General features: G+C 41.7%; 2 protein-coding genes across 6 annotated transcripts; both read left to right on the top strand.

The window, feature by feature from the left end:
• Positions 1-55704: 55704 nt before the first annotated feature.
• Positions 55705-112727, top strand: LOC147625282 (pentatricopeptide repeat-containing protein At3g03580-like). 5 transcript variants are annotated; one of them, XM_086818600.1, is made up of 4 exons: positions 55705-55901; positions 65596-65748; positions 82366-82442; positions 109466-112727. In XM_086818600.1, the coding sequence occupies exons 1-4, from the start codon at positions 55737-55739 to the stop codon at positions 112482-112484; spliced, it is 3414 nt and encodes a 1137-aa protein (XP_086674726.1). In that variant the 5' UTR covers positions 55705-55736; the 3' UTR covers positions 112485-112727. The 5 variants fall into 5 exon arrangements, with proteins under 5 accessions (XP_086674726.1, XP_086674727.1, XP_086674730.1 ...); XM_086818604.1 differs by having other exon boundaries at positions 55736-55901; positions 109413-112727; XM_086818602.1 differs by having other exon boundaries at positions 55737-55901; positions 109459-112727.
• Positions 112728-126534: 13807 nt separating this feature from the next.
• On the top strand, positions 126535-132447 carry LOC147625281 (putative receptor-like protein kinase At1g49730). The gene is made up of 7 exons (XM_086818972.1): positions 126535-127275; positions 127379-127637; positions 127765-127817; positions 129714-129784; positions 129873-129962; positions 131065-131143; positions 131297-132447. Exons 1-7 carry the CDS (start codon positions 126909-126911, stop codon positions 131770-131772), a joined length of 1395 nt encoding a protein of 464 aa, XP_086675098.1. The 5' UTR covers positions 126535-126908; the 3' UTR covers positions 131773-132447.
• Positions 132448-144179: the final 11732 nt, after the last annotated feature.

The following is a 144179-nucleotide window of genomic DNA, read 5'->3' as shown; positions in this document are numbered from 1 at the left end:
TGCTGCAAAATGAAGATTTTACATGACTCTTGCCAGACCTCAATCCCCAAATAGAAATGCATAAGGCCCAAGTCTGTCATCTCAAACTCATGGCTTAGCATATCCATTGTCTTCTGGATTATCTCTTCATTGTCACCACCTGAAATGTTTAAGTCATCTACATATGAGACAACCAAAACAATCTTGCCATGACTTTTTAGAACATACAAGTTAGCATCAAAAGCACTTCTTATAAATCCAATCTTTTTGAAAAATTGGTCTATCATGTGATACCATGCCCTTGGGGCCTGTTTTAGCTCGTATAATGCCTTCTTTAGCCTGCAAACTTTGTTTTTTGATCTGGGCATCTCAAAACCTTGTGGTTGAGCTACATATACCTCCTCCTTGAGATGGCCGTTCAAAAATGCTGATTTGACATCCATGTGAAAGACTGGCCACTTTTTGTGAGCAGCCAAGGCAAGTACCGGCCTGATAGTTGTCATACAGGCTATCGGAGCAAAGGTTTCATCAAAGTCAAAACCCTCTACCTGTGCAAATCCCTAGCTTTGTATTTTTCAAGTGAGACATCAGCCTTATACTTATATTTTCTCACCCCATTTGGTACCAATTACCTTTCTATTTGTTTGGTGGGTCGGTCAACTAGCTCCTAGGTGTTGTTCTTTATGATGCTGTCATACTCAGACTGCATCGTGGCTTTCCACTTTGGATTTGCTAAGGTTTCATCCAAGGTGGCTGGCTCCTTCACTGTTCCCATTATCTTAGCCACCATCAAGGCAATATTGATAATGAGATATCAGATGCTCTTCTCTGCTCCTCTATTCTCTTTGATTTACGTGGTCCATCTACTGAAGATTCTGGCTTCTCAGGTACTGGATTACGCTCATCAAAGAGATGTTGTGCCCACTCTGGAAGTGGCTTTCCTTGTGGAGCAGCAACATGCTGTTGTGATGTGTGAGAATCTTCATCCTCTGAAAACTCCTCCTTGAGAGGAAATTTGGTTGGTGGGTTGATGGTGGACTATTTCTCCGGCTCATGATAGAGTGGACGGACCTCCTTCCTCCACTGAGTGTGGCTGTTCTACAAATACCACATCTCGGCTGGCCACAATCTTCTTTGCCTCTGTATCATAGAGCCGATATGCCTTTGACTCTTGACTATATCCAAGAAAGATACACTTCTTGCTTTTGGCATCTAGCTTGGTCCTAGATGCATCTAGAATATGCAAATAACATTCACATCCAAATGTTTTGAAATGAGAAACTGAAGGTTTCTTACCATAGTAGGTCTCTTAAGGTATAACATCCTTGAGTGCCTTTGTGTAGCTCCGATTGAGGACATAAACTGCTATGTTGACTGCTTCAGCCCAAAATGTATTGGGCAAACCCTTTGCCCTCAACCTGCATATTGAGCCATCTCCATGACAGTTCGATTGCGGCGTTTTATAACACCATTTTGCTAAGGTGTGTGAGTAGTGGTGAGTTGGCACTTGATGCCATTCTCCTTACAGTAGCTATTAAATTTTATTGAAAGAAATTCTCCTCCTCAATCTATACGAAACTTCTTCATCTTCTTTCTTGTCTCATTTTCCACAAGCTTATGCCACTGTTTGAACTTGCCAAAAGCTTCAACCTTATCCCGAAGGAAATAAACCCACATCTTCCTACTGTAATCGTCGATAATTAACAGCATAAGGTAAGAAGATCCCCCTAATGCAGTAGTAGATATTTTACAGATCAGCATGTACCAGCTCAGAGGAGTCTTTGCTCGATTGTTTCTTTCCTATGAAAATTCCTTGCGTTGTTGCTTGCCCATCATACAAGCTTCACATGGTTCCTGCAATTCTGAAAATGCAGGCAAATTAGCTACCATACCTTTTTCTACATCTCCTTTAGCACGGCAAGTCCAATGTGACCAAATTGCTCATGATGCCAAAGCTTGTTTGTGCTCTTATATTTGTAGACACTGTAAGAAGGAAACTCAGCTCACAGAGATTGTTACGCCTTACTCCTTTGATGACTACATTGCCAACATCATCTAGAATTTTTACTTCAGTTTTCTTGAAGCATACTTTAAGCCCATGATCTGTCATCATAATTGATAGTAGATTTCTCTTTATCTGGGGTACATAGAGCACGTTTGATAGCTTCTTCTCTTCACCTGTAGAGCTGCCACAAAAGATATGGTTCCAGACCCTTCGGCTAGACATTTAGCATTATTCCTAACAACAACACTAATGGGTTTCTGTAGAGGCTTCTAGAAACTATACCAGCCCTTCTTACTGGTCACGTGTCAGGATGCTCCACTATCCAAAATCCATGAATCATCAACACACCATCAACCCATAAGTCAACATACTTCTTTCCCTTAGTCCTCCTAAGTGAAGAAGTGGATGTATTATCTAATGATTATCTTACATAGGGACGTTTGATTGATGCATATTCCTCTTCTACATGAATATAGAGATCTATTTTATGTTTTTTCATGCTAGTAATGTCCTCTAAGGGAGGCATGGTTTAGACCAAGGTCATGAATGAAAGAAGGAATTAAGTAAGATTATTCAACCAAAAATTAACTACTTCACAAATACTTGAATAAAGCTTTTCACAATGGTTTTTAAATTGAGGCATTGTATAATAGAAAAACATTTGTTCTATTTCATTATCTTAATGAATCTTTTGGAGCTATTACATATCAAAGGAAAAGATGGTACATTGTGCTCTCCTTGCAATGTAATACATTTTTCTTTATTCTCAAATGTTATTGTATTATGCAAATAACTTCTCAAAAGTGTTTTCCCCAATGAAAATAATTCAAGTGTGCATTGTTTTTCCTTTAGGCTTATTGTTACCATTCCCAATAAGTTATTGTCCTTGGGATTTAGGACAATTCCTTTTATCATGTCCCAACTCAAGACAAGAGAAACAAAGTTTTTCTTTAACCACTCTCTCAAAATCTTGCTTTTTTAGAAACTTACTAGGATTGGATTTTTACTTTTTTAGAGGTTCTTCCTTTTTAAAGAAAAAACCCTTTCTTATTTTAGTGTCAAAATTTTATTCATGAGGTTTATAAATTTTTTTTATCATTTTCTTTACGATTACCATTACCCATGGTATCATCAAAATTTTTTATAAATTTTACGGCCTCATCTAAGTTTTTTTTGGCTCTTTAGAGCAAACTTCCTTCTTGTACTCCCTTTTCAGGCCTCTACTGAAGCTTCTTACTTTTTTAAAATTGTCTATGCCCTTAAGTTTTAAGATAATTTCTCTATAGCAGCTATATATTGAGTGAGATTTAAATTATTTTGTTCCATAGAACAATTATCCCACTCCTCCCAATTCCGATCTTCTTTATTTTCACGAAGATATTCCTTTAAGAATAATTCTTTGAATGAGTCCCAAGAATCGGGTACTTACATGGCTTCTATTAAACTCATTCACCACTTTTATAAGCTTTGCCTTGTAAGGATAGGCTAGCTTCATTTGGGCGGTTATGATCAAGCACATTTCTTAAAAGATGCAAATCTTTCCATTTTTGTAGAAAAATATGGACCACATCTTTATTTCTCTCCTTCTCTTCTCCACTAAAAGTGGGTGCCTTTAAATCTTTGAATACCATACCCTGGTCTCTAGTTTTGGAATCCTCTTCAATTACGGTTTCATTCAATCCTTTTTCTAGAGTTTTTTCCCTTCCCTCATCAATGTTATTTTTAGATATTTCTGTTACTCCCAATCCTTCCCCTCCCATCAAGGAGCTAAGAAGACCCATCATTTTCTTAGCTTTATTTTCTATACTAGAGATTTTTCTTTCATTTCCTTCATTTCAATATCCTTATACTCATTAAGGTCTAAATCCTCATGCTCATTTCAATATCCTCATACTCATATCTATTTCATTTGGTTTTGCAATATTCTCTTTCATCATGTAGAAAGAGGACATTGTTCCCCCCTTCTCACCATTTTCATCCTCCCCACCTTGAGAAGCCATTTACTCTAACAATAAGCAAAATGAAAAATGTCTTACAAAGCACAAAAGATGCAACACAATGACCTTACTTGGTTGGGTAATTATGAATTGTCTCTAATGATGTGAAGAACAATTTCATTGATTCCTCCTTGTTGATATTTACTTTAATGATTCTTCAAGGTTGTCATGTACTCCACTTGCTTCATGTAGAATTTTCAAAGTATGCCCAATTTATTAGGCAAGAGGTATGGTCAATCTATTAGGTAAGAGGTATACCCAATCCATCAAGCAATAGGTATTTGTATGGAGAAGATTTGAGAAGTATAAGGATTAGCTTATTAAAATAAATAAAAAAAGATTAAGGAGTAGAGATTCGAGTTAGCAATGAGTAGCTTAATGGAAACATGAAAGAGATAGAACTTAGATCTGATACCAATGTAATGCTCCTTGCATTATAAGCTTGAGGACTTGTAAGACTAGAACTTTGATTCTCCACCCAACCATATCCCAAATGGACCCTACACACGTGGTTATATAGGCCTGAGTGATGCATGACCTTCCAACTTCAATCCCTTAATCTTTCATTGGATAAGCATGACATTTTCACTCTCCAATGCCTTCTCAACTACCCCTAGAAGGGTGCTCCTACTTTTGTGGCCTTTAGGCTTCCCCTTTGCACACACCACCTACATCCCTTTTACTTTAACTTTAATGCCTATTAACCGTTGCTTTAGGTATTTCCAATTTGAAATCCCCTGACCCTTATTTATGTGCATGACATTTTCACTCTCCAATGCCTTCTCAACTACCCCTAGAAGGGCGCTCCTACTTTTGTGGCCTTTAGGCTTCCCCTTTGCACACACCACCTACATCCCTTTTACTTTAACCTTAATGCCTATTAACCGTTGCTTTAGGTATTTCCAATTTGAAATCCCCTGAACTGTATTTATGTGCAAACCTTTTGCATATAAATAATCTTTTCTAGTGTTACCTTATAGTTTTTCCTGTCAGTCTCATAACATCGATATATTTGGGATGCTTTTTACTGAGGATAAGTTTGATGAGACCAACTACCTGTTGTGGTCCTATATGATGCACCATGTATTAGTCGCGCGCGCTAAAGGGCTTTACAATGTTGTTATTGGCATTGAGGCACACCTTATCTCACTAGAATAAAATCATATTACATGTACTTTGGATCGTGATACAAAGTTCTAATGTAACTATGGCATCCACCTCCACACCTCTCACATCAAAACAAGCCAGTAGTAGGTGGCATAGAAGGAATGCATATGCACATATATTAGTAGTGGCACTTTCATTGAAAAGGAGCATTATTTCTTAGATTTTCTCATGTAAAACAAGCCAGTAGGTGGCATAGAAGGAATGCATATGCACATATATTAGTAGTGTCACTTTCATTGAAAAGGAGCATTATTTCTAATGTAACTATGGCATCCACCTCCACACCTCTCACATCAAAACAAGCCAGTAGGTGGCATAGAAGGAATGCATATGCACATATATTAGTAGTGGCACTTTCATTGAAAAGGAGCATTATTTCTTAGATTTTCTCATGTAAAGCTATAAAACATGCTTGAGATGCACTTTACTAGGTGCGTAACAAGGCACACATAGCCTACTCGCATAAGCAGTTAGAGTTCGAGCATATGAATAAGGGAGATTTAATGGATGAGTTCCTCGAGGAGCAGTTGTATTGATGAGGCCTATCTAGTAAACAACACTTTGGTATTACTGTTCTCAGACTTATACCAAAGTTTTGCATCTACACTTTGGCTCATGAGTGATGAAAGGTAACCCGAATGCCCTTACTTTCGATGAGTTAGTTTTGTAGTGCTCTTGTAAGAACAACTATCTCGGGAATCCAAAATAGTATGTATGTGGGAGATCAAGCAATTCCTAGGAGTTAAAAAGATAAAGGTAAAGCTTTTTCTTAGGGTGGCTATAAGCCAAAGGCAAAATCAGCCCAGTTTTTTGGAAGGGATATTGAGAAGAGGGGTGATAAGCCTAAGAAGAAAGGAGAATGCAACTACTATTAGAAGCCAAGCCAGTACATTAATGAATGTAGAAAAAGGCTAGCGAAGGATAAAAAGAAAGAGTTAGGCATAGCTCTAGTAGTAGTTGTTGAAATATACAAGTGAATAGGGTGTGTGCGGGAACAAGCCCTTAGCAAGAGGCTGTAAAAGAGAATCTGTAAATGAGTGAGAAGCTGTGAAAAGGTGAGAATCTACTGGGAGAGAATAAAGGGTAGAATGATAAGATTTAGGACGTGGAGATATTTTGGGAAAGTGAAGAGGAGATTTAGGATGTGGAGATATTCTGGGAAAGTGAAGAGGTGGAGAGAATCAAGCAAAAAGAGGTGGAGTGAATAAAGGAGAGATCAGTGGGATTAGATGCTTAGATGTAATATCTATAAATTGAGGCATTGGCCTAATGAGAGTTTGTTGGTTTTTAATTACCCATGCCTACATTAAGCTATCAGTTAATTGCTCACTAATTATGTCTTAATTATCATCTAATCTCTTTGTTAATCATGTTGATTCTTGCATTTGATCCACCATAGCTCATCACATTGCTACAAATTTAACATGGTATTAGATCCTAGCTTAGAATCCATCAAATCTATGAGCTCATTATCTTGCTAATCACCTAGTTAATTAGGATTAGAAAATAATCAAGTTTTTAACCTTTTTTTTCAATAGCCTCTGTCCCCTCAGCTGGTGGAGGGGCTTGATCTTCCTCTTGCCACATCATTAGCCCAAACCCTTCTAGCCACACATAGTCATACTTCCCATGCACCAGCCTATCTACTCAAATCATCAAACCGCTGGGCCAGCTGCAGATTTTCACGATTTTTCAAGTGCGTTCTTTCTTAAGAAAAACTAAGATCTTCTCAACACCAAAAGCAATTGGTCTAATTCCTCTTGGCCCTAGGGGTTTTCAAGGGTGCTCTACATGCTGGTGATGTCAGATTTGTGAAATTCCTCAAGGAGAAGTGGAATCAAGCTCTGCATCAAATCTGCAGGGTGACTTTGGTAAAACAGAGATTAAGCATTCAATGTTTGGTCAAATCTTGTGTTTCTTGGCTTAATCATCTACTAGACTAACTGCTATTGATGGCTTTAAGAGAGGAGTTGAGCTTATTTGAGTTCTAAGGCCCCAAATCTGGCCTCCCCGCATACTCTGCTTTTTGCACATAAAATAGAGGATTATTTTGCTAATCAGTGATTAATCAACACTAATTACTATATTTTGGTGCAATTGAGGGTTCAAATTAACCACTAGGTATTTGATACAGATCACTATAACTTCATATTATGATTCGGAGATGGTTTGATACTCCAACCATTCAGTATAGATTTGTTACCCTTGGCTTTATGTAATTTCTGGTGAATTTATAATGATAAATCTATTGCAATCATCACCTAAACACCAGATTGAGTTGTAAAAGGGTAGACACTGCTCTTGAATCTTGAAATTGGATCAAGAGGTAAGACCCCCTTCACATCATCACACGAGCACAGTACAAGAGATAGCCAAATTTAATGGGGAGCAGTTTTATACATGGCAAACAAAAACCATGTATTTACTTATGAGGAAAAATCTGTGGGGGCTAGTTGGGGGAAGAGATGAATGCCTAAAGGTGAGTGGGGAAAATGAGTGGAAGAGCAGGAATGAGAAAGCATTAGGACTCATCACACTCAGTTCAAATAATGAAATCATTCATCACATCACAGGGATACAATGGGCAAAAGATGCATGGGATGAACTCAATAAATTATTTAGCACTCAAGCAAAAAATTCAAAGATAAATTTGTTAATGTAATTCTACAAACTTGATATGAAGGAAAGTGAACCTTTAATCACACACTTTAACAAATACAAAAGCATTAAGCAACAATTGGCAGCCATTGGCAAAGAAGGTAGAAGATGATGAGGCACTAGCAGTGCTTCTGAAGAGTGTGGACAAAGGTGAATATGAAAACATTGTAGCAACCTTAAAGAATGTACCTGAATTGAAGCTGCATGAGATAGAAGGAGCTCTACTAGAGCAAGAGACCAAGGTCAAAGAGAAGAAATGGCTGGACTCAACAACTGGAGAGGAAAAAGCATTCTTCACTCGAGGAGGATTCTCACGAGGATGAGGACGAGGAAGAGGCAGAGTAGGAGGAAGGACCTTCACTTGCCACAACTGTGGGAAGCTAGGATACATGGCAAGAGATTGCTACAACAAACCCAGTGGAGAAGGAACGACATCGGCAAACTTCATGGAGGCTCCTAAGGAAGTGGAGTCAGGTCATCTTTTCTGAGAGAGAGAGAGAGAGAGAGAGAGAGACCCCACAACCCAATGTAACCTGCCCCAACAGAGTAAAACCACCTTTGAGCCACCAATGATGTAGGCCATGTGGTAGATGTATGTGTGAGCACTTTAGTCAAGGTCACTGGCACTTGTAGTAGCCTTTGACACATAGAGAGAGAGAGAGAGAGGGAGAGGGAGAGAGAGAGAGAGAGAGAGAGTGTCAAGGACTATGAGTTTAGGGACTTCAGGCACTAGTCGCGGGCTACCAAGTAAGAGGGAAACTTGGTATAGGGTCCAGGTGTGCTAGGATTATTCACTTGAGGGGAGGCGTTGAAATATACAAGTGAACAAGTCCTTAGCAAGATGCTGTAAAAGAGAATCTATAAATGAGTGAGAAGCTCTAAAAAGGTGAGAGGTATCTGTTGGGAGAAAATAAAGGGTAGCATGAGGAGATTTAGGATGTGTGAAGATGTTCTAGAAAAAGTGAAGAGGTGGAGAGTATCAAGCAAAAGAGGTGGAGTGAATCAAGGAGAGATCAATGGGATTAGATGCTTGGATGTAAACTCTATAAATTGAGGCATTGGCCTAATGAGAATTTGCTAGTTTTATTATCCATGCCTACATTAAGCTATCATAATTAAGTTCTCACTAATTACATCTTAATCATCATCTAATCTCTTTGTTAATCATGTTGATTCTTGCATTTGATCCACCATAGCTCATCACATTGCTGCAAATTTAACAGTAGTAGCTGATGCATCAGCACCACCAAGTGCTAAAAAAGAAGGAGTCAAAAAACCATGCAAGCACAGGATGATTCGGCATTCATTATGCATTGCAATTATGGTTCTTTTGTCTATGATGTATTCATGTTAGTGTGACAAATCCGCTTGTCTTGTACTTTGATAGTGGTGCTAGAAAGCACCATTATCATGTTATTGTGATAGATCCACTTGTCTCATACTTTGATCACTGTGATTTATTTTCCTCACTTGTTGAGTTTACTCCTCAAAAGGAGGAACAATCACATGTGCAAAAAACTCCTTATATCTAGAAAAGGAGTTGATAAGGTTGTTCTCTTCACTACTGCAAATGGTTGTCCTTAAGGAGGAACAATCACATATGCAAACAACTCTTTATATCTAGTAAAAGGAGTTGATAAGGTTGTTCTCGGTTGTTCTCCTCACTACTACAAATGGTGGGATAATCACTCTCTCAGAAGTCTTGTTTATGCTAGGCATAAAAAAGAACTTGTTTGCTGTCAATCTCTATCATTACTACCGAAGTGATAGAGATATCATTGTGGTATCTAGTACTCTAAGCCATGGGCTTTATAGGTTAGCTAGGTATGAGAGATTGCCACATTGTTTAGTTACTACCACACATGTGCTGCGAGTGATGCAGAGCTATAGCATGCCCAGTTTGGTCACTTGAATTTTGGTAGTCTATTACACCTTAAAAGGTAAGAGATGGTGTCATAGTAACCAAATCTTGAGGCCCCCCATCAAACATGTAAGTGAGGGTTATGTGTGAGGGTGCATTTTGGACAAGATGTAATGGGTATCATTCTCGAAAGATGGATCAGTTAGGGCTGTCCAAAAATTATAGCTTATACATAGTAATGTATAAGAGCTATATACATAGTGATGTATAAGATGGATCAGTTAGGGTTGTCTAAATATTACATAGTGATGTATAAGCTATATACTTAGTGATGTATAAGATGGATCAGTTAGGGCTGTCCAAAAATTATATAGTGATGTATAATCCATATACATAGTGATGTATAAGATGGATCAATTAGGACTTATAGCTTATACATAGTGATGTGTATGTGGTCCCATGATGACACCATCGATTAGGGGATATCTTTAATTTTTATGACTTTTATTCATGATTACTCCAGGCACACCTAGGTGTATCCGTTGTTGAAAGTCAGAGGTTTTTACATGCTTTAGACACTTTGTTTCTATGGCTAAAAATATGTCTACATGTAAAGTTGGCACCCTTCGTATAGCTCGAGGGGGGGGGAGTACATGTCAAAGAGTTTCATGTATATATAGCTAAAAGAGAAATAAAACATCAATGCAAATTACCTTATACACCTCAACAAAATGGTGTGGCTGAGCGAAAGAACAAATCTCTTACGGAGATGGCACGTTGCATGGTTAAAGGCCAAGATTTGCCTCATGTTTTTTGGTTGGAGGCAGTTATGTGTGCCATTATGTGCTAAACAGATGCCCCACCAAGCCCTTGTACACAATTACCCCTTATGAAGCTTGGAATGACAAAAAAACCCTCTGTGGCTCATTTGCATATTTTTGGTTGTCTTGCTTATGCTCTTGTGCTTGAGCAACAACGCAATAAGCTGGATAATAAGGCAATAAAATGTATTTTTTGTGGGATATAGCTTAGAAAGCAAAGGGTATATACTCTATCATCCGGTGCCACAAAGCGAATTTTGGTGAGTAGAGATGTTGTCTTTGTTGAGAACTCAATTCAGCCCATGCTTTTATATAAAAAACAGTAAACTATATGCTCACATAACATCTTTAATACATTCCTACCGTTATATAATGTCAGAAAACCTATTGAGAACTCAATTCAGCCCATGTTTTTGTATAAAAGACAGTAAAATGTATGCTCACATAACATCTTTGAAACACTCCTACCTTTATACAATGTCGGGCAACCATATGTGGAGCAAATAAATGCTCAAAAATGTGTTGAAAATCAGCCCATATTGGTTGAAAATTAGCTCAGATTTTAGCCCACATATCAACCTATTGATGAGGCAATCATGGATGATGTAGTGGGATGAGGAAAGGACAACTATACAAGCATCCAAGAGTATGCCAAAATGGCTAGTGTAGACATTACGAGACATCAAATTAGCTACTCCTTTACCTAGCAGGACACATGTAGGTTCTAATCATATATCTTATTCTTTTATAGATCATGCTCTCAGTGCCAGTATATTTAATGAAGAGGACTCTGTTTCCTTTAAGAAAGAATAGGAAAATGATCATTTGATGCATGCCATGTAGGATGAGTATGACTCAATTCTCAAAAGTGACACTTGGCATTTAGTAGATTTTCCTTATTGGTAAAAAGGCTATTGGTATGAAGTGGGTTTATAAGCTAAAGTGTAAAGTTAATGGTAGTGTTGATCCTTATTACAAAGCAAGACTTGTTTTGCAAAGGGTTATCCTCAAGAGAAGGGCATAGATTATGATGAGCCTTTTGCACCCACATGTACGATTATGTGTACTATTACGTTAGTAGCATATCATAGATGGAATGTACAAGACTACCTTCTTAAATGCACCCACATATACGATTAGGTGTATTATTACGTTAGTAGCATATCGGAATGTACAAGACTACCTTCTTAAATGGTGTGATTGCCTTCTTAATTGGTGAATTACATGAGGGTTCATGTATCTCAGCCTCATGGTTTGTTGAGAAGGGGCATGAATTTAAAGTATGAAGGTTAAGAAAAGCTATATATAGCCTTAAGCAGGCTCCCATAACATGGTATAAGAAGATAAACATATACTTGGTTGTAAATGGTTTTTAATAACAATCCAATTGAGAGTACCCTCTATGACAATTGAGAGGAGTAAATATTATTTTTTGGTCATCACTTTATATGTTGATAAATGCAGCTCAATCACAAGCCCTAATGGGGAGAAGATATCAACTTTCAAGGTTAAATTACATATATCATTTGAGAGGATAAATTTGGGCTCATTGAATTATGATTTAGAGTTTATGCAGTGTGATAATGGTATTGTGATGTTGCAACCAAAATACATACAAAGGCTATTTACAAAGTTTGGTGTTAAAGACTGTAAGCTTGTTGCTACACCAGTAGAGACAGGTGTTAGGTTTAGTTTCCAGGATGTAGGTGAACCATTGGATGCATTAATTTATCAACAACATAGACTATTGGGTGCCTCATCTATATATGTAATAATACGACGCCAGACATTTAGTATGGGGTCTCCCAATTGAGCAAGTTTATGCAGCACAATCTAGGAAGTAAGCATTCGTAAGCTGCCAAGCAATTAATCAGATACTTACAGAGCACTACCAATAATTCAAATTATAATATATGAATTTATTATGTTCCAACAAGTGGCTTGTTGATTAGAGCTAAGATGTAAAAGTTATAAGCATTTTAAGGACATATTGTCCTATTGTCACATAAAGTATTGCTACTAAGAGTGTGCACAAGGAAATGTATATTTATAGCTATTCAAAATTTTATTGGATCACATCATTAGATGCTCAACTCCATGAGAAATGTTTCATTAGAGGATCTTGTAATGAAATTTATTTTGTAGCTAAGGGAGATTGGATATTAAATGTGAAGAATGGCATGTTTTTAGTCTATTTTGAGAGAGCCCAATGAACAAAGTTGACCAACCTTACCATGCGTCAACCCATTATATGTGTATAACATCATGTGTATATGAATGTATATATGTATGTGTATATGTACCAAATACAATGACTTGGGCTTGCTTAAAATAGCCCTCAAGGGGAATGTCCAAAGGTCTTGACTTGTGGGACATTCCATAACTATTATGCCTTTGGACTAACCATAAATATTCATATCCTTTATCCATTATTATAATCAGTACATATGAACCTTCCTCTACAACAATAGAAATGCACGATAACACCTAAACAAATGATAAAGTGTCCTGGGTGCTAAATAATTGAACATTATCCTTCAAATTTGTGGCACTTGAATGCCATTATTTAAGGTTGATAGCATGAGCATAAACCATAAGCAAAAATGATGACTACATCAATGTTAGTTACACCATTATAAGAGTGTAAGTTCCCTAGAAGCTAGGAACTTAAACAAAGATATCCATCGCCCAAGAGATGTTGCTATTATTTTAGGTGGCTATAATCATAATACCTAGCCCTGATATGCATGGTTTTCCTTTTCTAGAAGTAACATAGCTAAGGTTTTTTCTTTCTAAAGATGTTGCTTCTAACCATTTCTCAATATGGTTATATGACATGATAGAAAAAAAGTTGCAAATTTTCATTAATTTGCAAGTGGCACCCTTCCACCAACATTCATTGTTAATACAAAAATTGACCAACAACTTAGGGCTCATCCTTTACAACAAAGCACATGCAATATCGAAGGTGGCAGCAAGGGAGTATTTCAAAATATAAATACTTAAACAAAATCATACAATCATAGCCCTTGAAAGCTGACACATTTGACAAAACCACCTTTGACTAACCCAATGCTCCCACTACTCACAAACTCTTGCATAAGGAAAGGACCAAAAATGCAAATGAACCATGTATGAGGAACATGTGTTTTTTTGGGAAAACTAGTGAGTCTTGCTAGAGTGGTTATAGAGGATTGGAAAAAAATTGCAGATGAACCACGCGGATAGAAGCTAAGAAGTTGCTACCAAGCATAAGAAGATAAACATCTAGAGAGTTGATACTATTGTGGAGTCTCCCAAAGTGTCTTGAGTCCCTTAAACCTAGATGTGTTCATAACTAGTGTCAGATGTCCCTTAGACCTAGATATGTTCATAACTGTATATTGGTGCATGTGTGAGAATGTGTTTATGAAACTATTTGTGCATGTAGGTATGGAGCGTTGGAATATATATATATAGAGGTTGCACATGATATATTGAAGTCAAGAGAGCGGCATGGGGCATTGGAGAAAGATGGTAGGCAGCTGAAGGTGCAACGGTACCGGAGCCACCAAGGGGTATTCTTGTGTTACCTCTTCATCCCTTGGCTCAGTGTTGATGCCCTTGTTGTTCATTATGCCATGCTTTATGTTGTTATAGTTCTCTTCATTGCTTGCCCTCATGAAACAAGCCTCTGACATAACTCTCTTTAGCCTTGCCACCACCCCTCCTCTCCCTCCACTACCCCTACCTGCACATGCAGGCTCCAACTTCTCCCCCAATGCAACCCTTGCTTTCCTACCTTCACCCTCATGAGGACCACCCGTCTCCACCTTCCCTTCCATTGAACCCATCTCTATAATTGTAGCCTTGCCTTCACCCATCTCCACCCATTTCTCTACATTATCTCCAAATGGAGCCATCCACACTATCTCACAACCCAAAACAAGACTTTACAAATGCAGCAATATACTAATAGTCTCTCTTTGATGTCTCCCAAAGCAACTCAACAACTTCAATTTCTTAACCCTCCTCCCAATTAAAGCCTAACTATGAACCTCCTCCCATGAAACTTAAATGCTTAACCGTCCTACCCTAATATGTATGGCTATAATTATAACACCTAGCCCTAATTATAGCCCTACATGGCTATAATTATGACACCTAGCCCTGATATGCATGGAACCATAACTGTTCATTTCCTTTATCCATCATTATAATCACTATATATGAACCTTCCTCTACAACCATACAAATGTTATAACACCTAAACAAATGATAATGTGTCCTAAGTCCTAAATAATTCTAATTGTTATGCCTTTGGACTAACCATAATTGTTCATATCCTTTATCCATTATTATAACCACTATACATATGAACCTTCCAACCATACAAATGTGATAACAACTAAACAAATGATAATGTGTCCTAGGTTCTAAATAATTGAACTAATATTATCCTTCAAATTTGTGGCACTTTAATGTCATTATTTAAGGTCGATAGCATGAGCAAAAACCATAAGCAAAAATATTTAGCTACATCAATGTTAGTTACACCATTATAAGAGTGTAAACCCTAGAAGCTCGAAACTTAAACAAAGATATCCATCGCCCAAGAGATGTTTAGGCGGCTATAATTATAACACCTAGCCCTAATATGCATGGCTTTTTTTCCTAAAGATGTTCCTTCTAGGCATTTCTCAATATGGTTATATGACATGATAGAAACAAGTTGCAAATTATCATTAATTTGCAAGTGGCACCCTTCCACCAACATTCAAAGGGAAATATTGTTAATACAAAAATTGACAAACAACTTATGGCTCATCATTTACAACAAAGCACATGTAATATTGAAGGTGGCAGCAAGGGAGTATTTCAAAATATACTTAAACAGAATCATACAATCATAGCCCTTGAAAGCTGACACCTTTGACAAAAACAACTTATGGCTCATCATTTACAACAAAGCACATGCAATATTGAAGGTGGCAGCAAGGGAATATTTCAAAATATAAATACTTAAACAGAATCATACAATCATAGCCCTTGAAAGCTCACACCTTTGACAAAACCACCTTTGATTGACCCAATCCTCTCACTTCTCACACAAAGTCTTGCATAAGGCAAGGACCAAAAATGCAAATGAACCACTTATGAGGAACATGGAAAACTAGTGAGTCTTGCTAGAGCGGTTATAGTAGAGGATTGGAAAAAAAAATTGCAGATGAACCACACGGGTAGAAGCTAGTACCTTGCTATCAAGCATAAGAAGGTAAACATCTAGAGTGTTGATACTATTGTGGAGTTTCCCAGAGTGTCTTGAGTCCCTTAGAACTAGATGTGTTCATAACTAGTGTGGAGTCCCTTAGATCTAGATATGTTGAGAACTATATATTGGTGCATGTGTGAGAATGTGTTTAATGAAACTATTGTGCATGCATGCATAGGTTGGAATATATATATATATATATATATATATATATATATATATAGAGAGAGAGAGAGAGAGAGAGAGAGAGAGAGAGAGAACTATATATTGGTGCATGTGTGAGAATGTGTTTAATGAAACTATTGTGCATGCATGCATAGGTTGGAATATATATATATAGAGAGAGAGAGAGAGAGAGAAAGAGAGAGAGAGAGAGAGAGAGAGAGAGAGAGAGAGAGAGAGAGAGAACTATATATTGGTGCATGTGTGAGAATGTGTTTAATGAAACTATTGTGCATGCATTCATAGGTTGGAATGTATATATATAGAGAGAGAGAGAGAGAACTATATATTGGTGCATGTGTGAGAATGTGTTTAATGAAACTAGTGTGCATGCATGCATAGGTTGGAATATATATATATATATATAGAGAGAGAGAGAGAGAGAGAGAGAGAGAGGGGGGGGGGGAGGGGGGGGGTTACGCATGATATACTGAAGTCGAGCGGGATGGGGCGTTGGAGAAAGATGGTAGGCAGCTCGAGGTGCGAGAAAGGGCACGGCGATTGCTGCCAGGCGATAGCGGCGGCGATGGACGGGGGCTCGTTGGGTCGCTGAGGTGGCGGCTCAGCAGGTGGCAGACGGCGTGCGCCACCCCAACGCCTGGCGGCGGTCCGGCCTCCTTCTTGGCGCTGAACTGGCTGCAGAGATTCATGTGGGCGCGCACCGCCTCCTCCATAGGGGAGCCTCGCCCTAGGCGGTGGTGCTCCTCGTGCACCGCCTCCGCACACAGCCCGCAAATCCAGCGCCCGGAGAAAAGCCCCTTGACTCTCTCGATGTAGCCGAGCGTGCACTCCTCCGAGATACCACAGCACTCACACGCCACCATCACCTCCAGCTGGTGTACGTGGGGCTGGTGCGCCGCCATCTTCTTCACGTCCAGGGGTGGCAAAACGTCTGCGTGCTCCGGCACGTGCGGAGCCACCAGGGGGTGTTCTTCCGTTACCACTTCATCCCTGGGCTCAGTGTTCATGATGCCATTTGCCCTCATGAAACAAGCCTCTGACATAACTCTCTTGAGGCCTGCCACCCCTCCTCCTCCTCTCCCTCGGCCACAGCTACCCCTTATACCTGCACATGCTGCAGGAGGCTCCCCCAATGCCACCCTTGCTTTCCTACCTTCACCCTCATATGGGTGATGCTCCCTGCACCCCTCTAGCCCCTTTGAAGCCAATATCCCTCCCTTAATGCCTTCACTCACTGCTGACATCTCTTTTCTAGCCTCACCTCCACTCATGATCTCCACCTTCCCTTCCATTGAACCCATCTCTATAATTGTGGCCTTCCCTCCTTCACCCATCTCGACCCATTGCTCCACATTCTCTCCAAATGGAGCCATCCACAGTACTGTCTCACAACCCCTTGAATCAGAATGAGCATGCAAAGAAGTGTGGAAAATTAACAACTTCAATCTTTGCACACATTCTAAGGCTATCTTGGATGCTGTCAGAGCTTTGGTAAGCTATCTGGGGTGCCTTCAAAGCCTAAGGGCATATGCATAGAGAGTGGCTAAAGGAGGAGGACAGGAGGAAGTACTTGGCTTCACTACACAACGTCCTCAATCACTTGGATGATGAATGACATCCCATTTTATACACACACACACACACACACACCCCACACTAGTGGTTTTACAAGCAAGGCATCCCAGGCCACATGAATCCTTTGAATTAATTGATCAAGACTCATAGAGAAACCTTTATCGCTCATAATTAAATCTCCGTTTGGAACAATGACCGTTGCAATGCTAGTGCCCATTAACAATCATTTCTGCAAATTATCTGGACCATGCAAAGGACTGCTGATCACGGGCCGCCACTCTCCTTTTCGTAGAATATTAATTGCTCGTCACATGCCAGCTTCTCCCCACCCGTAACAAAAAGCCACCGATCATCTAACCTTTATCCCAATGGCGCTGCTGCTGCTGCATGTCCACCTACATGACTTTAGCAGTTTACTTTGAATTAATCATAAGGGCCCCGGTAATCACAACTATTTTCCCCACATTTTTTTATTCTATATTTTCACCGATTCCCTCAACTTTGCGGTTTACAAATGCAAATTTTGTAATTACTTTGCGGTTCAATTCCATTAAAAAGTGCGATGCTAATTAATAAGGCCAACCATACTATGACACCTTGCATCAGACCTTGTCATAGTTTATCTCATGTAGAGATAAACTAGGTTCACCGGCTGAAAAGTGTTTGTAGATTATACATGTGCATAAAAGAAACTAGTTCTGCACCCTCACTACTTGCTGCGGCGGCGGCATTGCCCCCACCCGTGCACAGCCTGCCCCTTTGTATACCCCTACCACGTGGCTAGAGGAGGAGGAGGAGAGGAGAGGAGATGGTCTTAGATGAGATTAGAGGAGATGGCGACCTTTCTCATCTTAAAGGACTATGAATCTAGCCATAGAATGTAAACATGGCAAGTATTTGTGTGTCCATGTACCTATGGCATGAGGGTTGTAGATTAAACATGTGCACAAAAGAAATTATTATACTCATAATCACTAATAACTCATTCAAAAATTATTATAGTATGCCCCTTTGTACACCCCTACCACGTGGCTAGAGGAGGAGAAGGAGAGGAGATGGTTTTAGAGGAGATGGCGACCTTTCTCATCTTAAAAGAGTATGAACCCAGCCATAGAATGTAAGTATGGCAAGTATGTGTGTGTCCATGTACCTATGGCATGAGGATTGTGGATTAAACATGTGCACAAAAGAAATTATTATACTGATCATCACTAATAACTCATTCAAAAGTGTAAATAAGCATGGTATGTATGTGTGTGTCCATGTACCTATCATCACTAAATAACTCATTCAAAAATGCACATAAGCATGGTATGTATGTGTGTGTCCATGTACCTAGAAGTGGGAACCCGTATGAGGATTGTAGGTTAAACATGTGCACAAAAGAAATTATTATAGCCATCACTAAACTCATTCAAAAAAGGAAAGGTTCATGCTCTACAAAGTAGCAAGCTTATGGAATTCTTTGCATACTCTTATTTTAGTCATATGGACAAGGGCAATGAGAATCATTACAAAATTGTCATGTTAGTGTCCCAAGTAAATAATATGTATGATATTACCTAAGCACATAGGAGACCAGTTTTAAATTTACATTTAGAGGATGCGTCTCGTTTATTAGTTAAGGATGTGTGCCATTTATTAGCTAAATATGGTTGACCTATAGTAGGGGTGTTAAATATGGTTGACCTAGAATAGGGGTGTTAAATATTCATCTCAAAAGAATGTATACATACACTATAGAATATATGTACTAACATATGCATCTCATTATTAGCTAAAATATGTTTATTAGTAGAGGAGGGGTCTCATATTAGCTAAAATATGTTTAACCTATATTAGGGGTGTTAAATATTCATCTCAAAAGAATGTATACAAACATAAAATAATATATGTACTAAAAAATCCATGTAGATAGAACTATTTTTTATTGCCTTTACATGCATGTAATATGGCCTTTTTTAAGTCCTTCGATATCATGCACGTGTGTGTGTGTGTGTGTGTGTGCGCGCGCGCGCGCGCGCGCGCGTGTGTGTGTGTGTGTGTGTGTGAGAGAGAGAGAGAGAGAGAGAGAAACTATTTAAGAAAGGGATTTTAAAACATCACATATCCTTGTGAACACCTTAATTTTTTAATCATGTCATTAAAAGCTTAAATTTTATCCTAGGGGTGGTTTGTGATTCATATAAATAATCATCGATTGAAAACCTTTGATCGATAAAGTATTTGATCTTCAAGTAAAATAGTTTAACCATAAGTTAATAGTTTCCAACTAGCAAACAACTAATGGTTAGTACCCTTAATAAACAACTAATGGTTAGTACCCTTAATAAACAAGGCTTTTCTTGCTTGTTTTAAATGGTGGTTCACTATAAGTCACACCTCTCTAGAATTCACATATTCATTCCCTATTAGTATTAAGACATCTAAGGTATAACTTTTCTAAATCTACTAATCATGCACGTAATTAATTGAGCAGTTATAGGGACAATTATTTAATTACTTGGCTTTGGATATGAGATGAGTTAACATTAAGGATTGAAGCTTGAGTAAGAAGTTTTGGTGCATAGGAGCTTTCCTAGAGAAAGGGGGATCACATTATACATGGTGGGGGGTTTTATAATTAAGGGACTTACATGCCCTATACTTGCAAGAGGGGATTAACTAAATAGTCATTTAAAGTATTTTATTTTTGTAAATTTACAGAGAGGGGTTTTAAATTCAAGATTGAAACATGTTTACTTAAAAAGAGGGGGGCAGGGGTATACTTACAAAAGGGGGGGTATTGTTTGTGTTAATAAAATGTAATTTTTTAAAAAATAAGTTATTTCAAATATATGATTGCATGCAAGTGCTATATGGGTTTTTATAGAGTGATCCCTCAAGGTTCGACTACATAACATCAAGATTATTTTATTGGATGAAAATAATAATGAATTTTTTAAAAAAAGTAAAAATTAATAAATAATAAATAATAAATGAAAGATATTCTCATCACATAGCAATGGAGTGTGTTATATATAGCATCAAGAATGTCTTTTTAAAAATTTCAAGACATTCTCATCACATAGAAATGGAGTGTGTTATATATAGCATCAAGAAAGTTTTTTTCTTCTCTAGGACCAAGGGAGGAGGCAGCCTCCACCAGCCCTATTGGGGAAGTGCTAGTTGAGGTCATCTCCAAGACCATGGGAGGGAGCCTCCACCAGCCCTACGTGTAGTTGCTGCTATAGATCTTCCATTTGTACCTTTGTCTACTATCAAGGCACTAGGCGCTTAGGTGGGGATTGACTTGCATAGTACCATTGAGCGCATCTAGAATGTGGTGTGTCTTTTTTCACGATCGATGCCAATAGATGTCAAGGTATTTATACATATTCATTTCTCCTTTAGGTTTTTTATAGTTTATTTACGTCTTTATATCTACTTTTCTATATTTTTAAAATTAATGGTGTCGCATAGGAGTTGCTAGAGGCAATAGGAGGATGGTAAACTCCCACACAACTGATGGGAGCACCACTTGACCACGTGGCACATATCTCTAAACCTCTCAGCATCTTGTCACCAATTGTGACATCTCAAAGCGCGTTTCACACACGCGCTCGCACCATCATGCTCACCCATCCCGTGACTAGTCTCAAAGAAGCTCCAAATCACTGGGATACTAAATTGCATATGCCACCTATAAACCCATAAAAACAAGTCTTGATTATTGTTTTCTTTAAGATGTTTTAGTGAATTAAGTTTATTTTACGGATCCTTGAGAACTATAAGTACTACCTATAGAGCCAATAGAACTATCGTGCCAACTTGAACTGTGCACACAATCATCTGACCAAAGCCATCTCGCTAACATTGTGTGACCCCATAATCTCATTAAAAATCATCAAAAATGTGCATCATATGAGCGATCATCTCACTGATGTGGAAATGATACTCTCAGACAATGACACGAGCCTCAGGGGTACTCGCTATCCTATCTACATGTGCCTCTACATGCCAATAGCTAATGTGGACCATAATAGTAACTTGGTGAGTTAGGGGGAGAGATGATTAGTAATATAGCTCGAACACAAAATAAATAATATGAAATATAACCATTACCAGCTCCAAGAAGTAATACTCAAATTGTATTTCCTGAAAAAGGTGTGAAGGTGTAGTTCTCCGCATCGACCACAAAGACAACCACAGTAAATAGGGAATTCCACCAAGCATGCTCGAGAACTGACGATCCTGCCATGTGGCACAGTGAGTGTGCCACATAAAGAGGTAGATTGTCTCGCTAAATGTGGCTGTGTGAAGTTACAACATTGTGTGTTTGTCCACGAGCTGCAACTTCTTGGAATGCCCCACCACTTTGGAGCTGATGTGCCACATACTCATAACATCGCCGTGTCACTATTTCTTGGTCACTTGCTTCAAGATCTACCATTTGTAGCTATGCAAAGTGAACCACATGATGCGCAACTACTCTCCACACAAGGCATCATATGGTAATGGGCATCCTTCGTGCATACACACAAAAAGAGTGGATGAAATCATGAGGACTACGAGGCAACTCTCTGTGCCCACTAAGAGAATGGAACGCATCATAAAAAAGTTAGAACTCAACATGGTACAACATGTGTCGTGTTGTCGTGAGAGTACCTCACAAACCAAGGCTTACACGCCTCAAATGACCTTTGCCCAATTTTAAGGTCTACAAATGATGCCACAAACTAAGAATACAACTTGGTCTGGGTCATTTTAAGAAAGCAAGCATCATGGTCAATGAACACTCCTTTTGTGACTCTCTTGTGCAAAGCTTTCTTGAAAACTGGTGAGGCACAACAATTTTCCTCCCAAAACCTTTCTATCAAGGCTCTAGTGGTTTCATCTAGTAGGCAATCATGCCTAAATACATGACCACTACTCACCCACAAAGCACTAGCCTCATTGGCATCTAAACTTTGCCATCTACTAGAGACAACTCTAAGTGCATGTGGTGCTATGGAAAGGATGCGAGATGTGGCACTCACCTTACCCTTTATTTGGGAGCTACTTATGGCTACCACAATAGCCCGTCGAGCAGCCAAAGCATCTCCTTAGAGTTCATCTTCTTGTTAACTGCATAGGAACAACGAACACTTTGTAGAGCACTGCCATGATAGTTCTCCTGTCTCTTGGACCTCCAATGTTAGAAAGCACCCTGCACTCAGCCATGTTGGGCTAATCGATCAAAGCATCAAGCATGCATGCATGTGAGGTCTTTGAAATAGGATTGAAAGATTATATGGGCACAATAATGTGCCCCCGACTTTGATAGTTCTTTTCTATCCACACTATGGGCGCCCAAAGGAGGGGGATGGGTTCTTGGGGAAGAGGGGGGGATGGGTTCTTGGGGAAGAGGGGGGGTTCTTGGGGAAAAGAAGGGGGTTCTTGAGGAGGAGGAAGGGTTGGTTCATGTGGATTATCTAAACTAAGGGATAGTGGTGGAGAAGAGGGCGGAGGGAGAGGAAGAGGAGGGGCAAGGCTTGGATCGTCGTCGCCCCAACGACAGGTGTTGCTCATTGATGTGCTCTCCACTCTCTCTTTCTCTCACGAGCTATCCTTTTCCTCTCCTTCTCTTGAGCTTGGTGGAGAAGAGGGCGGAGGGAGAGGAAGAGGAGGGGCAAGGCTTGGATCGTCGTCGCCCCAACGACAGGTGTTGCTCATTGATGTGCTCTCCACTCTCTCTTTCTCTCACGAGCTATCCTTTTCCTCTCCTTCTCTTGAGCTTGGTGGACGGGGGAAGTCTAGTCCTATCATGTTATTTACTCCTACGACTTTGAGAAACCATTCTCAAAGAAGCTAAGAGAGAAAAAAAAAAATATGATGGCTCAATGATGGGATAGTACTAAAGATGCGTGTGGGATAATACTAGAGATTAGATTTAAAAAATCTATTATCCACTTAAAAATTTATTATTATTATTATTTATAAATCTAAATATTTATCATTGTAATATATATATATATATGTATAATTATCTTTTGTTTGACAATATAACTTCATTTTCTTTCATAATCTATTTTTCCAAATTTTATTCAAAGACTTTTTGTATACATAAAATAATTTTAAGAAATATTAAATTTAAAAAATTAAATTTTTAAAATGAAATAACATGGACTTTAAAAAATTTACTATTTATCTAATTTAAAAATATAATCCTTTGAAATTTATGATTTTAAATTATTTATATTTATAAGTTATATATATTTTATTCTTTGAAATTCTATATTTTTATTCTCTTTTTTGGAAAATATTAAAAATATATTAAATTTAATTTTTAAAATATTTTTTAAAAAATGGAAATGTGGGAGAGAGGTGCCACATGTCAAGCGTACATGCCACATGGCACTCACTTGATATGTGGCACTATTATGGCTGATGTGGCTATACTCCCCATGTCTACATGGGTTAACAATCGGAGGGATGGTGTGGAATGATACATGACATGGCATTCTATGATGTGGCATGCATGTTACCAAGTGTGAGGTGGCATGCAAAGGTAATAAGAAGATGTGGCATTAACGATGACTAAGACGATGAGATGGGAAGTTAACTAGGTTGACCATATTAACATGGAGGGTGGAGGTGGCAAGGTGAGGTGGCATGGTGCTTATGTGGATCCTCTCTAAGTTGATGTGGACATAAAGTGGCATGTACATATAAGATTTATGCCCACCCAAGGCTCACACATGGCAGGATCTCAAGGCTTTGAAGATTACCAAGCCTAGATTTCCAAACCTAACTAGAATTGGTTTTAGACTTGAAAAGGGGAGAGTGAACACAATATGAGAATTTTCACTTGGGAGAATTGAAAATGGACCATCCTATACTCAAATCAAACCAAATTTTTTTAATAAATTCATGGTAACAAGTATATTGATCCCTAGAGTTGTTAGATCAAAATATTCAATATTTGATTTTCTATAATTAAATTACAATTGATTTAATGGGTCTCTAACAGTCATAACAAATTTTACAAATTACATATTCAAAAATCCAACCATTAGATTTGTAATTTTACCTTGGTTCCACATTCTACTAATCTTTCCAAATCCAATCATCACCAAATCCATACAAATTGAGCATTTTAAATGGTAGATATGGTAGAAGGACAAAATAGTATATTTTTTAATCATTCTAATGCCTTTTAAATAATATAAAAGTAGTAAATACATCAAAAGTTACTCGATAAATCAAGTTAAACTCTATGTTATGTGAATTTGTGATATGAAAAGTGGAAACATCATATGAGTAATAGTGTAAAAGTTATAAGAAATTTACTCACATTTAGTGTATCTTCCCGAATCTGCAAAGAACGATAGGGCTTGTATACATTTTTTATGTCCAAACAAAAGAGGCTTTGCAGTTATTGACATGGAGGGTGGAGGTGGCATGGTGCTTATGTGGATCCTCTCTAAGCTGATGTGGACATAAAGTGGCATGTACTTATAAGATTTATGCTCAACGCCAAGGCTGACACATGGCATGATCTCAAGGCTTTGAAGATTACCAAGCCTAGATTTCCAAACCTAACTAGGATTGGCTTTAGACTTAAAAAGGGAAGAGTGAACACAATATGGGAATTTTCACTTGGGAGAATTGAAAACGACCTTCTCGTACTTTAATTAAACCAAATGTTTTTAATAAATTCATGGTAACAAGTATATTGATCCCTAGAGTTTTTAGATTAAAAAAACGACCTTCTCGTACTTTAATTAAACCAAATGTTTTTAATAAATTCATGGTAACAAGTATATTGATCCCTAGAGTTTTTAGATTAAAAAAACGACCTTCTCGTACTTTAATTAAACCAAATGTTTTTAATAAATTCATGGTAACAAGTATATTGATCCCTAGAGTTTTTAGATCAAAAGATTCAATATTTGATTTTTCTATATTACAATTGATTTAATGGACCTCTAATAGTCATACCAAATTTTACAAATTACATCTACAAAAATCCAACTATTAGATTTGTAATTTTACCTTAGATCCACATTCTACTAATCTTTCCCAATCCAATCATCACCAAATCTATACAAATTGAGCATTTTAAATGGTAGATAGACAAAAGAGTATGTTTTTTAACAATTCTAATGCCTTTTAAATAATATAAAAAATAGTAAACACATCAAAAATTACTTTATAAATCAAGTTAAGCTCTATGTTAGTACTAATTAACACTAGGCTAATATTGGTAGCACACTAACTAGCAATTACTACTATTAGTAGCACTAGCTAATATTAGTAGCACTAATATTATATTATATATATAGCAGTTACTACTATTGGCAACACTAAGTATCACTACCCCATAAACTCTAAGATGACATGTTAAAACCCTAAACATCTCTCTAGCTAATAACCATGCATAAACATGCATGAACCAGGCATATACTCATCCACCCGACCATCCCCGAGCCCAAGGGTGCACACATAAATAGAATGAAGTACCACATACCTTACCTTAGTGTCCCATACCACCAAGAGATATGACTTCACTCCAGCAGCACATAGCTCTAGCATGAAATGGCAAGAGAGTAAACACAATGCTCTACACAAGAGAACATCCCTTTGAGAGTGCCCCATGCCTCTATTATATAGGAGGGCCCTCAAAGTGACTCTTGACTCTCCATTTCCATGTGTGACCCTTGGTTGCCTGACCCTAATCTCAACCCAAGGTTATACCTAACCCTTGCCCCACTAGAGCATGTTCCCATGCTCCCATCATGTGCACATAACATACTTTTCCGCAATGTCGATACGTCCATCCAAGTCAAGAAGCACCGCGTTCCGATCACCATATTGATGCAACGCATAGACCACCAAAACAAACCAAAAAATAACTTTTTTTTTTTGCTTAGTAAATGTTAAAATTTACTTTAAAAATGCTAAAAATTTAGAATAATGAGAGAAAAATAAGAGGAGAAAATATCAAAAAATTAAGTAGACACCGCTTTGATACCACTTAAAAATGCTAAAAATTTAGAAAAATAAGAGGAGAAAATATTAAAAATTTAACTAGAGACCGCTTTGATACCACTCTTAAAACCCTAAAGATCTCTCTAGCTAATAAACATGCATGAACCAGGCATATACTCATCCACCCAACCATCCCCGATCCCAAGGGTGCACACATAAATAGAATGAAGTACCACATACCTTACCTTAGTGTCCCCATGCTACCAAGAGATATGACTTCGCTCTAGCAGCACATAGCTCTAGCATGAAATAGAAAGAGAGTAGACACAATGCTCTACACAAGAGAACATCCCTTGAGAGTGCCCCATGCCCCTATCATATAGGAGGGCCCTCAAGTGACTCTTGACTCTCCATTTCCATGTGTGACCCTTGGTTGTCTGGCCCTAACCTCAACCCAAGGTTAGACCTAACCCTTGCCCCACTAGAGCATGTTCTCATGCTCCCATATTCACATGCCTAGGGTGGGTTAGCCTCCTAGTATATGCACATATAATGTGCACATAACATAACACCAGAGCACTACTGTGATAACTAGCAGTCCAAGTACTCCTTTTAGAAGCACTTGACAAGACTGACTAGCACCTCATAATGACTTAATAGTACTGACTAGCACCACCTAATAGCACTAACTAACACCACCTAATAAATTGTAGTCCAATTGCTCCACAACCACACTAGATATATTAGGATCATACACTCGATAAATTGTAGTAGAGTAGGTCAAGATGGTGCTTGAATCTATAAACATGGTGCCTATGTGCAACTAGCCTAGGGGTGCAAAAGCACCCTTATACGGGGGCAGCACAATCTATCTTTAGGGCAGCCAATGGGTTTGTATAGGCTAGCCATGTGGGAAATCAACAGACGGCTGTGATGTACGGCCAAACAAGGTGCACGGCCAACAGAGCAACCTCAACATAGCGAGCAAAGGAGGATTGTGTTTAGGTATGGTTGCACATGTAATTGTGTGGGCTGCGTGGAGAAGGAACACTAATAGAGTGCCAATGATAAAACAAGAAAAATTATAAGCTTTTTTAAAGTATAAGTGTAGTTTTTTTTTGTGCGAGAGCAGAAGGGGCTTAATTGTAAGCCCCAAAGCACAAAACTAAGCAAGGGTGTTTTTTTTAACTCATTACTGTTATAAATTCAATCTCTCCCTTGTTGGCTCATACATATAGGCTATGCAAGATTACATCATCTCCAAGCTCTTGGTTTTTGAAAGGTGCAAACTTCACTTTAGCCCTCTCATCCACCCTAAAATCCTTTCTTTTACCTTTCACTTCTTTCAAGGAAGTAACTCGTCACCTTTCTATCACTTCCTTGAAAGGTGCAAACTTCACTTTAGCCCTCTCATCCACCCTAAAATCCTTTCTTTTACCTTTCACTTCTTTCAAGGAAGTAACTCGTCACCTTTCTATCACTACTCTTCTCCATGTTAGCATGCCCAATTTCATGTGCATAGGAGATATATAGACCCAATGGGTAATATTTTTGTGAAGTTATATGATAGTAACAACATGGAGTCGATCGGCAATGATGACTTTAAGCAAGTGAAGCCACCACAGGATGGCTAGGATTTTACCCACCACTAGCTAAGGCTTGAAGATAAACAAGAACGTGTTATCCATGATCCCCTTGGGGAGGATAATGTCAAGTTGAAGGTTGATGGGTGCTCCCTATTGTAAATGCACAAGAACTACATGTATTAAGAATTGTGTAAAATGCAAAGATGAATGAAAAAAAGAGAAAGAGATGTTGCTGCAACAGTGTTTTTAATATATACATATCAAGATTTCAATATGGCCTCCAAAAGAAAAATCTAAGCCTATGACTTGTCCCCATGAATGTGATGGGATCACATAGTTACAAAAAAATTACCTATTTATAGGCTCCTATATACCCCTATGCTGTAGTCATCCACAAGGACTATTATTGACCACATCCTTGGACAAATAAATGCCAAAGTACCAATAAAATGCCAAACTACCAAATTATGTCCACAACCTCTTTTGACTACCTTGGGTAAAATACTACCTTTCATCCTTGCTATTTCCTACCCCAAAAGGTACTTAATCAAAGCCTAAAACTGGGGAATAAGCATGTCCACATGTTGTGCATGTGACATCCCCTCCTACTAAGCTTGATGATAGATATTGGATGACTAGTATCATCTCTTTATGGCATGTGGACTCCATCCTAGGCATCCTGCTTCCAAAGAACGATAGGTCTTGAATATAATTTTATGCCCAAACAAAAGAGGCTTTGCAATTATTGGATATTCGATCAGATTATAGTTTTAAGTGCCCAAATTTACATGTGATGTTTCATTAAAAGACCTTGAAGTGAAGCTTCTTAGCTAATTAGGAGAGATTGGGTATTCTTCTTGAAAAATTACTTGTTTTAGGATGCCCACTAAACAAAACTAGATAACCTCTTCTTGTAACCATCCACCCCTGATTAACACATATTCCACTACTCAATCATTGCCTACATCCAAAATAACATTAGTCACTACACACAACTGATTAAACATATTAATTCCTAGTAGATAAATAAAAGGTGCATCCAAAATAAAATATCTCGAAATAACATTAGTCACTACACACAACTGATTAAACATATTAACTCCTAGTAGATAAATAAAAGGTGCATCCAAAAAATAAAATATCTCGAAATAAATAATAGGCATCCCCATAGAGATTATCACTAACATTCCCTCTTGCTCGGGTTGTAATTGACATCAATTGCGTAGGTGGTAACCTTGAGTGGATGAGATTTTGGTAAGAACGAAAAAACTTTCTTGGCATCTTCAATAGGATGGTTCTTGAACGTCACAAGATACTTAAGCATTGCCAGTGCATGTAGTGATAGACTCAAGCACAAGATGTTCTTCTTTATCTACCCATTCAAGAGGTTTTTCTAATGTAGGATGAGAAGGTAGAGGTCCTCTAAGAGTTCTTAAAAGACTGATATCAAAAGACTTATGAATATGCCAAGTAGAAGGTAGCTCTAACTTATATGCATTATCATTAATCTGTGCAATTATTTTGAAAAGTCCATAAAATCTAGAAGCTAAATTTACTACAAGATTGGTCTCCACAGACTTAAGCCTCCTTTTCTCAATATGAAGAAATACATAATTGACTTCATTAAAAATGGCGTATTTACATTTACAATTTGTGTACTTCATGTATTTGTCTTGAGATTTTTGAATATTCAATTTTACTAACTCATAAATTTGGTCAAAGTCTTTAACAAAAGAATCTGCAACCTCTATAGAATGTGAAAGTCTAGTTGTAGGAGTTGGCAAAGCCTTACCATGGACTATCTCAAATGGTTCTTTCTTAGTAGCAGTATGAGGACAATATTATATGCAAATTACAAAATATGTAAATACTTATCCCACTGAAACTGAGATGAGACATATGATCTAAGCAAGTCAAGAATTGTACTGTTTGTTACTTCGGTTTGTCCATTTGATTCAGGATGAAGAGCAGTAGAGAAATCAAGTTTTGTTTCAAGATATCAAATAAAGTAGTCCAAAAATCACTACAAAACTTTCTAGCTCTATCAGAAACAATAATTTTTGGTAAACCATGATGCAAAAACACTTGTTTAATAAAAACATGTGTAGCTTGATAAATAGTCAATGTCTTTTTACAAGAAATAAAGTAAGCCTTTTTGCTAAATCCATCTAATGTAGTCCAAATCATATATGTAGCATTATATGGTAATGATGTGTGCGAACACACTTAGGACCACCAGGGCACTTTTTCCCTCACTAAGAGGTTTTTTTCCCCATGTGTATGTACACCCTCTTATCTACTCATTTTGGGGTGTGTACTTATCTTTTGTATCTGGCACATATTTGTTTATTCTAATCTAGTGAGTTTGTGTGCTCTCAAGCTTCTCTATCTTGTGTGTGTGCATTGTTGCAACCCTAACCCTAATTCCAACAATTGGTATCAGAGCTAGCTTCCTTGACACTTGATCTAGTAGTCTGCCTCCCTCCTCTCGCGACCCTATTTTTTTGTCTCTGATCTTAGGAGAAGAAGGTATATACTGTAGTGTGTTATATACGAAGTATACAGAGTTTTCGAGGTTCGAGGCATGTTTTGGGCACCGCAAGGTTTCTGCAAAACGTTCTGGAGAGGCGTCATTTTGGATTGGTTCTGCTCGATTTTGGGTGTTTGGGCTATGCAGCGGCAAAGATTTGGTGTGCAGCAGCATCTACACTGTCTTCAATAACATTGGCCATCATACTTTTTGCTAGTAACATTATATTCTCTACTCTGTGTTATTTTTCATACACTTTGCAGGTGATTCGGTCAGTTGGCAGCCATCTGGGGTTGCATTCTCAGTGTGAATACTAAGTACTTACAGTGTGTTGAAAGATTTCGCATTTGGTAGACAATCATGGCTGGCAGTAGTGATGTATTCAACATGTTGTCTACTAAGGACAAACTTGATGGAACTAACTGCCCATTGTGGTCCTATATGATGAGGCATGTATTGGATTTGCTAAAGGCCTTTGGAATGTGGTCAATGGTAGTGAAACTGGTCCTGTTTCACAACTACCAATGCAACCAGGTGCTGCAGGTACATTTGAAGTAGAATCTGATACAGATGTGGCTCCTCCACATGCACCACCAGTACCTCCCACTGCTGCTGCTCAAATAAGATAAAATGGAAGAGATGCATAGGCACATGCATTGCTTGTACTTTTTGTGAAGCGATGCATTATTCCTCATATTCGGTCATGTAAGACTTCAAAACAGGCATGGGATGCACTTGCTGCATTATACCATGTGCGCAATAAAGCACGTGTTGCATATCTACGCAAACAGTTGGAGTCTGCGCACATGAATGAGGGAGACTCAATGGACAACTTCTTGACCAAGATCAAAGATTTTAAGTAGCTTGCTAGTGTGGATGAGATATATCCTGATAGTACATTGGTGCCCACAGTTCTCAATGCATTGCCAAATTCTTATCAGAGCTTTGCCTCTACCCTTAGACTCATGATGAAGGGAAACCCAAATGCCCTTTCATTTAATGAGCTGGTTTTAGTACTCTTTCAAGAAGAGCAATCTAGGGAGCAATCTAGGCAAAACAGGTCTGTTATGCGAGTTGATGACCAAGCTTTTGTTGCAAGTCAGAAAGGCAAAGGTAAAGCTTCTTCGCGTGGTGGCTATAAGCCAAAATCAGAATCCTCAGGTAAGGATGCCAGAGAAAAAAGGTGATAAGCCTAAAAAGAAGGGCAAGTGTCACTATTGCAGGAAACCAAGGCACTACATAAATGAGTGCAAGAAAAAGCTAGAGAAGGAGAAAAAGAAAGAATCGGGCATGGCTATGGCTGATGCATCTGCACCAAGTGCAGAGAAGAAGGAATCTGTAAGTTTTGCTCAAGATGATTGGGCATGGACTGTACACTGCAGTTATGACCCTTCTATTCATGATGTATGCATGTCAGTGGCAGAATCGTATGCTTGGTACTTTGACAGTGGTGCTAGTAAGCACATTACTTATAAAAAAATTTGTTCTTATCTCTGGAATCTTTTCCAAGTATAGGAATCGTCACATGTGCAAATGGTTCCTCATATCCTGTCAAAGGAGATGGTAGAGTTGTGCTCATTGTGCTGCAAATGGGGGCACATTTACTCTTTCTAAAGTTTTATATGTGCTAGGCATTAAGAAGAACTTGCTGTCAGTTTCAGCCTTTGCCTTGTCAGGCTTGATGGTGAAATTTATGGATGACAGATGTACAATTCAGGATAGAAATGATGGTTATTCTATCATTGCCTTAGGTACCTTATTTCATGGCCTATACAAGATGGATGTATTTGAGAAGTTGCAGCATGATGCTTGCTCAGTCTCTATGACTCGTGCTATAAGTGATGCAGAATTATGGCATGCACGATTTGGCCATTTGAATTATGGCAGTTTGTTATGCCTTTTGAAAAGCATGATATGGTGTATGAGTTGCCAACTCTTGAGAGCCCTACTAGACATGTATGTGGGGTGTATTTTTGGTAAAATGCATCGGGCATCATTTCCCAAGGATGGATCTGTGAGAGCTGTTAAGAAATTACAGCTTATACATAGTGATGTATGTGGTCCTATGAGGACACCATCTATTGGGGGATATCTCTACTTCGTCACTTTTATTGATGATTACTCTAGATATAGCTGGGTGTATCCATTAAAGAAAAAGCAAGAGATTTTTATGTGCTTTAGGCACTTTGTATCCATGTGGCTGAAAATGCATGTGAATGTAAAGTTGGCACCCTTCGTTCAGATATATGTTCAAAGAATTTCATGCATATATGGCTGAAAAAGGCATAAGGCATCGATGTATAGTGCCATACACACCTCAACAAAATGGTGTGGCTGAGAGGAAAAATATGTCTTTCATGTGGAGATGGCATGATGTATGGTGAAAGCCCAAGATTTACCTCATGATTTTTGGTTAGAGGAAACTATATACGCAAACTATGTGTTGAACAAATGCCCTACCAAGGCCTTGCAGTCTAAAAATCCTTATGAAGCTTGGGATGGCAGGAAGCCTTTTGTGGCTCATTTGTGTGTTTGTGGTAGTCTTACTTATGCTCTTGTGCCTGAGCAACAATGCAGTAAGCTTGATGATAAGGTAGTTAAATGCATATTTGTGGGATATAGTTCAGAAAGCAAGGGATATAGACTCTACCATCCGGCCTCAAAGTGGATTTTGGTAAGTAGAGATATTGTTTTCGTCGAAAACTCAGTTCAGCCCACGCTTTCATGCAAAAAACAGCATAGGACATGTGTGATTTGCTCCTACCTTTGTTTAATGGAGAGAGCCATATGTAGAGCAATTGAATGCTCAACCAAGTGCTGAAATTCAGTCTTTGCAGGTGCAAAATCAACCTGTAAATCAGCCTTTTGATGAGGCAATTATTGAGGATGTAGTGGATTAGGAGAGAGCAGCCATAGAAGAATCTAGGTGTATTCCAAAATGGCTTATGCTTGCAGACATTGAAGGATAGCAAGTTGGCAGCTCTTTTACCTAGCAGAACTCATGCAGGTTCTCATCATGCAGATTATTATCATGTGGATCATGTGCATAGTATAACTCTATACTCAAGAATGACACCTCTGGTATTTGATAGATCTACCTCATGGTAAGAAGGCCATTCGTACTAAGTGGGTTTACAAGTTAAAACGCAAAGCAGATGGTAACATTGATCGCTATAAGGCCAAACTTGTTGCAAAGGGGTATGCCCTGCAAAAGGGCATTGATTATGATGAGATCTTTGCACCCACATCTTGTATGACTACCATTAGGTGTCTCATTGCTTTGGCAGCACATCATGGGTGGAATGTGCATCAGTTGGACATTAAGACTGCATTCTTGAATGGTGATTTACACGAGGAGGTGTATGTATCACAGCCTCCTGGTTTTGTTGTAAAAGAAGAAGAGTCTAAATTATACAGGTTGAAAAAGGCTCTTTATAGCCTTAAGCAGGCTCCTAGAGCATGGTATGAGAAGATTCATGCATACTTGGTTGCAAATGATTTTTCAATAGTCCAATAGAGAGTACCATCTATGTGAAGAGGAGTAAGGACATATTTTTGGTCATCGTCCTATACATTGATGACATGTTGCTCATCACAGGACCCGATATAGATCAAATTTCAGCCTTAAAGACTGATTTGCAGTCATCGTTTGAGATGTCAGATTTGGGGCCCTTGCATTATTATTTGGGGATTCAGTTTATGCAGCGTAATAATGGCATTGTTATGTTGTAGTTTGAATATATACAGAAGCTATTGAAGAGGTTTAATCTTGAAGACTGTAAACCTATGGCTACACCTATGGAGATAGGTACTCGACTTAGTCTTCAAGATGCAGGAGACTCTTTTGACGCTAGTTTGTATCAGCAGGCTGTTGGAGCCCTTCTTTATGTGTGCAACACGAGGCTAGATATACAGTATGCAATCTCATAGTTGAGCAGATTTATGCATAGCCCAGGTACAAAGCATTGGCAGGCTGTTAAGCAGGTTTTTTGCTATTTACAGGGCACTCAGTATTTTAGATTATTTTATCCAAAAGGAGGTGAGTCACAACTGCATTCACGAAGGCTCTTCCTCGTGAAAAGTTCGAAGCTTTTTGTAAAGCTTTGGGCTTATTGCCTTTTCAGGATTAATCGGCCAAACCTTGTACATGTTCACATCATCATTCCAGGGGGGTTTGTAACATTATATGGTAGTGATGTGTGTGAACACACTTAGAACCACCGAGGCACTTTTTCCCTCACTAGGAGATTTTTTTTCCTGTGTGTATGTACACCCTCTTATCTACTCATTTTGGGGTGTGTACTTATCTTTTGTTTCTAGAACATATTTTTTTATTCTAATCTGGTGAGTTTGTGTGCTCTCAAGCTTCTCTATCTTGTGTGTGTGCATTGTTGCAACCCTAACCCTAATTCCAATAATATCATTCTTGTTAGTAGTAGTGAGTAATAAAATCCATACTTATTTGTTCCCATGGTTCATTAGGAATAGGTAAAGGCATGAGCAAACCAAATTTCTTTTCTTTATAACTCTTAACCTTTTAACAAACAACATATTCAGACACAAACTTAGCAACATCTTTATACATAGTAGGCCAAAGAAGTCTCTCGCCAACCAAAGTAGATGATGCTCCTCTATGACCACAACAAAAGGTGGTTGTTAGTGAGATTCTTTAATAATTGCCTAAATGGTCTAGTAAATTAGTAATGCATAATTTATTTTGGAAGAACCATCATCATATGAATAATCCGAATGAGGTAGCCAATCATTATCTTTCATCTTGTTGTATACATTTTAAAAAAATAAGAATCATTTTCATATGTTTTTTTCATGTTATCAAAAGAAATTCCTTCAATAAAATATATATATTATTAATGGTATAGACACAATATGTCTAAGGTATTCAATTTCTTTTTGAAAGAACTCACTCTTATCTAGGTTGGCATAGAGTTTATTTTCTTTCAAAAGATTGAATACTCTCTATATGTTTCTTGTACTCATCTTTGTCTTTGCTAAAGACAAAGATGTCATCAAAGAAAACAACTACAAAATTCTAGTGTTTTCAGGATTATATGATTCATCATGCGATTAAATGTAGCTAGAGCATTAGTAAGTCCAAAAGGCATTACTAAGAACTCATAGAGTGACCCATTTGCATACAAAAAGTGGTCTTATAGTCATCTTCTTCAGCCATTCTAAGTTGATGATAGCCTAACTTAAGGTTGAGTCATCTTCTTTAGCCATTCTAAGTTGATGATATCCTAACTTAAGGTCGAGTTTGGAAAATACTTTATCTCCTCTTAACTTATCTATAGGATAGGGTATTTATTCTTGACAGGATTATTATTTAAAGCTCAGTAGTCTATGCACATGAAAAACGATCCATTCTTCTTTTTGAGAAGAAGAATAAGTGCCTAAGAACAACCACGTCAGATGGAGAAGAAGCTTCCTTCTTTTTCATCATGCAATACGAAAATCACCAAAGCAACATAACCTCCACATGTAGCCTGGGCTTTCTTGCATTATGATGGAGGGAAACCCACTCCATTTCCTATGGACATGGATTTTGAAGATGAAGAACAAAAGCATGAGGGTGCCACAAAAAGATAAGGTATTCCCTAAGTGGTATAGGCAACTTTTGGATGGAGTAGAACCTTTAGCCACATTGAGGATATGCCTCAAAATGTTCGCAGATCCATAAGGTTAGAGAAAAAAAGGGCTTGGAAGAATCTTATTAATTTTTCTTTTATGAATAGAGGTACTCAAGATCCAAGAGCCTACTACCTTTGTTGAAGCACAGGGGGATTCGAAGTGAATGGCAGCCATGCAAGTAGAATATGACTCTATCCTGAAAAACCACACTTGGGACCTTGTAGATCGTCCCCCAAGGCATAAGGTAATTGGCTTTACAAAGCAACGTTTTCCAAAAAGCCACGAGAGAATCATTAGGGAAAGTATGTATACGGTTACGATACATCCAAGGTACTTAGGAGTACAGTATCATCTATGATATAGGGGACAAGTATTTTTTGAGCCAACATCATAGGTCTACCTATGTCCCTAATGACCCCAAACCTCCATGGCTTGAATAAACCCCAAGAATCCATGGTGCAAGGACATGGTGACAAGGTCATAAACTCAAGAGACCCTATGGCAACATGGTCATAGGCCTAACTCACTAGTGACCCCAAAGACTCTATGATTGGAGGAGACTACAAGACTCCATGTCCTTAGGAGACCCTTGATTAGATTCCTCTCTTTCTCTGAATTTCCCCCTTCTTCTACTAACTTCATCATCCTCTCCTGGAGCATCAGAGCGATAGTAAAATTATCTATTAAGAATTATCTTCCTTCTTTATTTAGTTTCTCAAAGAAATATACGCAATGCATGTTAGAAACTTTTTAGTGAAAAAACTAGATTTTGTGGATTCTATTCTTCTCATTGTCTTGCTTTCTTAAAAAATGTACACTATGCATGTTTTCAATACAATAAACAAATCCCAAAATTATAACTTTTCCTATAAATCGTGATTGAGAGGCCCTTCATCTCAAGTGGATTGTTACCTCATAACAGTCTGCACATGGAGTCAGTAGAATTTACTCTTGGACACCTTGTTCTAACATTACAAGGTTCGAACAGGGCCCAAGATGAGCCCGGATGGCCATGGGAGGTGGGAAAACTTCTACAGTTTTCATCCTTGTGAGCCACTGCAGAGATGGCACCAAATGTGGAATAGCTACCTAGGTTCGTAGTTCCCGATTCAAAAAGAAAAGTTTGCAGGTTATGGAAGGCACTCTATGGGTTGAAACAAGCCCCACAAACATGGTACCAAAGAATTGATGCTTACTTTCTGCGTATTGGTCTCTTATGCATCCCTTCAGATGTAAATTTGTATATCTTTTATGAGTAGGGGAAGTATATAGTCACTGTTCTATGTATACATTGCACGTTGTATTCTCTTACAATTTGGACAATCCCCTTAGCTCTCAACCCATCATCATAAACATCCCTACACAGCAAAACTGACACGAAAGGACTATGAACAATAAGGAAAATAAATTACAAAGCTCAATGAAACACTTTCTATTTTCAAATATAGGGGGCAAAGCGTCATAATAGTTATGTAAGTTGTGTGAGAGATAGAGATTCACAAAAAGGGGCTAGTTAACACACAAAAAAGAGGAAGGGCGGTTTTATTTTGAGAGAGAGAGAGAGAGAGAGAGAGAGAGAGAGAGAGAGAACTTTTAGCATTGGTCGATCGTACCTCATCTGGTTAAGGTGAGCTTCAATTATATGGCCGCATTGCATTCAGGCCCTGGTGGGGGACTCCCCCATGGTGAAACCAGGGTGTTCTAGTTCGGGCACCCCTAAACCGACTCCCAAGCAACTAAATCCAAGTCAAATGGCTCCTCACGTAAAAGGCTCGTCGCCCCAAGCATAGCAATCAATACATGACATGAAGCTTCGTGTGGAGGGCTCGACATCCCAAGCGGATCCATGTGGTAGGCTTCAGCCGGGATCTAGGATATCATGCACGAAAGCCGCCATGCACCCTCTCCACTGCCTGGCATCTTCCCCATACTTAGGTTTAGATAACCTAACCTTTGGGCACTTCCATCCTTCTTCGGAACCAACAGTAGATTTTCGTACAATTTACAACTCTGAGTATGGCCTCCCAAGAGAGAGCACCCAAGGTGGAGATAGAGTCAGACTCGGAAGAGCCATTGGAGTCCTCATAGAGGAGCGACATAGCCTCCCAGACTCTAGTAGAGGTGGAAGAGATCTGTTAGATCCAACGAGGCCCTCACAAAGGCAAACAAGGGCAAAGTTGTAAGGGCAGCCTGTGTTGCACGACTTTTTTCCCAAGACTAGAGTGCTAAGAGCTCCTTCTTCTCCACCCCACCATAGACAAATGCATACCCCCAGTTCCTATATCAAGACCCAAACTCTTTTAATAGCAAAAGTTCTCTTCACACGTGCCCGGACACTCTTATTAGTGCCCGGTCACCCTAGAGTACATAACCGGTCTTTTGGCTCCCCTAAACCCCGTCCGTGCCTTGCCCGAATGGTCAAGCTCTCTAGGCTCCGGATAAATCCGTTGTCATGAAATTACTCCCCCCTTAAGAGGAGTTTTTGTCCTTGAAAACAAAATTCGAAAACCTCTTTCTGAGTGTTCTTACCTTTTCCCAAGTAGAACCTTCTTCTAGTCTAACTAAACACTCCTGTCAAACAGAGTGTCGCGTTTTTTTCTCTTGGAAGTTCAAGAATTTTTCTAGTTCGTGTGATAAGGATGGGGGTTCAATAAGTTATACTAGGATCTCTTGACTAATGAGATTATCATCATCACCCAACTTGTTTTTCAATCTACTTACATGAAAAATTGGATGAACTTTAGAGCTTTTTGGTAAAGCTAACTTATAAGCAACACTACCTACTTTTTTAAGTATTGTAAATGGACCACAATACTTTGGAGATAGCTTTGGACTTCTCCCCATTTTCAAAGATTCGGAGTGTGCGGGAACCTTTAAAAACACTTTATCACATTTCTCAAAGATGATTTATCTACGATCTTTATCTAGATAATGTTTAGCATGGTCCTGTGCTCTCTTAACATTATCTTTCACGATTTTCGTCATCTCCTGGAGATCTTGAAGATTTTCATCATCTCCTGGAGATTTCGTCATCTCCTGGAGATCTTGAAGAAAATCTTTAACGTTTTGTTTCTTTTCTTTCTCGAGTCCAATGGGCATTGGAGCTCATGGTTGAAAACCATACATCAACATAAACGGGCTAAATCCCATGGTTGAATGTTTGGCACTATTATAAGCAAACTCCAATATGGGTAAATATTATTCCCAATCGGTTTACTTTTTGCTTACATATGCTCGTAGCATATCTTCCAAGACTTGGTTGACTCTCTCGATTTGACCATCACTTTGAGGATGATCAGCTATACTCATACTTAGCATGGTGTCCAATCTCTTGAACACAAAACATGCCAAAAATGACTGTTAAACTTTGTGTCTCTATCACTAACTATATCGGCTTGGTTAGCCATATAGTCAATAGATATTTTCAATGAATAGCCTTGCTAAATCAAGCGTAGTTAATGTCATTTTTGTCGGAATAAACCGACACATTTTTGTTAACCTATCTACGACCACCCAAACGAAATCATGGCCTCTATTCGTTTTAGGTAATCCAGCTATAAATTCCATTGAGATTCTCTCCCACTTGCCATTTGGGATCTTTAGTGGACTTAGTAGACCACCTACCTGCTTTATTGACCTGGCACTTTTGAGATTCTCTCCCACTTGCCATTTGGGATCTTTAGTGGACTTAGTAGACCACCTACCTGCTTTATTGACCTGGCACTTTTGGCAATTGAAGACATAGTTTTGGACGTCCTTACTTAAGCCAGACCAGTAAAATTGTCTCTTAAGTAGTGCATATGTCTTCCGTATTCCAAGATGACCAACACTCGGGCTATCATGACATTCATATAAAATTCGGCATCTAATGTCTGAGTTCGAAGGTATACATGCTCTACCTTTGTAAAGTAGGTAACCATTATCGATGGAAAATTTCTTCTAATGATTTCTTTCATCACTTGTAAGTGACATGTCTCCTTGAGACATCTCTCGAAACTTACCACATCTAGTGGAAGTGTTTGTCGCGTTAACAGGGTTATCTTTATTTTTAATTAAGGGATCCCTCTTCTCTATGACACTCCACACATGGACATAATGCGTATCATCAATGCACTTCCCCTTAAATCACTCTTAATTTGAGTAAAACTCAACTCGTTAACCATGGGCGTGTGACTCAATGAATCAGCTACCATATTGTAATGTCCTTTTCTATATCTTAGTTGAAAGTCAAACTCTTGAAGCAACTCTGCCATCGAGCTTTGTGTCCTTTCAACTCTTTTTGACTAGATAGCCATTTGATACTCTCATGATCAAAGACTATCTCAAATCTGGCACCATATAAATAATGCCTCCACTTCTTCACAAGACATGAATTATAGCATATAACTCCCTTTCATAAGCTGAATAATTTTGTTGAGCTCTATCCAACTTTTTACTTTTAAATGCAATAGGTTTCCCCCCTTGTAAGAGGACTGTTTCGATAGCTACCTTAGTTTTTCAAAACTTCTTTGCTAGGAATCGCTCCAAACGAATGTCTTTCCCTTTCCTTTCAGCTAATCCATCATCGGAATAGCTATCTTAGCGTAATCTCGAACATACTTTCTATAGAATCTCGATAAACTAAGAAAAATTTATAATTCTTCTAAGTTTGTGGGATGTGGCCATTTCAACATGGTTTCAACTTTCGTTGGATCCATATGAATACCATCTTCCAAGATTATGTGGCCTAAGTATTGAATTTCTTTTATGAAAAATTCACATTTACTCTCTTTAGCATAAAGTGAACGCTTTCTAAGTAACTCAAATACTTGCCATAAGTGTTCGATATGTTTTTTCTTAGTGCGACTATAGATTAGGATATCGTCTAGGAAAACCATGAATGTGGCCGAAGCATTAGTCAAATGAGTGCCATGAATGTGGCCGAAGCATTAGTCAAACTGAAAGGCATGACTAAAAACTCATAGTGACCAAACTTAGTTCGAAAAGCTATCTCTTGGACATCTGCTTCTTCCCGAAAGCTATCTTTTGGACATCCGCTTCTTCCCGAATTCTCACTTGATGATATCCAGATCGTAAATCGATTTTTGTAAAGTACTTTGTCCCTTGGAGTTGATCAAACAACTCATCTATTCGTGGCAAAAGGTACTTATTCTTAATTGTGATTTGATTCAAACCACAATAGTCAACGCATAGACCCATCTTTTTTCTTCACTAATAGACCCACGCATAGTCGCATAGACCCATATTTTTTCTTCACCAATAGAATTGGTGAAGCCCAAGGCAAAGCGCTTGGTCGAATGAATCCACTTTTAAGGTATTCCTTTAGCCATCATTCTACTTCTTGTGCTTCCTTAAAACTAAGCTGATAAGGAGGCTTACTTATTGGCTTTGAGCCAGGTATTACTTCAATAGGATGCTTAACATCGTGGACAGGAGGTAATCCTTCCGGTAATTCATTTGGAAACACATCTTTAAATTTTTGTAACAATTGCTTTAAGGATTCATTACCTTTTTAATTGTTAACATGCTTTGATTGAAAAGAAGTCATGTAAACACTATCCTCACTCAAACCTCTTATGTTTTCACATGCGAAAAAGGAAATGACATCATCAAGACTAATGTAGCACAAAAAGATGTTTTCTACTTCATTAGCTTGTACAAGGCGATTGAGTTCCATAGATCATATAAGAGGTGAGAAGGGTACATCATGTTCACCTTACACGTGCACTTTTTTACCATCTACTTCAAATTCAAAAGAATTATGTAAATAACTTCTAGACAAAGATGGACTAATGTTATCTAACCACTCTCAACCTAGAATAACATCCGCTTAAGTGATATGCGTAACTTGAAAATCCAAATGCATCTCATGACCTTGAATGACTAATGGAACATCACGAACTACTGTATCCTAGACATCTTTATTATAGCTGTTAATCAAGGAAACCACATACTTATGGTCACTTGGGCTTTACGGCAACTTTAATTCTTGACTAAAGTATAGTTCAAGAAATTGTGTGTGGCACTATTATCAATCATAACTCATACCTTGTGACCTTTAATGTGACCATGCATTCAAACCAACTCATGTAGTCCAAATGTTGGCACCCACATCAATGACGTGACACAACACGCATGACTAGAATCAACATGATAAACTTGAACCTCTATAAACTTACAAGAAGTCTCTAGAGGGAGCACTTGAATAGTGTGCACTTTCTTTTCTTTACTTTGATCATGCTGATTTTTCTCATTTTCTTTTAGCTTAGGACATTGTAGTTTACTACTATGACCCTTTTCCATGCAGTGAAAACATAAATTTTCTTTTTTAGCTCTTTCAAAATCTTCATGCTTCATAAATTTTTGTGGCCCTTTAGTCTTCTTGGATTGGAAATTCATTTGGTTAGGTCCCTTTCTTTTATTTTGATCTTGATGCTTGGAACCCTCGGACACACTAGATGTCCGTTGTGCATTCTACGCATGCTTTTTCTTTCCAACAATGTCATCGAAAATCTGAGCAAACTTAATTGCTTCTTCTAAAGTTTTTGGCTCCTTTTGTTTAACTTGATTCTTATAGTTTGAGTCTAATCCGTGAATAAATCCATGAATTTTCTGAAAGTCATCCATTCCTTTCAACTTGAGAATAATTTCTCGATAATTGGAGATATACTGAGTCAATGTGAGATTTTTCATCTCACAATTGTCCCATGCTTCCCAATTATGATCCATCTCATTCTCTGGAAGGAATTCTTTCATGAATGCACTTTCAAATTCAGCCCATGTAGTAGTAGGCCGATTTTCAGACTCCAAGCTCATCCACCACTTATATGCTTTACCTCCTAGAGTTAAGCTCGCTTCAAGCGTGCGTATCTCCTCTAGAGTGTGATGCAATTGATGCAAATCCTACCACTTTAGTAAAAAGAAGTGTTGACCGTATCCTTATTGTGTTCCTTGTCCTTCCCATTAAAAGTCAGAGGTTTCAAATATTTTAGAATAGCAACAGCATCTCTAGAGTGAGATGTATTGATATTAGGCGGGAGCCACTGGCATCCCTTCTACTGAAGCACTTATAGTGGTAGAAGCTTACATGTTATCCTTTAACTCCTGAAGAAAGAGGAGTATCTTATCGTACTTGGCCTAAATGTCCAAAGTACGGGACTCTAAAGCCTTGAACTATCTTGTGTTGACCAAATTATCATCAAGAAGATCATCGTTGGTCATCGTGACATCAAGATAGGCCACTGCCTTTTCCGTGTCCGACAAATGACTAGAGGATCTCCACTTATAGACTCATTAGGATTATTAGACTCCATATGAACCCTATAAATGCGATGCAAGAGAATAAACATAAGCACCCACCAAGATCTAGGAAAGCAACCGGATTGTTAGCTCGAAGTAAAATCACCGAAAATTTGAGAGTTGTCGTTGCAAAGCACCTCCCGATCTTCGAAAAAATAGCCTCGAAATTCCTCGCGAATAATCCACCATGGGAATAGCCTCTGGAATACAAGGGTTTATACCTTAGTATAAACCTTCTTTTTTTTTTCCTTTTGTCTTTTTAAAAAAAAAAATCTGAATTCCAAAGAAGCTTCAATGTTTTCCAGCAACGCTGCGCTAACGGCTCAACTTGATGCACGATACCATTGGCGATGTCGTGCGCTGAGTTGTAGCTTGCACTAGGCAATAGCTACACAAGTATATAGGTGGTGGTTGCTGGTCGGCAAGACGGGTCGGGTAGGCACGTAAGGCATAAGAGGGAAAAAATAGTCGCCTCTCCCCACGTACAAGTTTTGTTCATCTCGGTGGCAAATGTATGATGTTCATCTCTCTGCGGTGACCTTATGCACGTTTATGTGTCGAATTGTCCGCTGCATAAATGTCAGTTGGTGTGTCCACAGCGTGCAACGGTCATCATAAGAGGAAAACGTTGAGGCGTTGTTGACCGTTATGCTCTGATACCAGTGTGTAAGGGCAGCTTGTGTTGCACGACTTCTTTCCCAAGACTAGAGTGCTGAGAGCTCCTTCTTCTCCACCCCACCATAGCTTTAAAAAGTTCCTATATCAAGACCCAAACTCTTTTAATAGAAAAAGTGCTCTTCACACGTGCCCGGACACTCTTATTAGTGCCCGATCACCCTAGTGTCCGTAACCGGTCTTTTGGCTCCCCTAAACCCCATCCGTGCCTTGCCCAGACGGTCGAGCTTAGGCTCCCGATAAATCCGTTGTTATGACAAAAGTTCTGACGTTGCAACAAAGGGCAACGAAGAGGGAAGCAACAATTTTACTCGAATGCAAAATTCGTAACTTGGAATTGGTAAAAACCTTTCTGTCTCATTACCTGAAGATTTGGTAAATGAGTGGAATTATTCTTACCAGGTAAGAGGGGTAGTGGGACTGTGCTTTTTGGACCTAGACCTTGAGTAGAGTTTCTATGTTCATGGATTAGAAACAATTGGACCGTGAGGGGCTAGGAAGTAGAAAAGACGGAATTCCTACCTAACAACTACTATTACTTCCTGCTTAAAACTGAGCAAATGGCCCTTATTTAGATGGTCCCCGGTCTTTTCCCCTTTGGGTCCCAAACCCTCTCTAGTACCCATCTGGGTAGAGCTCCCCAACTTGCCTTTACACCTTTTTCCTTTACTGAAACTTATAGTTAACCCTCTAGGTAGACTATTAAGGATTAGACCCACTAATGATCTCAATCCTAGGTGGCACCCCCAAGCCCTTATCGAGATGGACATCACTCAAGAACTACCAACCAACCTAACAATTTTTGCAGGAAGAGGATACTCCATTGACCAACCAATAGTATATAAGAACTACCAGCCAACCTAACAATTTTTGTAGGAAGAGGATACTCCATTGACCAACCAATAGTATATAAGAACACTCCCAACACTTATTTCTACTATGGAGCTAAAGATCACTTTATTAGAAACTGTCATGTTTAAGTTCCCCCCTCCTCCCAAACCGGATGAACAGAAGAGCCCAGAGCCTAATAACCAGGGGTTTCAAAATATTGGCCGAAGAAGAAAACCCTTCAACAAGAGTTGGCAACCAAAAGGTAACTCAAAAGTAAAACAGAACAATAGATTTACCCCCCTTCTAATGGATCTTGTTGAGCCTTCCCAACCAGAGGAGGGGTCCCCTAGTGATGTTGAGGAGTATGTCTTGAGCTCTCAGGCTGAGGCAAGACAAGATGTCTTTGCAAGGGAGGTAGAGGACATGGATTTTTAAGAAAATTTCCAGGAAGATCAACTTCTCCCTTCACAAGCAGATGAGGAGACTCTCCCTAGAGAAAACTTTAAAAATGCCTCCCTTGCTGCTATAAAGCAAGGTATCAGAAATGGCAGTTTAGGTGACTTAGGCTCCTTTAAAAGGAGAAAGTCACAAGTGGAAGGGATGCATTCCCCAGCCCCAAATGAGAAGAACCCTAAGTCCAATGGGAAACCTCCATCCAAAACCCCCAGAACATGATGCTAGACAACATTACAGCTCTATCCTTTAACACAAAAGGTCTTACTAATGAAACAAGACCCCGTGTTATTAAAGATTGGATGTGGCAATTATGTTTAAATCCTTCTTTTATTTGCCTACTACAAGAAATCAAAGTGTTGGGTGATGTATTTGCAAAGGAACTTATATATAGTCTCCAAGAATCACAAATGATTTGTAACTAACCATCTGTGAAGCGGGGGAACAGCCCTTGGAGTTGATGTAACACTAGCCTCTTGCATCAAGGAGGTACAAATGGACCCTTTACACAGATGGATTGCTATCTAGATTGACACGGGGGAGGATGTATTTACTGTGATTTCTATATATGCCTCGGGTCCTGCAGGATCCAGACCTGAGCTGTGGACATCTTTGATGAGAATTAATTCTCCAATTATTATGCTTGGAGATTTTAACATGGTGGAGTCACAACTAGACAGATACAAGCAACTCGGCCAAACTATTAGAGGTCAGGAAAAGAAAAGATGGGAGGAATGCAAGATTCTACATGCACCTGAGCTGTGGACATCTTTGATGAGAATTAATTCTCCAATTATTATGCTTGGAGATTTTAACATGGTGGAGTCACAACTAGACAGATACAAGCAACTCGGCCAAACTATTAGAGGTCAGGAAAAGAAAAGATGGGAGGAATGCAAGATTCTACATGCACTACAGGATATGGCATCTTCAAATGAGTTCACTTGGAGCAATGGAAGGATAGATATGCTGACAAGGAAGGCTAGGTTGGATAGATGTTACATATCGGATGCTCTCAGTCACAAAAATATATGAGTTCAACTTTCAAAGTTATGAAGAATATTGTTCTCTTAGATCACTTTCCAATCACTTTCAAAGTTATGAAGAATATTGTTCTCTTAGATCACTTTCCAATCCTTTTAACCCTCAAATCCTCTTGTCATAAAATCAAATCTGGGTGGTTTCATACCGATCCCAAATTGTTCAAGATGCCAACAGTCCATGCAGGGATCAAACAAATATGGGAGGATTCCTTCTCCTCCTTTTGAGCTCTTGAAAGAGCGTGGTCAAGAGCTGTTCGCACACTCAAAATTTCTTAGTTTCCATCAAAAAAGAGGTCACCAAAGCACGAGCTCAAAGAAGGAATAGTAAGTACAATTGACTTGAAGGAACGAGAAAATAGAGTGTCTTCATCTCAGGACGATTTGAGTAGTGAAATAAATAATCTCAAAGCTGACTTGAGAAGGGAGGAAATAATTCAATGCCAACATCTTAAACTCTTTATAAGAGAATAGTGGTCTGGCAAAGTAGATAGACCATCCAAAGAGATGTTCACAATCCTTAAAAAGAAAGCTGACAAAGAATTCTACCCGTTTTTCAAAACTCCTCAAGGCCTCCCGATGACGATATCCATTGAGGAGAACATGAATACCGCAAGGGAACACTTTTCGAACATTTTCAACACCCCTCTAGCTAGAAATGAGAAGAAAGATAAGGCATGTAAGATAATTGTAGAATGCAGATAGAAAACTATCCCCAGCTCTCTAGCAGTACACTCTTGAAGCTGATGTTTCTGAAGGAGAAATTGCAGATGCAATAAATTGCCTACAGAATGGGAAAAGGTAAAAGCCCTAGTATAGATGGCCTTGCAACAAAATTCTTCAAACAATTTAAGGATATGATGATTACACCTCTCCTTGTGCGGAAAGAAAGTTTAGATCACGGAGCTCTTCCAATCTCTCTGAATGAAGGGATAATCAAGCTGATTCACAAAAGGGGTGCTAAGGATGATCTCTCCAACTGGCGGCCTATCTCCATGCTACCTACAACATATACAATTTTTGCTAAGGTGTTGGGCAAGGAGACTCAGTAAAACAACCTTAAAGAGTGGGTAAGAGAGGAACAAAAAGGCTTCATAAAGGGCCGATACATTCTTGATGTTATTATTACCTTGTGGGAAGGAGTGGAACATTCCCAAGACACTAAACATGAATTTATATTCTTTAAGATTGACTTTGACAAAGCTTATGATAGATTAAAACGGGACGTCATCCTTCAATCTCTAAAGGATATGGGTATAGGACCTCTTTTTATCAGAAAAGTTTCAACATTGTTTGGGAATGCTAGAGCCATAGTAGTGATCAATGGCAAATAATCAGAACCCTTTGAACTTAAGAGCCATAGTAGTGATCAATGGCAAATAATCAGAACCCTTTGAACTTAAGAGATCTATCAGACAGGGGTGCCCTCTTGCCCCTTTACTCTTTGCTATAGTTGCAAATGCACTCGGATGGTTGGTACAAGATGCCTTGCAGAAAGGTGAAATGAAAGGCATTGACTTGCCAAACAATAAGGGGAAAATGTGTTTGCAGCTTTTTGCAGATGACACTAATGGACTACTGCATAATGATGAGAATTCTATAAGAAATTTCTAGGGATGCCTATAGATATTATGTACTGCCTCAGGATGCCTCATTAATCATCAAAAAATAGGAGTTAAAACCTTGATTAATAACCCTCCAAGTTGGATAACTGAGCAGGGCTGTCAGGTCATCAAAGAGGGACACGTGTTTAGGTTGCTGGGCATTCCAATGGGTTTCGACGTGTCCATGAAACAAAGATGGTAGTGGGTAATGGAAAAAGTGAAAGAAAAGTTTGATAGATGGAAAGAGTACCAGCAGAATTTAGTAGGAAGATGCTTAGTGCTTAAACACTTGCATATTCCCACGACCATATACTTCCTCTCATGTTGGACACCCTCTAAGAGTAACATTAAAGAGCTGCAGTCTTTATGTCGAAACTCCCTCTGGCAAGGGATGTGGATATGTACAAAATTCCTAAGGTTTCTTAGACATATTGTACTCAACTCAAATAGAAGGGAGGACTCGGGATCCCAAATATAGAGGACCTTGCCATTAGAATGAAAGCCAAATAGATCATAAGAAGTTTGTACCAACCTGAGGACTGGTCGGTTTTAATTCATAGAAACCAGAGTGCTAACAGACTGTCGGCTAGACCTCAATGGAAAAACCTATTGTTCCTCTCTCTGTTTCTCAGTAGAATCCAGATAAAAACCTCCCGCTTTGATCTGGTTAGAAGTATATGGTCATCATGGAACAAAGTCAGGAAATCTTTATGCCTATCAAAGATCACCAGGAAAACTGCAATAATACAAATCCTCTCTTTTCGATGAAAGAGTGTATATTGAAAAACATAGTGTAATCAAAAAGAGGAGGAAGGAGAACAAGGGGGGAGGAAAGAGGGAGCCTCTAGAGAGGAATAAGGAGATAAGAGTGTTTTTTTTTTGGGGGGGGGGATGATTTCCCCTAACCACCGTTCAAGAAGAGGAGGAAGGAGAGGGAGCCTCTAGAGAGGAATAAGGAGATGAGAGAGAGAGAGAGAGAGAGAGAGAGAGAGAGAGAGAGAGAATTCCCCCTAACTAATGTGATCGCCAATTGTAGAAGCTACATGATGCCTCCCCTAATCCTCCACTACTAATCAAGAGAAGACAAGTTGAAATACTACTTAATCAAGAGCAAACAAGCTAAACTACTACTAATCCATGTAAATACCCTAATCAAGAGAAAACAAGTTGAACTACTACTTAATCAAGAGGAAACAAGTTGAAATACTACTTAATCAAGAGGAAACAAGTTGAAATACTACTTAATCAAGAAAAAACAAGGTGAAATACTACTTAATCAAGAAAAAACAAGCTGAAATACTACTTAATCAAGAAAAAACAAGCTGAAATACTACTAAATCAAGAGGAAACAAGTTGGAATACTGCTAATCCATGTAAATACCCTAATGTGTTGCCAATCAAGATTAAGTAAGAGTTAAGCACTAATAAATCAATAATACAAAAACAAGAGCCCAAAGTGGAGGCCATCAGGTGATGTCTATTCCATCCCATAATCCCTTTTTATAAAAAAAGATAGGGTTAGGGCTATCTCCCACCTAATCCTAATCCTAATCCACTAAAGCTCACACTTAGGCACCATCCATGGCCCCTTTTTGTCCACATAAAGCCACATTAAAGGCCTGAGAAAACCTTTGACGCTTCTATCCATCTACAAGTTCCCCGAGACTTAAATGTTTCACCATCCCTCATGAAAAGACATAAAAGCATATGCTCATCGCACACCATAATTTCTCTAAATAGTTGTAGATAAAATAGTTAAGCACCTTAACAATGAGGTTTAATAATATTAATAACAATGCCGAAAATACTTAATCCATGACCAATAATACTTGAAAGAGGTTAACCAAAAATACACCAAAATTTCTCTACATAACTATAGATGAAATAGTTAAGCACCTAAATAACGAGGCTTTAATAGCCTAATAGCAATGCCAATAACTTAATCCATGGCTCATAATACTTGAAAGAGGTTAACCAAAAATTCTAAGCACCCATTATTATATGGAGCATAAACAAGAGTACAAAGAGTAAGCAAGTCTAGGTAAAGCCAAAATCATGTGTCCTCATTCCATTCATAAGGAGATATTTATACAAAAAAGGTAGGGATAGGGTGTTCCCACTCAACCCTATCCCCAATCACCATGAGTCCACATTTCTCCAAATGATACCAAAAAGAAACCCCCGAACACTATCTAAATGAGACACATTTAAGCCATTTATGGACACTCTTGGACTTAAATGTTTCATCTACATAGTTGTAGATGAAATAGTTAAGCACTTTAATGAGGGTTAAGAATATTATTAATAATAATACTGATTTTTTTAAAACTCTCAATGAGATGAGGTATATAACTTAGGGAGAAAATCCAAGACAATGTCTCATAATTCTCCTTGTGCACTTGAAATAACCGAGTTTGATTTTCTCATATGCCTTCATTCCTCAACAAGTCTGACTTTTTCCAAATTTTGAACTTTTTTTAAACGCTTTTCCAACTCCATACAAAAAACTACTCATAATTTGTGGCACAATAATAGCACCAAGTCAAAAGGTATCAAAAGATGCTAGACTTTAAATAGTTTATATGATAAAAAATTGCATCTTATCATTAACATTGATATTGTTGAATGTTTCTCTCTTAGGCCTTCTTTGTATTGAAACATATATCAATCTTACAGTTGAGTTTGGAAACTCTTTCCTCCTCAATGCTAGTATAAACGACTCATTGTGCTAAGATGTGAACGAGTCTTTGATCTCTTTGAAAATGCCATTCATTTTGTTACTTCTTTGAAAACACCATTCGTTTTGTTACTTCTTTCTTCCTTAATTTTTTTTTCTTAGAAAAAAGATCCTTGATCCTTCTATTAGTTAATAAAAGACGTCATCCACCCACCAAGAGGGGGCTACAACCATCCATAGAGGCAAAAAAGAAAAGCTCCCACACTAGGGGATGTAGTGCCAAGTGATGTCTCCATCCCTCCTAGTGTGACCACTACTCCAAATTCGTGGGAAGGCCACGTGAAGTCCAGGTTGTGCGGCATTGCCTCATGCAGTTTAAGTCTTCTCTATCAACCGTTGTCCATATACAAGGTGTGGATGATGTCCAGTGTGCTTGCCAGACAGGCCGTAATGCTGCCAATGATCTCCCACCTCTGGTTATTATAATGGGTGTCAAGGTTCCAACAGGGGGGCGACCATAGATACTATGATGGCAGTGCTCCTGAAATGTGTGAGCTAGAGTGCGATGTCATCAGTATCCTTGTTTTATAAAGGAGGGCTAGCCTATCTTCGTGACCCACACAATGGCCCCCAAGTAATTGCTCATATAATTTTGCTATAAAGAGACAAAGGATCTGCTACCAAGCCTGACTGGATAATTTTGTTGTAAAGAGACAAAGGATTTACTACCAAACGTGGTGTGCTTTAGGGCCATCCCAAAGGCAATGACATTGAAACTCCTAGTAAATACCACATTTGCAGCAAGAGACACAAGTTTACTCATTGCTAACCAAGGAAGGCTCCTATGGGTAACAAGCTGCCAAAGGAAGAGAGTGACCTTCCTAGGCCAAAAACTTCCCCATATATAGACATCTAAATATACATATTCTGATGGTTTCTCTGTAGGGCATCTCTTTCTTTTACAATTTGTGTAGCTTTGTGCTCTTTAATTACTTTTTCACTTTTTCTTTGTGTACGTTATTTATAATGTGACTTACATAAAGGTTAACCTTCATTCCAACTTTTTTTCCCTAAGGTATAACCTTTTAAAAAAATTTGATGCCCCTACTAATTAATACACTACAAATTTGATGCCCCTACTAATTAATACACTACAAATTTGTTTAAATAGCCAATCTGAGATAAATCGTGTGTTCTGTAGTGTAACAAGATGTGTATAATCCAAGTGTAGCCTAACAAGATGTGTATAATCCAAATGTTGTGTAGCTTAGCAAGATGTGTACAATCCAAATTAACGACTGTTATGCATGGGACAAACAAAAAGAAAATTATTGTATATAAGTTTATATCATTTCCCACTAAAGCGATAGAAAGCTTAGTGGTTCAATACTCTCTCTCAACAAGGTGATTCCATACCTTCCAAAAAGGAGGTGATCTACCCATTCCATAGAGAGGGAAGTGATGACATGTAATTTTAGTACCAATTCTTGCCCAAAAAAAAGACGGCAACTCAATACCTCTCCTCTTTGTGTGCAAGATGAGGTTGCTTAATACTCTCTCTCTCTCTCTCTCTCTCTCATTTTTTCCAACCAAGATAACTTAACCCCTTTTCACTATACACTAATGCCGTTTTATAATTCGTACATAATAATTAATAATTTGGCCTTTTTTCATGTTCAGGTAAAAATACACTATAAAGAATGCTATTTTTTCCTCGCTTTGCCTTGATGAAAAAGAGAGAGTGGATTTTTTTTTTTTTTTTGTGAGACTAATAATTTACAACTAGGTGACATGCGTGTTGGTGTAGCCAAGCCATACAGCAAAAATTACTTTCCCAAGCGTGACCCAACCATGGAAAATTATACCTTCATTTGAAATTTAAAAAATCCAAAAATCCAAAAATCCAAAAATTCTCCTCTTCGTGGCCCCTTTTCTCCCTCATGTTTGGCCATGTGGAGAGGGAGTAAGTTGCAGTGTTTAATAAAGAGTAGATAAGTGCTAAATTTATAATACAATAAATGATTTGTATATTTTTAAAATGAATCAAAATCAAGGACCCTATTTAGGCTAGTGGACAAATTCATTAATTAATTGTTGCCTACAAGCTAGCACTAATTAATTAATGAATATGTCTAAGGTTACATCTTGCCCGGTAACCTTAATCACTTAAAGGTTTATTTTGTATTTTTTAAAGCAATAAGATCGCTCACATCTCTCTACCGCACGTAGCATTGTGGTAGCCGTCTAATCTCTCTCTCTCTCTCAGGGGCTATAGACCCTACCCATTGAATAAAATTGAGGCCCTTTTTAAAAACACTGATCTCTCTCTCTCAGGGGCTATAGTCTAGAGCCTTCGACATGAAAAAAACAACAACTTTCCACACCCTTTGAACTACCACTACCCACGTATCAGTTTAATCGCCCCATTGCCACTGCACTAATGACATGGATCTAATTCTAGGAAAATAGAGTAAAAAGAGACTTGCATGAAATTGATTAAATTAAACCAAATAACTTATCAAATACCACATGTTCAACATATTCAATATTTGAGCGAAAAATAATTAATACTTAACTCACAAATCACGACTCCAATATTGGGTGCAATCATCCCCCCTCATGGGTGTGGCCTCTTCCCACACATGAGTATTTACGTAATACTTTATTCCAAAATAGGCCGTAGCCTCCAAAAATACAAAAAAGTTATTTTCTTGCACAACACTCTCTTATGCTCAAAATAGAGTGTCCATAAATTGAGGCTAGGGTTAAAGCATATCATGCTTTACAAAATCTTAAAGTTCAAGTCTAAGCTTGATAAAACAAGGCTTTTCAAAATAAATTAAAATGTGCACAAGCTAGCACATGTATATACAAAGCTGGTTTACAAAAATGTGTGCCAAATAATAACTATGTGTGAATTCTCCTCAATCTTTGGAATCCTCTTTGCCTATAAAATAACCAACAATAAATTGGTAAAACAAATATTTCATAAGTATACAAACCATAACCACACACATGTTTGCCAGGTGTAAGTAACCTAGGAATCACCCTTCTATACAAACTAACTGAAATAAACATTGGAGACCCCAACCATACGTCAATATACACCAAATGTAATAATATTTATAATGGTATCACCCATGATATTAACATGATTTAGTTTGACGCAAATATAATCCAAACATCTTCGAATTATCTAAGAGGGTAGAATAATATTTTTAAGAGGGCTTAAAATATATTCCCATAACAACTAAGGTTTGTGCAGTTCATTTTTTTAAATCCTAAGGTCTGGCTTCCCATCATTAATTAATTAATTATGTAAAAAATGTTGAGGGGGACCTATGTAGGGAAAAAAATGTTGAGGGGGACCTATGTAGGTCACATAGAAATGCTTTTGTGTATGTTTTTAGACAGATTATTCGTATGAAATTATGGCTCTTTCAATACTCTGAGCTATGGCTTGTGAAAATAGAACTATTTTATTGACAAGTATAGTGGGGTGGAAGGATTTGGGGCAAGTAATGAATGAGCTTGGGATACATCAAAGGGACTTGGAGGTGGCAAGGCAAGCTCTAGAGGAGGTGGGGAGGGGCTAGAATTCTACAGCCTTTAATGAGGCATGTTGGTTGAAGGATTAGGTATGGATAAATGGGGCCAAGTTGGTGAGGCTGCTTGTATGAGGAGATGATAAAAAGAGTGAGTTGAATGTTGCCTATTATAATAGAATTTGGAGGGTAAGGTGGAGCATAGGTACTTAGAAGAAGAGGTGGAAATTGCTATGGGGTCTGAGAATACCTTTGAAAGTCCAAACCTTTTTGTGGAGAGTATGCATGTGGTCTCTTCCTCTTGGCTAGAAGTTGGTACACAGAAACTTTACCTCAGGGGTTTCTCCTTCGGTGTGGATCAGCAGGGGGAAGATAGAGGATGGTAAACATGCTTTTAATAGAGGATGGTAAACATGCTTTTTGGGGCATCAGGGGGCTGTGGAGCAAGATAGATAAGTGGGTGTTTGCTAACATAGGTCTAAGGGGTTCTTGGGGGGACTGGTTAATGGGAAAATTGACTGGATCAGAAGGGGCAGTTGATGTGGTGTTCAACCTGGTTAGGTATACTTGTTTGTGGGAAATTTGGATCTCTAGGAATTGTCTGATATTCTAGAAGGGCTCAAGACAGGGATTAGATGCTGTTAAGTTGATGTATAGCTGTGTGCACTACTACTGGTTTGTATACTATGTGAATAAGATGAATGATAGCACATTTGTGGAGCTGGTAGCCATTACAAATTGGAATAGGATGAGCCACTCACAAGAAGATGATGGGATAGTTGCACATACTAGGGGAACCTAACAAATTCATGGCTTGTGGAAGGTATATGCAGTGAAAGATTTGAAGGACTTAGTGTGACAAACAATAATAGGAAAGCTGGATTGCCAAAGTTTGGGCCTAACACACAGAGGTGGTATTTGAAGGAGAAACAACCAATACACACCTTCATGGCATTGATAGAGAATCCAGTTGGACAGAGTCTCGATGTGAAGATATGGAACCAGAAGGAGGCTATTGCGGAGCAGACCCCCAAGGGTTTCACCACTGAGCCTTTGCTGGTAGCTAGTTTGCAACTGGGTTATCATATTAGATGGGATTGATCATTGAGAGGTGGGATGTTAAATAGTGAAGAGCTATACTAGTCTTTTGTTGTTTTGGTGAGATCTGAGCTAGACCTGGGGCATATGTAAAAAAGGTGGACTGTTGTATATATGGTTTGTGGTTGGATAGTATACTAATATAAATATATTTACATTTCCCAAAAGAAAAGAAAAGAACTATATAGTGTATATTTACATTTCCCGAAAAGAAAAGAAAAGAGCTATACTATAGAACATTTTAATAGCCTCCTAAAGCTAGTTGCATTATATAAGTAATCTTTACGGAGTGGTATATTCATGGCTATCTACCAAGTTGTACGTGCCATTGCTGTACCGCCCAGCGTTCAACAAGGAGAGCCACAGTCGCTTGCTACGCTTAGCCATGGAAACCTTTCGGAGTTGGTTAGCAGACCTCATGATAAAGCTCCATGGGGAAATCAAAAGAGTTGCGCCTCCTCTTTGGTATGTCTTCTCAACTGCTGTCTTAGAGAGTTGCTATATGCTGTGTGCCAGAAGCATCCTGTGAAAACTGCATGCCCCCCTCTTGAGAATCAGCTCCTTTTACTCAGCTATTACCAATCCCAAGGTAGAGTAGAGGGTAGATTCTATGGCATTAATCAAGCTGACCTTAAGGCAGGGGTTAAGTATCTAATTTGAGCTTAGTTAAGGGCCGGTCAAGCAGTTTAGGCACCAATTGTAAGCATGTATTAGGGCCTGATTAGTGGTTATTCAAATGCAGAGTTTTGCAATATCATTCAATCAGCTAAGCACAGACGATACACCCTGTAGATGCTGCGTATCCACATGAGCCCGGTCAGTAGAGACCCTTTCCCCCAGAGTTTACCCAGTGTGCTTGGCTGCCTAGCATGTTTTTCAACGAGAGCCTTTCTGCCAGGACTAAAAGGAAAGATGCGAGAGTAACTATTGCGATTTACTCATCGGTTTCTGATATTGATTTTTCAAAGATAGAGTCCTTGCCCTCATGGACAGGAGTCTTTACATATTTCTTGAGTAGCCCCCAGTGGTGGCATGGATGATCCGAAAGGTGCTGAATTGGTGCATGATTAGAAAATGCAGAATACAAAGTTAGCTGTTTTGGTCCAGACAGGAAAACACATCCAAGTGGTTCTTCAACATCAAGTATCGCGGTGGAGTCAAAATGAGGGCAGCCCTGGGTGAAGAGCCCCTAGGTGGGGATCATGGGGTATGAAGCCCATGATCCCTACAGTACAAAAGTAGTTGCTTTTGGTCCAGATAGAAAAACGAAGCTAGGTGGTTCTTCAACATCAAGTATTCTTGTGGGCTTAGAATGAGGGCGGCCATGGGAAATAGAGCCCCCATGTGGGGAACATGGGGTAGGAAGTCCCTAGATGCTCATTCCGCCCGCCATGGTACAAGGATGAGCGGAGGAACAAAGGGTGTTGCTTGTTTTCAAGGGGGGATCAAGCTCTTAGCTTAAGAAAGGTATAGGTCTTCTGTCCAAGGAGGGGACAAGAAGTACAGGTGCACGTTTCTCAACGCAGAATAGAGCATTAGAGATTGGAGCAATTCAAGGTTGTGGCAAAAGGGTTTCAAGACAAGATCCAAGTGGTCAAGAGTGCCTCAAATTAGCAGGATGCTGAGGATGGAGTCCACATGCAGTTAGGGAAATGATATTGGTCATCCAAGATAAGTTGGATTCCCATCATCAAGCTTAGCAAGAGGGGATGTCACATGCATAGCATGTGGACATGCTTAAACTCTAGTTTTAGGCTGCAATTGGGAATTTTTTAGGGCAGTGAACAACCTAGTTTAAATCTAGGTATTTTACCCAAGGTAGTCAAAAGGAGCTGGAGGACATTACGAGGTAGTTTGGCATTATATTTCATTATGTGCTTGTCTTTTGTCGGCCACTAGCTGCAGGCTGACTATATATAGGGGTATTTAGGGAGCCTATAAAAAGACTAGTTTATTTTTTATTTTTATTTTTTTTTCCAAGAAAAAGATCCTTCAATTAGTTAAAGAGAAAATAGCCACAAAGGGCTAAGTACAACCACGAAGGGCTAAATACAAACTCGCCTCATATAAGGGCGGGAAACAAGTGATCATAAGGGGGAGAGATGCTTCTCCTCCGGCTGGCCGCTCTTTGAGGAGAAGGCTATCTCATAAGGGGGCGGGGGGGGGGGGGGGGGGGGGGGGGCGGGGAAACAACCACATAGGCGGTCTGTAGTGCCAAATGGGGTCACCGCCTCTATCTGTGAGGAAAGGGCCAGGCCTCCAAAGTCTCAAGAAGGCTTCCCGCTGCTTCCGCATGCGGTCAAAACCTCCCTGCAACTTCCTCCACCAACCGCAGAGGGCGTAAATGATGTCGAGCCATATGCTCCTGATGGTCTCAGCTGGCGGATTGTGGCTACCCTCGATGGCCTCGCTACATCTAGCACGCTAGATGTGCCAGGCTAGCGGGCTATGGCCGTTCTATAAAATATGAAAAAATTACCATATAATATTCTGAGGCTTCTGCAATGGTCTAGATGGCCTAAATGCATATGTGATGAATGCTATGCAAAAATACACACATGTCTTGATGCAAACACTAAGGCTTCTATGACATCTATATGCATGAATGATTTTCTCCAAGTGGGTTAAGGGACTTTGACTGACTGATTGGCTCACTAAAACTGAGGAATGACCTACGTAGCTCGTGCTTGACATATCTTGGATTGAGGATTACAATGGGGTCACGACGAACGACATCCTTAAGGGCTCTAATACTGTACAATGTCGCACTGATGATGAGCCATCTTGTCACCATGCACTACAGTGTAGAGTGCATGTGACAGATGATGACGATGCTTCTGATGCTGATACTGATAGTTCTACTAATGATGTTGATGGTAATAGTAATGGTTCTGATGCTTCTGCTATTGATGATGATCTAAATGCTTATCTTTATTGTTGTACTAATCAGGGATTAAGCCAGTTCATGCAGAAGATTAGCCATGGCATTGGCATGCACGTGACACCTTGTCTTGCTAGCACAACAACATAGTACAAGTACTTTGGATGGTGATACGAATTTTGATGTAACATGTATGGTACTTTGATAGTGGTGCTAGCAAGCACATTACTTCTAAGCGTGATTTATTTTCCTCACTTGAGTCTGCCCCTTAAGAGGCTCAGTCACATGTGCAAACAACACATTGTATCCAGTAAAAGGAGTTGGTAAGGTTGTTCTCACTGCTGTAAATGGTGGGATAATCACTCTCTCAGAAGTCTTGTTTGTGCCCATTGCCGCCGAAAATTAGCTTGAATTTCAGTCCACATATCAAGATATTGACGAGGCAATTGTGGATGATGCAGTGAACGAGGAAACTCCCCCATCCCAAAGTTGAGCTGAAATTCAGCAACTAATGGAAAATATGCTACAAATTGATGAATGAATTGCATGACTGTAGCATGATCACGCTTACCATCATACGTACTAAAGTTCGGTTGAGCTCGTATGACGGTGGTGGTTGGGGTGATGGAGGAACTCGGTCCTTGGTGCGCCAATGTAGGAAGAAGAGACAGCATGCTTGCCTACATAGTGGCTATCAACTATTGGTTCTGAAGTTGCGTAGCTTCATGTTCAAGCCTTTCTCGGGTTGCTTGGTCAGCCTGTCTTTGGTCTTCTTCAGCCTTGCGTTTGGCATCCTTGGCCCTACGTTCATCCTCACACGTCGAGCTTCTTTGGCCCATCGTTCTTTCGCCTTTTTGGCATCTTCTTTTTGCGTTTGTTGCTCCTTGACGAGGAGCAGTCTTTCCAATTCTAAGAGCTCTTTTGGCTTTTCAGCTGCTTCCTTGGCTTTTTTAGCCGCCTCCTCAGCTTTTTTTTCCTTTGGCCGCTTCTTCTTCTTTGGCCTCTATAGGGTAGCTGGCTGACTTGGTTTGTATGCTGGCCGACTGATGTTGCAGCAGTTGGGTGACCTATAGAGGGTTGTCGGCTGGTTTTCTACTGGCTGACTGGATCATAGGGGCCATATAAAATGGCCCCTAGCCCCCACACACTTTGTATTCAGTATTTCGGGATTTCCTAGTGTATATAGCAGAGTTACACGCCTCTCTCTCTCCCTCTCTATTGCTGTGTTTTTCTGCAGTGCACTTGCTCTTGTGTTTTCAGATCTTGTTTTCATCTCTGCTGCATATTCTGACATGGTATCAGAGCTGTAGGCTCTTGGAAGATCTTGGGAACTGTGTGAGCAAGAGGGGTTGTTTTGTTGCTGATTGGTGGATTGTTTTGGACCGGACGGGAAGAGGAGAAGCAAGAGGAAGACGGGCTGATTTGCTGGACAGCCACTTGCAAGTTTAGTTCTTCATTTTTCCCACCCACCCACCCTTTTTTAGTTACACCCCCACAATGGCAGATTTACTTGAGATGGCTGAGAAGCATGTGAAGATCTCGACACTCCCACGTTCCCGGTGGACCGTCAGTTGGACGGGAACAACTATGGCATATGGAAGTTAATGATGGAATCTGTTTTGGAGTCTTACGACCTTGCTGATTTCATTGTTGTTGGGGTTCCACGGTCGGAGTTAGAGGAAGGGGAGTTACCCTCTATTCGGAAGGAACGTGAGGCACAAGCACAGTTATGGGATCGTGTACCACAGGTAATCAATCATATCAAGCATATGACGCTGGCCAGAGGTATATGGCAGCATTTGGCTTCTCTATATAACAGGGTATCGCCTGTGAAGAGGATCTCCTTGGAAGATGCGGGTGATGAATCCTGCGAAGTCGTTAACGATGCGGGAGCACATCAACAAGCTGCCTGCTCTTTAGCAAGAAGTTCTCCAGGCTGGGAAAGAGATATCATCGGAGGATATGGCCATAACGTTGTTGTCACATTTGCCCTCTCAGTACTCAACATTTAAACTCTTCGTTGATTACTAGTGACAGGCTCAACACCATCACATGGGAGGAGCTTGTGTCCATGGTCTTGGACCAGGAGGAAAGATTCATGAACCCTCTACAGGGCGGAGGTTCGGAGGCCTTAACTGGCCAATGGTCGAAAGGCTGGAATAACAACAAGGGCAAAGGGAAGGCTTCATCGGAGAAGTCTTCTGAGAAGAAGTCCGACTTAGACTGCAAGAAACTGAAGGCAGAGAGGACCTGTAATGATTGTGGTGAGAAAGGCCACTGTTGGAGGCAGTGTCCCAAGCGGAGCACGAGAAGGGTGCAGAATCCTCAACAGCAACCGTGAAGAGGTGATGGACACCGATGTCTCATTTTCTTCGTGCAGGGAGGAGGTTGGAGGACTCTCCGCTGCGGATACTCGGGAGTGGATTCTCGACAGTGGTGCTTCCAGGCACATAACTCCTTCACGTTCGGCTTTACAGGATCTCTGCAGGTATTTTGGTCACATTCTTATTGGGGATACATCCACTATCCCAGTTCATAGTGAGAGCAGGATGGAGATAGTTCCCGATGGCAAAGGGGGGAAGCATTCCTCCCAAGTGTTGTATGTTCCATCACTTGGTTTTCATCTGTTGTTAGTGCATCAGGTTTGCAAGACTGGCATACGGGTGGAGTTTGATGAGCATTTTGTTGCTCTCCGGGACAAGGCAACATGCCAGGTAGTTTGGGAAGGCGGAGTGGAGAATGGAGTTTACAAACTTTCAGCACTCTCTCTCCCAGGTCCTTTGTTTTGTGATGAGTGGCAGTCTGGTAATGGCCACTTAAGTGTGAATACGCTACAGGTGCAGGCTTTCCCGGACCAGATGGTGGATGGCTTGCGAGTTGTTGGCAGCAGTTGGTAGGAATTTTCCAGTACAGATGTTGGTAGTTCTTGTCAGGCTTAGTTTCGTACGTCGTACGGATCGGATCGTACGTACGATTCGTACCGTACGGCACCGTACGATCAGGTACAATTTTTATCTGTTTTTGCCCGTTGGAAGTAGCCGTTTTTTTGTTCGTTTTTTTTGACCGTTTTTTGCCCGTTTTTTTGACTGTTTTCCTTTCATCTCTCCTGAGTCCTTCTATAAAAGCCTCAAGGACCAAGCCTCTCCTCCATCTACTCCAAGCCTCTCCTCCACCACCCTCCATCTACTCCAAGCCTCTACTCCAAGCGGCAAGCCTCTCCTCCACCCTCCTCCACCCTCCTCCAAGCTCCTTCCATCCCACTTGAGCCTCTACTCCAAGTTCTCTTCCTCCAAGCTCTTCCCATAGTTCATCTTCTCTACGCTCTCTCCTCTACTCCACGCTTTAGCCCTTCTCTTATCCATCATGCCTCGGGAGAAGCATGAGGCTTTTGATTTGCATTGCCTCAATGTGGAGAAGGACACCAAGAAGTCCAACTCCCATCATTGGACATGCCGATATTGCGGCAAGTCATACACCAGTGGTGCAACAAGGCTTCTCTAGCACCTTTCAAAGATTGGGGGACAAGTTGCCCCATGCAAGGAGATTCCGCAAAGCATTGCCGATGACATTTCGTGGAAGATGAGCGGCGGCTCAAATTCAAGTAGAGGAGCATCATCAACAAACGCACCGACACCACCACTAGCACCACCATCGGCACATGATGAAGCGGCCACCGGCTCTTTCATTGGTGTTTCCTCCACTGCCACTTCCACGGATTCACGGTCCGCCTCCGCACCGGGCAAAAGGCAAAGGGTGGTGGAGCGTGAAGGGGTAGCAACCCTCTCTCCACCAAGTCACGGGTAGTGTGAGAGGTTCGGTTGCATTCCTTAAGGAGCGGCAACGCCTTGCGGAGATTGAGATTGCTCGCACCATTATTGAATGCAATCTTGTCTTCAATGTACTCCAAAAGGAGCAATGGAAGAAGATGGTGACGCGATTGCGAATGTGGGCCCATGTGAGGGGTGGACGGGGGTCTCTTACACGGCTATGCGCACGAGGAAGATTGATGAAGAGAAGGAGAGTAAGGTGGTGAGGTTGCAGAGGTTCCTTGGCGAGATTGGGTTTCCACTGGAGGAACCCACAGTCATCCAGAGGCATTTTGTTCGTGAAAAGATCGTTGCTGATGACATCTTGCTAGAGTTCTGTTCGACGGAGGACAGTGCGGTGGACCTCTTCACGAAGTCTCTATCTCAGGCTATGCTCTGGTGGCACTCCAGCTCACTGGGGTTGGTTCCACATCGAGGAGCTGAGAGGGGGTGTTAGCAGTCATCTCCTGTCTATATATTTACACCATTTACACCAGGGCCTTTGTTGTGACTGTGCTCGCCCGATTAGGTGTTTTCTCATTTTTCCCCACACTCCATATTTTTCCCCATTTTATTCTGGTGTGGGAGGCAGACCTGTGGCTCTTGGCTGATCCAGGTGTGGTGGCCGACTGCTCCTGTTGCTCCCCGCCCCTCTCTGTAGCTGGCCGACTTGGTCTGTATGCTGGCCGACTGATGTTGCAGCAGTCGGGTGACCTACAGAGGGCTGTCGGCTGGTTTTCTACTGGCCGCCTAGATCATAGGGGCCGTATAAAATGCCCCCTAGCCCCCACACTTTGTATTCAGTATATTTCGGGATTTCCTAGTGTATATAGCAGAGTTACACGCCTCTCTCTCTCTCTCTCTCTCTCTCTCTCTCTCTCTCTCCCCCTCTCTATTGCTGTGTTTTTCTGCAGTGCACTTGCTCTTGTGTTTTCAGATCTTGTCTTCATCTCCGCTGCATATTCTGACAATTGCTTATATTTCTTTGGAGAACTTTGTACAATGAGTATGAAAGATGACTGAGGACTGCCCAACCCAAGCATGAAGTAGACCGAACGCAGGTTGAACCATATGCTGTCCAAGCTCCCTTGAATAGCTCTTCAATGACCACTATGCAAACCCAGAACTGAGGGATGCACATATGCTGGCTGAATGCTGAAGAAGCTCTTCGCGGAGGCCTTGGGGCTATAGCACAATAAAGTGCTGCTTTGTTGAATGTATGCACAAGGCCAAAGGCTCTAGGCACACATCACTGCCTGTAGACTGATTTGATGAGAATGATTTATGTTGTGGCTGATGCGTTTGCTTTTATATGCACTTAAGCTGCTGGTTGGTCATTTATACTGCTGCGGACTGTTTTTGTGGACAAGATTATGCCATTTTCAGCATTAAATGCTGTGCACATTTCTTTTGTTATCCTTTTGCTGCTGGCCAACTGCAAGAGCCCATGATGACTGTATCACCAATACCCAACTGCTTCAAATTGCTTTGTGGTTACCCTTCTCATAGCAGAGCAAGGGAACACAACCCAAAATAATGCCAAAATGCTGTCCGTGGGTTCTCCAGAATTGCCTTCGTCTTAAAAAAGAGAAAGAAGACTTGCTTTGACACCACTGTCACAAGACGGAACATGTAGATGCAAAACAGAAATAGAAGTTGGAGAGGAGAGAGAGAGAGAGCTGAGTTTTCAGTATATTCATAATATACAAAAAAAAGTACAAATCTGGCAAGCCATAGGCTGCCCTTGAAAAGGCAGCAATTCCTAGTCTAAACCCTAGTCTATGACCTAAGACCCCAAAAGGTGAGAGAACCAACTGTGAGCCAAGCACTTGCTTCTTATAGGCCTATGAAGGATTAGTGAACTGGCGTTCCCTGGACATAAAACAATCATTTGCTACAGTCGACACCAGAACATCTTCTTTATTTGCTGTCTGACAGCTTCCTGGTCCATCCCAATGCCTTCCCTGCCAATAATAGCTGCTGAAGCTCCTAAATCTGGTCCTGAATCTGGCCTTTATCTGTTGCCCTTCAGGGATTAGCATGTACATGTGCATGCATGTGACAGTTTCATACTGAGGGCCAGATATCTTGACATATACAGCCCCAGCTTGAGGAGATCTTGGAGAAGCATAGAGCCACCTTCCCACTCCCGGATGGATGTGCAGAGCCTTCTACAGGCTAACCCCATGCTCGATATCCTTGATGACCCCCTCCTCCTATTGGGGGGTTAGCTCCATAGGTTGTATGATGATGACGGTCCCACTTTGTATCATATGGCTTGGATTTGACATTCCCAGCTCTCATAGCTCTAGTCTTTGTTTTCTTTTCTACCATGATGAGATTACATGGACACTATTGTATCAACTTTGGTCTCATAGACCCATTGGGTCTTTTGAAGACGTTTAATATAACTTTCTTTCTTTCTTTCTCTCTCTAGATCCACTTGATCCTAATAGTTATAGGACAATCATGATTGGCCACACATTGGCCAAACTCTATGGATCAATGCTAGACGCGGGGCTTAGTTCATTCACAAAGTGACAGGGATGTAGAGCCTCAGACAGGAAGGCTTTCGAGGAGCTACTCTACAGTTGACCATATCTTCACCCTCCATGCCATCATTGAGGGTAGAGCAAAACATCAGAGGATTTACTGTTGCTTTGTGGGTTTTTGCAAAGCTTTTGATACTGTACCCCGAGCTTGCCTCCTATAGCGTTTGTCAATCAAGCTATTAATGTCATCATCCATGTTGAGAATTTGCATAGCTAGTGTTAATCAAGCTCTTAAAGTCATCATCCATGCTGAGAATTTGCATAACTAGTGTTAAGTAAGCTCTTAATGTCATTTGCTTACTTATTGCAGCTAATGGTGACCTTAAGGGTAACTGGTTGGTGTCAAATGAGCTCTTAATCTCAATATCCTTATAAAATCTAGGCTAATTAGTGGATCAGTCCTGACACTTATTGTCAAATTTAATAATTAGTGCTAAATATGCTAGTACAGCATGGACAATGCTAGAAATCTTCTGTAAGTTTGTGTTAAACAAGTTCTGAATTTTTTTCCATAAGCTATTGTAGTGTTTATTGTAAGTTCTGTACTTGCATCCTTAGTTACTACACAGGGGCCCTGGCTCTCTTTGTACTTTAAATATTGTGGGGTTTGTCTTTAGTGGGATGCAGTGTAAGCTTCCGCTGGTGTTACAAAAAGCACATGGGACTGGGACCCTGTCTGCATGTACATGGTTGGCTTTGTGCTATATGGGGTGGGGGTTTTTATATGAGATGGTCATAAACTGGCACATTTGTGTTTTGTTTGGAGTGGTTGTGTGTACGATTAAAAGCAGAATATTTCTCAAACTGGCTATCATGAAACGTCACCTTTCAGTGTTGCATGTAATGTCTGTCAAGTCTAGTTTTCTGTGGGGGACAGTTCTAATGGCTTTAGTGTGATCTAATAATGACGTCTAATACAGGTTTGTGACCAGACAAAGATGACAATTATTCCAAAGCTCAACAGCTTGACAGCGGATGGCTGGGTATATGGCAGTATGGATTTTATTAGAGAGTTTGCATATGAACCAAACATCAAATATTATCATGACATTACAGATTGCAGCAATTTTAAGGTAGTGTATATGTAATCCTTTTTGCTAATCTTGCTTTATGGTATTGTTAAAGTACAAGCATTTGATGCAAATTCTGTTGTCCTTAGCCTCATTGTTTAGGAAGTATGGAAATGTTTCTGTGCAAATCTTCTGGGTAAGTGCATGTGAGGTGAGACTTGAAGGTTCGTATCTGTTTTGGAGCTAGTATGGGAAGCACACTTGTCCCACTTGACAGAGGTGGTTTTTAAGTCCTATTTGATACGGATACCATTTGCACTACAGGTGCATTTGGGCAATCTGCCGCTTGCATAAAAAATACAGATGTAGGATTCGTAACGGGAACAAGAACGGGGCTTGTGGAGGTGAGACTTGGTGATAGTAGCCACTTTCTAATACAAAGTGCTTGCTTACTCTCATTTGAGTTGAGTTTCAGTGCTTTGAAACTTGTGGAAACTCTTCAAGTTATGCTGAAAAGTGCTTGAAAATCAGGAAGGTGTTGGTAAAGCTTTAAGAGGATGAAACATGTTGCCAGAATTTACTGGAGCTTCTTTGCATGATTTTGTAGTGATTGTGGCATATAATCATGATTTCAATTATTTCTTTGTTACTATATGCTTTCTATCTCTCTCCACATGATTGATAAGCATCTCTCAACTTCTTTCATCTGCCACCACCTCATTCATCTGCACTTCTTTCATCTGCCACCAGTTCTTTCATCTGCAGTTCTTACATCTGCCACCACTTCTTTCATCTGCATGCAGTGGTCTACCGCCAAGCCACCCCGTTGTTCGATACCCCAGAACTGTTGGTATGATGACGAATGCCGAGCCTTATGCTCCCGTCTCAAGCATGGGGTACTCATTGGGCGAATCATGAAGCGCCAAGCACAACGGATTTCTCAGCGCCTCACCCAAGACAAGAAATGAGAGTTCTATGCCCAAAAAGAGGATGAATTATACCGACTCTTCTTAGGGTGGAACTGCAAATAGGCTTGGAGGATCAGATCCCGCCCCACTATCTCCACCTTCTTCACAAAGGGTATGGTGCTCAAGGCCATCCATAGACTACGTAATGGGCAGGCTCGTGTGTGGTGACGACACACGCCCACTTCCCATACAACATTATATGGATGTGACTCACATGCAAGGGTTGACTTGCATTTTGTGATCACCACACATTTTGGATAGATCTGGGAGCATGCCCCAAAATCAGTGGTATGATGATGAGTGCAGAGAGCTATATAGACACCTCCGTGCCTAGAGAGCACTAGGGACCATTACACAGAGCCAGGCGAGCCGACAGATGAGGACCCTCACACGCCGTAAGAGGCGTGCATATGAGGAGGCACAGTACTGGGATATATACCACCTACTCATGAGCAGAGATGCAGCCACTGCATGGCGCAGGATGAGAGAGCCTCGCCCTCGTACCCCAATTGAGGATCCACACACATGGCACACATGCAAAGAGCCTCTACCATATCCCTCAGCAACCGCCCATACCACAGCCACAGGAGTCCCGCCCTACCTCTACTTTCTTTACCTCCTCGATGGTAGAGAGAGCTATCCACCGGTTACAGCATGGGAGATCGGCTGACCACACAGGTATACAGAGTGAGCATCTTATTTATGCAGCTGACACACTGGGACCCTTTGTTGCTCACCTCTTTAATAGGGCACTAGTGGAGGGCCTACCAGCTGAGTGGACTATGCACACCATCGTGCCTCTCCACAAAGCGGGAGACATGCTAGATCCCAGCAACTACAGGACTATCATGATTGGTCATACATTGGCCAAACTTTATGACGCAGTGCTCGAGGCAGAGTTGAGCTCATATGCAGAGAAGGAGGGACTGCGAGCACCAGGGCAGGCTGGATTCCAACGAGCTTTCTCCACTATTGACCATATATTCACTCTGAGATGTCTGATTGACCAGGCTAGGGCGCGGGAGAAGAGATTATACTGCTGCTTTGTGGATTTCCGCAAAGCATTTGACACGGTGCCAGGAGAGAGACTCTTCCAGCGCCTACAATCATTGGGGATCCCATCAGAGATGATTTGGGGCATCTATGCTTTATATGAGCAGGTCCTTGGGCGCATACGATGCCCCGGGGGGCTATCTGATGTTTTTGCTAGCACCATAGGTGTGAAGCAAGGATGCCCACTCTCTCCTACACTATTTGGGCTATACATCGATGAGGTGGGTGACTTCATTGGCCACGGTGGTGGGGACAGGGTAGACATCGCAAGTACCACAGTCCACATTATGCTATATGCAGATGATATTATTCTGGTCTCTGAGTCGCGGATGGGACTGCAGCACCATTTCCATGCGCTCAATGACTTCTGCACACAGAGGGGGCTTACAGTGAACCTTGGGAAAACCAAGGCCATGATTTTCCACACCTCAGGGCCAGTTCGACCGACAGGCCATCTTCACACTAGCAGGAGGACAGGTAGAGGTGGTAGACTCATATGTGTACCTAGGGATTACATTTACGACTCCGCCAGGAAGATTTACTATGGCACAGGCAGCCAGGGATAGACTCACACGAGGGTATGCAGATCTGGCCATGCTAGAGAGACAGTGTCACCAGGCACACTTCCAAGAGCCCCGCACGAAGGGGTGGTTGTTTGACACACTAGTCACCCCTGCTTTGATGTATGCTGCAGCAGTATGGGCACCTGGGCTCGCCACCTCCACATGGTGTCAGATAGAGAGGCCTCAGATTCTCATGCTCTCACGGATGATCCGCAGCAAACCCTCCGTCCCACATGACATTGTCCGTACGGAGTTTGCTGCACCTCCTATGCTAGTAGAGGCCCTCTTTCCAGACGATCTGCTTCATATAGAGGACAGGGTTGTTTCTCGTACGCGTACGAACCTGTTCGTACGTACGAGTCGTACGGTACGATACCGTACGAATTCGTACGATATCGTACGGTACGAGTTAGTTTTTTTTTTTGTTTTTTTTTTTTTTTCCCCAAAAGATTTTTTTTCCTTGAAAAAAAAATTCCAAATGCTAAAAAAAAATAGAAACCCTGCTGTACGAAGATCCCAAATGCTCGCAATACTTCGCAACTTTCGTGTCCACTCAGTATTCCATATGGGGTTGTGGAGAGACCTAAAAAATCTGGCGAGGTAGACTGGTAGTGTACACTTGATTGGTAGGATGAGAGAATCTTGCTACATCACTTGGGGATCCCTGGTATAGGTAGGCTAGACAATTAGACTCAAGTTATGCACAAGGGAGAACATTTGGACATGGCCATTTTGATCTAGAGAGAAGTCCCTAAACTTATCACCCTAGATGCACTCCTCGTATTTGTGCAAGGATGGTCCCTTAGTCATAAACGCTACACTGGGAGACCTTTGGTATTGCATTACCCATCCAGGTTCTTTTTTGGAGACAATCGGGAGATCCAACCGGGAGAGACACATATCCATGTACTGGTTTCTCAAGCACTGTAGACTCCTCCCCTCCCAACCTTCCCTCACATTCAAGCTTGAAGCTCCATAGCTTGTAAGTGTAAAAAATAAAAACCGTATTTTATCGTACCGTATCCCAAAATTTCATATCGTACCGAATATTCCCGTACGGTATCGTACCGTACCGTATCGTATTTTCGTACCGTGACAACTATGATAGAGGATCAGAGATATGACATCAGATCGACTCTCACATAGAGCTTTTGAGGCGTCCAGGCCGCTCGCAGAGAGTGGAGATAGGAGATCATGGTATTCAAAGATGATACAGTGGCTCACTCAGCATGGTCTCGACATAAATCACCTGCCACCTTTCCAGTATGATATACATGCACCCCACATTCAGCTCTCTCACAGTGAGAGGAACAGAGTCCTTCGGCAAGATTTATGGTAGCGATACACTCAAGAGACTTGGATTACACCCAATCAGTCTCTACCGCCGAAGATGCTATACTACTACAGAGATCAGTTTATGCGTATCTCAGCAGATGGATTCATACAGAGACCTAGATACATGGATGTGTACATGCCTCACAGTGCCCAAGTGGCGATTGGCCAGCTCAGAGTGTCATCACACCAGCTTGAGATTGAGGCAGGTAGGGCAGCACGGATCCCCAGAGCAGAGAGGATATGCAGACTATGCCAAAAGGAGGTTGAGAGTGAGGAACATTATGTATGCACATACAGAGCATATAGTGTCATTAGAGAGAGATACACCACCATCTTCAGTGGACATCCCTCACTCCGCCAGATCATGGCGTCCGCAGACCAACGCAGATTTGGCCAGTTCTTGTTAGAGACACACCGCCACAGAGAGAGACTGATACGGACTCATACCACAGGGAGAGGTGGGCGACAGCTCCAACTCACTGATTTCTTCCAAGATCTATCCGAGTGCCTACCCTGACACAGGAGGGGGTTACACTTCAGTGCGCTGCGGACCTCCGAGCCAGACGAAGACCTTACACTCACACCCGGAGATCATGCTCCAAGGTATTTTTGCCTCGCCATCACCTATGTATCACATATTACACCCCCATTATGGTACTGGTTGGAGCTAGACAGATTTGCATTGCATTCTTGTATACCCTACACATATAGGTTGCATACTGAGCCTCTAGCAGTAGTGCTCCATCCATCACACCCCCCCACTAGCTCAATACTTTCATACTTTATTTCATGTTCATTTTGTCCTTTTTTTTATGGACATCCAGAAGACATTGACAGTTGTACATTGATTTGTCTCATAGGTCGAGTTCGGCCTCTAGTAGACGTTAATACAGCTTTCTTGCTTTCTTTCTCTCTCTCTCTCTCTCTCTCTCTCTCTCTCTCTCTCTCTCTTCTGTGTGAGCTTCTCCTTGCACCTAACCCTAACCTGCAGGAAGCATTGCTGTGTGTGAGTGTGTGAGTCCCCCAACAACACCAACTCACAGCGAATAGCATTTGGTGGCAACTGTAGCAAGGCAGCTACAATTCACATCAGTGTAGAGCTAGCTCTGATATCATGTTAAAACAGTGGTGAGTTACAACTATGGCAGCTTGAAGGTGAAGGCAACCATGGCTATGGAGTAGACAATGATGGAAAGAGAGTTTAGAGAGAGAAGACTGCTAGAAAGAGAGTGAAGTGCACAATTCAATGATGTGACTGTTGATTTTTTTCTTTAATGAAGTACATGCACCTTTATAGGTTACAAAGGTTTCCCCAATCACATTACTACTTACGTCAGGCACATACAAATATCTAGATATTACTTGATACCCCTCTACGAGGTGGTTCACACTCAGACAAGACACTACCACTATCTAGGAGGTGGTTCACACACACACACACACACAAACAATAGCTTGATCCCAACACAATCTGGGTGTGAAGAGGCGGAAGGTATTGAATACCTTAACCTTGGTTTTGGTTAACAGTGAGGTCTAGCTAAGTGCAAAATTCCTGTAAGGCATCCAAATGTCTCTCAAGCCCCTTTTGGCTTAATCTGAAAGGAGGACGATGCCATCTAGTAGGGGGATCAGTATGCCTCCCATTGTGGAACCAGCCCCACCTTACCTTTCAATGAAGCTCAATATCTCATCAATGTAGAGGCCAAAAAGAGAGGGTGATAGAGGGCAGCCATGTTTCACCTAATAGTGCTAGAAATCTCTTGCGACATACCTCCTTAGACTCTCACTCATCCCATGACGGACTCAAAGAGGGCTATGATGCTCCAAACCATGTCAGATGGGACTCCTATCTCCTCTAGACGGTGTAGGAGGTAGACTCAAGGTACAGTATCAAAAGCTTTTGCGAAAATCCACAAAGCAACAACAGTAAATTCTCTAATGTCGTGCCGATGATGGTTTGGAGGGTGAAGATGTGGTCAAGGGTAGAGTAGCTCCTCCCAAAGCTTGCCTACCCCCTGAGGCTCTGCATCCCTCTCTCTCTACAAATGAACTGAGCTCCACCTCTAGCACCGATCCATAGAGTTTGGCCGATGTGTGGCCCATCATGATCGTCCTATAGTTATTAGGATCAAGTGGATCTCCGGCTTTGAGGATGAGGTTGATGATGTTAGTGGACCAAGAGGGTGGAACTCCTTCACAATGGGCTCTATTGAGCATGTAGGCTGGTAGGGGCACCAGGGTATCATTGGCATGTGAGATGTACATGTGAAGTCTTATCATGATCAATTTGGCTACTAGCAAATTACTGATCATGAAACTCAAGAGGGAGTAGTTTGATCCATCCAACCTGTCCTCCTGGGTGAGCACACCAAATACATCTGTAGCATTTTGAGCTATGTCGACAAAATACGCTTCAGGCAAACCAAACACCAATGTGCATTGCTAGGCAACCAAATGTCCTGTGTAAATTTTTGCCTGCAACCTGAAGCAAGTATAAACCTGCACCAAATTGTCCAATTACACACAATGTGTATACATATGTGACAAATCACCGTTGTAATCCCCAATTACATGCTCCAAACTGAAAAGCCCCAATTTTTATGCACTACAATTGCTTCAATGTGCAGTCAATTGTCCAATTTTCACAAAAGCCCCAAATTTTTGCAACTAGAAGAGGCTTAATTTGCTGATTTTGAACTTAATTTTTGAAAAACCCCCAAATTCCAACCAAAGCAGCGTGCTCAATTTTTGGCAATTCTGCATCAAATTGAGAAGTGTACTTATGGTGTTTCTTGCAATTTTCCATGCAAAGGGGAATTTTGCCAAACCCCCAAAATTCTCTGAACCTGAACACCAAAATGTCTGCAACAAATTTTATTTTTTTTTGTTTGAAATAAAAATACCTGCAAGTGACCCACTTGAGATGACATGGTGCAGAGAAGCCGAGATCATTTATGGGAGGTGGGCGATGGCTGCAGTGGTCGGGATCTTCGTCGGGCAAGCATGGAGTGGTGTGTGCTATGGTTCGAAGGAGGAGCAGCGCTCGGAGTTGTTGGTCGTTTCTCACGTCCTGGTCACGCACTGCTGAGGGTTAGATGCAGATGGGGTTGGTGAGTGACGGCGGGTTGTTCTACACGACTGAAGTGGTAGTTGTGAGCTGTTGCTGGAGGCCGGTGATTGGGATGGAGTGAAGGTGGGGGACAGACGGACTTGCGATTGTCGACGGGGAGCGGGCGGAGCTGCGCTTTGGCCGCCTCACGTGCTGTGAGCGCCACTGTCGAGCGGGGCAGCAGTGGAGCTCTCCCCACTAGCTCCGCCCCTTTGGGAGGCTAAATTGGGCGGCATGAGCATTGACGGGCGGCGAATGTCGACGGGGGCTGCCGGACAGATTGCAGCGATGGAATAGGCTGCCAGACAGACTGCAACAACGGAATTCTGCAGTGTCGACGAAAGGACGTAGGCGACGGAAAAACGCAAGGTTTTCGAAGAAATCGGTGCCAGAAATTGCATGGGCAGAGGGTGCAGCCCAGCTCTGATACCAATTGTTGGGAGACTCACACACTCACACATAGCAATGCCTCCTGCAGATTAGGGTTGGGTGCAGGGAGAAGAAGCTCACATAGAAGAGAGAGAGAGAGAGAGAGCTAGACACAAAATGTGGTGTGATTACAAAATGCAAGTCAACCCTTGCATGTGAGTCACATCCATATAATATAGAAGTACAAAAGTTATATGGATAGAGTGTCCTTTCACACTTGATATCCAAGGGAAAAAACCACATGGGAAAAAGTGCGCTTGGTTAAGCCCTATTCACACGTAGCACTACCATAAGTGAGCATATGCCAACGGGTGTCCAGAGCCAAGCTGCATTGAATGTAGACACCTCACCCACTGCTTGTCTATGTCAGCGCTTGTATAGCAAGCTGCTCAACCTGTGCACTACCTGACTTCAACGACCAGTTGCCACCTCTGAGCTGCTGCCACAACTACCTGACTTGCTGCACATCCACCTCAGAGCCACCTGGTGATTGCCTTGATTGACGTACTTGTCTATAGCCACTGACCAATCAGCAGCCATCAACCAGTTGGCCTACCTTGTTTCACCATTTGCAAACTGCAGCTACCCAGTCAACAACCAGCACATCAACACAGAGGGAAGAACTTGTATCAAATCAACAAAGTGCTTCTGCAAATATCATCTTAGGTCATTTTGGGATTTTTCAATTTCTTGCAAAATCATGCTTAATTAATCTTAAATCCCCTATCATTTTTCAAAATTGAGGGCATACATCACGCATTAAAGGGCTGCTACATCAAACTTCCATGATTGGAAACACTAATTTAAAAAAACCCTAATTCTTGAAAACCCTAAAAAGCCTTTAATCTTCTGAGCTTATAGTCCAAATGGCGTCTTGAATGCCGTTTTGTGTATATTATGTGGCATGTGGTGATACCCACTCTTAAGATCAATGTGGCTGAAACATGCAGACCCATCAAGTTTATCGAGTATCTCATCTATGTGCGGGATTGGAAGCCGGTTCTTGATAGTAAGCTTATTTAAAGCTCGGTAATCCACACACATATGGAAGGAACCATCCTTCTTCTGCTTTAGTAAGACTGGTGAGCAATATGGTGAAGAGCTTGGCTAAACCAAACCTCAGACCAAAAGCTACGTCACTTGTTTCATAATCTCCTCTTGCTGTGCTCCGCTTACCCTGCATGTAGGTCTCTCTGGTGGGGAGCTACCCGGCACCAAATCAATGCGATGATCCTCGGGTCTCTCAGGAGGTAGCTCTCCTGGTAATATGCATTTGCAAAGCAATCCTTGTATGCATTAAAAAATTTCAGCCTTTCACTTGTGAGAGTATCTACACATACATCATTACATTCAATTTTATCACGAACAAAGACCAAGTATGCAGAAACACTCTTCTTCATTGCTTTATTAATCTGGATATGAGATACAACTGGGATGGAGTCTCCCTCATGGCTAGCATCTATAACATGCATGTGGCCTTTATGCATACAAGTAATTCTGCTAGTTCTATACTCCTTACATGGCTCTATGTGGTGATGCCATGGTTTCCCAAGCAATATACCACATCCATTGAGTGGTGCAACCAAAAAGTTATCATGATTGAGGTAACCTTGGATATGTATGCGCAACTTCCCATGATCGGCGTTACTTGCACTACTCTACCCTCCGCTTCTATTTGGGGTCCCATGTTCCCTATTTCAATACCCAAAGTGGCTGCCATTTCCACAGAAATGAAATTATCTGTGGCACAATCATCAAACATAAAGAGAGCGAGCTGATCTTTGAGCTGTCCCCATGCTTTACATACCACTCTCTTTGTTGTCATGCTTTGTATTCCCTTGTACGTCGGGAATGGCATGCACATTTACCTTTGGTTGCTTCTCTTTTTCCTTCTTCTTACGTTGCGGACATTTCCTAAACATGTGATCTTTGCTACCACATGAGAAGCATTTATCCTCCTTTGCATATTGCTCCCTTTGCCCAGGAGTGAGGCTAAACTTGTGCTTTTTTTGAGAGGCATCCTTTGGCTGCATATTTTCAGCCTTCCCACCACTCTTTACATCTTTCAAAAAAGGCTTAGCATGCTGTCCGCTCTTTTGCTGGTTATGACCAGCCCTCTCTTTGCCCTTGAACGCATGGTCTCCTTTACCAGAACGTTGCAATTTATGTTCCAATTGCTACGTGGCAAGAGCAGCTGCTATATAGTCTTGCAAGGTAGCATTGTGGTGAGTATGAAGACTGGACTCGTAGACCAGTTGAAGTCCAGACTTGAACTTCCTTTTCTTTTCGGGCTCACCCACAAGCAAGAATGGTGAGACCTCCAAGTAGATCTTCCAAAACTTGTTTACATATGTCGGCACCGACTCATTGTCCTTATGCTCAATCTTATCCCACTTGCTCATGATCTTCGCCACGGCATTGGGAGGCAAGAATTGTGCATAAAATCTCTCTTTAAAGTCCTTCCATGTCTGATTAGGGCTGCTAGAGATATTTTCCGTGATCCACCAATGGGCAGCGGAACCCCTTAGAAACATGCTTACATGGTGAATCTTGGATCTCAGAGAATTCGGTGGCATGAGTGGCACGTGATACATAATCAGCTTTCGTTGTCCCAACATTATGCACGACTTCCAGCCCATGACAGGGCTCATCTCTAGCCACTTCCATAGGCAAAGCGGGGCAGCTATCATGCCTATCACTTTTCCCATGGGAAGCATGCATCACATGTACATTAACATCCTCTTTGCCATATACATCCTTTTCTTTTCTCAATCCATGCGGGGTGGAGACTTGCTTGGAAGTGACGGAAGCTTCATCTTTATGCACATAAGCCTTGATCCTGCGAGACATAGCATTACTTGTCTCCCCATGCGGGGGTTCTTTCGTAGAGAATTCCCTTGCATTGCCTTTCACCAAGTCTCCAGTGCGTATAAGGTAGTTGAGGGCTACCTCTCGGGGATTCATACGCCATATAATACATATTGTGTGCCACCATAGACTCAGCCTTTGTGGCCTCCATAAGCTTGTGAACCTGCTGGTTATGATAGAGCATCTTCAGCAAGTCTCAAATCCTTGTCCATAAGAGTGATGCCCTTCGCATGAATAGCTGCCAACCGACCATCATGCACGAGGTTCACCGACATACCACTGCCTTTTGACATGCTCAATCTCTGCTTTCAATACATTTGGGTCATCTCTTTACCTCGAGAAGGCTGCCCCACATGTATTGCTCCTCTATATAACCTGCATGCATATGCTTATTGCCCAAAGCTTCAAAAGCATGAGTTCCACTTCCTTGTCGGCCATGTGAACTAGCCCCTTGACCAGTTTGTGCATGGCTGTCCAGAGTGTTCGACGGTTGTCCACACGGAGCCCAATGTCCAATCAATCGTTTCCCCTATTGAGAAGAGGGAAACAACCGTGCTCTGATACCACTGAAACTACATTGGCTAGGTGTGAATGTCCTTGGGCACCGTCTCGTGAACAATAGGCACGTCACACTTAATATGTAAAACCCATATTTCACATAACAAGTGAATGATACATCATTGCACAAGATAATCTGCAAAAGAGACAAGCATTGCACATGGGTTTCAGCTTGAACTTGCAGGTATAGTTAGGGTTTCAGCCGGTACAGTCAGGTACAACAGGTATAGTAGGTACAGAAGGTGTCCACAGCAAGTACACAGCAGGTACAGAAGGTGCCACAGTAGGTACACAGCAGGTACAGCAGGTACACAGGGTGCCCACGGCAGGTACAGTAGGTACAGCATGTACTGAAGGTGCCCACAGTAGGTACAGCAAATGCAGCAGGTATAGAGGGTACCCACAGCAAGTACAGGAAGTACTGTAGGTGAGGAAATCCTGTGAGAGAGAGAAAGAGCCGACGTGCAGAAAGATAGCCAAGGAGAGAGAGAGATGGGCGCGAGATTGCAAGAGAAGGAACAGGGAAAAAAGGTGGAGAAGAATGGGGGAAAGGAGTTGGAGGGGTCCAAGCCCCTTGTGCCATGTGGCACAACCCACCATAATTAATGGTGGGCACCTCCTTTAAGTGTCCACACAATTATGAGGCCATGTGTGGGTGCCGAGAGTTTGGGCTGGCCACACTTTTATTCTTGGGCCCTGGGCAGTAGGTCAGTGGCCGATGCCCAACTTTAATAAGTGTGAATTGCCAAGGTTATAAAACCTTTTACAATAATAAACCAGGGTTAAATGAATACTTACCACTTGTTCACATGCCATAAACCATGTTATAGGGCATTCACACGGCTCACGGGTGGGCGTCCCCTGCCCGTGAATTGGACACGTCATGATAGGGATTCACACGAAAACAACTCATGCGAAAACAATTTCAAGCAAGTAGAGATGCATGCATATGGATTATGCAATCCCGTTCCTGGAATATAGGGCATTCACACGGCTCACGGGTGGGCGTCCCCTGCCCGTGAATTGGACACGTCATGATAGGGATTCACACGAAAACAACTCATGCGAAAACAATTTCAAGCAAGTAGAGATGCATGCATATGGATTATGCAATCCCGTTCCTGGAACCTATAAATAGCAGGACTTCCCGAGCACGAAACTGGCTCAGTGGGAAGCCTAAATTGTGATCCCTTGAGGGTAGGTTCCACGTCCTGGCCACACTACGACTGACACGAGGCCTAGCCTCCCGTAGGTGACGCGAGTCATGGACTCAGTACGGGCGACACGAAGCTCCGGACTATGTCATCTACATGTAGGAGGATGGATATCATCATATTGGCTAACTGTGAGCCTGTGCCTTCCTGTCGATCAATGAAATGTATAGCCCGAAAAGCGTCGAAGAGAGTAGGCAGCATGTTTGACCTCAATAGTGCTATTAATCTCTACTGAAATCCCCCCCTGGCTCCTGGCTCCTGCATCCTGCTGATCACTGATTCACATAACGTCATCACTTCCCAGATCATCTAAGGTGGAAAATGAAGCTCTTGGGACCAAAGGCCTTCCAAAAGTTTACAAAGCACCAATAAACCTCCTACCGATGTGCCCTACCCTGGCCTTGATGGTGAACACATATGGTCTAGTATCAACTAGTTTCTTCTAAAACCAACCCGGCCTGGTGCTCTCTATTTTTGTCTCTACGCCAAGGCGCCAATCTCTACCTCCAATGCTGCCCCATAGATCTTGGTAGTCAAGTGTTCAAGTCAAGAGCTTACCTTAGCCTTGTCGAATCATCTATCGTTGGGCCTTGCCTTAGAGCCGCAATTGCAACTTCCTGATGTGGCTGCGCACTAGCTCGCCCGTCTCCTCCTCACTCTGCTATCACACTGGAATGCTACTTTGCCAATAGGGTGAAGGTAGAGGCTCTCTATGCCTAGATGGAGGCAAAAAGAGAGAGTCTTCATGATGATTCTCTCTCACAAAAGGCGGGGGAAGAGGAAGAAGCTGATGCAAGAGGGAGACCTACAAACAAACCTATTTAGTATGTATGCATCCATCGAGCAAGCAAGATTCATAGTGTACATGCAAGCAAGAATAGAGAAGAGAAGAGATAACAAGTATTCTATTGCAAGGGAATGATTGTGTACTCCTTAGTATTAAAAATGACTTATATAAAAGTGACTAGTTTTCACACTAGGCCGGCCAAACTTTAAAAACGTCCGACCTCTATTACTAGTCATAAAGCAAGTATGTGCACGAAGTCCTTAGACTTTCCCTATTTGACATTAAGCTGAAGATAAGGCCGATTTATATGTTCCAGCGCCGTCTTACAAAAGATAAGTGTCCGTTCAAGCGGGTAAGATGGCAAAGCACCTTTCGTTCCCGTGTGTGTGTGTGTGTGTGTGTGTGTGTGTGTGTGTGTGCCACAACCATCGGAATTTGAAAATATGAAAATTTTAATGCTACTCAATGTCCTTGGAAAAAGAGCCCTTGTGCTTTTTCAAAAAAATCTAAGACACATACTGAAGAGAAAGAGCCACAGCTCCTCAATAGAGGTGGATCCGAAAGAATTCTTAACTGGGGAGCGCTCTGTTGAGTATTGGTTGTTTGCTCAGATCGAAGGCTAGGTGGGTTCGAGAAAGCATAGTTCGATACACTACAAATCTACTATATTGTCGTTTCCAACTATTAGTCCAAATCGGGTTTGCTTCACTCTGGTGAAACGTTCTCTAGTGCTTTCTGAAGCAAGACTGAAACTGATTTTAGACACGTTTGTTATGCTTAAGCTTAAAAGAAACGTTTTTTTAGTTTTTAGTTTTTTGATTTTTTTAACTTTGTTTTTTTGCTAGACTCACGTCTCTAGGTTCATGTCTCTAGACTCACGTGTCCAAGCTCACATATGCAAGTTCACATCTGCACGCTTACGCTATAGGTTCACGTATGCAAGTTCACGTATGCAGGTTTATATATCTGCGATCACGTTTTTCGACTCACACCTTTTTTGAATGAACAAGGCTCACATATTTTATTTTTATGAAATAAGCCTACCTAGGACACGGAATTTAATGTAATAGGCCTTTGACAAGGCTGGTATGCAATTATTTGACAATACTTGTACTTTAATGCACTCACATCTCCAGGCTCACGGCTCACGTATCCAAGTTCACGTGTTTAAGCCACGTCTTTTTTCGTGGGACTATGGGCTCACATCTCCCAACCAAAGAGCTGGTTTGGATTGGTTTTTGGAGTTTTTTGAGGTTTTTTGGACTTGAAGGGAGGTGATTAAAGATCCTAATGGTGGAGTTTTTTAAAGGTTTTTAAGACTTCATGGAGGATGACTAATGATTCTAATCCTAGTTAATGGTAATTATGCAAGTAATTAAGTGTTCTTTTTATTGTTTTTGGTTGATTTTGCATGCTTCCAAGCTATCAATTCAAACAATACATGAAATGCATAAACAAAAATTAACCATCCCACTCTGATCTACCCTAATGGAGCTTAATGCTTATGTTTTCCCAGTGGATTACCCTGTTGATCACAATTACTAAGCTATTCTTTGCTCAATGCAATAAAATCTATATCTTTTGAATTTCAAAATCATGCAAATCATCAACAAACAAGAGTTTTTTTCCTTCCAAGATATGAAACTAGAATGCAACAAGCATCAAAAGCAACAAATTAACACATCCAAGACTCCAAAACCAAATGTTTTTCGGGGTGTAACCTCTTAATCAACACCATCCAATATTAGGTGATAGCTTGGAATGGACGGATGAACGGAGCTAAGCCCTAGACTAGTCCATGTGAACGGCACACCAAATATGTTCAAGTCAAGCGCTTCCCTTAGCCTTGCTGAATCATGTGTCGTTGGGACTTGTCTTGAAACCACAATTGCAACTTTCCGATGTGGGTACGCTAGGTCGTACATCGCGTCCTCACAATGTTGTCACACCGGAATGCTCCTTTGCCAATGGAATGAAGGTAGAGCTTTCTATGCCTAGATGGAGACAAAAAGAGAGTCTTTGTGATGGTTCTCTCTTACAAAAGGCGGGGGAAGAAGAAGCTAATGCCAGAGGGCGACCTACAAACAAACCTATCTAGCATGCATCCATCAAGCAAGCAAGATTCAATAGCATACATGCAAGCAAGAATAGAGAAGAGAAGAGGTCACAAGTATTCTATTGCAAGGGAATGATTGTGTATCGCTTAGTGCCAAAAATGACTTACATACAAGTGACAAGTTTTCACACTAGGCTGGCCAAACTTAAAAAATGGTCCGACCTCTATTACTAGTCTTAAGTATGCACACGAAGTCCTTAGACTTTTCCGATTTGACATTAAGCTCAAGGTAAGGCCACTTTATATGTTCCAACGCCGTCTTACAAAAGATAAATCCCCGTTCAAGCGGTAAGATGGCAAAGCACCTTATGGTAGGTCGGGCGAGTGAAACCATGTTAACCTACGAAGTGGTTAACACCAAGGTATGGCCAATCGTGATGGTCCAATAGTATTCAGGTCCATGGCATCCTTAATTTATGGATGGGACCATTCTTTCACATACAGAGATGATGAGGTTGAGTTGGTCAGGTCATATATCTAACTAGGTGTCACTTTTAGTGGCCTGATCTTTACTATGTGGCCGGCCACCTAAGCACGTGTGATGGCGAGAAGATGCCGGAACGTAGTACAAAATGCTTTTTATTTGATTGTTTGTCACGGTGATGTATGGGACTTCTTTTGGGGACCAAATTTGGGAGAGGAGGATAGGAGGAGAGTGCAGAGACTGGAGGCAATGATGCTTCAATGTACGACCACCACATGCTATCATATTAACCGAATTCGGGTCATCGACGCCATGTTCCAGAACACCACATACATACAACATGCCTACACATTGGATAGAGATTGCCTTCCATGGCTGGATTTTGACATAGGAGGGCCATGGAAGTTGTTGGTATGCACGCGCCACCAGTTGGTTTGAGTCACATGGCATTCAGATGAATTGTTTCCCTCCCTTTGAGTATAGCCTGGATGGTTGCAAAAGGGTGCGAGAACCAAATGGTTGTCCACTGGGATAGGCAAGTGATTATACAGGAAAAACGTATACCCACCCCCAGAGAAGGAAGCGTGGCTTTTGAGACAGACAATCCATCCATGGCAATATGGCAATGTGATGGCACATTTTGTTTGGCTCCATGCAGCTTCACTAAGACAGAGTGGAGACATTCCATGTTTTACTTTTTTGCTTTTTTTTGGTTGTTGCTCTTCAGAACATTATCACTCTTGTTGTGTAGTGAGCTTGTTTTTTCAAAAAGATGCATTGATTCCCCTAGAGTTGATGTCACAAGATCTTGATTTAACTTTACATCCAACATTTAGGGATCGGTACATGCTTGCGTGAGACAGCCCAAGTCTACTCTTATTTAATGTTGTAGCTAGATGGCCTCACTTAGCAGGCCTTACCTGCTAGGCACATGGAGGATTCAGAGTATAATTGACTATCTCATTGGGGCATGGGACCATGGGTACCTGCTTTGGTGACAGTTTGGTCACACACCCAATTATTTTGAGATCCCCACACGTGTGAAGCCAATTGTTCCTACCAACCCTTCCCCATAAACAGCCCACATAAATGAACCTCACTTGCTAAGTTATACATACAGCAACGCAAGTGAAGAATACAGTTGTGAGTTTGCATGACACATTGATTTTTATAGCAAAGCAACACTCTTTGTCTTATGCCTCATAAGACATGCTGACTGAAGAAGGTTTGGTTGTTTTTCATGATTTTTGGCACAGATGGAAGACCGGACAACTCTCGGTAATAAGGTGGTTGAAGTTGGTGGTTTCATTGCTGCTGATGATGCCATTTACAAGTATGCTCATGCCTTAACATGGTTTGCATTCTTATGGGTTGGAATAACTTCATTCTAAAGTTAAGTTTGCAAATGATTACCAATAGACTTGGTTGCTTTGCTAGAGGCCATCCTTGTAATTTTCTCAATGCTTTCACTTTGATGTGAACTTTTAGGTCTACATTATTACAAACTCAAGAAGAGGTGCCAATGAGCATTTCAAGAACCTCTTGTGTCTGCGTCCCTTGTAGTTGGTTTACACTGTAGAGAGGATTGGGATATATTCTAGATGTGACAAGATCTGTCGTGGAGCGTGCGAAAGTATTCTATGACCTCGTAGCTGCAGCTGGGTATTTTCTTCTCAGCCATTCCAACCTCTAGAGTGAACTTTTTTTCACACGTTAGCAGCGGCATGCATTGGAGATGAAGATGCAACAACAAGCATTTCAGGGAACCTCTTGTGTCTATGTCCCTTGTAGTTGGTTTACACTGTAGGGAGGATTGGGACATATTGAGATGTGACAAGACCTATTGTGAAGTGTGCCAAAGTATCCCATGACCTTGTAGCTGCAGCTGAGTATTTTCTTTCAGCCATTCTCTAAAGTAAACTTTTTCTGGTGTGTTAGTAGCTGCATGCTTTGGATATGAAGGGCTGAACGTGATCATGATGCTCAAATGGCGGTGTCCATTGAATTGCTGAGAGTTCATGGTTTGGGCCAAATGCTTTGTTGACCTGATTAATTTCATGTAGGAGGAGTTAGGGTAAATTTCCGAATCCTATGAATGGTACAATCTCCAAAAGGGGAGGTTCTGTATGCCAGCATAGGTGTGCAAATATTAAAGGGCCAAGGGATGGGGCTTGACATGTAAAGATGGAGGTGATAGATAAGAAACTTTAAAAAGGGGTTTAGAGAATTTAAATAAGTGGTGATTAGAACTTCAAAGGAAAGTATTCCATAAATAAAGTGGACCATGTTTCTAAAACGATATGTTCCATACCAAAACAGAAAGTTTCAAACATCAATACGGGGTAGAAAGGTGTTTTGAAGCTTTATGGGAGGAGTATTGCACAACCACACCATGGTAATGGCCCATTATGATGATTGTATCAGAAACTTCAAGTTCTTATCATTACTAAGAGCGCTCACTTAAGATTCCAGCTCTCAGAAAGAGATAACCACAACACTAAGAAATGAAAATCAAGAGCAGAAGAAATGACATAAATGACAGAGGGAGTACACCTTTGATAGAGCTCACAAAGAGCATGTCGAGTCACTAAGTGCTCATTCTTCTCCTCAAATCAAGGCACTTGTTCAATAATCAGGGGATGCTCCACAGTCAAGGAACCTTTACACAAAGTGGTTCACTTAACGGGAGGTTCACAAGGGTTTGTTCCCATGCCAGTAAGCTCTAACCACACAAAGTATTGATCACACTTTTTTCAACACTCCCACTTGATCAAGCAGCAACCACACAGGGCATGTCGACCAAGATTCACTCACTTCCACTCGGTCAAATGCATGCTGCATTGGGGTCACTTGAACTCCCATGTAGTCACAAGAGATGCCACATTGGCTAGAGAACCACAAAGCTTCATGGTAGTCACAAAGATCAATGAAGCCACCAAGAATGTTGATGAAGGTGAGATTGTTCCTGCAATGAGACAAGGACCCAGAGTGATAGACAAACACTTCAAATACCAGATAGAACTTTGAAACATAGCGGAAGAAGCACAAATAATACATAGACACCACACTGAGCCGGAACGGCCGGCCCCCTGTAGGAATTTTCTTTATTCAGAATAGCAGTTTTTACAAGATACCAAGGTGCGGGTGCATACAACGGATTTTCCACAAAGCATCAGAAAAACTCTTGCCCAGATCTCTGTCTTGAGCCAAGGTACATACAACACCAAAGGCTGTCGAAAACTGTCCTTAAAACAGTCACATAACCAGCCCCAATCACAGCCCATTGTACGGCCAGATCTGTGAGTAAAACAACAACTGAGAAAAACATGGGCAGTTGTCACACATATGGCTGCTGTATGGCTAGTTTGCAGAGAGAAAACTGGTGCTGCTGTGTATGGCCAGTGCTCAGCAAGAGACAAGTTTCTGCTGCTGTGAACAGTGTGCAGCCAGAAGAGAAAAAGGAGCCAGCTGCTGCCCACCTGTATGCCCAGCGGTCAACAGAAGAGGGCCGCTGTATGGCCAGATTCTGCAGTCGGCTGCTGTACAGTGTCAGGGCTCTAGGTGATGGCCTCTGTAACACCACCAAACACCACACAAGGGTAAGATATACTGATACCAAAACTGGGGACTCCCAAATCCACACTCCAAGGCACCTAATAATTCTGTTGATATCCTGTGTCCTTCAATTGACATAGCTAGACATCTCAACCACTTTACCCAAAATGACATCTCTCACAAAGCCCACTTGGGTATGACTCAATCCTGACTCTCAAACACTCAGGTCTTCATTCCCAAATGATCTCCCTTTAACAAACTTCAGCCAAAAACTTGTCCATAATTTTTCGTCCGAGTTTTGGTCAGTTGATATTGTGCTTAGTCTTTCTATATTTAGCGGGTCATTTGCCCTATCAACCACTTATTTGCTGCACTAATTCTTTCTATTTGCTACTTCCCTTAGTGCTAGGCTTCATTATGGCTGAGTTTGCCCTACATCTCCGGCAAAGCTGAGGCTCTGAGAGGGGCTGTTTGGGACTGTTCTAGACTGAGTATGTATGCTGTAAATGATTATGAATGCTGCGTTTTACCTTTTCCAAGTGGCTGGAGAAAAACGACGAGATGATGAATGCTGAAAACTGTATGGCTGCAGAAAACTGCTGGCTGAATGCTGAATTGATGCGTTTTGCTGATGTAGGGTGGGTGAATGCTCATGCGTTGAGGCGCCTAGTGCTGTAGGAGGAAAACGTTGAGGGATGATGGTTGAAACTGCAATCGCGTATGCTCCTTGTGCTGAATATGCCAAGCGCTTGAATGCTCTACTACTGAATATGATGAATGAAATAATGAATAACATGCTGATCTATTTATATGGACCAAGTGAGCCAGTCGGCTGGCTACAGAGCTGGCTGACTACTCATGTCCACAATAAATGCATAAATGATGTATAAAATATTAAAAATTATGGAAAAATTACCTGAAAATTCATAGTAAATATACTGATAAATAGTAGATGATATCTAGGGTTTCTGCAAGGGTCTAAATGCTATGAATGAATGATGTGCAATATACAGAATGCTTAGTAATGCAAACCCTAAGGTTTCTACTGACTGTAAATGCATGAATGCGTCTCTTCAAGTGGATTAAGAGACTTAGACTGACTGACTGACTTGCTATGGCTGTGAATGACCCACGTAGCTCGTGCCTGACTTATCTTGGATTGAGGATTACAATGGGGTCACGGCGTACGACAAATATCATCCTGAATGGTACTAATATTGTTACTATGTTGCACTGATGATGATGAGCTAGTTTGTCACCATGCACTACAGTGCAGAGTGCATGTGACATTCCCTCCTGCTTAGCTTGGCGGCAGGTTCATGGCTTCCAAGTAGTCCGCTAACAACTGAGGGTACTCTTGAAAGAACTCCTCGTCTAGCCATACGGCTTCGTGGGTGTCTCGATCTTGGAATTTCGTATAGAATTGACGTATCCGTCGACCGGAACCATGCTTCCAACGATGAAGAAGTATTTGCTCGGGCTCGATGACTTTTGCTTCGTCTACCACGTCTGGCTGCTGTTCATCTGAAACATCAAACACTTCTGGTCCAACATATGGTTTTAGCCAACAAACATGGAAAACATCATGCATTGTCCAACTGTTAGGCAATTTCAACTTCATGGAGACATCACTTAACTTTTTGACTATTGGGAAAGGTCCAAAACTACGGAATGAAAGCTTGGGACAACGTTTGCCCGCTTGTTTCAATCTTTGTTTCATGATGCTTAGAAAGACCCAATCCCCTTCCTTGAAGTGGACATCTCGTCTAGACTTATTCGCCTGTCTGCTATAGGCTTCCTGTGCTTTGGTCAAGCGGTCCTTGACTGACTCAATGATCTCGGAAAATGCTTCCATGGTTTTATTAACCTCTAGAGATGGAGACACCAATCTCGTCAAAAGAGAAGAGAAACGGTGACCAAAGGTTGCTTCATATGGAGTCCGTCCGACACTGGATGAATGAGTGTCGTTCACGATAGCTTAGACCAATGGAAGATAATGTTCCCATTTGGACTGCTGGTCATGGCAATATGACTTGAGAACATCAAAGGCCAACTGGTTATAAATTTCTGTTTGGCGGTCTGTCTGCAGATGGAATGCACTAGACAACTGCAGCTTAGTTCTGAAGTTTTCAAATAATGCCCTCCAAAAATGTGAGGTAAACTTGGAATCTCTATCTGATGTAATGGTGCTAGGCAAACCACAAATTGGGTACCAATGCTTGAGAAACAGACGCGCTACGTCCTCGACTTTGGCCGTATGCTTGCATGGGATGAGCATGCAGAATTTACTGAAGCGATCCACAATGGTGAAACACTGAGTGTTTCGGGATCGGGTGGATGCTGGTAGAGGCCCTACAAAGTCCATAGATATGTCGATGAAAGGTCCGTCGGGGATAGACAAAGGTTGAAGTAAACCAGCCTTCTTTTTATGTGGAACCTTTACTTTTTGACAAATCTTATAGGCTTGAACATGTGAATATACATCACGCCTCATTTTTGGCCAATAAAAGGACCGTTCTAATTTCTCGAGGGTACTGTTGATACCCCATGTCCTCCAACTAAGGAGTCATGGGCATCATGGAGAAGAGCTGATCGCTTTTCCCGAATGACACAGAGGCGGTTCTTGAAGAACAACCAACCATTCTGTACTGAATAATGGCCAGGCTCAGAGGTGAGGGCCAAATTATACTGAGTACCAAACTCAAGGGAATCGACATATTGGTCTTTCATGCTATCTAAGTCCTTTCGCGTGATTTCGAGAATGGTAGATTCCTGGACTGCCTGGATGCTGGCCTTTCGACTAAGAGCACCTGCTACTAGGTTATGCTTACCAGGGATGTACTCAATCATTCCTCCAAACTGTTGGGAGAGTTGACTCCACTTGTTCTGCTGATCACTCCACTGGGCACTGGGCATGGTTTGAAGCCACTTAAGTGCTTGGTGGTCTGTTTTTATTGTGAAAACCTGTCCATAAAGAAAAGGCTTCCAATGTTTGAGCGATGTGATCACACCCAAAAGCTCTTTGTCATATACCGAATAATTCTTTTCAGCGACATCCAACTTTCTACTGTAGTATGCCACGGGTCTATTGTCCTGCTGGAGAATTGCACCTATGGCTACATTGCTTGCATCGGTAATGACCTCGAAAGGTTCATCCCAAGATGCTAACTTTAATACAGGCGCTTTTGAGGCGGCTTTCTGGAGTGCACGGAATGCATCAAGCGCCTTGCCTCTAATTGAGACTTTTTGCTTGCGAGTCTTCACCCCCTTGAGCAAGTCGGTAAGAGGTGCTGCAAGGTTGGAAAACTGATGGACATGGGTACTATAGGCTTGGCAAAGACCTACGAAAGAATGGATTTCTTGGGCGGTCTGAGAGATGTCCCAATCTAAGATTTCCTGAACCTTTGAGGGGTCCAGTCTAATACCATCGGAACTGATGATATAGCCCAAGTATTGAACTTCCTCAACACCAAAGACAGACTTTTTGGCATTTATGTAGAGCTCATTCTCTCGCAAAAGTTGCAAGACTTTCTCCACATCTTTCTCATGCTGCTCCGCAGTGGCTGAGAAGACTAGTATGTCATCAAGGAATATGAAAACACACTTCCCAATGAGGATTGCGAAAATCTTGGACATCATTTTGTTGAAGGTTGCTGGTGCATTTGTAAGCCCAAAAGGCATGACTGCGAACTCGTAGTGACCACGCTCTGTCCGGAAAGCTGTTTTTGGAATGTCAGCTTCAAAAATGCGGACTTGATGGTAACCACTCTTGAGGTCGATCTTAGTGAAAAATTAAGCACCGTCTAAACGCTCCAAAATGTACTCAATCCTTGGCATAGGAAACTTATTCTTAATGGTGAGTTTATTTAATGCCCTGTAGTCGACACAAAGGCGTGCAGACTTGTCCTTCTTTTGGACAAATAGGATGGGTGCAGCAAATGGTGAGGAAGAAGGCCGAACGAATCCGGCTCGGAGGAGCTTAGATAACTATCTTTTTAGCTCTCTCTCAAAGGTCTTGGAAAGACGATAGGGAAACCTACTAGGAGGTTCTGATCCAGGGACCAAATCGATATGATGGTCCTCAGGACGGGATGGAGGGAGATTGGGCAGGAGACCGTCCCTAAGCATAATGTCTTGATGTCTGGATAGGAGGTCTGCTAGCTGTGGGACTGAAGATGAGATGGATGCTACCGATGAGGTAGAGGTTGTTTGAGCACGAACATAAAGTAGTGCTCCTTCTGCTCCCTTGCGGATAGCTCGTTGAGCCTGGAGATGCGAAATCAATGGGATACCAAGAATGCTTCTATCCCCACGAATCATGACAGGCTCAGGAAAACCTTTACAGATAGTAAAAGTGTCCTACTCCCAATCGGGAATAGGCTTGTACTGACGGAACCATTGAATTCATAAGAGCATGTCACACCCCAAAAGAGGCAAGACAATGAAATCTCGTTGAAATGAGGCCTTTTGAACTTCAAATTGCTGTGCCTTCTGAGAAATGTGGGTGCGGAGACCAGGTGTAAACCCGTCCACATCCAGATGATATGGGACTAATGTGCAGCTCATTTTGTTAGCCAACTGGGGAGAGATGGCATCCTCAGAACTACCCATATCGAAGAGGACTACAAATTGTCGGCCCTTGGCAGAGCCATAAGCTCGGATGAGGCTTTTCTGTGCAGTATCGCTCTCTCCCTCCTGCTTAGCATCAAATACCACGGATGGCATAGTATGCATAGAAGGTAAAAGTTAAACCGCATTGATGGTAGTAGGCGGGGTTGGAGGAGCTGGGGATGCCGTGGGGCAACTGTGGCAGAAGGGGCTTTGGCGGCTTGTTCTGCTTGCCATTTGTGGCAATCCTTCTTACCATGCCCTATGATGTGACAGAAAAAACATCTGTTTTCTGACTGATACTTCTTTTACTCCTCTGGAGGAAGATAACCTCCAGTAATGCCTGCTTTAGCCTTTTCATCTCAGGGGTTTTCTTAGGCTTAGATTCTTTATCTTTCTTACCCCCTGAGCTGGAGCTATTATTGCCGTCCTTCTTAGCATCTTTAGAAGATGCATTACCTTTCCTTGGTTGTGCAGCGGATTGCTACTACTGGGTTTTGGTACTGGACTGGGATGACTGCTTGGGCTTGCCTCCGTTCATCCTCATTTCTTCATTCTGAGTGAGAGTCAAAGCCCGGTCATATGTACTGGGTTCAAAGTTGCAAACTGTGAATCAAATGTTGGGATCCAATCCACAAATGAATTGCTCCATCTTGGCCTGCGCAGATAGCCCTAACTGCTGTGCTAAAGTAATAACCTTGCCGGAAAACTGAAGCACTGGGGATCTGTTCTGTCTAAGTCCATAGAACTTATCTACCAGACCGGTCATGTACTGGGGCGGGAGGAATCTGGTCTTGAGGTCATGGACAAAGGTATCCCAGCTCAAAGTTGTGACACCTGTGGTCTGGTCTATATAAAGATTAGACCAATGCTGCCACCAAGTGACTGCCTCACCAGTGAGATAGGGAGCCGCTACGTGGACTCTATCCTGAGGATCTGTGATTCTAGCTAATGGAAAATGAGCAGTAAATTGATGAATGAACTGATTAACTGCTAAATGATCACACTTACCATCATACTTACTGAAATTTGGTTGATTGTGAATGACGGTAGTTGATGCTGCGGACTGCTGGCTGGTGGCACCCGAGGCGGGGAAAGCTGAAGAGAGGTGCTGGTATCTAAGATGAATGGCCTTCTTTTCCCTTTGGTGCTCGAGTAACATACGTTCTCGATCGAGCTCTCGTTGGTGCTCGTGAGCGACGAGTTCAGCTTGACGCCGGTCTTCGTCGATCCTGCGTTGGGCTTCGTCATAGTCCCGTCTTTCTACTTTTTCTTGTTGTTTTCTTGCTTCTGCTTCTGCTTTTTCTTCTCTCCGTCTGGCCTCGTCTTCTCTTCTTTGTTGTTCCATCTGAAAGAAGAGGGAGATGTAGTCGGGGGCTGCTGGAGGCGGAGGAGGACATGCTGCTTTTGCCTCCAAGAGTTGGAGACGCTCCATGAGCAGCTGGTTCTGAGCTCTAAGAAGAGCTATGGTGTTTGCTGTAGTCGGAAGAGCAAGGTCTCCTTCACGGGGAACGGGAACGGGGATGGGGACGGCATATGGAATATGCAATTTATTGACTACAAAGCACACTAAATAAAATAACATTTAGAACCATTTGCTCGCTGAAGCTGTCGCCCCCACCCCTGCTCGAGCTGTCGCCTGCTCGCACCCCCCCCCTTCCCTTCCTCATGATTGCCTTCCCCGCCTGCTCGCACCCCCCCTCTCTCGCCGCGCCCCTTTGCTGCTCGCGTCCCCCGCCCTTCCCTTTCGCGCCCGTCGCCCCCTGCCCGCCTGCCTTGTCACCTTTGCGCCCCCCGCTCCCGCCCCTTCCTCCGTGTCCTGCCGCCCCTGCCTGCCCCTGCCCTCCCCCCCCTTTTCGCGCTTGCCCCCCCCCTCCCCCCTTGCGTTCTCCGCTGCCCCCCCTCTCTTCGCTGCCTCTGCCTTCCGCCCCTCCCCCTCTGTGTTTTTCCGCCCCCCTCTGTCTTCCGCCCCTTCCCCTCTGTTTACCTCCCATCCCCCTCTGTCTTCTGCCTTTTCCTCTTTTCCCTCCTCGCTCCGCCTTATTTGTGCAGCTCGATTCTTGCAGGACCCTATGTTTTTTTTCGCTTCGCCCTCGACTCAGCTTCAGACTCTGATGGAGGCTCCTCCCGCCCCACCTCAGAGGGACTCTTCCGCAGCCCCCTCACCCGCCCCTGAGGATACCCCCATCAGGCTTTCTCTTTCGCCAGAAGAGGAAGCGAGCCTCGCCGCAGAGGTGGAACGCCTCTAGGCACACTCCACCATTTGCCGTATAGTTGGCACTCGCCCCAGCAGAGGGGAGATCCGGGATCTTCTCCAGGCTCGCCTTCTTGCAGATGTGGGCAAGATCCTGGACGTTCAGTTACTGGGCCGCGGACACTACCCGTGGCCCAGTCCTAGCCATGAGTCCCCTTGACATCAGGGGCGCTCAGGCCTTCTTCAGACCTTGGCAGCATGGTTTCGACCCAGCAGCGGTCGAGCAAGGAGAGCGCCTATTCCATGTCAGAGTTTTCTTTCCTGGACTCCGCCGCGAGTACCTTCCGCTCCTTTCTAGGATAGGATCATTGGTGGGCTCGGGGCTTGAGATTGGCCCCACAGCAGCTTTAGTGGTGGCTAGAGTAGCTCGCCTGCCTTCGGTCAAAGTTTTGGTTCCTGACATCTCCTCCCTTCCGAAGGTCATTCAATTACCTAGGATAGGGGGGGGATGGATCGATCAGAGAGTGGAGTTTTCAGGGCTCGCGAACCAGTGTTTCATATGCAGGAGGTCGGCCACCTGGCCAAGGCCTGCCCTCGCAGGAGACCCCGACCCTCACCGCAGAGCAGCAGACCACCGATGGCCCGCCCACAGATGCGGCTCAGCAGGCAGCCTCCGGGACACCTGCTCAGCCTACAGAGACCTCGGATTGGCAGCCTGGACAGGGGCACCGTAGAGGGAGACAGCCACAGCAGCATGCCCAGAGACCGACGCAGCAGCAGTTACAGCCTCAGCATCACTGGGTTCTCGTGAGGAACAGTTTGCTCCCCTCCAAGAGGAGACTCCAGCGCAGACTGTGGATCAGGAGATGCCAGCACCCCCCCCCTTTGCCCCCACCCCCCCCCCCACCCCCCCTCCCCCTCCCCCTCCCCCTCCCCCTCCCCCGTCCCCCCCTCCCGCCTCGCTTCCACCTTCGCCTCCTCCCGTTCCCGCTCCTGCTTTCTCAGCGGCTCCTTCCCCACCCCCTTCTCCCCCCCCTCCTCCCCCTCCGCTCGCTTCAGCTCCCCGGGAGGCCATGGCAGTACCTTGGCGCTCACCTGCAGTCTGGCGGGCACTGAGCACTGACCTTGCTCGAGCACCGCAGAGGAGACCTTATGCCGATTCGTGCTTCACGGATATCCTCTATCCGCAGTCGGCTGAGTAGTCTCGATACTAGACAGCGCTCGGAGGCTTTCGACTACTCCTTCACACGCCTCTTTGGAGCGGAGGGCCCCCATGAGCCAGCACCCATCAGAGTTCATGTGGTGATACCCCGGGTCTGAGGGGAGGAGGCACTTGATTCAGCGGTGGCCTTCTCCTTTCCTCTCTGCGGCACTAGCGACCGGGAGTGGACTCTGGATCTCGCTCTTAATATTTTGAAGGCTCAGGCAGTTGAGTTTTCTCACCATGTGAGCGATCTGGAGATGACAGACGTGATAGGCCGACTCTGGGAGTTGGCACGTTTCTTTGATACCGGGAGTGCGGATGCCTCTGGGACTCGACATTTGGTGGTTCGCATAGTGGCAGACCTAGCACGCGACCCTGACTATGTATGCATACATGAGGTTGCTCTCTCTGAGCGGGAGGCAGTCGCCATGGGACACAGCCACTGGCGTCTGGTCCGAGACTCTTGCAGCACACCGGGTGGGCAGACTCGTAGGCGCTCGGATGGGGACTACTCTCCATCCAAGCCGCTTGCGAAGGCCCGCCGTATGGCTGCGCCTCCACCTCAGCAGGTCATCCATGAGGATCATCTCATGGAATGTACAGGGCCTTGGCGGCGCACACTATGTACGTTATCGTGGTTGCTTGAGGCAGGAGCTTCAGAGATGCCTGGTTGGGGGCACTATTGATATTCTGATGATGCAGCACCATTTGAGTGAGAGCAGGATTCGGAGATATGGTTCGGTGATGCCTGGTAGATGGGACACATTTTGGTCTGCTGGTTTTGGCCCTTTGGGTGGGCAGGGAGGAGTATGTATGGTCATTGCAGATGTATGGCGGCAAGCCATTGTGGATCGCGGGGTCATTGTGCCTGGTAGAGCACAGTATGTTATTCTGAGGATGCACGATGAGCACTTTGGTGTGCTCAATGTCTATGTGCCCAACCATGCTAGTGCAAGAGCAGATTTCTGGACCCTTGTTACAGATGCATTGCCCGAGGCCACACATTGGTGTGTCGGGGGAGACTTCAACATGCTTGAGGACCTGGCCGATAGGGTGGGAGGGAGTCATGTTACAGTGCACGACACGGAGCTTGCAGCTTGGGAGCGATTTTGTATGACACTGCGGATCACTGATGCATGGCAGCATGAGGCTTTCTCCCGCTCTCAGGACAGTCTTAGTTTTTCTCGGTCGGATCGCCGGGAGGGAGGGACTAATCTATCACGGATTGATCGCTTCTATGTGGGCGACAGGTTCGGGGAGCGTGGTGGCTCCGTTGGCATTCTCGGTGGCACCTCTTTTTCAGACCATGCGCCATTTATTTTGACACTTGAGGAGAGGACACGGGAGACCAGCTTGCAGTTGAGGATCCCAGAGAGGATACTTACAGATCCCAGTCTTTCTGAGGACATTGAGAGGATATGGCATGATAACCAGAGCTCTGACCTGGATGCAGCAGGCTAGTGCACCCAGGGACTCATCGAGCTCAGCTCTTTTTTGCACGCTACAGCCTTGACACGGCTGGGACAGACACGAGAGCAGGAGCGTCGCTTAAGACGTAGCCTTGCTTCGCTCCAGCGTCTTCAGGAGCAGCTGCCTACATGTGAGTGGGTGGCGTCCCAGCTGAGCCAGGCACGCCAGGAGGTTAGAGAGACAGAGGAGCAGAGACATGAGTTCTACTATCATCCCCAGGCCTCTCAGTGGACGCAGCATGGTGATAGAGTGACTGGGGAGTTTTTTGAGATTACCGGACCCCGCCATGCTCGAGCAGGAGTACGCCAGCTCAGGAGGCAAGACGGATCTTTAGCCACTGAGCCCGGGGAGATTAGAGCCATTGCCACTGAGTTCTATAGAGACCTGCTTTCAGCGGAGCCAACCACGGAGGCACGTGATGCTTGCAGACAGACTGTGTGGGCCCATGTGCAGAGGAGGGTCACAGACCGTATGCGCACAGTTTTGGGTGAGCCCCTTTCAGAGGATGAGCTTGTTGAGGCTTTGAGGGTCCTTCCGCGCCATAGTTGCCCTGGGGAGGACGGATTGACGCCTGCCTTTTTTATGCGCTATTGGGACCTTTTGGGGCCAGGCCTCCGCAGGGGCTTTCAGTATGTTTTGGGCACTGGGGTGATGCCGGAGAGCTTTTCAGAGGGCTTGATCTTTCTTATCCCCAAGGGGGAGGGAGTGTCAGATGATATTCGGCATTGGAGGCCTATTACGATCCTCAATACTGTCTACAAGGTCTTAGCAAAGGCCTTGAGTTTGAGGATCCAACCCTTCCTTGGGGAGTTGATTCATGCTACCCAGACAGGATTCGTCAAGGAGCGCAGTATCCTTGACAACATTTTCACCTTTTGGGAGGCAACGGCCCGAGCTAGATTTCTCGGTGAGGACTTGGTCGTGATGCTTCTCGATTTTGAGAAGGCATATGATAGAGTCGATTGGGGTTTCCTAGAGGGCACTATGCTTCGCCTGGGTTTTGAGCCAGACTGGATTCGAGGAGTGGCGGCTCTATATTCCACAGCTCGTAGCCAGGTGTTGATGGCAGGAGGGCGGGGGCGGAGTTTTGAGCTGACTAGATCAGTCCGCAAGGGATGCCCGCTCGCCCCGTTCCTTTTTCTCTTCTTTGCAGAGGCTATGAGCATGTATCTGACAGCAGAGGAGGTTGGTTTGAGAGGACTCCAGCTCCTAGTCCGGGGTGAGGACCTGCTCAATTCTGAGTTTGCCGATGACACGGGATTGTTTTTGCATGGCCAGGAGGCCAACCTACAGAGCACTCCGGCATGGAGCCTAGACCCGGGTTTTAGATGGATTCCTCCTGGTACAGCAGTGCGGTATCTGGGTTGCCAGATTGGACTTGATTTGTCACCTGAGCAGCAGATCGCCCCGCTTCTTCTGAGCATTCGGAAGAAGCTTTTATATTGGAGTACAGCTCGGCTATCCTTGGCTGGGAGGGTGGTGGTGACAAATCAGGTGCTTTTAGCGACTATGTGGTACATCACGTCTTGCTGGATCTTCTCGAGCTCTTGCATCAGCCAGGTACAGAGGCTGATCAAGAACTTTCTTTGGTCTGGGCGGGATGGTCAGTCGGCCCGGGCTAGGGCAGTTATTACTCTTCCGCGGGCCCAGGGGGGCTTGGGCATTATAGATCCAGCTGATCAGAGTAGAGCCTTGCTGGGGAAGCTTATTGTTCGGGGGCTGCTTCCAGGCGCTGAGCCTTGGAAGGAGCTTCTATTTCAGCGGCTGCAGGCTAGAGCTCCCCCAGCAGGGGGCACTTGGGCACCAGAGATACGGTGGATCTTCATAGAGATGAGGAGGACAGGCCTCAGTAGACGATGGGAGGACAGATTTGCCTTGAGCATCCTACGAGCTTGGGAGCTTCTGAGACCGGGGCTTTCTCAGAGACCTCCTACTTGAGCGGGCCAGACAGCCGCTCATCTGGAGCCCCGCAGTACGCACAGAGCAGGGTCATATGCTGGGCTTTCGGCCTCGTCTAGCCTGGGGACCATTGGCCGTAGGCCCAGCACGCAGTTTTGGAGATTGGTAGGCCTTTTGCAGTCTCCCGGAGGAGATCCAGGCGGAGAGGCTGAGTCACTTCAAAGGGGGGCTGATTATGAGGGATGACATTTAGGAGGCACTCACTGAGGAGTGGTTCACGCCTTTTGAGCCAGTGGCCCCACGGTGGATGGGAGCCTTTACACAGTTGGAGATCCTGATTGCTATCAGAGCTTGCACTGAGGATGGCAGATGCCTCTACTATGAGATACAGGAGAAGGGTAGACTTCAGAGAGTGGAGGCGGAGTCGCCTTTGGTTGCAGAGTGCATCTTTCAGAGGATTCGGGTAGTGGCCGCCGCTTCTCGGAAGTGGCATATTGATTCAGACCTTGCAGATGTGGACTCTGATTGGCGCATATGGGCATATGCTGTGCGCCCCTTGGCCCGGCTCCAGTGGGACGATCCTTATGCGTCCCCTGAGGCCACAGAGATCACCTTCTTCTAGTACACTGTTCGGTTGGGGAGGCATATTTTGTCTGCGAGGAGGATGGTCTCTACAGCTGCATCGGAGCATTGGCGGCTACAGGGACTCTCACAGGAGTTCCTGGAGGATTTTTGGACTAGGCTCTGGGCTAGTCGACAGGCACGCAGGATCTCGACTTTCCAGTGGCTGGTTGCCCACAGGGGCTCTGCAGTTGGCACCTGGCTTGTCTACAGTGGCCTTCCGTCGGCCTGCGTCCGATGCGGCCACCCATTGGAGACACAGAGACATTGCCTTTGGGACTGTCCACAGGCGCAACAGATTTGGCTAAGGATGCTGCGCATTTTGGCCCCCCTCTCTCCAGAGGGCATGTATACGTGGGGAGCTGCTCCCTGGTCGATTTCGTCAGGGCCTGCTCTGGGATACGAGACGGAGCAGGAAAGCCAGGCCATCAGACTCATTAGGGGCCAGCCTCGCCTTTTTCCCTCACCGGATTTCTCGTCCACCGGCTGGACACAGGAGAGGGATTTACGATGGGAGCTCCTCAGCAGCCTCACCATCTGGTTCACTTGGAGAGCCCGTTGTTTCAGGGCCTTTGAGGGGAGACTGGAGCCACCAGTAGAGACTGTTCGGGCTATCTGGCAAGAGTTGATTCACACCCTGCGAGGACAGTATGACCGCATCTGGGGCGACTCGGATCGAGCGATCTTGCGGCGCTAGGCCTTCCACACCACTTGGCGCAGCGGCCCTTTCTATACTCTACACACGGGTACCCCCGTTGGCACTATAGGCCACCTGTGTGGATTTTCCCCCCTCCTATTGTATGATATAGCCTCTCAGTTATTTGTACTTTTTGCACCTAGGGAGAGTCTCCCTAGCTGCCTTGATTGGATCTCTGCTGTGCCTTCTTATGAGCAGGAGAGGGGTTTTGTAGCCCAGTGGGCGTTTTTTTTATAACTAATGAAAGGATCTTTTCTCGAAAAAAAAAAAAACATTTATGTTTTTACACTTTGAACTTTCAAGGCATCACTTTAAATGTACAATACCTGGCGCAAACACCGAACAGGTGCTAATAAGTACACCGACAAAGTTCAAACCAATATATAAGCATGGAATGATGATCACTATCAAATAACAAATGACTAGTGTCTACAATGCACATAAAGTGCTGAGTCAAGACTGAAAAGTAAAAACAATAAAACATAGCTAAATGATAAATCATAGAGCCTACAATGCTCAATCGGAGGGTGGAGCGTGAGAAGTACTGGCGTCATGATCATGGCTGACTACATGACCAGTCTGAAAGGTAGTGGCATTGTCCTCTGGGCTCTGTTGTGTCTCCATCTGCTCATTTCCCCCCTCCTGCTCCACCTCCCACTGAGTAAAGGGATCTGCCTTTGCAATCGCACCCTTGCAAAGCATTCGCAAGTTTGCACTTACAAAGACAAGATCATTGGCCTTTTCTATACCAAGGCGGTTCCTCTTCTTTGATGCAATATAGTTGTAAGAACTCCAAAGCTGCTCCACACAAGAGCTTACAGCTTGGTTGAGAATGCAGATAGCCAAGTGTTGCAGCTCAGGCCCATCTGAACCATAGTCTTCCCACCACAAAGCAGCCCCAACCTTCAACCTATCCTCTTGTGCATCCGCACAAACAAAAGCAACACGAAAGAACTTGTATGCAGCAAGCTGGTCTCTGATTTTGCGCCTAATGCCTCCATCTGGCACTAGACGATCCAAGATGCACCTCCAACCATCACTGACCTCTCTGTCACTCTCCTGTCCATTACCCTGAAACTCAGGGTCCACCATATATGCAGCTGCATGCAAGGGAGAGGCATAGGAGTTCCACCTCATCACACATAAGGAACGAATCTCCTCGTATCTGTCCTCATCGGGCTCTAACTCTTGCAACTTCTCTATCATTCTATCCATCGCCTCATACACCTTCCCGATGCATGGCTGCATAGCATCTACAAGCCTCAACAAGTGGACAATAGGCCTCACCATAGCATCAATGCGTTTCACATCCTCCCAAAAGGAAGTGCTTTCTGCATGCTCCTTGCATAATATGCCTATGGCTGTCGAAGCCAATGTAGAAGTGGTGAACTCGTCGCTGATGAAGAGTTGCCTCAATGCACCACTGCACTCCCTCAAGCAGGCCAACATCAAGAAGTTGAAGGCAAATCGGGTGTCTGAGTATTTGAGAAGTGAGAGCCTTGATTTCTTGGAGAACTCGTGGCGGAGGAACTGGTAGTTCAAGACAAATGTTACCATTTGATTGGCCTCCTGAATGATAAGCTCAATCCATGACATCTTTCCAATATCCTTTAAAAGATTGTTCAAACAATGTGCCATACAATATGACTCAAAACCACATGTTTTCCTTTGATTGCCACTGAGGGATCTCCAATGTCGATGAAAGGGATAGCTCTACACAGCTTTCTTTGTAGAATCTCGCATTCCGGGACATAAGTATCATTTGCAATCTCCTCGTCCTCCAATACCTCCACCTGTTCCCAACCCTCTGACAAACCACCCACCCTAATTTCTTTTGCAATCCATTGCTGCTCGTTCTCTTCATTAATCTGTGATATTACTTCTTTAATGAGAATTTTTTTAGGCTGTGGATCAAGTAAATTTACCTGTGTGATTTCCTCCCTGTTTTCTTTTTCGTGTTGTTGTTCCTTAATCTGTTTCTCCAGGGTTGAAAGATGTTGTTTTGTTTGATGTAGTTCATTTTGCAAGGCTGTTTGTTTGCTGAAGATGTTGAATCATGCTCAGGAGGTACCGCTCCCATGGTGATGGTTTTTCATTGGGTTTGGTAGGAGGGGAGATAAGGGTTTCGGAGAAGGTTTTCTTGCTGGCCATGTCAAACTGCTGGACTGTTTGAGAGGTTGCTCTTCACGAACCCCACCCCCATGAGGTGCAAGCCCTTACCTGCTTGGAGGTGGGTTACAACCCTACCCTACAACTAAGGTGCGCAGGTGGGCAATAGGTGCACAGGTGCGTATGTGAGTAGCAGGAGAGATGGGCAACGACGAAAAGAGAGAGAGAGAGAGAGAGAGTTATGTTGCTGCCTTGGGGGCCTGAGCAAGGGCGAGTAGGAAAGGGGGGGCACAACCAGCAGCAGGGAGAGAGAGAAGGCGGGTGGGGATACGGGGGCGCGGAGAGAAGCGAAGCGAAGAGATAGAAGGCGCGGCGGAACCAGCAGCAGCGAAGAGAGAGAGAGAGAGAGAGAGAGAGAGAGAGAGAGAGAGAGCTTGCTGCTTAAGCTCAAGAGTGGGGAGAGGGAGTGGGGCGGCTGGCCAAGAGTGGGAGCGAGAGAGAGGAGGGCTCAAGCCTTATAGGCGGCTCCAAGGCTCAAGCATGGTGCGGGTCACGAAAGGCCACAGTGCCAATGGGAGAAAACGGGCGTAGCTGCCAGCCACCAACGGGAGAAAACGGGCAGAAGCAACGGCCATAAACGACAGGAAAAACGGTGGGAAAAAAAAGCAAAAAAAACAGCGAAAAAAAATGCATCCCGGTCGTCCCGTTCCAGACCCGTCCCCGACAAGGTGCGCCCGTTCCGCCGTCCCCTGGTGACGCAGACGCCCGAGGCATCCCGCCCGTTCCCAATCCGTGTCGGAGCGCCATGTCGTTTCGGGACGGCGTTTCCGCGTCCCGGCCCTCCGTCCCCTGTGACTATGCTGTACACCGCTGTAGAAGCACCAAAGATGTCCAATCTCGACCCTATGCACTCTTCCTAATGGAATGAGAAGGGGATGCAAAGCTGAGGCTGAGAGAGGGTTTGTTTGGGACTGTTCTAGACTGAGTATGTATGCTGTAAATGATTATGAATGCTGCGTTTTACCTTTTCCAAGTGGCTGGAGAAAAACGACGAGATGATGAATGCTGAAAACTGTATGGATGCAGAAAACTACTGGCTAAATGCTGAACTGATGCGTTTTGCTAATGCAGGGTGGCTGAATGCTCATGCGTTGAGGCGCCTAGTGCTGTAGGAGGAAAACGTTGAGGGATGATGGCTGAAACTGCAATCGCTTATGCTCCTTGTGCTGAAGATGCCAAGCGCTTGAATGCTCTACTGCTGAATATGATGAATGAAATAATGAATAACATGTTGATCTATTTATATGGACCAAGTGAGCCAGTCGGCTGGCTACAGAGCTGAAAATTATGGAAAAATTACTAGAAAATTCCTAGTAAATATACTGATAAATACTAGATGATATCTGGGGTTTTTGCAATGGTCTAAATGCTATGAATGAATGATGTGCAATATGCAGAATGCTTACTAATGCAAACCTAAGGTTTCTATTGACTGTACATGCATGAATGCGTCTCTTCAAGTGGGTTAAGGGACTTAAGACTGACTGACTGACTTGCAATGGCTGAGAATGACCCACGTAGCTCGTGCCTGACTTATCCTGACTTATCCTGGACTGAGGATTACAATGGGGTCATGGCGTATGACAAATATCATCCTAAATGGTACTAATACTGTTACAATGTTGCACTGATGATGATGATGAGCCAGTTTGTCACCATGCACTACAGTGCAGAGTGCATGTGACAGGGGGGTACAAGGGTTGCAGGTACAGTCGAGTCGGGTACAGGGCAGCAGCTGGTACAACTCTGTAGGCAGGTTCTGGCAACAGTAGATGCTGGGCAGCAGCTGGTACAACTGCATGTACAATCGGGTACTAGAATAGCAAGTACAATCGGGTACTGGAATAGCAGGTACAGTCGGGTATAGGACAGCAGAACAATTGAGTATAAACTAGAGGACAGAGGTGGGTACAAGGTTGCAAGTACAATCGGGTACTGGACAACAAAACAGTCGGGTACAAACTATAGGACAGAGGCGGATACAAGTTGCAAGTACAGAGGCGGGTACAGGCTGCAGGTACAGAGGTGGGTACATTCCATCAACCACTCCCCCACCAACCATCCACGTGTGGGGAAGCAATATTTTTCCATGCAATACTAGTTATAAATATTATTATTAAGCTTTAATAATGTTGGGCACCCACATTAAAGCAAATGTCCGACCAATGTTTTAAATGTGTGTGAACACCCAATCTTATAAGCATTAAGGTTGACATTACTTAAGGGATTTTACATTTGAAAAGGCCAAAAAGGATAATACTTACTACCTGTTCACACGCCACACCAACTCATCAGTAGACAGCACACCACGGTACACTAGGGGCGTCCCCATCCAATGTACTGGCACGACATAGCAGGCAAACATACGAAAACAAGTCATATGCGAAAACAAGTTTATGCATGCAAACATAAATGCATGTGCACATGTAATGGACGAAATCTCCCTTTCATGAAACTTGTACAAGGATTTCTTGTCGGGCACAAAATTGGTGGGACAGAAATGTGAAGTCCTGGTTTTCCTATGGAGTGACAGTCCCATAGGCAAAACACAAGTCCTGGCATGAGCCTTCCTATGGAGTGACAATCCCATAGACAAGGTCGGCACAAATATCATAGTCCTACCATGGAGTGAGTCCCATGGATAAGACAATCCTGGTCATACACGGGTGGCAACAAACAAGCTCCCGTCCATATGGCACAATGCTGGTCACACGGGTGGCACAAAATTGGTTCCCGTCCATGTGACACCAGATGACTGACCCTTTTACATGGGGCACTGGCGTGGCCACATGTGAACATGGTACAAATTTGGCCGCTCTATGGAGTGATAGTCCCATAGAAGTGGCTCCAGAAATGGAGATGGACCAAATGGTGACAGCTTCTCTCAATCTATCCCAGCTTCCTTTCTCAGCATTTGTGGCTTCATCCTCAAACCACTTGCTGGCTGCATCTTCTAGTAACAAATCCACCATCCTGAGCTTATAGGCATCATCATCCCTATTATTGGTCAAATCCACCAACTCAATCTTCCTCGGGAACTGAGTGACATCTTCTCTCTTCTCTCCTCTAAACACTTCATATCCGAAACCAACCATGGTCCTGAGTTGATCACCGAGTGGATTCCAACTTGCAGATCAAAGCCCTTAGCAAGAACTCTTTAATCCTCATTGGGGGCACCAAAACATGTGAGGGCTTTGGGTGATGGCCTCTATAACACCACCAAACATCACACAAGGGTAAGATATACTGATACTAGAACTGGGGACTCCCAAATCTACAACTCCAAGGCACCTAATAACTTTGTTGATATCTTGTGTCCTTCAATTGACATAGCTAGACATCGCAACCCCTTTAACCAAAATGACATCTCTCATAAAGCCCACTTGGGTATGACTCAATCGTCACTCTCAAACACTCAGGTCTTCATTCCCAAATGATCTCCCTTTTAACAAACTTCAGCCAAAATCAACTTGTCCATAATTGATCCCATATGATCCAACACAAAGTACATGTGCTTTCATAATGGACTCAGCGCAACAACATCATCCAGAATAACATACCCACCTCATCATAAAAACATCATTGTCCCATACATCACATTCAAGTCAAACCCTCTGTGAACTTTGAACTTCCAAAATCAAACAGATCTCAACACCCCTGAGACATGGGGCACAACCATAAGAAAAGAAAACACAGAAAGGGGGGAACCTTCTCAAATGAATCTCAGCAGCATATCTTCACAGCAGCTTCTTCCTCATGTCCATAGCTTCCAACTTCAACGATGTAATCTGCAGTCTTCTCTAGGGCCTTCATCGTCGAACTCAAAGGAACAGCTGAGCCTAGTTATGGATGAATCCAAGTTCCAACAGAGTAGCCTGCACAGAGATCCTAGGGCAACTCCACATCCTAGATGATCCTCTATTCCTCTATACTCCCTCTGCTCTGGATATCCGCAGCCTTCTCACACTGTTAGCCTCTTTGCGCTCCCGCGTCTTCTTCAAAACGACCTTTTAATCGCCTCTGCGATTCTCAACTCACAACAACCAGCAACAAAACAGCAAGGTCTCAAAGTCTCAAAACTCTCAAACTCTCTTGCTCACTGCAATCCTAACCTGAATTCTTCCCAAAGGCCTCCCTTGGTAATCGCTTCTCCCCCCCCACTGATTCAGGTCTCTGCCCTTTCATATCAATCCTGTTGCTATAGGTCCGCTGTTCATTCAATTCCCAATTCCCCTCTTCCCCCCAAACTCATCCCTTTTTTTTCTCTCTTACAGAGATGCCTACACACTCAAATCAGGAATCCTTTCAGTTCTGGCTCACCTTGATTGGTGACACCTCTCATGGCTGCCAAGTGGACTAGCATTCTAAGCATGGATATTGGATGGACACGGTAATGCATCATCACTATGTGTACCATCAACCATGGATCATCCCCATGCATTCCATCATGGTTCCACATATCATCCCATGTCCTTTTCATTTTTATTCCAAGCCCTATTAAAATCACACCATTAGAAGTTCTCATGCCTTCTCCTCCTTTGGGCTTGTTCATGTCCCATATGCAAGTATCACAGAAACTCCTCTCACAATGGCCAAAACCTCCTGCCGCACATGCTGTACGGCCAGCGCTCAAAGAGAGAGAGAAAGAGAGCTGCAGTCGGCCAGTAGATGCATGCGCCTCTGATCCCCAAAAGATAAGTCCCCCTCCCTGCTTTTAATAGAGTCGACCAGCCCTACTTTTGGCTTGTGGTTTTCCTTTTTTTGCCAAAAGTAGCCGAGTTGGCCCAAAAATATCAACTTTATGCTTTTCCCAAACTTATTGCCCAAGTTTATGCTAGGCGCCTCTTTCTGTCCAGGGATCCATGCCCAAAATAATAAAATGTCGAACCTTTCATTAAAGATACGTGAACACACTAACTTATAAGCATTATAAGACACTTTGATGAATAAAATCCCATGCTACTCATGCTGTATTGCCATCTTTTAGGCCAAACTTTGCCAATGAATGCTTTAGCTTTCTTCTGTGAAAAATCTCCGTTCTCACCTTGGTTCTACTTTGTGTACGAGCTTGCTCCAAAACACTGATAGAAACTGGTGAAGGGACCAAATGGTGACATCCCCTCCATCTTATAAAGCAATTGTCCGCAATTGTATAAGCTTGACACCACTGAAATATTCTTCAAGTATAGAAGATCCACTGCCAATCTATAATATCTCATAATCCAGGCATTAAAGCCATAAGTCCAGATCCGCTGTAACCGAAGTTAGATACAAGCACGAGAGCCAACCATATCAAGAAACTAATTTTTGCCATATCCTGAGTCAACAACTCTGATAATAACCAGACACAGGCACAAGAGCCAACTGTGTTCCAAATATTCATAAATCCATAAGTAGCTTTAAGTACCTACAAAAATAAAATAAGTAGAATACATAGCCACAAAACATCTTGCCATGCCATTGGACTGCATAAGAGTCCCACTTCTATCATCCATACGCATGCCCAAGCCAAACATGCTTCACATGTCCATATGGTTCACCAGGGCAACAACTCTTCCATGTAACCATAGATGCTTGCTAGGGTTTCCCCTTTCCTCGAGACTTCACTCGCTACGGTCACTAACCCTTCCATGAGTCCAAATACTAACTCACTAGAGTCACCAACTCTTGCATGAGTTCACAGGGTCACCAATCCTTAGTCACTCACTAGAGTCACTAACCCTTGCATGAGTAGACATACTCATTAGGGTCACCAACCCTTCCATGAGTTCATGAAATACTCACCGGACAGAGTCACCAACTCTTCATGATCCCATGAGTTCAGATAGTGAGTAATCAAAGTCACCAACTCCTCTCACTAAACAGAGTCACCAACTCTTCTCACTGGACAAAGTCACCAACTCTTCCATGAGTTCAAATTGTCACTGGACAGAGACACCAACTCTTCCATGAGTTGAAATACTCACTCACTAGAGTCACCAACTCTTTCATGAGTGCAGTATAACATAAGATAAGAATAAATCACATGCATAGAGATCCTGGTTCTCCATAAAGATGTTAGCAACAGATAGTTTTACAGGCATTTCGACCGATGATAGAAAATTCATAGAAAATTTGTCGATCCATAAGATATCCATAAATTCCAAAAATCCACTGCATCCCATAGAATAGGGAGCCAAAAACACACTCCATCCCAATAAAGGGAGCCATAGAATTGTATATAAAGCCCAAGAATCACTGAGGGAATAGATGTGCCAAACCATCGTATATGTATAAATCCTCGAGCAAACATATGCGAAAAACTTAGTCCATAGTCGTTGAACATATCTGTATGAAAAACCATATAAACTAGGCTTTTCAACCATTAACAGTGTTTACCTAAAACAGTTCAAGGCAAACAACACACAATTCTCCTTGTAGGGGTATACAAGGGTTAAGTGTCCAAAAACACTTGCAATAAATTGCCAAAAAGCATCAACTTTGCAAAACTCAAAGTCTACTTAGCTTTTCTTTGCCAGGTTCGTTAAGAAGCCAAAAGAAATATCTCCTTAGCATACACATAAGATATCTTGAGATATATCTCCATATAGCTTGTTGTAAGCTTGATTTATAATCTACAATAATCCATATGGAAACACAAAAACCAACTCTATACTCCGAGAATAACTTATGTGAATCCATAAATCCTTAGTCTAAGCTGTGTACTGCTCATGCTTTTGACACATGACTGCTTCCATAAGCTTAACAACAAAATTGTTTGTCAGTGTGGCCCCTACTTTTGGTCTTTTCTCTTTCTCTTTGTTGGAAGGAAGCCTATGCTTCCGAGAAAGCCTATGCTCTGATACCACCTGTAAACCAGACGGGGACTTGGAGTGATAGACACACTTCAAATACCAGAGATAGAGCTTTGAAACACAGCGGAAGAAGCACAAATAATACATAGACACCACATTGAGCGGGAACGGCTGGCCCCCCGTAGGAATCTTTTTTATTCAAGATAGAAGCTTTTACAAGATACCAAGGTGCGGGTGCATACAGCACCGGATTTTACACAAAGCATCAGCAAAACTCTTGCCCAAATCTCTATCTTGAGCCAAGGTACAAACAACATCAAAGGCTGTCCAAAACTGTCCCTAAAACAGCCCAATCACGGCCCGTTGTACGGCTGGCCGTTGTACCGCCAATCAAAAATATTTCGGATTCAAGTCCGAAATATTTCCGACTTGAATCCATCATAGCCCCCTAGAGAGAGAGAGAGAGTGTAGTGCTTTCCCGGGGCCGGAGGCCCATATTTTGAACCGAATGTTCTCCAGAAAACCTACTTTTTCCCTTATGCCTCTTCCCGAAAATAAAGGGCGGAAGTTGGATTCTTTCCCTCTGCACGCATATGTGAATCTCCCACCGGTTTGGATTAAATTGAAAACAAACTTTCTCGTCTCGAATAATTATTCGTACAATGCCACATGATACACCATGGTTCATCGAGTTGAAAAACAGGCTGGCTGACTATAGTCACCTTCTATGTACCATTGGGACCTGGGTACTCCAAAGGGAAAGGTGCTCCCGATGATGCGTAAGGCTTTATATGGACTTACTAAATGAAGGGTCTGGAACCGGATGCAATGACGGCGTATCCCAAAAGCCTCTTAACTAGAATAGGATTGTGCCGTCAATGGCCTTCCTATCAGGAGGGAGAGGAGGGCCGGGTGTCCGCAATCCTCTATTTCGGCTTACTCTTGGGTGGACAGTAACCCATGAACCTATGTTACATGGAAAGCCGGTAAAACAGCAATTGAGAAAAACACGGGCAGTTGTCACACATGTGGCTACTGTACGGCCAGTTTGCAGAGAGAAAACTGCTGCTGCTGTGAATGGCTAACGCTCAACAAGAGAGAGAAGTTGTTGCTGCTGTGAACAGTGCGCAGCCAGAAGAGAAAAAGGAGCCAGCTGCTGCCCATCTTTACGGTCAGCGCTCAGCAAAAGAAAGCTGCTGTACGGCCAGATTCTACAGTCGGCTGCTGTACGGCCAGAACCTCCTGCTACACATGCTGTATGGCCAGCGCTCAAAGAGAGAGAGAAAGAGAGCTGCAGTCGGCCAGCAGATGCATGCGCCTTGGGGTCTACGTATGTTAGATGTCGTTAGAGATGGTCGGAGTAACTTGAATCTTCATCATGGTGGAAGTGAATATGGGTGTAGTGGGAGATGGGTGGTGGTGGTGAGGATGGTGGGGAAAAGCTGAGGCTGAAGGAGAGAGAGGCATTGTCGGCTCCAAGGGGGGTGGGTGGGAATGGTGAAGGTATGTATGGATGTGGCTAAAGCAAGAGATCACATCAAGTAATCCACTGTACTTGATGTGGGAAGCATGTGAGAGCTCCGGAAGAAGGCCAATAAGACATCCGGTTGAAGATGGCTAAGCCATGTGTGGTCCCTAGCACGAGGAACTCTCTTCCTGATGCTGTAATGTCCCCTTTGTCCTGTGATGCCCACTGAATGCCAATCTCCTCCGAGTCTATCTCCTACATGGTCAGCTCCTCCTAGTCATATATAGATGCCTGCTCACTCTGAGTCCTGTCATTGAAGTCCCCTAAAAGGAGAACTTCGCCCAAGCGTAAGAACTCAATGATGTCTGCATGGAGGAGATAAAACTGCTGAATAGCATATGAGGACTTTCTAGGTGGGAAGTAACATATTGCAAAGTGTATACATCTCTCCACTGTGACCTGTAACCTCACCCACATAAAATGTGCCTCTATGTCCTTTCGGACTATGGTGATCATGGGCTGTAGGTGTGTCGTAAATAGTACCGCCACTCTGCCAAACTCACGTATGATAAGGTTGTGTGTTCACAACCACAAGTACAAGGCATATTAATAAAATGCTGTCCATATGGTGTCCTTTCACTCCGGGTGGTCAGGGGAAAGAACCCTTCAATATAGAAGGTAAAAAGTGCTCAATTCTTGGACGTAAGTGTCAAAGTTTTGCCTTTATAGAACTTGGCAAATTTCACATGATTCTCCTCAGGCCAAGCTGTGAAAACTTATGTCCATCAACCATGTATACTCCTTTCCCTTCAAGGGCATCTTAAGAGTGGTCACTGATTGAGCAACTGGAAAGCTGAAAGTAAGCTTTCCGCTTTTCTATTCAAGGGTGCAGAATCTGTGGTCTCTTTTCCCAAATAAGGCAGCTAAGATTCTATTGTTGTTGTTGAAAGTGATGAACCAAAGAATACATCATTTCATTCCTGTAAGCAAGCAATTGCTCAAGGGTACGTAGGTTTGGGCAGCCGTTGGATGCTGCTCAAGCTGCTAATGTTGGGAGTTGTTGATGCCGTTTGTGTAACAACTGGGTTACCTTGAGGTTGTGGGGCTGGGTCCATGGATCTCTCCTCACCAATAAATGAAGATCACCTCAAATATATCTCCTGCTCATGCAAGGAATAGGTGTATATTCCCCTGCAGCAGGTTGAAAGAAACTGTGGGCATGTCCAATATCTTATGTGATGCAATTGTGCAAGGCTATGCACATGCACACTCAGCCACCTAGAACACAGCCAACAACACGTACGTAACACTTGGTAGCATGACCGTGACTACACACAGGTACATGGATGCTGATGACCATTGTATGCCATAGTGCACAGAGATGCTCAACTGGTAACCCTTAGTTCTACTTTGGCGTTCTCTTGGACATTGCCGTGTTTTGCACTGTCAAGTGAAGAGGCGAGGGGAGTGAGAGAAAAGGCAGTTGAGGCCGTGAAAAGCGTTTTCTTTGTTGAGTGGTATTCTTATGTAAGTGTTTTGGTAAGTAGCCTTCAGCATTCGTAAGGAGTGCTTTTGTCCTGTCTTTTGAGTTGTGACTTTCTGTTACTGGTATCTCATTATGCAGGATCCAGGGAATGATGGCTTTTTTTGTCTTTTCTTTGTATTTGGAGTTCTCAGTAAAGCAAGTGATAAGCAAGAAGTAAAGGAGGCAGATGAGGTCACCGATGAGCAGGAAGATGGTCTTCATATAAGTGTTTTTGCCAGCCTTCTTCAAAGATGCATAAAGAAAAGTGACCTGGCAGAAGGAAGGCAATTGCATCTTCTTATTGTGATCAGTGGATTAGAGTATGATAGCTTCCTTGGGGGTCACTTGATCCGCATGTTTGCTTTTTTTGAGAGGCTACCAGAAGCACAACAAATATTTAGCAAGTTGTTCAAGCCAAATGTGTTCTCGTGGAGTGCGATTATCTCAGCCCACGGCAAGTCTGGACAAACTGAGGAAGCTCTTAAGCTGTATCACGAGATGCGAATTTCGATGGTGGAACCAGATGGGCATGTTTTTGTTGCTGCCCTGAAAGCGTGCTCTACTGCAGCAGCATTAGAGCAGGGCAGGACAGTTCATGGGCATATCATTGAAAGCGGGTTGGAGTCAGATGTATATGTGGGAAGTACAGTCATTGACATGTATTCAAATTGTGGGAGTGTTGCGGATGCTCACACAGTGTTCAACCGACTACCCAAGCGAAATGTTGTGACATGGAGTACATTGATCAAAGGGTGTTCTCAACAGGACCATGGTGAGGAGGCTCTAGAACTTTTTCAGCAAATGCAACAGCAAGGCATGGATCCAGATCAAGTCACGTTCATTTGCATTTTGAAAGCATGCTCCAGCATAGCGTTAAAGAAAGCCCAGCAGATTCACGCCCACATTATTGGAAGGGGGTTTGAGTCAGATGTATGGATAAGCAATGCCCTCGTTGACTTGTATGCCCGATGTGAGAATGTAGCAGCTGCACGCATAATGTTTAGCAGGCTGCCAAAACAAGATGTTGTTGCTTGCAGTGCATTGATTGCAGGATATACCCAGCACAATCATGGCCATCAGGCCCTGCAGGTCTATGAGCAAATGCAACACGATTGCATAGAGCCGGATTTGGTCATATTTGTCTGCATCCTGAAGGCTTGCACTTGCATAGCAGCTTTGGAGTACGGGCAGCAAGTTCATGCTCACATAATTGACAGTGGGTTTGAAGCAAATATAGCAGTTGGCAGCACGCTTATTGATCTTTATGCCAAATGTGGAAGTCTAACAGATGCACTAGTGGTATTCCTCAAATTGCAAATTCGAAATATTGTGACTTGGAATGCATTGCTTACAGGATTTAGCCAGCAAGAGTACAATGAGGAAGTTTTTCAGCTCTTTGATCAGCTGCAGGAGGAGGGCATGGACCCAGATCCAGTCACATTTGGCTCTGTTTTGAAAGCATGTTCTAGCACTGCTGCTTTGGAACATGGAAGACAAATTAACAACTACATAGTTCAAAGAGGGTTGGAGATGGAGAGTTTTGTTGGCAATGCTCTCGTTGATATGTATGCCAAATGTGGGAGCTTTGCAGATGCACATATGATTTTTGACAGATTACCCAATCGGGATGTTGTAACATGGAGTTCATTGATTGGAGGATATATCCAACATGATCACGGTCACAATGCCGTCCAGCTTTTTGGGAAAATGCAACTGGAAGGTGCAAAACCAGACCCGGTGGCATTTGCTTGCATCCTGAAAGCATGTTCTAGCACAGCTGAACTTGATCAGGGCAGACATTTTCATGGCCAGATTATTTGTGGTGGGTGGGCAACAGATATGTTTCTTGGCAGCATACTTGTTGACATGTATGCGAAGTGTGGAAGCCTTGAGGATGCATGCATAATATTCTATAAACTTGAAAACCGATCTGTGGTGACATGGAATGCAATGATTGCTGGCTACACCCAGCACGACTATCCTCAAGAGGCTCTCAAACTTCTCAAGCAAATGCAGGAAGAGGGGGTTGAGTCAAACCTTGTCACCTTTGTCTGCTCCCTGAAAGCATGTTCTAGCATAGCAGCATTAGAGCAAGGCCGGCAAATTCATGGCCGCATTATTGATAGAGGATGTGAAATGGACATTATCGCTGGTAGCACACTTATCAATATGTATGCCAAATGTGGAAGCCTTGAGGATGCCCATAATGTATTTGACAGATTACCAAAGAAAAACATGGTGACATGGAGCGCTTTGATTGCAGGTTATGCACAGCATAATAACTACCATTTGGCTTTACAATGCTTTGAAGGGATGCAACAAGCAGGTTTCAAACCGGATGATGTTGCGTTTCTGTGTCTTCTTTCAGCATGCAGCCATAATGTGGATCTAGTTGAAATGGGTTGCTTGCATTTCAAATCCATGAGAGATGACCATGACATTCTGCCCAAGGTAGAGCACTATAACTCAGTGCTCGACCTTCTCGGCCATGCAGGTTGGCTGAATCAAGCGGAAGACTTACTTGAGACTATCCCTTGTGAAGAAAATAGTGTAGGGTGGACATCATTGCTGAATTCATGCAAAAGGCATGCAAGTGTAGACCTAGGAAGACGATGCTTCGACCGAATTGTAAGCATGGATTTTGGAAATGCAGCCGGGTATGTGCTTATGTCAGGTATATATGCTCAGGCTGGCATGTGGGAGGATGCAAAAAAAGTTGAAGAGCTGAGAAGACATGCTAATGGGTGGAAAAAACCAGCCAAAGCATATATTGAGATAGGCCAAGAGGTGCATTGCTTTATTGTTGGGGATAAAGTCCACCCAAGAAGCTCTGACATATATGCAAAACTCCAGACCTTGAAATCACAGATGAAGCAGGAAGGATATAAGCCCTGTATTGAGTCCATTTTTGATGCCAAATCAGATGAGGACAAGGTAATGGCTTTGTGTGGGCATTGTGAGAAGTTAGCCATAGCATTTGGCCTTATCAGCACTGCTCAAGGCACCACCATCCGAGTGGCAAAAAATCTTAGAATGTGTGCTGATTGTCATATGGCAACAAAAGTAATATCAAAGATGGAAATGAGAGAGATTATAATCACCGACACATACTGTGCACATCATTTCCAGGATGGAGAATGTTCTTGCAAAGGCAACTACAGACAAGATTAAAAAGCATGACCAAGCAATGCCTTAGGTGCTCTTATGGCTTATGAGCTATGCATGGACAACTCAAGAGATTCAAGTCTTCTGAGCTAGGAAAGCCCCATGAATCCACTACTACCAACCTTTGGGCAGATGGGTGTATAGATCATAGGGTAAAGAATAAGAGGTCCAATATAATGGTATAAATACAGAAGGTTAGTGAATGTATGATTCATATGAACTTGAGAAAGATTCCTAAATTTAATACAATGAAAGTAAGTTTAAGCCAAAAAAAAGAAGATAGATTTAGGGTAATAATAATTATAAACTCAATATGCCAGAGTTAAAGTTCTCAACATATAAATAGGAAAACTAAAGTTTTCATGATTAATTTAATAGTGGTAAGTTCCTATCACAAAATTGATCTACTTTCTATTGAATTATAAACTTGAGATGGTAACATACGATAGCTTAAAATAACATCTGTCCCTAAATTCATTTATCTATTATAAATTGAAAAATGTGATCCACAAATTCATACATCTTTATGGAAAAAGATGTGATCCATTGCTGTTGGATAAAGCTCTTAATATGGAGTGTCAAGAAACACTTTTTGAGTGTTTGTTCTTGAAAGTAAAGGCCAAATAAACCTACAATGCAAGATCAGTGTATAGTACATTGCCATCTAGTAAGACCATTGGTAAAACATTCATGATCTCCTAAAATGTGGTGTCAAGAAACACCTTAAGACATATATATATATATATATATATATATATATATATATATATGCTAACTGAATAATCAGGAATGCCGCGAGCAAGAATCATATAGCTTGATTGACTACGAGTTGGATAAGCTACGATCCTCTTTAAATCATTTTACAACATTCTAGTGGTTGCCAAGTGCTTCCCGGTTCCTACGAGGGTAAGCAAGTGGTGTGGGCCCTCTGCGATTTATTGTCTCCGATCCTTCTCCCTATGATTTCGGGCGGATTAAGTAACTTTTCAAGGATCCATTTTGGTACAGCGAAGCGAGGAGGGCCTACAGGCGCGAAGCGAGAAAGACCGTAATACCTTGGAAGAGGGCCGTAAGGCCAAATGGTTCACAAAAGTAATAACAGTCAAAGCATTGGGTAAATATTGGAATAAAGGGGAGCACCTCGCTATCATAAATACGCGTATTTTGCCACATACGTGGGTTCGGTCCTCCAATATATATATATATGAATCCAGGAACATGCACAAATTCACCTTTTAGGAATGTGCATAGTAGATTCAAAAAATAAAATTGTGTCAGAGGGCACTTGCTCGAGTGGCTCAGCTCATCACGACCCTCTTGGTTAACTTGCTAGAGTGGCTCAGCTCATCATGAGCCACTCTAACCAAGGCCCTAAGTGCCCGCTCGAGTGGCTCAGCTCATCACGACCCTCTTGGTTAACTTGCTAGAGTGGCTCAGCTCATCATGAGCCACTCTAACCAAGGCCCTCTTGGTCTTGGTTAGGTCATGGGTTTGAGCCCTGACACACACAGTAGGGTTGTGTAGCTTTTATCTTGGCTACATCCCCTCAAAATGGGACTTCCAAGAAAAAAAAAACATTCTACAATATTGTTTCACATGCTATTTATTAGTTCGAAATACCGTGTTGTTACATAAATTCCTAATCAACCAAATGTTTCTCTTCAATCTTGTTATTGTGTAATGCTTGTACAATAATATAGCAGAATTCTTTTTGGAATGCCCTTTGCATGAACTTTTTAATATAAAGGACTACAAGACATCAGTTAATTGATTAAATTAAACTCAAGTGGTCTAATAAATTGATTGGGTCCAACCAAATTCAAATAGATATAATAAAATTAAATTCAAGTGGTCTAATGGTCTAACTAAGCTCGCTTTGGTTATTTTTTAGTCCACTTATATTCAATACAATTTAATTGGATTGAACTATCGTTAAATTGGATTTATTAGATCTGATTAAAGCTACATTCAGTTCCATTAAATTATCTTTGATTAAATTAGATTTAACCATCATTAAATTGGGGCAATTAGATTTGATTAAAGCTAAATCGAGTTTCATTAGATTAGATTTAATTTTTCTTGGATTTGATTGGATTCAATGAAGTTCAAATAGATTTGCTGAGCTAATATAATTTAATTGGTCTTAATTAGAGTTCAACCGATTGAATTCAATCAGACTCAATTAGGTTAAATTGAAGGCTTGATTCAAGTTATGTTCAATAAGATTCGACTCGATTGTAGGTGACTTTGGTAAAACAGAGATTAAGCTTTCAATATTTGGTCAAATCTTGTGTTTATTGGCTTAATCCTCTACTAGAGTCATTGTTATTGATGCCTTTGAAAGCATTTGAGCTCATTTGAAGTCTAAGGCACCAGATCTGGACTCCCCACATACTCTGTTTTTTGCACACAAAATAATGGATTAATTTGCTAATCAATAATTAATCAATGCTAATCACTATTTTTTGGTACAATTGAGGGTTCAAATTAACCATTAGGTATCTGATACAGATCCCTATAACTTCAAATTTGCAATTCGGAGTTGGTTTGATACTCCAACCATTCTATACAAATTGGTTACCCTTGATTTAATGTAATTTCTAGTAAAATTGTGCTGATAAAATTGTGATAATCATCATTTTGCATTTAACCCTTGGTTAATACCTGTAAATCTCACTCAAATTCAAGATTATTCACAGCCAGAGTTGCATTTGGGAATGTGCATAAGAATGAATGCTATACGCATTATGTATTGGGCACATTGCATCAGTGTAAATATGGGATCAGACACTACCCTTGTCCAGAATAAGGCAAGAGGTAAGACCTCCCACATAAATTTGGGTTTGCATTGCATAATGACACAAGATAAACATCAAAAGCCCAAAGGAACTGTTAGCAAAACATTTAAACATGCTGCTCACATGGAGCAAGAAGACCTAACGAACAAGCTCATGGTCCCAGCCATGAAAGAAGAAGAACATCTCTTTCCAAGAAGAGGATCCACACCGAGAAGAAGATCTAAAGGAAGCATTGAAGGAAGACATGGACATGAGAAGAGAAGCTGCCCCAAGAAGACTGAAAGAAGAGATGGACGCATGGAGAGAAGCTGCCACGACAAGAAGACTGAAGAAAAGAGAAGATGTGAGGCTCCAAAGAGTGAGGAGCCATGTGAAAATCTCTGAGAGAGAGAGAGAGAGAGAGAGAGATCCCACAACCCAATGTAACCTGCCCCAACAAAGTAAAACCACCTCTGAGCCACCGATGATGTAGGCCACGTGGTAGATAGATGTATGTGTGAGCACTTTAATCAAGGCCGCGGGCACTTATAGTAGCCTTGGACACATAGAGAGAGAGAGAGTGTCAAGGACTATGGAGTTTAGGGACTTGAGGCACTGGTCGTGGGCTATCAAGTAAGAGAGAAACTTGGTATAGGGTCTAGGTGTGCTAAGTTAACTTGAGGGGAGGAGTGTTAGACACTAGTCGCGGACTATCAAGTAAGGGGAGGCAAACTTGGTATAGGGTCTAGGTGTTCTAGGAGTATTCACTTGAGGGGAGGTGTTGAAATATTCAAGTGAATAGGGTGTGTGCGGGAACAAAGAAAGATTCTTCATTGCTGTATAATGGTCTCTTCAAAGCGAATGCCTTGCCTTATGGTTCATGATCTTCTTCTTCTTTCGTTACTAGGTGTGCATGTTTTGTTCTCTGTTCCTTTACCATCTTGTTGAAGCATCTTCTATATGACCAAGCTTGATAATAAATTCACCTAACTTTACCAGCTTGTTGAAGCATCTTCTATATGACCAAGCTTGATAATAAATTCACCTAACTTTCTTACCCCCTTTCTTTCCTTTCTACTTGGTTACTATAGCACTTTTTGTATCAAATGCCTGTTCATGTCATCAAAGGGTTTCCCTCGGACCACTCTTAGAGCTGTCAAAATGTCTAAAAACTTGGGGATTTCTATTGTGGATAGAAGAAGAGACTTCTTATCATTCCCAAGGACTCTTCTTCACTCATTTTTAAACCAAACATTCTTTCCTTCAAAAAGCATTAGAGTTATTTATCTTGTTGCCATTTTTTTTTTCTAATTTGTTCCATTCCTCACTAGCACTCTTGTTGAAGTCCACATGGTGAACAAGATGATTGGAAAATACAAGCCAAATGAGAGTGATGGCCTTGTCATTTCAATCTTACAAGATTTAAATATTCTCAGCTCCTTTGTTGGTACCTAGTTTCTTATTAGTATTGTTGAACATGAAAGATAAGTTGTCCCTCATCAAATGAAGATAAAACTTTGTCTGGCTAGGTTGAGAAATTGATTCCATTGAATGTTTCTATGCCAAAACTTTCCTCGGTACTCTCCATATTTCTAAGACCCCCTAAATTTTTTGTAAAGGCCCTAAATTGTTGTTGAATATTAGTAGATTTAATTAGATGATTTTACCATTTTTTAAACAAATCACCAAATTTGTTAATGTTGTGTCATTTTGTTAGATATTAATGGCAATGGGCTAGTTCTAATGGGTACTATCATGCAGTTGGCCAGTGGTGATGATGGTGCATATCATGGAGAACTACATAGGGCAAGGAAGAGCACAGAGCAACTTAGGCAGCACAGAGGGGGTAGCTTTGATGAGAGAACCACAAAAATACGATGTGTATAACTCTAATGTGGTGATAACACTAATGAGAAAAACACAATAAAAAAAACCAGAGTAGTGATGATGGCAATAATTTAAAAAATGCCTCATTGAAGGTGGTACCAAAAAAAAACAAGACATATTGAAAGATCCCTACCCCCTCTGCGCAACAAATTTGGGGGTGCTAGCAATGGAAGTAGCACTTCTTGCGCGGGGTAAGATCCCTCACTTGGGGCCTCACCCACCACAGATATCCGGACAAGAGACTAATCCCTTGGCTCTTCAAAAACCGAATCCGAAAAAACTTCCCCCTACCGGAAAGCACGGGCGATTCCTCTAGGATATTTGTACTCTAATGTAGTCAGGGTCATTACTGACCAAACTGATCCGACCGACCTATGAGTCACTTCATTAGATCAAGGAAGAAACTTGCACTTGGATCATGGAAACCAACACTTTTTCCCATCGAGAGGAACAGCCCGTTGATTCTTTTTCCATAGAATAATTACTTTCTGGGATTTTCTTCATCTATCGTACTATAACAGAATTGAGTCTCATTTTACGGATCCATCAGTCTAGCCTAACCCCATCAAGTAGGGTTCCATATTCGCACTATATTGACCTTGTATATTACAATGCAATTCAAGGTGGATGTTGGCGAGTGAAGCCTTATATTGCGTTGTACTGAATTACAATATACAAGGTCTATGTTGCACAAATATGCAACAACTATATTTATAACATTTTTAGTGCACGTCTTTTGTATCGGGCTTTGATCCATGACATTCTAGTAGTATATTTATATTTTTCACTTATTATATCTTGTGGCACCAAAGGTCCTATTAATTTGAGTATATTTGAAACAGCATCTGTACATGATGTTAAATTTTAATTTGATGAGACATTGCAAATGTGTTTACTCATGCTTTGTTGTCACTTGTCTTATTATGAATTATTCTGTCTTTATGATTGTCTAATTTATATTGAATCATAGATTCCAAACTATGATATTGCAAAGTATGTGCCCTTATATCATCAAGGTCACTCTCGATTGTCAGTAGAGTGTATGTGGATTCTTAGAGCATAGGATCCTAGTACTTTTTAAAGGTTGAGAGAGCAATACGCATGTCAAATAGAGCAACCCAACGATGCGGAGCATAATGCAGACAAAATGGCTGGATTTCTTGATGATTGGTTTCAGAGTAATACAGATAACAGTGATACTCAGAAAATATCTTTGAGAAGAAGCACTCACAAAGATCTATGGGGGTTATTCTATGACGAGATTATATATGACCTTCCTCATCCTGAACCTCCAAGCTTGCTACTCTTGGAGCAATGTATCAGTTTCAGCATTACTAATGTAAGTGGATCATATACAATAATACATGGATGCTAAGTGATAGGGTATGTTTATTTTCCTAATAAACTATTTTTATTGTCAAATTACTTTCTAGTAAGATTTTACCACCCAATAACACCATCCCAAAAACAAGGAACAAGGCATGAAAGATGATGACGAGTCTTGGACTTGACTACAAAACGATCCATGCATGCATCTATGATTGCATTTTGTATTGTGGAGAGCATCAAAACTTTGTTCTCTGTCCCAAATGCAGTGCTTCACGTTTTAAGGAGGGAGCAACACTTATTCCTCATAAGGTTCTAAAATAGTTTCCACTATCCCCATGAATAGAGTACCTATTTTAAAGCCCAGAGTTATCAAATCTTATGGATTGGAAAGCAAAAAATGTGGGCACATATGAGATCCTACGTTTTTGGTTTGAATGTGAAGCTTTCAAGCACATTCATAGAACATGGCCAGAAATTAGTCAAGAACCCTGTCACTTAAAACTTGGTGTTGGTCTTGATGCAATCAATCCATTTTTTCATAGATCAAGCAAGTGGTCAACTTAGCCAGTGGTGCTGATCAATTACAACCTACCACCATTCATGTCCATGCAAAAGGAGCATCTAATATTAAGTTTACTAATTCCAAGTACATGCACAAGTGATCTGAAATTGTATCCACACTTCTTGAAAACTCTGACTCAATACAGCACTTCAATGCAAGAAAATGACAAGAAGACATTAGTGTGTACCTAGCACCACTCAAAGAAGATCTACAACAACTATGGAAAGCGATAAAAGTTCTTGACATGTCTAAGCCTATGGGAAAACGAGGCTTTGAGGTTTGTGGCATTCTAACATGGACTATTCATGACTATCCTGCCTATGATTATTCTTCAAGTACATAATTAGAGTTACTTTGTTTAGATTTGAAGTGACATGAAATAACAATTGCACTAAGCCTTTGATTGTTTGTAGGTCTATCAACAAAGAGTTACAAGGCATGTCCACCATGGGGAGATTGGCTACTACGATCAAAATATAGCAAGAATCTCAACAAGAATATATATCTCCGACATAGAAGATTTATGTCAAAAGGACACTTATTATGATTGAAAGAACAAGCAAGACATTTCAATAGAGAAGAATTAAGAGTTGAGTGTGCCCTATAGGAATGACTTCTATGGACTGGAATAGAAACTGAAAAATTTAACCTATTATAGATCCAAATGCAGAGCTCACAAGCAATAAGGAAGACGAGGATTGACACAAAGACAGAGGGAAAAATCAATGACACCTAAGATTTCAATATGGTATAGTTTGGAATATTGGAAAGAATTGAAAATCACACATATTCTTGACCCCATGCATATTTTCAAAAATGTTGGACACTCGCTTTGGAAACATCTTGACCCCATGCATATTTTCAAAAATGTTGGACACTCGCTTTGGAAACATCTTGTGGGTATCAAAGATACAGAGACTGCAAGGGCAAATTTAAAGGAACAAAACTACAAACCATCTTTATGGCCTATAGTAAGTCCTAAAACAAGAAAGACAACTTATCGTCATGCACGATGAGTACTGCCAAAAGACGAGATGAGTATGATCAATGATAGGATGAGATCGATACCTACACCTACAAGCTATGGTGTATCATTGCAAACATGTTTATTATGGTGGATGATAACAGTCTTTCTAGATTAAAGACATGATTGGCATAACTTCCTAAAGGTAGGCCATGGCTCTATCCTATTCTTGACATTTGTGGACTTAAAGGTGAAGTATTTGCATCATATCTTGCCACTTGTAAAATTGATGGACGCTTACCCGAGGGCATTGGAGATATCATATACCGTTTGGGGTCGCTTGCAATGTATTGCTTCTTTAAAAATGTGTCTAGGGTTCTTCTTTTCAATTGAAGTTAGTTATCGATTGGTTTTTTATCATTTTCCAGGCGGATCACGTCAAAGGAAATAGACACTCGAGAGATTCCACAAAAACATTTAGAGTGCATAGAGCTCCTATGCTTGAATCTAGATAAAGAGTTACCTACATCCTTTTTTGACATCCAACTCCATGTGCTTATCCACCTCATGCTAGAGTTTCAAGCACACAATGGATGTTTTGGATTGAAAGATTCATGGGAGTCTTGAAGGGTTTTGTGCATCAGAGGGCAAGACCCAAAGGATCTATGGTAGAGGGATGGTTGCATCATGAGTGAATGTACTATCTCTCTGAGTACTTGCAGCTTGTTGATGATGAGACTCCCATTGTTTACACAATAGAAGAATCAAGTAAATTATCAGAAGAGGTTTTATGTGGAAAGGGACTCCCGATACATCTTGATCATGAAGAACGAGAGAATTTAAGTATTTTCATTATCTACAATTCAGAATGTATGCAAAAATGGATCAAAGAGCACAACAAAGAATGGCAAGAGAATATACGAACATCAAAGAGGCAATGGGTGACCCCCACCATGTCAATGACATGGATATAAGAGTGAATAAAAAATGTGCAAGAAGAAGGTGTGCAAGTTACGCATGTGGAAGCAGCTCGATCTCGGGTGTGATAAGGAGCACACTTCTAGTATTCTATGTGCATGCTTTTGTGATGTTAATATTCTCTATGCTTATGATTTTAGATTCGAGCATATAGCAATATGTGAGCCTGTAGAAAAAATCTTCAAGTCAAAAGGATTGATGATAAGCATCTCATTCAAGACTTGTGCATTGTTGCATCGTTTCAACAACAATATTGTGCAAGTTCCTGTGACACCAACCTTGTCGAAGGTTATGTTGGGGGATCTAGAGAGAATATATGAAGTTAATTATCATTTTATAAAACAGGTATAGCTATTCTAGAAATTGATTCATTCTCTCATATGTTGGTGTATTTGGTGATAATTTGAGAACATGTTTATTATAGGTCATTTTGAAGGTTCACTAGTTTCGTACACAGTTTCGTACACAATACAAAGGCAAAGATGCTACCATGAAAAGAGAGCCCATGGATTTTTGGTCTATCGACTCCTCCAAGTTGCTACGAGCAAGAAAAGAACCTTACCTTCTTCTAATGCATTGTGAACAAGCATTACAAGAATCTAGATGGTAGTCCATGGTGGCAAATTGTGCAAGTCAATCCTCGAGGTCAACGGATTTTTGATAGCACACTGGTCTCCTTGCTCGAGGATAGCAACCATATTGATATCCAAGAAGATACATCATTAGCCGAGGAGGAGTGTACACATCCTGACCTCACCGTGATGGTGATTGCTCAAAGAGATAAACGAGGACCATCTAATGTGAATGAGGAATGGGAGGAGGAAGATGAGGAGACGAGGGGGACAAATACCCCCTGAGTTTGGCATCGAGTAGGTAACTGAGCTTGTAACGTCTTTCCCTATACCACTTGGGTTGGGCCTAACATAAGAGGAACTATAAGAAGCTAGCAAGGATAACAATGAACCACTCTTTTACATTGACATATTTCCCGAGTCTAGTCCTTGAAACTCAGGTATAATCCTACTTCTCAAATAATTCCCCTAGTTTGAATATGTCACATCCTTTCAAAGCTTTCACAATTAATATCACCTATTTTTGGACAAGTTCACCTATTTTTTGCAAACAGGGAAAAAGTGCTGCAAATATAGCTAGTCGATTCTATTAAAGCAAGGATTGGGGCTAATTTTATCATCAACCACTCATCTCTCATCTGGCTAACTGGAGCTTTCTTCTCTATCTCTAGTGCTGGGCCGACTAGAGCTTTCTTCTCTCCCTCTAGAGCTTTCTTCTCTCTCTCTCTCTGGCGTTGGTTGTACAACAGTTGGATGATGCTCCTCCCCTTGCATTGGCCTACCAGCAACTACAATTGGTGTCTCTTCTCTTTGGTCACACACAATTGACTACTCTGATGTACAAGAGACCCTCCGATGTGAGGAGACTCTAAGTAGAAGACCGGTGCAGAAGCAAAGATGATGTTATAGTTGAAGCATAGTCAATGCCGAAGGCTCGCATCGATGTGAGGAAAAGGCACTCCGTGACATGGTCGGTGTCAAAGGCTCGCGTCGGTGGATGCAAAGGCACTCCAAGGTGGTAGTGGGCAGCGGAAGGTGAATTGGTTGCAAGCTCTGGTGACAAGGGTGCTACATTACTTAAGGGGTGATGAAGAGCACAGAGGGTTACCGTCCCAAGTGGTGCACGCTCTGGTGATGAGGGTGCTGAAATACCTGAGTGGTGGTGAGGAGCAAAGGACTGTCATCTCGAGTGGTGCAGGCTCTGGTAACAAGGATGCTGTTCTTTCCTAAAAACCATGGGTCTGATGCAATAGAGCTGGTACAACAAGTACAACTCTCCATTCAGCCAGTATAACAAGAACAATGGTTGGTACATCAATACATTTAAAAGGTTAAACTTTCAACCTTACTAAATACTAAAAAAATTTAATGTATGCATGGAAGCACACCTACGTCATGGCAAACAACAAGGGTGATTTGAATCAATGGGTGAAGGGTTGCATACGTTCCCAATAAATTATTTCCTTGCTTGCTAATGGTGTCCTTAAAGCTTAATTACATTTGAGAAATGTGAGTTGAAACTAATACCAAATCTAGCGGAAGTGCTTATATCTCGAGAATAGTTTGTTGGAACTCGAGATATGTAGGTGCATGTGTTGCATTGAGAGCATTAAGCACTAGGTAGGAGGGTTGACTCCTTAGGGATTCAAAGTGGGGTACATAAGCAAGTTGGGGTTATGAGCAGCTCTGGTTGATGGTGGTAACTCATGGGGCATCTTGGTAAATGTAATATGGTGCATGTGTTGCATTGAGAGCATTAAGCACTGGGTAGGAGGGGTTGACTCCTTAGGGATTCAAAGTGGGGTACATAAGCAAGTTGGGGTTATGAGCAGCTTTGGTTGATGGTGGTAACTCATGGGGCATCTTGGTAAATGTAATATGGTCCCAATCGGATGATATGGTCGATTGGTGATTTTGACGACCTGCACTCATGTCAACCCTGGGCACTATATATAGACTAGTTTGGCATCCTTTGTTCATCATCGAGTTCATTGTGTTCAGGAACTCTTATAAGCAAGACATTCAAAGTTTCCAAGCAGAAATATTATTACTCTTCTCCACTTCTTTTTGTAATTTAGTGCTTTGTATTGTGAAGATCGTTCTTGCGCTAGATATAGAGTAGTTTGGCATCCTTCATCATCATTTATTATTCATTAAGTACATTATGTTCAAGCACTTTTGTAAGCAAGACGTTCAAAGTTTATAAGCAGTAATATTGTTACTCTTCTCCACTTCTTTCTGTAATTCAGTGCTTTCTATTGTGAAGATCCTACTTCTGTTATTGTGTTTTCTTATACAAGCCCTCCAACCATGTGCCTCATAAATGCCTTTACACATTTTGACTTTATCTTCTCCCTTACACATTTACCATCCACCAAGTTATTACAAGTTACTTCAACAGTTAATTCAAGTGTATAAAAGCAATGCATCTAGGAGAACCTTGCCTCCCATTAATTAACAAATTCGGGAGGATGACAAGCCTCCCCTCTAGAACTCAAGTTGATGTAAACCCAATTTTGCATCACCTTCCCTTTTGGGATGTATCCCTAAACTTCACTGTCTTCTAAACCTTGCTTTTCAAACTCGTGCATGGTATCATGGGCACTATTCAAATATTTGCTGGTACTAGACCCATTATGACATGTGGTTGCTAAAGGTAATGTTACACCAAAGACAAAAAATAAAGTTTAATTGATTGCATTCAACACATCACGTCTAACAATTCATAAAGTATATGGATATTTAATCTCAATGCGTATCTTTGGTGAAATGAAATCAATGAAAAACATTTTTATTTGTTTATGTCGATGTCGATGTCGATGTCGATGTCGATGAAGAACCATATGTTGATGATAATCCATGTGGCAATGTTTAAGCACTCTTTAATGACAATCCATGTGGCAATGTTTAAGCACTCTTTGATGATAATCCATGTGGCCAAATGTAAATTTGATGGCCATGTGGAAACCGAGAGAGATCTCACTGAGAGAGTCAATCCAAAGTGTACATGTGCAAGTGAATTACCCCTTTAAATTGATGTATTTAGATATTTATAAGCCTAAGGGTTTCACACTTAGCTCCTATAGGTAAGTGTATCTTGGGTAGATGTGCAAGCAAGAAAAGATAATCCCCTCTTGTGGGCTACTATATTCTCTCAAATTGAAGATGCAACAACCTACTAGTACTGGTTGTCATTGGGTGTTTAATGAATTTTGGAATCCTCTCTCTCTCTCTCTCTCTCTCTCTCTCTCTCTCTCTCTCTCTCTCTACTACAAAAGCATATGTGCTAGGGAGACATGTAAGAGGGATAAGAAGCAAGATGGAAAAACTAGTCCTTCCCTAGGCTAAGCTCTCATACTAGGTTGGAAATCAAGAGCTAGGGAGGATCAAATCATACCACAAATTCCATTATTAAAGGGTAACACAATTATATACAAGAATTAACGCTAATCACAAGGCATAACCATAGGGGATCAATCACATTGAAAATATCTCACTAAAATGAGAGCTAACTACATGCTTAGGTAGCTCCAGGAGAGCATTAATGACTCACACTCTTTGCACACCATTGTATAACTAGTATGATAAGTTCAACGCATTTGATAACTACATGCTTAGGTAGCTCCAGGAGAGCATTAATGACTCACACTCTTTGCACACCATTGTATAAGTTCAACGCATTTGATCCCATTCAAACCATGTGTGATGGTTCCTAGCACAAACTCCATGATGAAAGGGTAACAAAATGATATACAATAATTAAGAAAAAGGCATAACCATAGGGGACTAATCACATTGAAATCTCTCACTAAAATGAGAGCCAACTACACGCTTAGGTAGCTCTAGTAGAGCATTAATGATACACTCCTTTGTACAACTAGTACAACTAGTAAGATAAGTTCAAAGCATTTAATCCCATTCAAACCATGTGTGGCAGTGCCTAGCCCGAGGTCGATCAACCGTGTGCCACTACACTTTTTGACTTACCTTCTCGTTACACGAACCATCCACCAAGTCAATTCAACCATACAAAAGCACTGCATTTGGGCTCCCTTCAACTGACAAATGAGGGAGAATTATATGATTCCTCCAAAACTCAAGTTGATGCAAACATCAATTTTCAAACAACACCCCACTCCCACACTATAGGCACCCTACTGACCACTATGTCCATCTCTCTCTCTCTCTCTCTCTCTCTCTCTCTCTCTCTCTCTCTCCATCTATATATATATACACACACACGTTTGTGTAAACACACACACATGCACACATATATATACCTATATATTATGTATATATATAATTATATAATTATATTATTTTACTCTATTACACACACATACACATGCACTGCTAAATGTTAGGTTTTATTGCTTTACAAGGGATCTCTCTCTCTCTCTCTCTCTCTCTCTCTCTCTCTCTCATATCGGGCAGTTCCCATTCAGTGTTCGAAAAAAAACCCGGGTATAGTGTAATTTGCACTTGCAGATTTTTAAAATTACCTTCAAATTTGAAACTTAAGGGTACAAAAACCTGCAGATTTTGAGGGGTTGTAGAATAAAAACCTTCAAAATTTGAAAATTTTCTTTATAAATAATTTCACAATTTTTAGATGAAGGTTTTGTACTTTTTGGGAAAATAGTTTTTTTCGAACACTGTTCCCATTGCCCAGGAGAGAGAGAGATCCCTTGTAGTTGGTGGGCCCTTCCGAGTTCCCATTGCCGCCTACGTAGAAATCGTTGACAAACATTGAACATTTATGATCCTCAACTTTCAAGACACAAGTGTTTAATGCAAGAGGAGGAGGTCAACGCAAGCTGGTAGGATTTTTAGGGATTTACCAGAAAGCAAGCTCGGTGAGACTACAGTCCACTGTGCAAAGTGCTGAGCTCATACGTTCAAATGTCTCTGGCTATGGCTACACAGTCCACAGATGGCTCAGTGCATTTGCTAGCACTAAAACGCCCTGAATTTAATGGGTTTTCTCATCTTTTCCTGGACTCAATGATCAGACAAGCTTCTCTCTGTGGTTTGAGACAAAACGAGGCATGATTTCTCCCATGGTTGGACAAAAAAGCCAGGCTAAAGAGCCACAGATTCTCGCTAAGTTTCAAGCTTCTTCCGCAGGCTGAAGCTATCAAGGCAACTGCAAATGATGTATTAATCACACGAGATTATCTATCTACACGCTGGTATTAATTAAGCTCCAACAGCAAGTAAAGCTAAGTAGTAGCTTAGTGAGCTCATCTAGCGACATATCCAAATAGCATGCCCATAATAAGCTTGCCAAACTCTTGCAGGTGCCCATATTGAGATAATAATCTGTTTTTCCCATTTGTAGGTGATTAATTAACGGTTGCAATGGGAAGAGCCGCCTTATCTTCACCCACATTGCCTTCTATACCTCCTAATCCATCTGTGACACTACCTGGTTTATCACCTAATCCTCCCATAACTCTGCCTGCTTGGCCTTCAGACCCACTGTTCACTCCTCTATCCAAGAACCATCTAAACAACAGCAGAAAAATTAACAGTGTTGTGGCTACATGGCCAGCTTCACACCTGACCCTACTTGCACTGCTAGGGGTGCTTGTCACAGTGGCTGCTCTTATCCTTCTGTGGCTGCTGGTCGTTCTCATCAAAAAGCAGCTGGAAGAGCCCTCCATTGAGGGGAGCAAGGACTTCCTTGATCAAAGCGCCAAGAACCCATTAAGAAAATGGTTAAGAGGTAAACAGCCCCTTAATCCCAAATTAACCCAATTGTAGCAAGCTAGAAGAACCCATTTTGTGGAGCTGATTAACTTGGCATTTTTTGGGGGCACATTGCACAGATTCTACCATATTCAGGCGCTTCAATTATTTACAAATCCAGAAAGCTACAGATAACTTCAGCACCATCATAGGGAAGGGAGGGTTTGGGACTGTCTACAGGGCACACTTTGATGATGGCCTGGTTGCAGCTGTGAAGAGAATGTACAGGGTCTCATGGCAGAAGGAGAAAGAGTTCCATAAAGAGATGGAGTTCCTAGGGCGCCTGCATCATAAGCACCTTGTCAGGCTGTGGGGTTTCTGCATCACCAAGACAGAAAGGTTCAAGCATACAATTTAAGGGCTAATTAAGAGTGCTTCACTGGGTCATATAGATGGAGACATACTAGTTTAACCAGATTCTATGGCCAAATTCACCATTAAATTTTCTCCCCTTTGTCTCTCTCAGGTTCTTGATCTATGAGTACATGGATAATGGCAGCTTGAAAGAGCATTTGCAAGGTATTGAAATGGGCATGCATGTATGTGAAAAAACTTTAGTTTAACAGAGAGTTTTCAAGTAAATGATATCTTGGGAGGTCACTAATAAATATGTAAGCGTAGCACAGGGTTCAACAGAAGGGGTTTTTTAAATCTCTTTTTTACACATTTTTTACGTACAGAAGGGTACCATTTAAAGGGGGTATTTACAGATTGAATAGAAAAAGGGTGTATTTTATTCATGAAAAATTTACAAATAGGTTTTTTTAATAGGCCTTGAACGTACGTGACATAGAGAGTTTACATATAGTGTGATACATCTAGTTATGTGTAGATTGAGATTTTATGTCTATAAAGCATTGTAACAGGAAATGGTGATTTCTTATTTGTTTCTGGTGATTTTTAATAGGCTTTGAACGTACGTGATATAGAGAGTTTACATATAGTGTGATACATCTAGTTATGTGTAGATTGAGATTTTATGTCTATAAAGCATTGTAACAAGAAATGGTGATTTCCTATCTGTTTCTGGGGAGGAGCCATTTCCATCTTCTAAGAATTTCCTCACAATTTTTCCGTGGAAAGTAGATGTGTCGTTTACTAGCCATTTTCAGTTCTTAGTTTCAAGCCATTTCCATTGCTTGCAAGAGCTTACATGCATGCAAGAGCCCTTTACATACATGCATGCAAGAGCATACCCCTTATCCTCCACAGCCTTCTACTAAACATTCATACTGTTTACATATATCTAGACACATACATAAGTTTATACAAAAGACACATACATAAGTTTATACATATCTAGACACATACATACATACATAAGTACAAAAGATACTGGTTTAAAAGAAGATAGCACTTGCAAGATAACTTGCATATATGTGAAAAAACTTTAGTTTAACAGAGAGTTTTCAGGTAAATGATATGGCATACATCTACTTATGTGTAGATTGAGATTTATGTCTAACATAGTAACAGAGAGTTTTCAAGTAAATGATATGGGCATACATCTGCTTATGTGTAGATTGAGATTTATGTCTAGCATAGTAACAGGAAATGGTGCTTTTCTAACCAAAAGTTCTGGAAACTCTGTTTCTGGGGAGGAGCCATTTCTGTCTTCTGAGAACTTCCTCACAATTTTTCCCTAGAAAGTTTTGATTTTCTCCAATTTTTCTTGTTAGCTCTATTAGATTATGATCTATCCCTATTTCTCTCAACTGTTTCCATCATTTCTATTTAGATCTACTATATAATGTTAAAGACAATGCCGTTTCCTAGCCATTTTCATTTCTTAGTTTCAAGCATCCAGTTCCCTTGCTCTTTCCATTGCATACAACTATGCTGATTGAAAGAGCATTTGCAAGGTATTAATTTGGGCATGCACATACTTATGTGTAGGTTGGCATGTATGTATGTGAAAAGTGCAGTTGCAAGGTATTGATATGGGCATGCATATACTTAAGTGCAAATGGCATGTATGTATGTAAAAGACACTGGTTTAAAAGAGAACTTGCAAGATATCTACAGCCCTTTATATACATACATGCAAGAGCATCCCCCTTCTCCTCCACAGCCTTCTACTAAACATTCATACCGTTTACATATATCTAGACACTTATATACATACATAAGTTTACACAAAAGACACTTGTACATGTGCATGCAAGATGTGCATGCAAGAGCATCCCGCTTATCCTCCACAGCCTTCTACTAAACATCCATACCATTTACATATATCTAAACACATATATACATACATAAGTTCGCACAAAAGCAACACTCAGGACATACATACATACATGTCTTCTACACAAATGTGCATGACCATGCAATTTTCTCTGATATGTATGTACATGTGCAATTCTACATAAGTATTTATTTAAGTTTAATCATATAAGAATTTTGCATTTTTTGCAGCTAAACACAGTAAAGCTCCCTTAGACTGGCGCACAAGAATACAAATCGCGATAGATGTGGCTGCTGCTTTGGTGAGTATCTCAAGGCTTTGATGTTAAGCACTTTGCCAATTGAGTGGATTTTTAGCCTCTGATTTTGTTGTTTTGTTGGGTTTTCAAGGAGTATCTACACTTCTTCTGTGATCCTCCCCTATGCCACAAAGACATCAAGTCTAGCAACATTCTGCTGGATCAACAGTATGTTGCTAAGGTTGTTTTTTTGACCCTCAGTCACTTCTTTTTCACATTACAGTGCAACATATGCATGTATTTTGGCTACACTATAGAACTTGACATATTTGAGAGGAGATAGTTTCTCAAGGCACACATCTCAATTATATTGGATCAAGTTCCTTTCCAGCTTTAGCAATTCATCATACCATAAGACCACATGGCCACATGAGGGACTGTAGGGATGCCTAGTTATGTCATGGTTGGCATGTTGTGTTCTGTGCCATCATGTGTGATGTGTGATCACTCTGGATTGGATTCAAATAGAAAGTGCAGCAAGGTCACAATTGGGGAATGTATGAACCAAGGGAAAGTGGACCAAAGGTGAATCATCTGCTCCAAGTTAAGCAAGAGGGCATGTCATGTGCACCAGTTAATGGAGTCCCACATGGACTAATGTCTCGGTATTAGCAAGGTTAAGGGCACATTTAGGGGCAGAATAGGGACAGTCCAGATATAGCCCATGGATGTCCAAGCATGTCCAAGCCACACGCCCGACTGTGGAGACTAATCAGGTGCAAATTTAGGGATGTGGGCTAGCCAACCAGACTTGTGGAACACTAAAAACATATGGGTAGATGCAGGGGTCAGGCATTCAATGCCAGCTCTGTTGTGCTAGGTTCTAGTCTCTAGAGCAGCAGGAGGCAGTCCCAAAAGGAGCAGAACTCAGCCATGCTCAGTTATGGACAGCCAGCTTAGAGCTACATTTTCCCAAGTTTTCCAGCATTAACGCTAGAGTTCAGGAGTGCAAGGTCTAAGTCCACATCTGAGTTTTGAGCATGGTAATCATTGTACATATTCATTTCATGAATGTACATAGTAGATTAAGTGGATCTCTCCTCTTCTCTGTGTGTATTCACAATTGTGCTTTAATTTGTGTTAATTACCCTTCTAATCTGCATTCATCAGGGCATAACCAGTATGCTTCCTCAGTATTCATGTAACATCATCAGTTTGCCTTTGGTCATCATTAGTTCTGCTCCTAGTAGCCTCCTAAACTGCCATCAAAAAAGAGGAATGTATGATTTCATATATGATCAAAATGCCTTTTTTTAACCATTGACACTAACTCTCTTTGACAGGTTGCTGACTTCGGTCTTGCACGTGCTGCACCGACTCCAACATCTGCTGCCTATGAGCAAATCAGGACAGATATTCATGGTATGCCAAGTGCCAAGTCTGCCCTGCATAATATTAGTATTTGTTGGTTTATGAGTTGGTGTCCAAGACTTCATTGAGGATGGAAAGTCCTAAAAAGTGCACCCTCTGACATTGACAATTCAATTCTCTTCACATTAACACAATTTTGTGCAGGCTATCTAGATCCAGAGTATGTGATTACCAGGCAGTTAACCATGAAGAGTGATATATACAGCTATGGTGTGTTGCTCTTGGAGCTTATCACAGGTAAAGGAGCTGTGAAAGACAAAAAAAATCTTGTATCATGGGCACAGCCATATCTGGCAACAGAGACCAAGGTTCCACTAATGGTAGACCCAGAATTAGAAGACAACTATGATCAAGAAGAACTAAGAAGCCTTGTGAAGCTTGTGAAGATGTGTGCACAGAACGAAAGCAAAATGAGGCCGACTATCCGGCAGGTGTTGAGCTTCCTCTATGAAAGGCTAGATAAAGAGGGTGCAAATGCAATGCCAAAAGCCTTGGATGGGAACACCCAGAGTGGGGCTATAACTACTTGGGTGGGTCTACATTCTCTTCCAACACACAAGGCTTACAGATTTGATACCACATCTGTAACCTCGGCTTCAGATCAGCCACTGATGGGGTAATGTCTATGGGGGGATGGGAGCTATGGTTATTTGTTCCCCTATGTGAAGATGGGTAACCATCAAGGATTCTAGCTAAGGATGCAGCAGAGCTGCAGCCGCGAGATCTTGAGTTGGGACAATGCCACTAGATCACAGTCTATTATTGATCAAACTTATAGGCTATATATATACTGCCTAAATTTACACACAGGAATGCACCAACCAATCCACTTGATAATACCCATAAAGCTGAGCAGCTTCTCTGCCCCTATACTGTTACACTCGGTTTACAGAGAAAGTCTTCCAGATGGAGAAGTGCTTTTGGGTGCATTTCATCAAGAAAGGTTAAGCTAACCCCACCTTTCCCTACTTTGAAGAGACCAATCGGTTGCATTAGGCATTATTGCAGAAATGAAGAAGTCTAAGGCTTTCTCTTCCCACAGTGAAAGATGCTCCACACGTTCTTAGCTTTCTCTGTGTGTACAATTTGCCCATCCTCACCATAGTGTTGTCTAGGCAAGGTAGTCAACTTCCAGTCTTGTGTTGCTGATTCTGTGCCATATATTAACAAAACTGCTTACTCATGCATTAATTATGTTAAGGTTGAACCTTAGGCTTCCAAAAGTCAAAATGTGTGTCCTACACATTTGGGTTGCTTTGTATCTTTCCTAGACATACATTTATGGCTTTGGTGTACATGACAATTTATAAATAAACTTTACTTTAGCAGCTACCTTCTAGATTAAGAGGTTGTTTAAGGAGATGTTCCCAAGGAGGTGGCTACATTAACAAAGCTACTTTATGGTGCATTAATTATGTTAAATAGTGAATCTTAGGCTTCCTAAGGTCAAAATGTGTGTGTGTACTACACATTTAGATTGTTTTGTATCTTTCTTAGACATACATATATGGCTCTCGTGTATATGACAATTTACAAATAAACTTTACTTTAGCAACTACCTTCTAGATATTGTAAGAGGTTGTTTAAGGAGATGTTCTCAAGGAGGTGACTACATTAGGTGGTAAGTTTTGTAACCAAATGCAAAGGTATTGAGCAAAGTTAGTTTATTGTTTGGCACATGTATTGTACTTAAGCTCACTTAGGGTTAATTCTAGATAGTTATTCAGCATCTAACTTTGTTTAGTTGCTCTTCTATAGCTAGTTTCTTGGGTACTTATTGAATGTCTTGAAAAATATCAACCTTAAAGCTAACCTTCTCTAACCTTTCATAAAGAAGTCTCCTTATAAGTTTTGTTTGTGTCCAAATATCAATGTGAATTTGGCTTGATTAAAAAAAGTTGAAAGTTACGTAGGATAAAAGGCAGGAATTAAAGTGAATTTTGTCTTGATAAAAAAATAAAGAGAGACGTATATAACGAGGAGAGAGAGAGAGAGAGAGAGAGAGAGAGAGAGAGAGAGAGTTTATCTTAACCACTAAGATGGATATCCATCTTAGTGGTCATATGGATTCTCTCTTCCTGGATATCCATCTTAGTGGTTAACATAGATTCTCTCTCTATGGACATCCAGGAAGAGAGAATCCATATAACCACTAAGATGGATACCCATCTTAGTGGTTAATGTAAACTCTGTGTGTGTGTGTGTGTGTGTGTGTGTGTGTGTGTGTGTAGAATAGATTTACATATATTTATTATGTTTCACCTTCTCAATGGGCCACCCTCTTCCCAAGGAGTTGCAAAGAAGAGATTGGATTCTTATGGATTTCCATACCCGAGCACCTCCCTTATTGAAGACTCAACCTTAGCTTTAAGCTCTCTAATACTTCAAAGGCAACTATTTAGATGGAATGACTCATTCATGCCAAAGTAGTAATGTTAACATCTTAACAACTTAGGTAGAGGAAGAAAGTGCAAGAAATTTTGATGATGATGAGTGTGGGTACTTGATATCTTGCTTTTTATGGCATGCATTTAAACTTGCATATCAGAAACCTTAGGCTCCTTGATGATCTAAGCAAGAGAGAGAGGAAAAAAACACTTGTTGAGAAGTTTCTTGGTGTTCTTTGAGTGTGAGTTTTGAGCAAGCTTTTCTTGACAACCACTCTCTCTCTATACCCATACTCCATACTCCCCTCTCTCAATGGTTATTAATATCCTCTTTGTGATGAAAAAACCCTAAGGAGAGTTTTGTGTTTGTAATTTGTACACTCTATATGATTCTATGTAGAACTTTGCGCTAGTTGCCCCACCAGAGTGACATTTTTGATGGGTGCAACCTCCACAAGCTTGAACCAGCTTAATAGGCACTTTAGAAATGATATTTAGCCTCTAATGATGATATCTAATGGGTGTAATTAGCTCTTCTTTGCTCTATTGCACATTGTATCTACTAGAACTTCAGGTTACTAGCTGTTTATCTTTGTTGATGTAGAGGCCATAATTTCTTGCTAGCTTCAAAGAGGAGTGTTTAGAATGCTTCTAAATATTGCCAATAATGGCATCAATGCAACATTCTCTATTAATTTCATGCATACATAGCTATGGTGCTATTACCCTCTTATTGAGCTCTTGGTTTCTGAATTTGTATTCCCACAAGTGATTAGTTTGTTGCTAGAATCAGAGATTTGAGTCCTCAATCAATTGCTAATTTTATACATCCCAACATCAAGCTCACAATGCCATACATTCACATTTGCATCTTCTCAACTTTCCATGGAAAGCTTTAATTTTCTGATTTTTCCTTGCATGGGGCAGCCACCTCTTGGCTCCAATCTTCTTCAAATCACCTACGAACCATAAAGGAGGACTAGAATCACTCACCAATAGGGCCAAGCTCTCAGATCTGGTTGATTTTGGTGTGCTCCACAACTTCCAGCTTTTGTTCACACAGGTTCTTGCTCCTTTTAGCTTCTTCTTCCCTCTTTCTCACAAACTCTAATGAGAGAAACCTAATCTGATACCATGAAAAGAGAACAGAGGGGAACACAGGAGACACACCTAATGATTCATTTCTCTCATTCCATCAACATACACCAAGCAAAGAAGCTCCATAGCTTTCCTTCATTGTTCTCCACAAAACACAACACACTACATAATGATTAGTTCACAATGAAATAAATCTAATGCTAATGTCCACACACTTGGCTAGTTGGACACAACCGTTATTTTCCACACACACACTGCTAGGCTAGTGTCCACACACTAATGCTATCCACCACTTCCCGATGAGCTTGCATCCTCAACACTTGGTATGTGGCTCAAGCTCTATCCTATGATCCACCTCTCTCTTTCGTGGTGGCAATCACTTTGGCATTTCGAATACGTCTTCATACTCCATGAACAACATCGTCATGCCTTTATGCATTACTTTGTCCTTTCCAGTATTGTCTTCTTACCTACAAAGCTATAACATGTATATACATCCCATATTCTTGAGATTCCTCTTGAGTTTTGTGCGGAATTAATCAACTTCATCCTTGGTATATGAGTTTTGGTCAATGTGATCTCTTCATTACCATGCATAAAACTCATGTATCTAAGCTATAAATTCATTGTGAAAGACCGGAGAGTAGCTAACCAATCACATCCCAATATAATGTCAATGGGACCCATGTCCATACAAGTTAATCAACCTTGTAAGTGTAATCACTTTGTGAGTATCAAACACACATCTTTGCATACCAATGTGCAATCCATCTCCGCCCCATTAGCCACTCGAACTTCATGCCACGAGAGGGTAAAGCTATGGGCTGTAATTTGAGACTACACATAGATTTTGTGTTGATGAAGCTATGTGTGCTCCTGTTATCAACCAAAACATGTGCCACTCTTCCATTTATGCATGCCTTAATCCTTAATTTACTTGCACCCTTGCAACCTACATAGGCATCACTAGAAATATTGTCATCTCACGAACACACATATGCAACTGTAATCCCTCATCATAGTCAACTTTTCTCTTCTTTAACCCACCTGGATCAAAAGGAAATTCACTCTCATTCTCTTCTTCTTCAACTTCATTGTTGGAATCTCCAAAGCAATCCTCATACTCGTCCACATCCTCGTTTATGCCTTCATTGCAAGATTCAGTGAGGATCATGCTCCCACCATATCTACCACTTACAAGGTTGGGTTTTTTTATGGATCTAGTGACCAAAGCATGGGGAAAGATCAATATAATGTGGATGTGAGGTAAAATTACAAATCCAATGGTTGGATTTTTACCTTGGGTAGCCTAAAGTCCTTGTAAAAAAAGCATGAAAGGAGAGAAAACCAGGTGGCATGTAAATAAGAATAAATTATCAAATTTCTCGAAAAGCTTGTTAAATAAAGATACTACGAGTACTCACATTTTTAGCGCTCTCCTTGTTTCCAAAAATAACTATAATTTCTACAAAGGTGCTGATCACGCTTGCTACCCACTCTCTAAAAGTGCACATAGGAAAGAGCAGCTATGAAATCATGCAGGCACGGTGGAGAGCACGTTGGCATTGAAGAAGAGGTTGCAGAAGGTGGCTTAGACATTGTCGTTGAAGTATAAGAGCGGCATCTCAAACGTCTGGGTGCACCTCACAAGCAAACTTCACAAGAAGCTCATGGTCTATCAAGAAGGCGGCCACTTTGCGGAGCATGTTGATTCTTTGCTAATGGTGCATGCAACCTGAATATGGGTATCTATGCTTGCATATTGAAAGCATGTGGTAGTGTAGGAGTTGCTCACAAGGGAAAACAAATTCACGTGTAAATTACAAGATATGGCTTGCTCTACGAGATGATATTGTGTTGGGTACTGCTCTTGTGGACATGTATGCCAAGTGCAGTGTTCTAGCAAAATAATTTTAACACTGGGGTAGTAATATTGTGCGGGGTAGTGCTCTTGTGGACATGTATGCCAAATGTAGTGACCTAGTTAACACTGGTCCTAATCTTAGTTAGGTTTGGTCCTTGCAGTAGACGTTTTGCCTGCATCTTAATTTTATTCCTGATTTGGATATTTTTGCACATTGGAGCTTTGGTTACAAGGTTGAAGATAACTCGTGCGTACCAACAACAGTTATACCTCTACATTAATCAATGATCGTGAAACAATATCAGTACACAAGACTCGTTGTATCATCGACATCAGTATCATAGACTGACAAAGGTATTCCTATTTTTCTATTTTATATTCGAAAAAACTAATGGCCACTTTCAACATTGAAGGTGTATCATTGGTCCACTTTTGATACTAAGAGTGTTATTTGCAAAACGGGGGAAAGGCACATTCCCTTATATTTATCAAATTTTGGGGAGGACTGTGCCAACTCCCCACCATACTTTATGTATGGTTTTTTTTTCACTCACACAAACAAGCACAAAATTCATATGACTTAAACAACGACGTGTAACTTAGATTCAGACGTGCTAACCAATTTGTAATTATCCTTTTTGCAAGGTGCTTCAAGATCTCCATTGATCATAAGAATAAGCGTGCGGTTCATCGATAGCGGACATGCCTCTAGCACCCTTTCCAAGTATGTTTACAGATTCATGTTTGTTCAATCACTTCATATGTACAAGCGGATAAGGCTACCCAAGCATCCTAGTTATAGATCTCATTTGTTAAAAAAATTCTCACTATTAGAAGCCATGTAGCTCATTCTTAATTTGATTATTTAAAAAAAATTAAACATCTATAGATAAATATGGATTGAAGTACTTGTTACCATGAATCCATTTTAAAAAAAATTGACTCAATTTAAGTAAGGGGGGAAGCAGCATTTTCAATCATCACAAATAAAAATCTCAGTTTTGTGTCCACTCTCCTCTTTTAAGTCTAAAACCAAGCCTAGCTAGCTTTGGAAATCTAGGATTGGTTATCTACCAAGCCTAGAGATGATGCCATGTGTGGGCCTTAGGGTAGGCACACATCTTACACGTACATGCCTACTTGTGTCCACATTAGCTTCTTGGAGAGGATCCACATAAGCACTAAGCTACCTCACCTTGCCACCTTCACCATCCACATAAGCTTGTTGATCAACCTAGTTGACTTTCCACCTCATTATCAATGTCACATCATATTGCCACCTCGCATATGTTGACATGGCTTGCCATAACTAAGGCCATGCCATACACATGTCCACATCATCCGTGTACATGTCAACCCATGCATCCCATGTGGAACTGCCAGTCAACTCACATGTTACCACGTGGCACTCGAGCTGCGGCATGGCATACGTGATGCCACATTATCACCTCCCTCTCCCATGGTTCCATGCATGCATACATCCTTATTTTAAAATATTTATATAGTATTAAAATAATATTTTATTAATCTAACTACCTAATGCTTAATGCAATTTCATGCATGAAAATTTAATATAAAATTAAAGAATAAACCAAATTAAATAATAAAATTAAAATTTTCTTCCCTTAAGTCGGCGAGTCCATCATGTAACTCCTTGCTAATAGATTCAAACTTGTCCACCATAAATTGAAATCTTTGGTCCATTCTATCCAACATGCTTTACATGAAGAACATCATGGTGTTCATGGCCCTGCCATCCTTAGGTATTTGTGAAGCATTAGGCATATGTGGTGCATTAGCCTCGTGATGCTTTCCCTCATTGACATTGTTGTTGTTGGTCTCTTCTTACATAGCTCCTCGAACATCTTACCTTGCATCTGATGTGGCCGCCTTGTGTTCAAGGGCTTCTTTGTAGTTTCCTTTTGGTTTGAACTTCGGCATCATCTTAAAAATATCAATTCACCTTTGGATAAGCTCCCGAACTCCGATTTGAGTGATCTTTGGCCAAAAAAACCTAAACCCCATGCATCTAAGGCATCCCTTTGTCCATGACACTTGTACATTAGTTCCCTTTTCTCAATAAGGCAACAATACATTGCTCGTCAATGCAGCAATCCATGTCCATCATTCTGTTCCTAAGAAATTTTGAAACAATTTTGCCATGATCTTTGGAATCAACAAACGAAAAAATCTCAATGAAAAACCATGAACATTTTCATTGCATTGCATCACATAATTATTGCCAAATCTATTCCAATGCCAATACCAACCAATGTGTATGTTGATGAAGTGCTACTTGCCAATCTCTCGGCCAAGTCTTCTCACCCCTTTACCAAGGTTTATAATCTAATGGACAAGGGTTGGGGGCTTAATCTCCCTTTGTACCACTTTTCCAAGGTAATCATGGCACGAAGAGTTCAAGACACCCTCCCTTGGCCTCTCCTCTAATTCCAAGGGTACCCTCACATATATTTGTAGATTTTCTATGAATTGAAAATGTGAGGTACAAAGTGAAGTGGTATGTGTTAAGCTTCAAATAGGTGGAATGAAGCCGCTTACAAATCAAGCATGACTCATGCTTTTACAACTCATGGCATATGCTTATGCCTCATCATCATATATCCATAGTATGATCCATGTAGTGTAGCTTCTCCAATATCATAATACAAAGCCAACAAAACCACAAGATACAAGTGTTCAGTGCCAATTGGAAATCAAGGGTTGCCACTAGCTTGTAATGGAATGCAAGAAGGTCTAAATTTGGACCAGCTCAGTCTCTATAAAATAGGATTAGTGCTAATCAATTGAGATTTTCAAGGTATTTGTCAAAAATAACATGTTTGGGTTTCATTGGTCAAAGGTGGATGTGGTTTGATATGCATTGATGCATATGGAAGAAGCTGATACAATCATATCGGTCTCTATAAAATAGGATTAGTGTAATCAATTGAGATTTTCAAGGTATTTGTCAAAAATAACATGTTTGGGTTTCATTGGTCAAAGGTGGATGTGGTTTGATATACATTGATGCATATGGAAGCTGATACAATCATATCGGACACTAGTTATACCTACAAATGATGTGTAAAGGAAGAATTGTGAAGCCCATGTAAGCCTATTGACTGGATTTTGCCTACAAATTGATGCAAGTGTTGCACGTATGCACTTCTGAAGTGTTCTAGAAAGTGGAAGACTATTTTGAATGCATTTCTTAGAATTTATGAGTGGTGCCAAGTGTATTCTGGCTTGAGAAAACAATGGTTTTGAGTCCTAGATTCTTCCTTATAAAAACTATGGGATGTGTGGGTAGCATTGGTGATCAAGCACATGTATGAATAAGTGTTTAAGTTGATTAGTTGGTATACTCAGTGAACATTGTGCATAGTAAGATGAGTAATGGTCCATATAAGATTGTTGGGAAAAAACTTGATAGAAACAATTTTCAGATCTAGAAGTATCGCATGACAAACTTCCTGAAAGGCAAAGGGCTTTGGCATTTAGTGACAGGTGAGAAGATGGAGCCAAGGGTTCCAGCAATTGATGCAACTCCAGCTCAGCTTATAGCACATAGGAGCTGGAGAGAAAGAGCATTCAAAGTGCTACATTACTTCTTGATTTATATGAGATAGAATGTTATGACGTATCCAGGATACAGACAATCTGAAGGTTGTATGGGATACATTGGTGAAGTTGTATGATGATAAAACTTCTCAACCAAAGAAAATGCAGCTAAAACAAAAGATACATAGTGTGACATGGAACAACAGGAACATAAATGATGCGTGCAAATGCACTTGTATCTATTGGTACACCTATGGAAGATAATGATTTGGTTACCATTACATTGAATGGTATGGGTAAAGACTACATGGCATTTGAAACCTCTATTAGGATTAAAGGTGGTGATCCCCAAATTTTGATGAGTTGGTCTCTTTGCTTATTTTAAAGGAAATGAAACTTGGTTTAGGTACATCATCTAGTACCAGTGTGGGTATGCAAGGGACCAAGCATTTTACACTCAGAAAGGTGCTGGAGGCAGAGGGAGATCTAGTTTGAGAGGACGTACAGGTGGGTGTAGTTGGCATGATACGCCACCACAACAACAAGATTCACATCCATCCTTTGGTACATGTGGTGGTAGAGGTTTTTACCCTCATGCTAGAGCCTGGGAGGTCTGGATCTCATGGTAGAGGTTGTTGGCAACCACAACAATAGAATATGCATGGCATTGGGTATCACTAGTGTGGTAAACTTGGATATACGGCTAGAGAATACTACAAAAAGTAGAATGATCTTCATGGTGGTAGACGGCAACATGGTAACTATGCATCATCTAGCAAAATGAGGGACATACATATCATTTGTTTGCTATGAACCATGTCATGGGCACTATGATGTCACATAAAGAGAGTGATGAAACATGGTATATGGATTCATGTGCATCAAACCACATGACATGCCATGGTGAGTTGTTTGATAACATGATGCCTACGTAAACTCAAGGATATGTTTCTATAGGTGATGATATGCAACATCGTATTACGATGGAAAACAAGGATTACATGTGAGATTCAATGAGCATGGATGCTTTGTTGAGGACTTTAAGCATGGCTCTAAATTGATTGCCAAAGAACAAAAAGAAGGGAGATTGTTCAAGCTAGATACAAGCATACTAGAATTGAAGTCAGGTTTTCTCACAGTCGTGGGATAGTGCTAGACATTGATATTTAGCACAAGAGGATGACATGTGAACATGCAAAAGCTAAAATCTATGCAAACAAAGGGCATTGTTGGTGGTCTATCAAGATTCAAGTATAATGGGAGTACACATGTACACATGTTTGTGATGCATGTCAATTTGGGAAACAAGCAAGGTTGCAATTTCCTAGAGATAGTGAAATGAGTAGGAGACCACTTGAGGTTATGCATAGTGATATTTGGGGTTCCACTCAAACCTAATCAATAAATGGGAGTAGGTACTACATTAAATTTATTGATGATTGTAGTAGGATGACATGGATTTGCTTCTTGAAAGAGGAGTGAACAATTGGGCAAGTTTAAAGAGTTCAAAACGCTTGTGGAAAAGCAAGATGGTCACTGGATCAAATGTTTGAGGACAGATGGTGGTGGTGAATATACCTCACATACATATTATAGGTTCTTAAAAGATCATGGTATTCTACTCTCATTGCTCCCCTCATCTCAATCTTCCTGATCATGGACTCACATTGTCACTACTAGATGTCTCATGTGGGCCAGACATGCTAGCAGGCTCCTCCAAAGGTAAATGTACATGTATTCTCATTGGCATCAATGTCATCAATCATGACACTCTCGCTTTGCTTATACTAATATCACATCTCTACTACTGAGAAACCTGCTTTGTCAGTGGGTTATAGCATTTGTATGCTTTTCTATCTTGTGCGTACCCAATAAGCATACATTTTTTAGCTTTTGGATCTAACTTCCGCTTCTTCTCATCTGGCACACATACATAAGCAATGCATCCAAAAATTTCAAATGTCCAATGTTGGGCCTTAAATCTGTCATCCTTATCTCAAGAGTACTCTCATGTATGGCAACTGTAGGTGTCTTATTCAAGATGTACACTGCTATAGCACATGCTTTTGCCCAATAATATAATGGCATAATCTTCTCATTCTCATCAATGCTCTTGCCACTTCACCTATCACTCTATGTATACCTGCATGCATTAGACAAGGGTAAAAAGAAAGTTGAAGGCATTGGCATTGGGAATGCAGATTATGATTTACCTAGTTTAGAGAGTCTTTAGATGATGAGTTGGGAATCCCAGAACTCTAAATGTAAGGAATGATAGGTATGTACCGCCACATGCTAGAGCTCAAGGAGCTCGTAGACCATAGCCATTAAGGAGGTATCACAAAGGGTGAGATATCCAGTACAGAGATTCACGTATAGTGGGAATGCTATGCATTATGCATATATGACATCTGTGTTGAGCTTGTGGAGCCTTCTTGTTTTGATGAGGCTATTGGTAAAGAAGCATGGGACAAAGCTATGGATGAAAAGATGGATGCTTTGGCACATAATGATATATGGAATTTAGTTGAGCTGCCAAAAGAAAAGAATGTAATTGGATGTAAATGGGTTTACAAAGTTAAATGCAATTAAATTGGATCTGAGGAAAGATATAAGGTAAGACTGGTCGCTAGTGCAAACACATGGTCTTGATTATAATGAGGCATTTAGCCCAGTGGCTAAAATGGCTACAATAAGATCTATGATTTCATTGGCTACATCTAAAGGTTGTGAGTTGCATCAAATGGATGTTAAGAACGCATTCTTGAATGGAGAGTTTCAAGAAGAAGTGTTTATGGAACAGCCAGAGGCCTAAGTACACCCAAACTTTCCCACATATGTATGTAGATTAAAGAAAACATTATATGGGCTGAAGCAAGCATCACGAGCATCGAGTGGTTGGACTAGCATGTATCTTGTAAGCATTGGTTTCCATGTGGGAAATTCAGACTCTTCACTATATGTGAAGAAGACAGAGCATGGTATCATGGTGATTATCATTTAGGTAGATAACTTGATAGTTATAGATAAATGTGGGAATAATATTGCCAATGTGAAGGTAGCATTAAGCAGCCAGTTTGATATGAAAGATTTGGGAGAGCTGAGATTATTTCTTGGCATTGAGGTTATTAAGACATCACATGGTATTTAGTTGGTGTGCGAAGGCAATATTGCTTGGATATGTTGGCAAAGTATGCGGCATGACTGGATGCAAGCCTATGAAGACACCATTTGAGTAGAACATAAAGCTAAGAGCTAATCTGGTGATGAGTTGGATGATGTTACTATGTACAAGAATATGGTCAGGAGCTTGATTTACTTGACCATTACTAGACCGGATTTATGTTATGTAATGGGACTAGTTAGTCAGTTTATGCACAATCCGAGGAAACCATATTTGGATATTCTGTGTGGAGAATCATGAGATATGTGAATACCATTACCCATTATGGTTTATTCTATGAGCATGGAAAGGATGTGATGGTGTATGGCTACACAGATGCAGATTGGGCAAGTAGTGCTTTATAACAGGAGGTATACTAGTGGTGGGTATGTATTTAGCAAGGGAAGTGCTATAGTGAGTTGGAGCAGTAAGAAGCAACCCACAATTTCTTTATCTAGCATAAAGGTAGAGTATAGAGGAGCAGCTACTATGGTGGCTGCATGTGAGGTGGTATGGCTAAAAAAGTTATTTGGTGATTTGGAAACAACATCATGATATGGAGCTGTTGTTGTCATACACTATGAAAACATGAGCAGTATTGAGTTAGCTAGTAATTTGTTTTAGCATGCAAGGACCAACACATAGAGGTCCATTATCGTTTCATCAGGGAGAAAGTATTGGATAGTCAGATAGATTTAACATATGTGAAGAGTGACGACCAGGTTGCAGATATCTTTACCAAACCACTTGGTAAAGAGAAGACTGAGTACTTCAAAGATAAACTTGGAGTACATGAGATGGACATGGTGAGCTTGAGAGGGAGTGTTGAGAATGCAAGCTCATCAAGAACTAGTGGATAGCATTAGTGTGCAGACACTAGCCTAGAAGTGTGTGTGCAGACACTATAGCAGTGTGGATAATAATTGGCCGTGTCTAATTGGCCAAGTGTGTGGA

Source organism: Cibotium barometz, chromosome 24 (genome assembly GCF_041138505.1).
Source record: "Cibotium barometz isolate CiBa-2024 chromosome 24, ASM4113850v1, whole genome shotgun sequence".
Taxonomy (NCBI): domain Eukaryota; kingdom Viridiplantae; phylum Streptophyta; class Polypodiopsida; order Cyatheales; family Cibotiaceae; genus Cibotium; species Cibotium barometz.
The sequence above is the reverse complement of the archived record's forward strand: the minus strand, read 5'-3'. Positions and strand labels throughout refer to the sequence as shown.

What these genes read in the sequence shown, in the direction of transcription:
- LOC147625281 (XM_086818972.1), top strand. Translation starts at nt 126,909, where the DNA reads ATGGGAAGAGCCGCCTTATCTTCACCCACATTGCCTTCTATACCTCCT. An exon ending in CTTGAAAGAGCATTTGCAAG is followed by an intron (nt 127,818 to 129,713) that starts GTATTGAAATGG and finishes CATTTTTTGCAG; the next exon opens with CTAAACACAGTAAAGCTCCC. An exon ending in ATCAACAGTATGTTGCTAAG is followed by an intron (nt 129,963 to 131,064) that starts GTTGTTTTTTTG and finishes TCTCTTTGACAG; the next exon opens with GTTGCTGACTTCGGTCTTGC.
- LOC147625282 (XM_086818600.1), top strand. Translation starts at nt 55,737, where the DNA reads ATGGCTATCTACCAAGTTGTACGTGCCATTGCTGTACCGCCCAGCGTT. An exon ending in AGAGTTGCGCCTCCTCTTTG is followed by an intron (nt 55,902 to 65,595) that starts GTATGTCTTCTC and finishes CGTCTAATACAG; the next exon opens with GTTTGTGACCAGACAAAGAT. An exon ending in CAGATTGCAGCAATTTTAAG is followed by an intron (nt 65,749 to 82,365) that starts GTAGTGTATATG and finishes TTTTTGGCACAG; the next exon opens with ATGGAAGACCGGACAACTCT.